The sequence below is a fragment of the Muscardinus avellanarius genome (genome assembly GCF_963383645.1).
Source record: "Muscardinus avellanarius genome assembly, chromosome: 10".
Lineage (NCBI taxonomy): Eukaryota > Metazoa > Chordata > Mammalia > Rodentia > Gliridae > Muscardinus > Muscardinus avellanarius.
The window spans coordinates 71,840,856-71,983,512 of NC_137796.1; the positions used below are offsets into that span (position 1 = coordinate 71,840,856).

The 142,657-nt window shown below is 47.9% G+C and overlaps 2 protein-coding genes and 1 pseudogene across 3 annotated transcripts; 2 read left to right on the forward strand and 1 right to left on the reverse strand.

The window, feature by feature from the left end:
- Positions 1-23,312: 23,312 nt before the first annotated feature.
- Positions 23,313-54,201, forward strand: EIF3B (eukaryotic translation initiation factor 3 subunit B; the record flags this gene model as incomplete). The annotated part of the gene is made up of 19 exons (XM_080703339.1): positions 23,313-23,790; positions 28,139-28,331; positions 31,678-31,797; positions 32,006-32,063; positions 32,816-32,944; positions 33,454-33,611; positions 38,659-38,790; positions 38,869-38,935; positions 39,345-39,391; positions 40,911-41,121; positions 43,694-43,766; positions 46,572-46,694; positions 50,698-50,776; positions 51,402-51,540; positions 52,170-52,295; positions 52,786-52,863; positions 53,236-53,344; positions 53,504-53,622; positions 54,077-54,201. The coding sequence occupies 18 exons, from the start codon at positions 23,313-23,315 to the stop codon at positions 53,605-53,607; spliced, it is 2,424 nt and encodes an 807-aa protein (XP_080559465.1). The 3' UTR covers positions 53,608-53,622; positions 54,077-54,201.
- Positions 54,202-57,703: 3,502 nt separating this feature from the next.
- Positions 57,704-111,006, forward strand: LOC308268712 (kinesin-like protein KIF19; the record flags this gene model as incomplete). Its single annotated transcript, XM_080703818.1, has 20 exons — positions 57,704-57,790; positions 58,789-58,869; positions 63,778-63,888; positions 68,973-69,060; positions 69,705-69,841; positions 70,054-70,179; positions 71,478-71,672; positions 74,923-75,075; positions 76,375-76,497; positions 79,425-79,575; positions 84,583-84,760; positions 88,999-89,179; positions 92,235-92,505; positions 94,074-94,195; positions 94,764-94,888; positions 99,341-99,446; positions 101,528-101,872; positions 105,146-105,284; positions 107,962-108,069; positions 110,906-111,006. The coding sequence occupies 20 exons, from the start codon at positions 57,704-57,706 to the stop codon at positions 111,004-111,006; spliced, it is 2,928 nt and encodes a 975-aa protein (XP_080559944.1).
- A 16,614-nt stretch (positions 111,007-127,620) lies between these two features.
- Positions 127,621-129,320, reverse strand: LOC308267568 (RNA-binding protein EWS-like; annotated as a pseudogene). The gene is made up of 2 exons: positions 128,023-129,320; positions 127,621-127,896 (listed from the first exon to the last, which is right to left on the reverse strand). The product of its transcript is annotated as an RNA-binding protein EWS-like (transcript).
- Positions 129,321-142,657: the final 13,337 nt, after the last annotated feature.

Below are 142,657 nucleotides of genomic sequence, written 5' to 3' on the forward strand. Positions count from 1 at the left end.
ACCTCAAAGCTAACTCCCAGTCTTATTTTGTGTTTTATTTTGAAACAAGGTCTCCTTAAATTGCAGAAAGCCTCATGAGGTTGTTGAGGCTGGCAAAAAATCTGCACTCCTCCTGTCTCAACCTCCCAAGTACTGGGAATACAAGCATGTACCACCATGCCTGGCTTTTTTTTTTTTTTTTTTTAAATTATGAAACAGGCCCTCACTAAGTTGCTTTGGGCCTCTCTAAATTGATGAGGCTGGCCCTGAACTGTGATTCTCCTGACTTTGCCTCCCAAGTACTGGGAATACATGCTACTCCACCACATCAGGCTCTTACCACTCCTCTTCATGAAAGACAACGCTGAGGTTACTGGTCTTTAAAGAGGAGAGGTAAACCGGGCGTGGTGGCACACACTTGTAATCCCTGAGCTTGGGAGCCGGAGACAGGAAGATAGCGCAGGTTCAAAGCCAAACGTGCTGGTTTAAGAGACCCTGTTTCCAAAAATAAAAAGGAAAAAGTATAAAATAGGTCTGGGAGTGTAGCCCGGAAGTAGAAGGGCTTCCAGGAACCCCAGTACCACCAAAAAAAAAAAAAAAAGGAGAGGCAAGCCAGGTGTGGTGGTGTAGTCTTGTAATCTCAGTACTTGTGAGGCTGAGACAGGAGGATCGTGCAGGTTTGTAGCCAGCCTCAGCTACTTAGTAAGGCTCTCAGCAACTTAGCGAGACCCTGTTTCTTTCTTTCTTTCTTTCTTTCTTTCTTTCTTTCTTTCTTTCTTTCTTTCTTTCTTTCTTTCTTGAGACCCTGTTTCCAAATAAAATATAAAATAGGTCTGGGAATGTAGCCCAGGAGTAGGAAAACCCCTAGGTTTCATCCCCAGTACCACAAAAATAATAAATAAATAAATAATAGGAGAGGTATAGCTGGGTGTAGTGGCACACTTGGGAAGCTGAGACAGGAGGATTGCAGGTTCTAGGTCAGTTTCAGCTACTTAGTGAGACTCTCAGCAACCCAGCGAGTGTTGAGAGTAACCTCAACCTGTTTCAAAATAAAAAATAAAATAGGGGGGCAGGCGCTGGCGGGGCACCCCTAGGCGACCCCCTCTCCACCCAGAAGGACCCTGTGGTCTGCCCCCCCCCCGCCCGACCCTGGGCGGGTGGGCAGGCATTGGCGGGGCACCCCTAGGCGAACCCCTTTCCACCCAGAAGGACCCTGTAAAAAAGGAAAAGAAAAAGAAAAAAGGAAAATATCGGAGAGGGGTCAAGGAGGTGGCAGATGCCAGGTTACTGGAGATGCAGACAAAACTTATCCAAATGAACTGGAATTATTGGAAAAATTCCCCGCTAAGGAGGACTGCTTCTTCTCTACATTGTTAAGAATCTTGGACATCACCTGTAAGGAGAGAGACTTTAGCGGAGACCAAGGAGAAAGGCGGTGTTGAAAGCGGTCTCCACGTTGGTGGTGGAGACTTGTATTCAGGAGAAGCAGAAATCGGAGCCTACCAACCTTATTTTTTTTAATTTTTTTTTTTTTTTTTGGAGAAATTACACCAAAGGTTAAATGCTACCATCGCGCATGCTTAAGAAGACTGGTCAACATTCAGAGTGGACAAAGAGCTTGGGAAAGATTTGAAATGGTGGAGGCAGTGGCAATGGCAGTGGCCAGTACTCAGGGGAGGCAGAGATCTGATGCATTACACCTGGAACCTTTGCAGGGGTCAGACTGGTGCCAGGGCCAGCGTGGCCGGGATCGGAGCCTGCCGTGAGGCAAGACCGGTGCTGGGGCCTCCGAGGCCAGGATGGAGCCTGCCGAGGGGTTAGGCCGGTGCTAGGGCCAATGGCCGGCATTGGAGCCTTCTGTGAGGCAAGGCTGCTATTGAGGCCTCTGAGGCCGGAATCAGAGCCTGCCGAGGGGTTAGGCCAGTGCCGGGGCCAGCGAGGCCGGGATCGGAGCCTGCTGCGAGGCAAGGCCGGTGCTGGGGCCTCCGTGGCTGGGATCAGAGCCTGCTGAAGGGTTAGACCAGTGCCGGGGCCACTGGCCGGCATTGGAGCCTTCCGTGAGGCAAGGCCGCTATTGAGGCCTCTGAGGCCGGGATCGGAGCCTGCTGAAGAGTTAGGCCGGTGCTGGGGCCGGCGAGGCCGGGATCGGAGCCTGCCGCGAGGCAAGGCCGGTGCTGGGGCTTCCGAGGCCAGGATCAGAGCCTGCTGAGGGGTTAGGCCGGTGCCAGGGCCACTGGCCAGCATCGGAGCCTTCCGTGAGGCTAGGCCGCTATTGAGGCCTCTGGGTTCCATCCCTACTACTACAAAAAAAAAAAAAAAAAAAAAAAAAAAAAAAAAAGAAAAGAAAAAAAAAGAAGAAAGAAAAGAAAAAGTAAAGAACTAAATAAGTAGGCATGTGGATGGGGGTGGGGCATAGCTCAAAGGAAGAATGCATGTAGGTTCAATCTTCAGTACGAAAAAGGAAAAGAAAAAATAAAATTCTGGGGGTTTATCTTGGAAGTAGAATACCCCTAGGTTCAAATTCCAGTACCAAAAAACAAAAAATGAAGAAGAAAAGAAATAATATGCTTTGCCCAGGTGTCCCTAATGATGCAAAACCATAGATGTCACAGCCAGGATTTGACATGGTTATAATCCACCAGTCTTACTCAGTTTCTCTTGTCCTCATTTGTAGTTTGTCTCACAACTTTAAATCTACACAGTGTGCTATCCATATCTGCCCGGGTCCAGCCCTAGCAAGTCGGGGATCCGCGAGCGGTGGAGTGAGGAGTCGGCGAAGTTCGGTGGAGAAAGAGCCACAGACGCAATGGAGAGTGACGCTGCTCTCTTTACTTCCCGTTTTTGCTCTCCCTACTTTCGGTTTTGGCAAGCATTTCTACTTTTATTTATTTATTTTTTTTGCTACATTCTACTCTTACAATTTTTTCTAGAATTAATCCATCAGTAAGTATACAAAGAACTGATACATCAAGGCAAGGTGAGAGACAGCCAGTTTCTTTTTTAAGGGAACATTTCCTCTTACAAGCAATCATGGAAAAGATCAGAAGTTTATTATTAACTACTAATATCATAATAATATCCTATGCTAAGCATTATACTCTGATTAATATGGAAAAGATCAGAAGTTTATTATTAACTACTAATATCATAATAATATCCTATGCTAAGCATTATACTCTGATTAATAAACATCATTGTTTTTCAATCAATAGGCACTACTGAGGAGAGGAACATTTCATACTTTCCCATGTCCCAAGGCTGTGCCTGGGTACCCATCTATTCTGCGGCTGTCCACGCACCCATTGTACAACCAAAAGGGGGTGGGGTTACTGGGGGGTCGGTAGCCACTCTACCATAGCCTACCTCTGAGTAAACATGCCGGCCTTTTAGAATTCATAACGGTAGGAACAACTTGTCTTGGCTCTGTTTTAGGTTTATTGTTAATATTTGTTTGGAAAAAACCTGGGGAGGATCGGTTGCCTTTAAGGCTTGTTTTGCTTGTAATTGTTTGAGTCTTTATAGAATTCTTGTTAGATCCATCATTTGGAAATTTAGGTGCAACTCATATATAAATGTTACAGTTTCAGGGAGTAAATCTTGAATTATTTTAAACAATTTGAAGCCATTAATAACATAAGTCTTAGGAATCTTTTTGGTAACAAAGCCAATTCCAAAAAATCCCAAAATCCCCATGCCTAATACTATTCACCAGAAGGAGATGCTGCGTGCCCGTTCCTGGGAATGTCTGCCGTGCAGCGTTCCTGCTAAAATGAGCCTTGCTCAGTTTTAGACTGGGAAGAAGGCGCGGCACATATCTATCCTTCTGCAGTTTACTTTTTCACTTGAAATGATGTTTTCAAAACCTATCCAGTAGGGCGTTGTGGCGCACGCTTATAATCCCAGCATTCGGGAGGCTGAGACCAGAGGATCGCAGTTTGCAGACAGCCTCAGCTACTTAGCGAGGCCATCTGTAATTTAGTGAGACCCTATCTCAAAATAAAGAATAAAAAATAGGGCAGGGTGTGTAGCTCGGAGATCGAATGCCCCTGGGTTCCATCCCTAGACCCACAAAACAAAACAAAACAAAACCTTTCCATCCGGAGCTGGGCAAGGTAGTGCACATCTACAGTCCCAGCTGCTGGGGAGGCTGAGGCAGGAGTATGGTAATTTCCAGGCCAGGATGTCTGGGCAACTTTGTGAGACCTCGTCTCAGTTTACAAAGGGTTGGGGATGTCATTCAGTGGTCAAACCTAGGATGCATGAAGCAATGGGTTTAATCCCCATTACTGCAAAAGATAAAAGAGGAGAAAAGAAAAGAGAAGAGGAGTCATCAGGGACCTGTAGTCGGGAGTACTTAGCCACTGGTAGATCATTTGCCCAGGATGCATGATTCTCTGGGTTCAACTCCCAGCACTGCAAGAAAAAGAAAAAGGAAGAAAAAAAAAAAGATCTCTCTTGATACATGCTGACCTAGTTTATACATTGTACAAATAAACCATTGTTTCTTTCTTTTTTCTTTCTTTCTTTCTTTCTTTCTTTCTTTCTTTCTTTCTTTCTTTCTTTCTTTCTTTCTTTCTTTATTTTTGCAGTACTGGGAATGGAACTTAGGGGAATTCTACCTTCGAGCTATACTCCCAGCCCTACTTTTTATTCTTTATTTTGAAACAGGGTCTCACTGAGTTGAAAAGGGCCTCACTAAGTAGTAGCTGAGGCTGTCCGCGAACTGCAATCCTCCTGTCTCAGCCTCCCAAATGCTGGGATTACAAGCATGCGCCACCACGCCCGGTTTATTTATTTATTTATTTATTTATTTATTTATTTATTTATTTATTTATTTTTGTACTGAGGATGGAACCCAGGGGTACTCCACCTCCAAGCGACACACCCCAGCCCTATTTTTATTCTTTATTTCGAAACAGGGTCTCACTGAGTTGCAAATGACCTCACTAAGTAGCTGAGGTCCTGAATGCTGGGATTACAAGTATGCACCACCACGCCCAGTTTGTTTGTTTGTTTATTTATTTATTTATTTATTTTAATTTATTTTTTGTGGTACTGGGGATTGAATTCAGAGGCATTCTACCTCTGAGCTACACCTCCAGCCTGAGTTTTTTGAAACAGGGTCTGCTAAGTTGCTGAGGCTGATCTGGAACCTATGATCCTCCTGTCTCAGCCTCCCAAGTACTGGGATTACAAGTGTTAGCCACCACACCCAGCAACTACAATTTATTATTAATTTCACATTGCCATTAAACATTTTTTGGTGTCATAAATAGTAGTACAGTGAAAAAAAGTTTTGTGTTTGTCTCTATGAGCTATAAGAGAGTAGGACTAGAATTAGAATCTCTGGGTCATAAAATATCTGCATTTCAATTTATTAGACATTAACAAATCATTCTCCAAAGCATCTGTAGCAATTCACATTCCCTCCAGCACTGTCAGTATATTCCGGTTTTCTCCTTATCTTGTGCGCAGGAGGAAAGGGCATCTACTTGTTTGAATTTGCATTTCGCTGCTGTAAGTAGATTTGTGATGTGAGCAGGAAATGAATCTCTCTGGAGAGCTGCACAGCCAGGCACCAAGGTGTGCGGTGGTGCCACAGAGCGGCGGTGCAAGGATGCTGTCCCCCTGCCAAGGGCTGCTGCCTCTGGAGCGGAGCCTGGGTGCTGGGAAGCCTCTGCCCCTTAGATGCCTGTGCGCGGCCGCAATGGAGGCCCCTCTGCCTCCGAGGGGAGCTGGGTGGGTGCAAGCAGGGGAATGAATGAATACCTGGCTTTGTTTTTGGCTTGGGTGCTGCAAATTGAACCAGGGTTGTTCTACCTTTTAGCTACATACCCTCTATGCCCTTATTTTATCTTATTTTATTTTTGTGTGCGTGTGCCACTAGGGATTGAACCTAGAAGCATTCTACCTCCCAGTTACACCCGTAGTCCTATTTTTTATTTTTATTTTAAAACAGGGTCTCCTCACCGGGCGTTGGGGTGCACGCTTATAATCCCTGCGCTTGGGAGGCGGAGACAGGAGGATCGCGTAGGTTCGAAGTCAGCTTCGCTGGCTTAAGAGACCCTGTTTCCAAATAAAAATATAAAATAGGTCTGGGAGTGTATCCTAGAAGTAGAAGTGCTTCCAGGAACCCCAGTACCATGAAAAACAAAAACAAACAAACAAACAAAAACCCTTAAAACAAAAAACAAGGTCTCCAGCTGGGCATGATGTTGCACACTCGTAATCCAAGCATTTGGGAGGCTGAGACAGGAAGATTGTGCAGGTTTGAAGCCAGCCTCAGCTACTTAGTGAGGCTCTCTGCAACTCAGTGAGACCCTGTTTCCAAATAAAATATAAAAAAATAGGGCTGGGGGTGTCTCTCAGAGGTATAATGCCCCTGGGTTCCATCCCCAGTACCACAAAAACAAAACAAAACAAAACAGGGTCTCCATAGGTTGATGAGTCTTTCCACTTGATGAAGCTGTCCTGTCTCAGCCTCCCAAGTACTGGGATTACAGATGTGCGCCACCATGCCTAGCTGACCCTGTTTCAAAATACAAAATTAAAAGGGTTTAGGGTATCTGGGTGTGGTGGCGTACACCTGTAATCCCAGTACTTGGGAGGCTAAGATAGGAGGAGCACTGGTTTGTGGCCAGCCTCAGCAAATTAATGAGGCTCTCTGCAATTTAAGTGAGACCCTGTTTCAGAATAAAGAATAAAAAATAGGGATGGGGGTGTAGCTAGGAGGTAGAATGCACCTAAAATCAACTCTCTAGTGTCTCCCTCCCCCCCAAAAAAGAGTGTGTGCCATCCCCAGAGTGCCAGTGTGAGAGAGGCAGCCTTTGGTGTGCCTTGCTTTGCTCCTCCTCCCCCTCCTCCCCCCCCTCCTCCCTCCTCCTCCCCCCTCCTCCTTTTTACGCAGTACTGGGGATTGGACCCAGGGGCATTCTACCTCCAAGCTACATCTCCAGCTCTATTTTTTATTCTTTATTTTGAAACAGGGTCTCACTGAGTTGCAAAGGGCCTAAGTAGCCGAGGCTGGCTGGGAACCTGCAATCCACCATCCTGGCCTCCCAAATGCTGGGATTACAAGCGTGCGCCATGGCCCCTTGCTTTTCTTTTACAGGAATCTTTGTAATGGTGAGCGAGCTGTGAGCATGTGGGGCGCTGTCAGCCTAATTACTTTGATTGTGGAGCATGGAGCAGGCGATGGTGGTCTGGTTCTCTTTGAAATCTTCAGGCTGACGTTATCTGGTTGATGGGTAGCACTTAAAACCTTCAGGCTGACACTATCAAGTTGATGGATTAGTCTAAAAATACATTCTGTGAGCTTGCAAAATATATATGCACCAATTAACTGGACTTACAGAGCCTTTTTTTTATGCTGGGATTTGCACCTAAGTACATTCTATCTCTGAGCCACACTCTCAGCTCTATTCTATGTATTTTATGGTGTGTGTGTGTTTGTGTGTGTGTGTGTGTGTGTGTGTGTTACTGGGGATAGAACCCAAGGCATTCTACCTCCAAGCTACACCCCTATTTTTAATTTTTATTTTTTTTCTGTACTGGAGATGGAACCCAGGGGCATTCTAACTCCGAGATACACCCCCAGCCTGCCCGCTTGCTTGCTTGCTTGCTTGCTTGCTTGCTTGCTTGCTTGCTTGCTTTCTCTCTTTCCTTATTTTATTTATTTATTTTGTGTGTGTGTGGTACTGGGGTTCCTGGAAATCCTTCAACCTCTGGGCTACACTCCCAGACACCTATTTTTTATATTTTTATTTGGAAACGGTCTCTTAAACCAGAGGGGCTGGCTTCGAACCTGTGCGATCCTCCTGTCTCCGCTTCCCAAGCGCGGGGATTACAAGCGTCTGCCACCACGCCCGGCTTATTCTTTATTTTAAAACAGGGCCTCTGAGCCAGGCGTGTTGGCGCACGCTTGTAATCCCAGCATTTGGGAGGCTGAGACCGGAGGAGCGCGGTTCGCGAGCAGCCTCAGCTACTAAGTGAGGCTCTTTGCAATTCAGTGAGACCCGGTTTCAAAATAAAGAATAAAAATTGGGCAGGGGGTATAACTCAGAGGTCAAATGTCTCTGGGTTCCATCCCTAGACCCCCCCAAAATAAATAAGTAAATAAATAAAAAATAAAACAGGGTCTCTGCCGGGCGTGGTGGCGCACGCTTGTAATCCCCGCGCTTGGGAGGCTGAGACAGGAGGATCACACAGGTTCAAAGCCAGCCTCAGCTACTTAGTGAGGCTCTCAGCAACTTAGTGAGACCCTGTTTCCAAATAAAATAAAAAATATGTCTGGGAGTATAGCCCAGAGGTAGAAAAGCCCCTGGGTTCCACACCCAGTACCACAAAAAATAAAAGAAAAGAACATAAAAAATAAAACAGGGTCTCACTGAGTTGCAAAGGGCCTTGATAAGTAGCTGAGGCTGTCCTTGAACCGCTATTCTCCTGTCTCAGCCTCCCAAATGCTGAAATTACAAGCGTGTGCCACCATACTCGGCTTTATTTTTTATTCTTTTCTCTCTTTTTTGTGGTACTGAGGGTGGAACCCAGGGGCTTTTCTACCTCAGGGCTCAGCCTCTATTTTTATTCTTTATTCTATTTTTTGTGGAACTGGGGATTGAGCCCAGGGGCATTCTACCTCTGAGCTACACTCCCAGCCCTATTTTATTTTTATTTTGAAATACGGTGCCACTAGGTTGTTGAGGGTCTTACTACATGCTGAGGCTGTCCTCAAACCTGCGGTCCTCCTGTTTCAGCCTCCCAAATTCTGGGATTACAAGCATGCACCACCACACTAGGCTTGATTTTATTTCATATTTGAAAACAGGGTCTAAGTTGCGGAGGCTGGCTTCGAGTCTACAATCCTGTCTCAGCCTCTTAAGTAATGGGATTACAAGCATGTGCCACCAAATCCAGCCTTAAATGTGTGTGTGTGTGTGTGTGTGTGTGTGTGTGTGTGTGTGTGTGTGTTACTAGCTCTGGGCTATACCCCCAGCCCTAATTTTTATTCTTTATTTTGAAATGGGGTCTCACTAAGTACCTGAGGCTGACCTCAAATCTGTGAGCCTCCTGTCATAGCCTCCCATATACTGGGATTATAAGCTTGATCCACCATGCCTAGCTGCCTTAACTCCTTTTTGCTTTTTGCTACTGGGGATTGAACCTAGAGGCATTCTACCCAGGGGCTGGGCTATACCCTTAGCCCTATTTTTTATTATTTATTTTGAAACAGGGTCTCACTAAGTTGTGGAGGCCTCATTAAGTAGCTGAGGCTGGCCACAAACCGGCAATCCCCATGTCTCCAGCATTGGGATTACAAACATATTCCACCAGGCCTAGCCAGTCCTTTATATTTTTAATTTATTAATTAATTTATTTATTTTGGTGGTACTGGGGGTGGAACCCAGGGGCTTTTCTACCTCTGGGCTATACTCCCAGACATATTTTATACTTTATTTGGAAACAGGGTCTCACTAAGTTGCTGAGAGCCTCACTCAGTAGCTGAGCTGTGTGATCCTCCTGTCTCAGCCTTCTAAGCACTGGGATTACAAGCATGCGCCCCCACGCCCGGCCTTATATTTTTAGTTTTAAAATAAGATCTCACTAAGTTGCTGAAGGTCTAGCTAAATTGATCCACAAGGGAAGGCCTGTTTCAAAATTTGTTTGGGTTCCTAGGGATTGATTTCAGGGCTATTCTACCTCTGAGCTACACCTGCAGTTCTATTATATTTTTATTTTGAAACAGGGTCTCTCTAGGTTGATGAGAGTCTCACTACTTGCTGAGGGCTGAGGCTGTCCTGGAACCTGCAATTCTCCTGTCTCAGCCTCCCAAATACTGGAATTACAGGTGTGTGCTACCACACCTGGCTAGTGAGGGCACTTTTGTGTTTGTGCGTATGAGTCCGTGATACTGGGAATGAAGCCCAGAGGCCTTCTATCTCCATGCTATATTCCCAGATCGCTTTTCTTATTTGGAAAGGGGGTCTCACAAGGTTGCTGAGAGCCTCACTAAATGTCTGTGATCCTCCAGTCTCACCCTCCCAAGTACTAGGATTACAAGCACACACCACAGTGCCCAGCTTTAACTTCTGAGGAAGGAAGTGTCAGTTTGTCAGCCTGGAGCCAAATTAGTTTTTCATATACGATGTTGCCACATCATGTATAAACACCTCTGTTTTGTGATAAGGATGAGTTCTGTAGCTAATAAGAGAGCACATAGACAGGAAGTAGAATAAAGCATAAACCAGGCACAGAGGTGCACACCTGTAACCCCAGTACTTGGGAGGCTGAGACAGGAGGGTCGTGGGTTCTAAGCAGCCTCTCCAATTTGTTTATTTTATTTTATTTGCGGGGATGGGGATGGAACCCAGGGGCATCCAAGCTACACCCCTGCCCTTTTTTTATTCTTTATTTTGAAACAGGGTCTCACGAAGTTGCAGAGGGCCTCACTAAGTACCTGAGACTGTCCACGAATCATGATCCTCCGGTCTCAGCCTCCCAAATTCTGGAATTACAAGTGTGTGCCGTCATGCCCGGCCAGCCTCCCCAATTTAGTGAGACTCTCAAAACACACACACACACACACACACACACACACACACACACACACACACACACACGAAGGGAAGAAGAAGAAAGCACAGATCATGGCAATTAACAAGTAAAGGGAGCCGGGTGTGGTGGCGCACACTTGTAATCTCAGCATTTGGGAGGCTGAGACAGGAGGATCGCGGTTCACAGACAGCCTCAGCTACTCAGTGAGACCCAGTTTCGAAATAAAGATTAAAAAACAGGGCAGGGGGTGTAGCTTGGAGGTCGAATGCCCCTGGGTTCCATGCCCAGACCCGCAAATAAATAAATAAAATAACAAGTAAAGGGCTTTGAGAATTTTGCTATTCCTACTCCTCAAAAATTTTATCTTGTTTGCTTTTTTATGGTACTGGAGATTGAACTCAAAATTGTTTTACCTCTAAGTTATAACCCCTAGCTTCACTATATTTTTAATATTTATTTATTTTGCAGTACTGGGGATTGAACCCAGGAGCATTTTACCTCCCAGGAGCATTCTACCTCCGAGCTACACTCCCAGTCCAATTTTTTTTTTTATTCTTTATTTTGGAACAGGGTCTCACTAGTTGCAAAAGGACTCACTAAGTAATTGAGACTGTCTGCAACGGTGATCCTCCTGTCTCAGCCTCCCAAATGCTGGGATTACAAGTGTGGGCCACCAAGCCCAGCTTATTTTATTCTTTATTTTGAAACTGAGTCTTTTTTTTTTTTTTTTTTTTTTTTGGTGGTACTGGGGTTCCTGGAAACCCTTCTACCTCCGGGCTGCACTCCCAGACACCTATTTCTTAAAAATACTTTTTATTTGGAAACAGGGTCTCTTAAGCCAGTGAGGCTGGCTTGGAACCTGCGCAATCCTCCTGTCTCCACCTCCCAAGTGCGGGGATTACAAGCGTGCGCCACCATGCCCCACGAAACTGAGTCTTAACTAAGTTGCAGAGAGCCTCACAAGGTCCTGAAGCTGGCTGTAAATCTGTGATCCTCAGGTCTCAGCCTCCCAAGTGCTGGAATTACAAGTATACGCCTGGTTTTATTTTTTGTTTTGAAACAGTGTCTCACTAGGTGGCTGTGAGTCTATTTGCTGAGGCTGTCCTTGAACCTGTGATCCTCCTGTCTCAGCTTCCCAAATTCTGGGATTACAAGTGTGTACCACCATGCCCTGCTTATTTTTTTTTTTTTATTTACCTGTTTGTTTATTTTGCGAGTCTAGGGATGGAACCCAGGGGCATTCGACCTCTGAGCTATAGCCCCTGCTCTATTTATTTTTTTATTATTTATTTTGAAACCGGGTCTCACTGAGTTGCAGAGGGCCTCACTAAGTAGCTGAGGCTGTCTGCAAACCGTGATCTTCTGGTCTCAGCCTCCCAAATCTGGGATTACAAGTGTGTGCCACCACGCCTGGCTTATTTTTTATTTTGAAACAGTGTCTTGCTAAGTTGCTGAGGGCCTTGCTAATGTGTGTGGGTATAAATAATATATATTTGTAAATATATACTTATTGTGTGTGTGTGTGTGTGTGTGTGTGTGTGTGTGTGTGTATGTGTGTGTGTGTGTGTGTGTGTGTTGCTGGTGGTGGACCCAAGAAGAATTCTACCTCCTGGCTATACCCTCAGCCCTATTTTTAGTTGTTTTTATTTAGAAACAGGGTCTCACTCAGTTGCTGAGTCTGACTCTGAACCTGGCATCCTTCTGTCTCAGCTTCCCAAGTACTGGGATTACAGGTCTGAGTTATCACACCTCGCTAAGACTTTGTTTCTTTAGCCTTAAGGGGTGCTGCTTTTTATGGGTTGTCTTCCCTCAGTGTCTCCAGTAGGGAGAAAACCAAGGAGCCTGGAGCTGGAGCCAATGATGGGAGAGAAAGTGAAGAGGAAGGCAGTTTGATTAGAGAGAAGTTTCCATGACACAGTTGATCCTTCGGCCCTCTACCTGCTCTGTGAGCTCAGAGTCAGCCTGTATAAGACAAATATCCCGAGCCAGGTATGGTGGCTGGTGCTTATAATCTCAGTATTTAGGAGGCTGAGACAGGAGGATTGCTGGTTCCAGGACAGCTTCAGCAATTTAGCAAGACCTTGTTTCAAAATAAAAAATAAAATCATGTTGGGCGTGGTGGCGCACGCTTGTAATCCCAGTACTTGGGAGGCATAGAAAGTAGAATCGCAGGTTCGAGGCCAGCCTCAGCTACTTAGTGAGACCCTCTGCAATTTAGTAAGAACTGTTTCAAAATAAAGAATAAAAAATAGGGCTGGGAATGTAGCTCAGAGATAGAATGCCCCTGGGTTCAATCCCCAGTACCACATACACACACACAAACACAGACAAATATCCTAGAGAGAAACAAAACCACTCCTTGGGTTCCTCGGAGGTTAGGAATTTTAGAAAAGGAGTTGATGTTGGGCATTGTGACACATGCCTGTAATTCCAGTTCTTAGGAGGCTAAGACAGGAAGATCACAGGTTCAAGGCCAGCTTTAGCAACATCAAGAAGCTCTCAGCAACTTCGGGAGACCCTATTTCCAAATCAGAAATAAAACTGGGAGCTAGGCGTGGTGGCGCACGCTTGTAATCCCAGCATTTGGGAGGCTGAGACAGGAGGATCATGGTTTATGGCCAGCCTCGGCTACTTAGTGAGGCCCTTTGGAACTCAGTGAGACCCTGTTTCAAAATAAAGACTAAAAAATAGAGCTGGTGGTGTAGCTCAGAGGTAGAATGCCCTGTGTTCTATTCCCAGTACTGTAAAGTAAAATAAAATAAAAATAAAAAATAGTACGGGGGGTGTAGCACGGAGGTAGAATGTTCTAGGTTCTATCCCCAGTACCACAAAATAAATAAATAAATAAACAAACAGACAAACAAACCTGGGGCCGGGTATGATGGCACACGCTTGTAATCCCAGCATTCGGGAGGCTGAGACTGGAGGATCGCTGTTCACAGACAGCCTCAGAAATACTTAGGCCCTCCACAACTCAGTGAGACTTGGTTTCAAAATAAAGAATAAAAAATAGGGCAGGGGGTGTAGCTCAGAGGTCAAATCCCCCTGGGTTCCATCCCCAGACCTGCAAAATAAATAAATAAATAAGTAATAAATAAAACTGGGCTAAGAGGTAGAAGGCCCCTGGGTTCTATTCCCAGTACCATAAATAAATAAGTAAAAGGCAGGCCAAGTGTGGTGACACACATACCTGCAATCCCAGTAGTTGAGAGGTTGAGACAGGAGGATCACAGGTTCAAAGTCAAATCGGGTTGGGGGTGTAGCTCAGAGGTAGAATGTCCCTGAGTTCAATTCCCCCTACCACACATACACACAAAAGCATTCCTCATTCACAAACTAGGAATGCAAGGCCAAGACTGCCATCTGTGGGTGAGTTATTAGTTCTGCAGCCTTGTTCCACAAATGTGACATACAAGGGCTCTGACCACACACATCTCCTTGCCCATGCAGCACAGCTCACCCAAGAGAAGACCAAGGCCTGGTCAAGAGCAATGCCCTTCTCATGGTTACCCAGTACGTTAGCAAGAGAATAACCAGAGAAATAATGCTTTCGATAATTTTTTCTTTTTTCCCCTGTACTGGGGACGGAACCTAGGGCATTCTATCTCCGAGTTACACCCCCAGCCCCTTTTTAAATTTTTTTAAAAATCTTTTTAACAGGGTCTCTGAGTTGCAAAGGGTCTCACTAAGCAGCTGACGCTGTCCACGAACTGCAATCCTCCTGTCTAAGCCTCCCAAATGCGTGCGCGCGCGCACACACACACACACACACACACACACACACACACACAGAGGGGATTTTTTGTACTGGGGACTGAACCCAGGGGCATTCTACCTCCAAACTATACTTTAGCCTATTTATTTATTTATTTATTTATTTATTTATTTACTTATTTATTGTTTGTTTGTGGTACTGAGGACTGAACTCAGGGGCAGTCTACTTTCAAGCTATACCCCCAGTCTAATTTTATTTTATTTTATTATTTATTTATTTAGTGGTACTGGGGCTCCTGGAAACCCTTCTACCTCCAGGATATACTCCCAGACCTATTTTATATTTTTTATTTGGAAACAGGGTCGCTTAAGCCAGCGAGGCTGGCTTCGAACCTGTGTGATCCTCCTGTCTCTGCCTCCCAAGCACAGGGATTACAAGCATGTGCCACCACGCCTGGCTTTTTTTTTTTTTTTTTTTAATTTTGAAATAGAGTCTTGCTAAGTTGCAGAGGGCCCCACAAGATTGCTGAGGCTGGCCACGAACCGGCAATCATCCTATATCGGGCTCCCAAGTACTGGGATTACAAGTGTGTATCACCACATCCTGCTTTTATTTATTTATTTATTTATTTATTTATTATTTTATTTTATTTGCGGATCTGGGGATGGAACCCAGGAACATTTGACCTCCAAGCTACACCCCCCTGCCCTATTTTTTATTCTTTATTTTGAAACCGGGTCTCACTGAGTTGCAGAGGGCCTCACTAGGTAGCTGAGGCTGTCCGCGAACCATGATCCTCCAGGTCTCAGCCTCCCGAATGCTGGGATTACAAGCATGCGCCACCATGCCCAGCTATCCTGCTTTTATTTTTTAATCCTGAAACAGGGTTTCAGTCGGGCATGGTGGTGCTTGCCTATAATCCCGTTACTTGGAGGCTGAGACGAGGAAGATCACAGGCTCAAGGATAGTCTCAACAAGTAGTGAGACTCTCATCAACCTAGTGAGACCTTTTTTCAAAATAGAAATAAAATAGGGCTGGGGGTGTAGCTCTGAGGTAAAATGCCCCCGGTTTCAATCCGTAACACCACACATACACACACACACACACCACACACACACACACACACACACACACACACACAGGCATATAGCTCAGTGGTAAAGTGTCCCTGTGTTCACTCCCCAGTATCTCCCTGCCACATACACAATAGAATGGGGATGTAGGTATAGCTTAGAGGTAGAAGGTAGAATATTCCTGGGTTCAATCCCCAGTACCAAATATGAGAGAGAGAGAGAGAGAGACAGAGAGAGAGAGAGAGAGAGAGAGAGAGAGAGAGAGAGAGAGAGAGAGAGGATATCACTGTTTCTGAGGCTGGCCTTGAATCGGTGGTTTTCCTTCCTTAGCCTTCCAAGTACTGGTATGGTATTACAGGGGTATGCCACCACTCCTGGCCTGGCTTTTCTTTTCTTTTCTTTTTGGTACTGGAGAATGAATCCAGGGGCATTCTACCTATGAGCTACATCTCATCTGCAGCCCTAATTGTGTGTGTGTGTGTGTGTGTGTGTGTGTGTGTTACTAAGAATTGAACCTAGGGGCTTTCTCCCTCTGAGCTACTCCCCCAGCCCTATCTCCTCCTCTTCCTCCTCCTCCTCCTCCTCCTCCTCCTCCTCCTCCTCTTCTTTTTCTTCCTATTATTATTTTATTTTTATTTTTGGTGTTACTGGGATTGGAACCCAGGGGCTTTCTACCTCCAGGCTACACTCCCAGACCAATTTTATATTTTATTTGGAAACGGTCTCTTAAGCCAGCGCAGCGATCCTCCTGTCTCAGCCTTCCAAGCGCGGGGATTACAAGCGTGTGCCACCGCGCCCGGTATTTTATTCTTTATTTTGAAGCAGAGTCTCAGCTTCACTAGGTAGCTGAGGCTGGCCACAAACCTGCAATCTTCCTGTCTCAGCCTTCCAAGTACTGAGATTACAAGAGTGTGCTGCCACGTCCAGTTTTGCAGCCCTATTTTATTTTATTTATTTTGCGGTACTGGGGATGGAACCCAGGGTCATTCTACCTCTGAACTACAGCCCCAGCCCTTTTTTTTATTATTTATTTTGAAGCAGGGTCTCATTGAGCTGTGGAGGGCCTCACTAAGTAGCTGAGGCTGTCTGTGAACTGCTATCCTCCTGTCTCAGCCTCCCGAATGCTGGGATTACAAGCGTGCACCACCACACCTGGCTCCTATTTTATTTATTTTATTTTATTTATTTATTTTTTTTGAAACAGAGTCTCGCTAGGTTGCTGAGAGTCTCATTAAATTTCTGAGACTAGCTGTAAACCTGTGATCCTTCTGTCTCAGCCTCAAGTACTGAAATTACAGGCCATTTGCCGCCACGCCCAGATATTTGGGCACTTCTTCTTTTGGTGGCACTGGGGTTTGAACCCAGGGGCATTCTACCTCCAAGCTACACCCCAGCCCTATTTTTTCTTTACTTTTATTTATTTGTTTTTTGTGAGTGGTACTGGGAATGGTACCCAGGGGCATTCTACTTCTGAGAGACACCCCCAGTATTTATTTATTTATTTATTATTTGCAGTACTGGGGTTGGAATCCAAAAGCATTCAAACCCAGTCCTATTATTATTATTATTATTATTATTATCATTATTATTATATATTATTATCACAGTCCTATTTTTTTTTTTCCGGTGGTACTGGGGATGGAACCCTTCTACCTCCTGGCTACACTCCCAGGCCTATTTTATATTTTATTTGGAAACAGGGTCTACTAAGCCAGCTGAGGCTGGCTTCGAACCTGCGCGATCCTCTGTCTCTGCCTCCCAAGCACGGGGATTACAAGCGTGCGCCACCATGCCCAGCTTATATTCTTTATTTTGAAACAGGGCCTCACTAAGTCAGCCGAGGCTGGCCGTGAACCCAGATCCTTCTTCTTAGCCTCCCGCAATGCTGGGATTCTAAGTGCGCGCCACCACGCCCGGCATCAGTGCTTATTCAATGTTCACTCCTTATCCCCTCCTCCTGCTGCCCACCATTCTACTTTCTGTCCCTAAATGGAACCTGTAGTATTTGTTCTTTTGTGACTTCCTTAGTTTTCTGAGTAGTGTCTTCAAGGATAACTCTCATGTATCAAAATTTCCTTTTTTTTTTTTTTTTTGCAATACTGGAGGTTAAAGCACTCTACCACTGAGTTACATCCACAGTCCTATAGCACTTTTTAAAATATATATATATATATATTGCAAATAGGTCTCATCAAGTTGCCCAGACTGGCCTAGAACTTGTGATCCTCCTGCTTCAGTCTCTTGAGTAGGTGAGTCTATAGGCATACCCCACTGGATGGCAGAATTTCTTTCCTTTTTAAGGCTGAATAATATTTCATCGTATTCAAATTTCATGTGTATATCCACTCATCTGTCTATAGACACCTGGATTGCTCCCCCTCTGGATACTGTGAACAGAGCTGTTATTAGTGTGGGTGCAGGCCAGTTAGGCATGGTGGCACATGCTTCTAATCCCAAAATAAAAAAAATATAGAAGAGCCAGGCATGGTGGCGCATGCTTGTAATCGCTACGCTTGGGAGGCTGAGACAGGAGGATCACATAGGTTCAAAGCCAGCCTTAGCTACTTAGTAAGGCTCACAGCAACTTAGTGAGACCCTGCTTCCAAATAAAGTATTAAAAAAATAGGTCTGGGAGTATAGCCCGGAGGTAGAAAAGCCCCTGGGTTCCACCCACAGTACCACAAAAACATAAAAAAAGATAAAATAAATAGTTGGGGGTATAGCTTGGAGGTTCAATCCCCAGTACTGCAAAGAAAAAAAAAGTGGGTGCACAAATATCAGTAGTTTTTGTTTGTTTTCTTGAAGTACTGGGACTTGAACCCACTGAACTATATGCTTTTGAGTGTGCGCGTGTGTGGTGCTAGGGACTGAACTGAAGGACATTCCACTTCTGAGCTACACTCCCAGCCCTATTTTATTATTTATTTGAAACAGATTCTCACTAAGTTGGGGAGAGCCTTGCTCAGTTGCTGAGACTGGCCACAACCTGTAATCTCCTATATCAGCCTCCCAAGTACTGGGATTGCAGGCATGCACCATCATTCCTGGTTCCTTTTTATTTATTTATTTGTTTGTTTCTTTGTTTGTTTGTTTATTTAATTTTTGGTGGTACTGGGGGTGGAACCCAGGGGCTTTTCTACCTAAAGGCTATACTCCCAGACCTATTTTTTATATTTTATTTGGAAACAGGGTCTCACTAAGTTGCTGAGAGCCTCACTAAGTAGCTGAGGCTGGCTTCGAATCTGTGTCATCCTCCTGTCTCAGTCTCCCAAGTGTTGGGATTACAAGTGTGCACCACCATGCTCGGATTATTATTATTATTATTATTTTGGTGTGTGTGTGTGTGTGTGTGTGTGTGTGTGTGTGTGTGTGTTACTGGGTAACCCAGATACTCCTGTCTCAGCCTTTCACACCTATACTTGGGAGGCTGAGACAGGAAGAGTTAGCAGACTTGAGGCTAGCCTATATAATTTAGCAAGATCCTGTTTCAAAATAAAACAAAAAGGGCTGGGGGTGTAGCCCAGTGGTGAAATACTCTTGGGTTCAGTTCTCAGCAACACACACAGTGGTCAGAAAATAGAAAAGTAGTTTGAGAGATATAAAAAGAATTGCCTTTTACTTAATTTTTTGTACAGGTAATTAAACCCAGGGGCTTTCTACCTCAGTGCTGTACACCCAGCCTTTTTTATTTTATTTTTTATTTATTTATTTATTTATTTATTTTGGTGGTACTGGGGTTCCTGGAAGCCCTTCTACCTCCGGGCTACACTCCCAGACCCATTTTTACATTTTTTTTTTATTTGGAAACAGGGTCTCCTAAGCCAGCGCGCGCGGCTGGCTTCGAACCTGTGCGATCCTCCTGTCTCTACCTCCCAAGCGTGGGGATTACAAGCGTGCGCCACCACGCCCGGCCACCCAGCCTTTTTTAAAAAATTTTTTTGAAACAGTCTTACTTAAGTTCTAAGGCTGGCCTCAAACCTGCAATCCTTGCCTCAGTCTTCTGAGTACTAGGATTATAGGCACATGCCACCATGCCTGGATGAAAACATTGCCCTTGACTTGTGATTACTTTCCATTTTTTACCTTGCGTTTGCTGATTTATGAAAGAAACTCATGCTATCTATTTATTTATTTATTTATTTATTTATTTATTTATTTATTTAGGAAACTGGGGATTGAACCCAAGGGCATTCTATCTCAAAGCTACACCCCCCAGCCTTAGTTTTTTTTTTAATTTTTTATTCTTTATTTTTGAAACAGGTATAAGTTGCAGAGGGCCTCACTACATAGCTGAGGCTGGCCACGAACTTGCAATCCTCCTGTTTCAGCTTCCCATGTACTGGGATTATAAGCATGTGCCACCACGCCCAACTCATGCTTGTTTTTTTTTTTTTTTTTTTTTTTTTTTTTTTTTTTGGTGGTACTGAGGTTCCTGGAAACCCTTCTACCTCTGGGCTACAGTCCCAGACCTATTTTTATATTTTTTAAAATTTGGAAGCAGGGTCTCTTAAGCCAGTGAGTCTGGCTTTGAACATACACGATTCTCCTGTCTTCACCTCCCAAGTGTGGAGATTACAAGAGTGTGCCACCACGCCCGGCATCATGCTTGGTTTAAAAAAAAAAAAAATCAAACACTTGGTAAAAACATGGCTCTTGCCAGGCGTGGTGGTGCATGCTTGTAATCCCCACACTTATGGGGCTGAGACAGGAGGATAGCACAGGTTTGAATCCAGCCTCAGCTACTTAGTGAGGCTCTCAGGAACTTAGTGAGACTCTGTTTCCAAATAAAATATAAAATAGATCTGGGAGTACAGCCCAGAGGTAGAAAACCCCTGGGTTCCACCCCCAGTACCACCAAAAAACAACCAACCAACCAAACAAACAAAAAACATGGCTCTTTCCTAATACTTCCACCGACAGCAAACCTGGTTGGTCTGCAAGGCCCAGGGCTTCTGGCTCCTGCTCCTCTCCAAGGTCAGTTTCTACTACTTCCGTTCCTCTCTGTCCTCCAACAGGGAGGCCTTTAATCTTTTCCACAACTGCCACATTCATATATATATATATATATATATATATATATATATATATATATATATATGCTGGGGATTGAACTCAGGGACATTTTACCTCTGAGCTACATCCCAGTCCATTTTTATTTTATTTTATTTTATTGTGGTACTGGGGATGGAACTCAGGGGTATTCTACCTCTGGGGTATACCCTCGGCCCTAATTTTTTATTCTTTATTTTATTTTTTTGCGGGCTTGGGGATGGAACCCAGGGGCATTTGACCTCTGAGCTACACCCTCTGCCCTATTTTTTATTCTTTATTTTGAAACAGGGTCTCACTAAGTTGTGAGGGGCCTCAGTAGCTGAGGCTGTCTGTGAACCATGATCCTCCTGTCTCAGCCTCCCAAATGCTGGGATTACAAGCATGTGCCACCACACCAACCTTGTTCTTTTATTTTTGAAACAGGGTCTCACTGAGTTGCAAAGGGCCTCACTAAATATCTGAGGTTGTCTTCCTTCCAACTGCGATCCTCCTGTCTCAGCCTCCCAAATGCTGGATTACAAGTATGCCCCATCACATCCAGCTTTTTATTTTTTTATTTTTATATTTTGCAGTACTGGGGATGTAAACCAGGGGCATTCTACCTTCGAGCTACACCCCAGCCCTATTTTTTATTCTTAATTTTGAAACAGAGTCTCACTGAGTTACAAAAGACCTCACTAAGTAGCTAAGTACTGTCCTTGAATCATGATCCTGTCTCAGCCTCCTTAATGCTGGGATTACAAGCGTGTGCCACCATGGTTTATTTTTTATTTTGAAACAGGATCTCAGTAAGTGCTGAGGGCCTCATTATGTTGCTGAGCCTGGGCTTGAACCTGTGATCCTCCTGTCTCAGCCTCACAAGTACTGGCAGTCTCACAAGTACTAGAGTATAGGGATGGGCTATCATGGTGGGCCATCACCCATTTCTTTCTTCTCTCTCTCTCTCTCTCTCTCTCTCTCTCTCTCTCTCTCTCTCTCTCTCTCTCTCTCTCGGTATTGGGGATTTGAACCCAGTAGTATTTTATTTATTTATTTATTTTTGTGGTACTGGGGATGGAACCCAGATGCTTTCTACCTCCAGGCTATACTCCCAAACCTATTTTATATTTTATTTGGAAACAGGGTCTCACTAAGTTGCTGAGAGCCTCACTCTATAGCTGAGGCTAGCTTCAAACCTGTATGATCCTCCTGTCTCAGCCTCCCAAGTGCAGGGATTACAAGTATGTGCCACCACTCCCGGCTGAACCCATTGGTATTTTATTTTAGCTACCTCCTCGGAGTCCTTTTTTATTTTTGATTTGAAACAAAGTTTCACTAAGAGGAAGAGCCTTTTGTGGAAGGTCTTGCTAAATTGCTGATGGTGGCTGGGAACCTGTGAGCCTCCTGTCTCAGCCTCCCAAGTACTGGATTACAGGCATGGGCCACCATTTCCTGCCATCACCCATTTTTCTAAGTCCCATCATCTTTCCCTCAAACTGTCTGCTCTCCTTTGAGTTGCCATTCTGTCCTGCCCCTCCCGAAGAGGAGCGCCCATAAGCTCCTGGTTATCACTGGCTTGCACATTTACTCTTGTTCCTGTGATGTACAGTATGCACCATAAACCTGTTTAGCCTTCCTCCTATGTACCTGCCCTTTGTCAGGTGGTTTTATAGATTCAGTCATGGGGGCCTCAGAGGAAAGTCGTCTTTCCATTATACCTAACACAGGCAGTCTTGACTCTCAAAGTAGAAGCGTAAAATTTTTGGTACGGATCGTCAGTGTTTATATTTTTGGTGTTGGGGATGAACCCAGGGCCTGGTGCATGCTAAAAACAAGCTCTACGACCTTCAGCCCCAAGTTAAACTCTTTTAAGCACGCAGAACCCCGAGGCACATTACTTATCCTGGGGATCTGTGCAAGGCTACCTCCAAAACTTGCAACTCCCAAGGCAGAAACTCTGCGCCCATAAGCATTAACTGTCTCTGCCATCACCGGGCAGCCACCTGATCTCTTTTTAGGACGACCAAACATCCCACGACCATCAGCTGCCCTCCAATCCAGTTCAACACAATACTAACAAGAAACACTGTTCCCACAATTTTAAGGGTTCCAGTCGCTCCCTAGTACTCTTGAAGCCCTCTCGGCCAATCACGTGACCGTGCTCCGCGCGTGCGCGCGAGGGCGGCGGCCTCCGGGGGACTGAACCAAAAACTGTCAGGACGGGGGGAAGGTCGCGCTAAGGCCACTGCAGTGAGGACCGGTGTAAGCGGCTTCAGTCACTCGCATGCGTTTTAAAACTGCGTCAGGCCGCGGTCTGGGCAGTCATGTTGGCCTTCTCTGGCTCGCTGCGGATTTCTTGTGTGTTTTGGGATCGTCCGTTCTTCTGCCCCGTCAGTAGGCGAGTCTAACACACAGACGCGCAAAGGGGGAATTGAGTCAAGGCAGCAGAGCAGCTTGGTAAAGGCCAAAGTAGCTCATGCGGGGTCGTTTGTTAAACCTCAAGTGTTTTTTATGGCACCGGCTTTCCCGTTACATCACATTTTCATGCTATTCCGCCTAGTAGAACGATTCCTGGGAGCCGCCTGGGGAGATCGTTCCGTCTTCCCCCGTAGCGCCCGATGGGAGAAGGAAGGGAGCGGCTGCCATTTTGGACGGAACCATTCGTCACCAGCCATGGGGGGTGTTGCTAAGTCCCCGGGGGTCCACTGACGGCCGGAAGCAGCTTTGCAGGCCAGGAGCGGGCACGTCCGCGTCCCGGGGCCGCTCTGTGCTCGTCGGCCGGCCGGCCCGCGCGCTCCGGGGGCCCTCCGCGCTGGCGGTGCGGGGCCAGGGCGCCGGCTCCCCCCGCCTGCCGCGTGGTACGGCCTCGGGCTCGCGCACGTGGCCCGCTCCGGCCGGCGCGCGGTGCGGCCTGGGAGTCGGAAGCACGGCGGCGGAGCCGGGCGAGGAGCAGCGCGGGCCCATGCAGGACGCGGAGAACGTGGCGGCGCCCGAGGCGGCCGAGGAGCGGGCCGAGCCCGCGCGGCAGCAGCCGGCCGCCGAGCCGCCGCCGGAGGAGGAGCCGGCGGGGCCTGGAGCGTCCGAAGCGGCGCGGGCCGAGGACGCCGAGGAGCCGGAGGCGGCGGCCGGGCCGGGGCCGGAGCCCGAGCTGAGGGCTGAGCCGGCGGCCGAGGCGGAGGAGCCTGCCCCCGGCCCCGCCGCGCCGCCCGCCGCGGAGCCCGCGCCGCAGGCCGAGCCCGCCGGCCCCGCGCAGCCAGAGGCCCCCGCGGAGCGGGCCCCAGAGCCGCCCGCCGAGGGCCCGGCCCGCGCGGCGGCCGACGAGGCGGGCGAGCCCGAGGGCAGCGCGGCCCAGGCCGAGCCGCGGGCGGTGGAGAACGGCGAGGAGGACGAGCCCTCCTTCAGCGACCCCGAGGACTTCGTGGATGACGTGAGCGAGGAAGGTGAGGGGCGTGAGCGTGGCCGGTCCCGCCCGGCTGGGTGCGCGGCTCGCGGCGGGGTCCGGGGTGGGAGGGCGCCGCCCCGCGCGCTCTTCCCTGAAAGGAGGCCGGAGGGGACGGCTGGGCGAGCCGGTTATTTGCAACACAGCCGGACATCTAGGGGTGCTGGAGCGCTTTGTGTGCTTGTGCCCGGGCCCGGGGTGCGTGAGTAGCAGCTGGGGGCAGAACCTAGCAGGACGTTCAGGGTTTCTCGGGCCTAGGACCCTAGAGTTGATGAGCCACACCTCTCAGGGGGTCGAATCGGAGGGACAGGTCATACCGAACCGGGTGTCTTTGCCCCCATCCCTCAGAAGTGTCCTCCCGAGAGACAGTCTTAGTAAGAGTGCCAGGCAGAGTCTTCCTAATTCCCATCTTTGGCAAAGTACTTTTTCAGATTTTGTTAAGTGCTTTGACTTCTTTCCACGGTGGTGGGCTCTACAGGCATTATTTCTGCTTCTTATCTGGGAGTCTGCCCCTTAAAGCGACTTAATGGTAGCTGGTGTGTTGTGAGCCTTCTTAACTCTCCAGATGGGAGCGCCTTAACTAATTTCTCCAGGTACTAAGCTAATGCAAAAGTGGGGAAAATCCGAACACTATCGAGGCAGCCAGTGAAAATCTAGAGAAGTAGGGTGTGGTGGCACATCCCAGCAATTTGGAGACGGAGGCAGGAGGATTACAAGTTCAGTCCAGATTCAACTCAGCAACTTAGCAAGACCCCCTCTCAAAGTAAAAAGATAAAAAAACGACTGGGGATGTGCCTCTGTAACAGAGCACTTCTCTGTTCAATCCCCAGTATAGGGGAGAGGAAGCATCATTTGACCTCCTTTAATTCATTCTAACTTGTGGATTATTTCCAGAATTGGAGTGTGTGATAGGCGATGAAGGCCAGACTGGGTGAAGTCACCGGTCTTCAGTGGAGCCTGTGTGGTCCTGATTTGTGGTTGGCCAGATGGTTCCAGGGAGCTAGAACTCAGGCTGCCAACTTTCTTCAGGCACCTGTGTGGTGTGGTGTGTCCTGCAGGGGTCAGAGAAGGGTTGAAAGGGAAGGCAGTGAGAGGTATAAGTGGAATTTTAGGAGGAGTGGTGGGGAGTCCACCTTGCCTTCTTTTGGCTCACATTCTCCTCTTTATCTGTATCTTCCATTCTGGTTAATGTTGCTGTGTTTAGTGTTTGGCCACACAAACATGTGAGCAAGAGTTTTAACTACAGATGTCTTCTTTGGCTCACTAAATATTATTTGCCCATCCCTCCCTCCCCTCCCTCCCCCCACCTCTCTATATATAATTTTTTTTCCCCCCTGAAGCCAGATTGTGAATCTAAGCTATGAGTAACCAATAGTGATCAAGATGTGTCTTCCTTCGTGTAGTTACCTCATTTTTTCCCTTCCTAGGCATGGGCAAATTCTTGCAGGCTGGACAAACGCTTTGAGCTTGTGAGAGTCTACAGTTTATATAGACTCTGGGCTTTTTTATTGTAAGCCTTTTAAGTTTAAATCTGGCTTAGCAGGCTATTTAATTGTATGTTGAGTGTGTTTTAAAAGTAACCCAGATATTTCACTACAGTTTCTGTTGTGAAGATTTCTAGCATTGTTGTTACTTTAAGCTGCTTTTTTCTTTTCTTTTCTTTTTTCTTTCTTTTCTTTTTTTTTTTTTTTTTCGTTTAGTCTCAGCTTAGCAACTTTGAAAATCAAGTGACAATGACTTTTTTTTTTAATGGTTCCAGAGATTAAACCTAGGGCCATTCCATACCCTTGGCAAGCACTCCATCACCTACCTACACTTCCAGCCCAGCAATTACTTTTTCTGGGAAGGGGGGAGACGCTTGGAATTGGATCCAAGGTCCTTCTACCTCTGCAGTACCCCCTTAGGCCTATTTAATTTATTTAGTACTGGGGGTGGAACCCAGGATCTTTTTTACCTCTGGGCTGTACTCCCAGACCTATTTTATACTTTATTTGGAAATAGGGTCTCACTAAGTAGCTGAGAACCTTACTAAGTAGCGAGGCTGGCTTCGCGATCCTCCTATTTCAGCTTCCCAAGTGTGGGGATTACAAGCGTGGGCCACCACGCCCGGCTGACCTATTTTATCTTTTATTTTGAAATAAGGGTCTCCCTAAGTTAATGAAGTTGTCTTCGAACCTGCAATCCTCCTGTCTCAGCCTCCCAAGTACAGACCATGTCTGGCTAGCAATTATTAAAGTAACATTTCCAGTGTCATTCATAAAAAATGTTGAAATAAAGCCAGGGGTGGTGGTACACGCTTGTAATCCCAGCATTTGGGAGGCTGAGACAGGAGGATCATGGTTCTCAGACAGCCTCAGCTACTGAGTGAGGCCTTTTGCAACTCAGTGAGACCCTGTTTCAAAATAAAGGATAAAAAAATAGGGCTAGGAGTGTAGCTGGGAGATAGAATGCCACTAGGTTCCATCCCCAGTACCGCAAAAAATATTGTTGGAATTAATTAGAAATGTTTATGAGAGAATTTGTCACTTGAAATTTTATTCTTGAAAGACCTTTTTAATTTTTTATTTTGGAAAATTTCAAAGATATAAAAGCAGAGAGAATTCACCTTTAACTTTTTTTGGTGGCAGTACTGGGGATTGAACCCAGGGGCATTCTATCTCTGAGCTACATCACCAGCCCTAATTTTTTATTTTTTAAATTTATTAATTTTTATAGTACTGGGGATGGAACCCAGAGGTATTCTACATTCAACTACACCCCCAGTCCTATTTTTTCATCCTTTGTTTTGAAACGGTCTCACTGAGTTGCAGAGGGCCTCACTGAGTAGCTGAGGCTGTCAGTGAACTGCGATTTTCCTGTCTCAGCCTCCCAAATGCTGGGATCACAAGCATGCGTCACCCCGCCCGGCATGGTCTAGTTCTTTGTATACTCATCTTTCTCTTCTTCTGGCCAACCATCCTATGGAAATGAATCAATTAAGAAGTTTGAGTATTTCAAGTTATGGGTTTGGTTTTTTTGTTGTTGGTGGTTTTTTTTTGGTGGTACTGGGGTTCCTGGAAACCCTTCTACCTCTGGGGTACACTCCCAGACCCGTTTTTATACTTTTTTTTATTCGGAAACAGGGTCTCTTAAGCCAGCCCAGCTGGCTTGGAACCTGCGTGATCCTCCTGTCTCCGCCTCCCAAGCACGGGGATTACAAGTGTGCATCACCATGCCCGGCAAGTTATGGGTTTTAAAGTAGGCGGCATCACCGGGCATGGTGGCGCATGCTTGTAATCCCTGCATTTGGGAGGCTGAGACAGGAGGATCGCGCAGGTTCCAAGCCAGCCTCAACTACTTAGTGAGCTCTCAGCAACTTAGTGAGACCCTGTTTCCAAATAAAATATAAAAAATAGGTCTGGGAGTATAGCCTTTAGGTAGAAAAGCCCCTGGGTTCCACCCCCAGTACCACCAAAAAATAAAAAAAAAATAAAGTAGGAGGCATGAACATATTCTTGTGTTTTGAGTGCAGTTGTAGAAATAACTAAGTTAGCTGGGCGTGGTGGCGCACGCTTGTAATCCCAGCATTCAGGAGGCTGAGACTAGAGGAACGCGGTTTGTGGACAGCCTCAGCTACTTAGTGAGGCTCTTTGCAACTCAGTGAGACCCTGTTTCAAAATAAAGAATAAAAAATAGGGCTGGGAGATCGAATACACCTGGCTTCCATCCCCAGACCCGCAAAAGAAGAAAGAAAGAAAGAAGTTAACACATTGAACACATGGAAAGTTAGCGTATACTGCTTATTTTCTTGCAAGTGCTATCTAAATATTTGCAGAGGTAATATCCATAGTGTCTGTGATGCCTCCCAGCGGCCCTGTCAGGCAGGTATTTCATCAAGTCAAAGTCTGATCACACCATCACTAGCAAGATGCATCATTATTTGTTAAACTCTTCTGTGAAAAGTCCACTTTAGGATCTTATGCAGTTGACACTGATGAAGTTTTGTACACATTTGCTAGAAGCCTTTTTCTTTTGTGGTATGGGAATTGAACTCAGGGGTGTTTTCTACCTCTGAGCTATACCCTCAGCCCTTCTTCTCTTTTTTCTTTTTTGCAGTACTGGGCATGAAACCCTGGGACATTCTATCTCCAATCTACATCCTCATTCCTATTTTTTTATTCTTTAATTTGAAACAGGGTCTCACTGAATAGCTGGGGCTGGCTGAGAACCTGCAATCCTCCTGTCTTCAGCCTCCTAAGCACTGGTATTACAAGCACGTACCACCACACCCAGTTGCTGGACCTTTTGAAATCTAATTGGAAGATGTACTACTGAGTGGCAAGTCATTTGACAGTTCTTTCATTTAACAGAATTACTTGGTGATGTGCTCAAAGATCGGCCCCAAGAAGCAGATGGAATCGATTCAGTGATTGTAGTAGACAACGTTCCTCAGGTGGGACCTGACAGGCTTGAGAAACTCAAAAATGTCATCCACAAGATCTTTTCCAAGTTTGGGAAAATCACGAACGATTATTATCCTGAAGAGGATGGAAAAACAAAAGGGTGAGTCTGCTCTCATCACTGAAGTGCTACGTGTGCTTTTGGTGCCCACCCTTCATGTGGGCATCAAAAACCACCTGTTGTGGCCATTGCTTTATTTAGTGGGGTTGGTTTACTCAGGTTGCTCCCAGATGGATATTCTCAGCCAGGTTTTGGTTCTGGGGTCATCATGGAGGAGGAAAGGGAGTGAGATGTGACTCTTGAGTCACGGTGTTGGGTTGGCTGCTGACTTGTGGGAGTCAGCCTGATCTCTAACCTACCCTCATAACAGTAATGGACCGGGATGTGTCTTGGGTCAAGGATCTGGACGCTTGCAAAGTTTCAAGAAAGATTTAGCACAGTGGATCCTTCCTTCCTTCCTTCCCCTTTCTTTTGTGGTACCGGAAACCCTTCTACCTCCGGGCTACACTCCTAGACCTATTTTTTATATTTTTATTTGGAAACAAGGTTTCTTAAGCCAGTGCAGCTGGCTTCAAACCTGCGTGATCCTCCTGTCTCCGCCTCCCAAGCGCGGGGATTACAAACGTGCGCCACCACGCCCGGCTTGGAATTTTATTTCTGATGTGAATTTTTTCCTCCACTTTTTTTTTTGCGGTACTGGGATGGAACCCAGGGGCATTCTACTGTCCAGCTATACCCCAACCCTACTTTTTATTCTTTATTTTGAAACAGTCTCATTGAGTTGCCAAGGGCCTCACTAAGTAGCTGTCTGCGACCCTCAATCCTCCTGTCTTCAGCCTCCCAAATGCTGGGATTACAAGCATGCGCCACCACGCCCGGCTCTCCCCCCACATTTTAACATGTCTGAAATGGGGTGTTTACTGTCTAGTGAAAAGCATTGTGTCACTGCTTAATTAGCAGCTCTTTTCTGGGTGTTACCTAAAATAGTGGTGTATCTTTAAAAAATAATGGTAGCATGAAAATATGTGTTCTGCAGTTTGCTTTTCTGTTCAGGTCTTTTATATTGATAAGTTATATTCAGATTTCTTCATTTATTTGTTTTTTTTTCTTTCTTTTCACTTTTGGGACTCAAACCTAGGGCCTGGAGCAAGAGAAACCAAGCACTCTACTACTCCTTATTGGCTGTGTGTGTGTGTGCGTGTGTTATTGAGGATTGAACCCAGAGGCATCTCACTAAGTTGCGGAGGGCCTCACTAAGTCACTAAGTGGCTGAGGCTGGCCTTGAGCCTGTGATCCTGTCTCAGCCTCCAAGTACTGGGATTATAAACATGTGCTGCCACGCCTGGCTTCATGTTGGCAAATTTTAAATGCTGTGATAGTGTTATCTTATGTGACCTTGTCCATTTTCCTTTTGACTAACACTTAATGTTTTATAGTTACAGTCAGTCTTGGGTCTATGTCTGTGTAAGTATGAATTTTTGTCTCACCCAGGAGTGAGATTCTTGAATGTGCAAAATGCCTGCCATTGGTGTACTGAGCAATGTGGGCCGTGGGCCGCAGTGGCTGTTGCCATCAGTTTGTAAAAGTTTTGTCTTGTCTGATCTTTGTTAACCTTTTATGTAAATGTCAGCCTTTGAGAGCACAAAGTAGTATCATAGAGATGTGAGAATGATAAAATTAAGGTTATGAGTGGCCAGCCTCAGCTACTTAGTGAGGACCTCAGCAACTTAGTGAGACCCTGTTTCAAAATAAAGAATCAAAAATAGGGCTGGGGGTATAGCTTAGAGGTAGAATGCCTCTGGGTTCCATCCCAGTACCGCAAAAAAAAAAAAAAAAAAAAGGTTATGAAGTTTTAAAAACTTCCTAGGATAGTTTCTGGAAAAGTATTCAAGTACAGCTAATGCTGTTTGACATTTTGTTTTGGGAAGTCTGATAAAGGATAACCTTTTTTTTTTTTTTGGTACTGGGTACTGAACCCAGCAGTATTCTGCTGAGCTACATTCCTCATCCAGTTCTATTTATTTTTTTATTTTGCTTTTTTGGTACTGGAGATTAAACCCAGGGGTATTCTACCCCCAAGTTATACCCCCAGCTCAATTTTATTTCTTATTTTGAGATAGGGTCTCTCTGAATTGCTGAGGCTGGCCTTAAACCTGTAATTCTCCTGTCTCAGCTTCCCAAATACCTGGATTACAGGTGTGTGCCATGATGCTGGCTTATTTTTTGTTTTGAAAGGAAGTCTTGCCATATATGGTGGTGCCTCCCTGTAATCCCAAGTACGTTAGGAGGCTGAGACAGGCTGATTGCAGGTTCAGGACCAGCCTCAGCAATTTTGTGAGGCCTTTTACAACTTAGCTAGGCCCTGTTTCCAAATAAAAAATAAAATTAAGAGCTAAAGTAAAATAGGGCTAGGGCATAGCTCAGCAGTAGAATGCCCCTGGGTTTAATCCCCAGTACCACCAACAAAGAGAAAAGAGGATCTCGCTCAATTGCTTAGGCCAACCTTCAATCCTTCTTTCTCACCCTCCCAAGTACTGTGTGCTCGTCAAGCATAACCTCTTTTGACCATCTGTTTCTATGCTATATGTTTACTTAAAATGAACATGACATCCTCTGAGATCCTGTGTAGTATTGTCTTTAATATATAATAGAAGTTGGACATGGTCTGTAATCCCAGTACTTGGGAATGTGAGATAGGAGGTTTGCAGATTCAAAGCCAGCCTCAACAACTTAGTGAGACCCTATTTCAAAATAAAAAATAAAGCCAGGCATGGTAGCATATGCTTTTGTAATCCTAGTACTTGAGAGGCTGAGACAAGAGGATTGCAAGGTTGAAACCAGCCACAGCGACTTAGTAAGGCCCTCAGCAACTTAGTTATGCCATATTTCAAAAGTAAACATAAAATTAGAGATAGGGGTATGGCTGAGAGGTTGAATGCTGCTGGGTTTGATCCCCAGTAGCATTAAAAAAAAAAAAATAGGGCCTGGAGTATGTAGCTCAAAGGTAGAATTCCCCTGGGTTTAATTCCCAGTACCACACAATAGAACACACACACACACACACACACACACACACACACACACACACACGCTTTGGCATATGTTTGTATATCATGAAACCATTGTTACAGTCAAGATAACAAGCATTTTCATTAATTATCTTTTCTGTAATTTGTGACCACATTGTTAAGAGACTCTGGATCTTCTGGTTAGGGTTTGATTTTTTTTTTTTTTGACAACTGTTTGGCCTGAAAATTGTGCTCAGTTTCTCAGGTTGACTGCCATGGAACATTGTAGCAAGAAGAGGCAATTTCCCATTAAGATGTGTGACTACAGTACATCAATTAAAAAAAAAAAAAGAGGAGGCACTTACTAATACTGAGAGGTCTTGGTGTGTAGAGCAGGACCTGCCTAATTTTAAAGCCTGCACATGGCATTCTCACTTCAGGTATATTTTCCTGGAATATGCATCTCCTGCCCATGCTGTGGATGCTGTGAAAAATGCTGATGGCTACAAGCTTGATAAGCAGCACACGTTTCGGGTCAACCTCTTCACTGATTTTGACAAGTAAGTTCAGACCGGCTGTGGGTATGAGTGGGTGGCTTGGCCTTCCTCAGGGGAGGCACCTTTGGGTTGTTCATGTCTCAGACGAGAACAGTTCTGTATTTCTGCCCCGGGTTCCTGGGAGGGCATAGTACTGCCTGGACTTGTGCTGTGCCCTTGGCCCGTCAGGCATTGGTGTATCATAGCTGCTCAACCATGTTCTCTCCTCCAGGTACATGACGATCAGTGACGAATGGGATATACCAGAGAAACAACCTTTCAAAGACCTGGTGAGTTATAGAAAACCTGTATCTGGTGGTAGCACATGCCTGTAATCCCTGTGTTTGAAAGGCTGAGGCAGGAGGATTGTAGGTTTGAGGCTAGCCTTGGCAACATATCAGGGCTCTCAGCAAGACCCTGTTCCCAAGTAAAATAGGGTTGGGGGTATAGCTTGGAGGTATAATACCCAGCACTACCAAAATAAAGAAAAGAAAAAATCTGTATCTAGCTGGGCACGGTGGCACATACCTGTACTCCCAGTACTTGGAAGGCTAAAATAGGATCCCAAGCTTAGATCAGCCTCAGCAACTCAGCAGCCTCGTGAAACCCTACTTCTTTCTTTGCTCTCTTCTCTCTTCCCCCCTCTCTGTCTGTCCCTCCCTTCCTTCTTTCTTTCCTTCCTTCCTTTCTTTTACTGGGGATTGAACCCTGAGGCATTTTACCTTCAAGCTACACCTCCAGCCTGATTTTATTTCTTATTTTGAAAAAGATTTGCTAAGTTAATGCAAGTAAAACCTTATTTCAAAAAAATTAGGGTTGGGGGTGTAGCCCTGTGTTCATTCCCCAGTAACACACACACATCCCAAAAAAATCTGTAAATAGTTTAAAAAAATGCTCAGTATCTTGATTTGAGACTGAATTTTTGAGGAGTTAAAGATGTTCACAGAATTTTATCATTTATAGGAATAATAGTCATGAATAATTTTTCTTTGGTTAAAATTAATGAACTGTTATTAAATCTCTTGCTTTTGGTTCTTCCTAGGGGAATTTACGTTATTGGCTAGAAGAGGCAGAATGCAGAGATCAGTACAGTGTGATTTTTGAGAGTGGAGATCGGACTTCCATATTCTGGAATGATGTGAAGGACCCTGTCTCAATTGAAGAAAGAGCGGTGTGTATTTGCAACCTTGGCCACTTACCTTTCTTGCATTTCATTAACAAAGTAGGATTTTGTTTCCAGTAGAAACTAAGGAAAAGCTGAGAGTGGTGGCACACACACTTGTAATCTCAGCATTTGGGAGGCTGAGACTGGAGGATTGCTATTCATGGACAGCCTCAGGTACTATGTAGCGAGGCCCTCTGCAACTCAGTGAGACCCTGTTTCAAAATAAAGAATAAAAAATAGGGCTGTGGGTGTATCTCAGAGATCAACTGCTTCTGGGTTCCATCCCCAATACAAACGGAAGGAAGGAAGGAAAAAAGGAAGGAAGGAAGGAAGGAAGGAGCAAGCAGGCGATGTTTCATTTTCTTTGCAGTAACTCTGAAAACAACTTCTTTTGTTCCTCCTCTAGCTTGGAAATGAGTTCTGATAAGTGAATAGTGGATTCACTCTAGAAGGAAGGAGGAAGGGTCTTTGTGTTTGCTTTGGTGTTGTGTTAATGCTGGCCCCTTTTCCCACAGAGATGGACAGAGACGTATGTGCGTTGGTCTCCAAAGGGCACCTACCTGGCGACCTTCCATCAGAGAGGCATTGCTCTTTGGGGGGGAGAGAAATTCAAGCAAATCCAGAGATTCAGCCACCAAGGGGTCCAGCTCATTGACTTCTCACCATGTGAAAGGTGAGCTGTGTGAAACTCAGAGACAGTCCTTTTTACCTCATGCCAGCCTCCTACAGATAATTCCCCAAACAACTGCAGCTTCGGAGAGGAATTGAGGACCGATACAAAGAACATATACTTCCTTTAAGAGCTGCTGGGTTGACATTTTGTTACATTTACTTGATAGTTAATATTTTATTGTTTCCTCTCTCCATGTACATGTTCTGGAGCTGCTTGAAAGTATAGTGTTTCCCCAGGTTTCAGTTAGCCCACAGCCACAGCATGGAACTGTTACTGTGTGACTTGGCTCTTTGGAGATACCAAATTTCTTTCTTTTTTTTTTTTTTTTTTTTGGTGGTACTGGGGTTCCTGGAAGCCCTTCTACCTCTGGGCTACACTCCCAGACCTATTTTCTGTATTTTTGAAACAGGGTCTCTTAAACCAGCATGGCTGGCCTCGATCCTCCTGCCTCTGCCTCCCAAGTGCAGGGATTACAAGCGTGCGCCACCACGCCCGGCGATACCAAATTTCTATAACTTTAGGGGAAGGTACCGGGGATTGAACTCCTGAGCATTCCACCTTCAACCTACACCTCCAATCCTTTTTTATTTTTTACTTTGAAATAGGGTCTCATTCAGTTGATGAGGTTGGTCTTGAACCTGCATTCCTCCTGTCTTGGCTTCCCAAGTACCAGGATTACAGTTGCGTGCTCCCAGGCTTGGCTTTATTATAATGTGTGTAGGTGTGTGTCTTCCCAAAAACTAGGATTAAAATAGAGCTCCCAGTCCTGGCTTTATTGTAATGTACGTGTGTGTGTGTGTGTGTGTGTGTGTGTGTGTGTGTGTGTGTGTGTGTGTGTTTTGCCAGGGATGGAACCCAGGGGCATTATACCTCCGAGCTATATCCCCAGCACTATTTTTCATTTTTTATTTTGAAACAGGGTCTTACTAAGTTGCAAAGGGCCTCACTAAGTAGCTGGGGCTGGTTTTGAACTTGGTCTTAGCCTCCCAAGTGCTGGGATTACAAGCATGTGCCACCACGCCCGGCTTCGTTTTTTTTTTTTTTTATCTTTTATTATTATCGTTATTATTTTTGTTGTTGTTGTGATGATGATGATGATGATGATGATGATGAGGAGGAGGAGGAGGAGGAGGAGGAGGAGGAGGAGTGTGTGTGATGGTGCTGGGGTTCCTGGAAACCCTTCTACCTCCGGGCTGCACTCTCAGACCTAGTTTATTTTTTTTATTTTGGAAACAGGGTCTCTTACTCTAGCGGGGCTGGCTTTGAACCTGTGTGATCCTCCTGGCATCTGCCACCACGCCGACGATTTTAATTTTTTAATTTTTATTTTTTTGTGGTGCTAGGGCTTGATCCCAGAGGCATTCTGCCTCTGAACTACACCCTCAACTCAATTTGTTTTTATTCTTTATTTTGAAGCAGGGTCTCACTAAGTTGCAGAATGCCTCGCTAAGTTGAGGCTGGCCTTGAACCTGCAATCCTCCTGTTTCAGCCTCCCAAGTACTGGGGGATTACAGGCTTGCTGTTTGAACTGCAACCTTCACATGAGGTCAGTTCTAGAATTTTCTACTGTTAGTGTCATGTTGATACTCAGAAGTTACAGAATTTTGAACATTTGATGTGCTCAAACTATATAATGGATTGTGGTAGAATTGTCTGTATATTAATTATTTACATATAATGGTGTCTTGTTTTGCCACATTTAACTTTAAAAGATTTTTAAAGTCAGGCTGTGGTGCACACTTGTAATCTCAGCATTTGGGAGGCTGAGACTGGAGGATCACGGTTCACGGATAGCCTTAGCTACTTAGTGAGGCCCTTTGCAACTTAGTGAGACCCTGTTTCAAAATAAAAGAATAAAAATAGGGCTGGGATGTAGTTTGGCGGTAGAATGCCTCTGGGTTCAATTTCCATATTGCAAAAAAAAAAATTTTTTTTTTTAAATAAGTCAGGCGTAGCTGGGCGTGGTGGCACACGCTTGTAATCCCAGCGCTTGGGAGGCTGAGACAGGAGGATCACACAGGTTCAAAGCCAGCCTCAGCAACTTAGTGAGACCCTGTTTCCAAATAAAGTATAAAATAGGTCTGAGAGTATAAAATAAGTCGTGTGAAGGTGCATGCCTGTAATCCAGTACTTGGGAGACTGACGCAGGAGGATTGCAGGTTTGAGGTCATTTGCAGCAGCTTAGGCTCTCCGTAACTTAGCAAGACCTTATTTTCAAATAAAAATAGAGAAACGGCTGAGGTTCTAGCTCCAAGGCAGAATGCCCTGTTTTTTGTTGTTGTTTTTGGTGGTACTGGAGGGTGGAACCTAGGGGCTTTTTCTACCTACAGGCTATACTCCCAGACTTATTTTTTATACTTTATTTGGAAACAGGGTCTCATTAAGTCCCTTTACTAAGTAGCTGAGGCTAGCTTTGAACCTGTGCAATCCTCCTGTCTCAGCCTCTCAAGTGCTGGGATTACAAGTGTGCACTACACACCACATCTGGCTTGTTTGTTTGTTTGTTTGTTTGTTTAGTAGTACTGAGGGTGGAACCCAGGGACTTTTCTACCTCCGGGCTATACTCCCAGACTTCTTTTTTATACTTTATTTAGAAACAGGGTCTCACTAAGTAGCTTAAGCTGGCTTTGAACCTGTGCGATCTCTCTGTCTCAGCCTCCCAAGAGCTGGGATTACAAGTGTGTGCCACTACGCCCGGCTGTCCCTGGGTTCACACACAAAAAACTTTTTAAATATTTGAAGTAGATGATAGCTCTAAAGTATGCATCATTAGAGAATAAAGGTGTCTCTTTCTACATAATACAATCTTGTAATTGTGTGTGTGTGGGGGGGGGGGTACCAGAGATGGAACCCGGGGACCTTCTACCTCTGGGCTGCATTCCAGACCTGTTTTATTTTGTATTTGAAAACAGGGTCTCAGTAAGTTAATAAGAGCCTCACTACAGTTGCTGAGGCTGGTTTTGAGCCTGTGATTCTCCTGTCTCAGACTCCTAAGTACTGGGATTTTACAGGTGTGTGTCATAAAACCCAGTTCCTGTTACTACTATAACTTAATTTTTTTTTTTTACTACATGGTGCTGGGGATTGAACCCAGAGGCATTCTACCTCCAAGCTACATCCTAAGTCCTATTTTTTTTTTTATTTGGAAACAGTCTTTCTAGGTTGGTAAAGTCTCTCTACTTGCTGAGGCTGTCTTTGAACCTGCAATCCTCCTGTCAACCTCCCAAGTATTGGGATTACAAGTGTGCACCACTGTGCCTGCCCATTAATACTTCTAACATTGTTACTTAAACATGTAATGCAGTGGTGCATCCTCAGTGTAGTAGCAGCAGCAGTCTGTGAACCTGGATCCAGTTAAAGTTTACATAATGCATTTAATAGTTGTGTTTCTGATGCTTCTTTTGTCTTGAATATCCTACCCTGTTTTCTTTCTTTTTCATATTGACTTGTGGAGATGGGACCACCTGGAGGGGTGGGGGGTCCACGCCTATAATCCCACTTCTTGGGAGGCTGAGACAGAAGGATCACAGGTCAAGACCAGCCTTAGCAACTTAATGAGGCCCTCAAAAACTTAGGAAGACTGTTTCCAAATAAAAAAATAGGGCTTGGGGTGTAGCTTGGATAGAGGTAGAATGCCCCTGGGTTCAATACCCAGAACCACATACCAAAAGGGCAGGGCCAGATGTCCTAAACACCATTTAACCTGATCAGTGTGATTAGTTGCAGAGTAACTTTTTTTTGTTTTTTGGTACTGGAGGTTGAACCCAGTGGTAATTTATTTATTTACTTATTTATTTATTTATTTGGTGGTACTAAGAGTGGAACCCAGGGGCTTTCTACCTCTTTGAAACAGGGTCTCACTAGCTGAGGCTGGCTTCAAACCTGTGCGATCTTCCTGTCTCAGCCTCCCAAGTGCTGGGATTACAAGCATGTGCCACCACGCCCGGCATGAGCAGGCCTATTTTGAGTTTAGTCTTGCTCCTAAGTTGCTGAGAGCTGCTTGCTTTGAACCCACAATGCTCCTGTTCAGCCTCCCACGTAGTACAACCATTTCTGGCTCATTTTTGCTGAGAGTAAGATCTCGCTAAGTTCTTGAGAATGGCCTCAAATCTTCAGTCCTCCTCTCTCAGCCTCCCAAGTCCTGGGATTACAGGCCGGCAGCTCAGCTGTTTTTAATCTGATGGATGAAGATGTGCTAGGAAAAGACATTGTCATTGAAAACCCAGAAGAAACTAGCAAGAGGGTTATTTTCTCTGGCTTTCTCATTGCCTTTGCTTCTTGCCTTTCCCATCACCCATTGCAGTAGGGACAGTCTGGTTAGGATATTGCACTTTATTGTAAACAGGGAACAGGTGCTGTAGATAAGCCAGCGTTCGCTAAGTAATTGCTGGGGGAAGCCCCTAGGCACATATGTTTCTCCTTTGGGGTGTACTTATTTTTGGAACTGATGTGACTATCTGTTCTGCTCACCTTAGTCAATTAAATGGTGTTTATTTTACACCACTTCTCCTTTTAGAGCAGCCCACTCAGGCAGACTTTGGAGGTGCAAACACCATTCTGGGGACTCTTGGAGTGCCTGGATGAGTTCTTCGGCCTGGACAGGCTTGCTCCGCTCTCTGCTTTGAGGGATCCAGAAGCACTCTTAGGGGAGTGTAGTGTTTGGTGGTACTGGGGGTGGAACCCAGAGGCTTTCTACCTCCGGGCTATACTCCCAGACCTTTTTTTTTTTTTTTTTTAATTTGGAAACAGGGTCTCACTAAATTGCTGAAAGCCTCACTAAGTAGCTGAGGCTGGCTTCGAACCCGTGCAATCCTCCTGTCTCAGCCTCCCAAGCACGGGGATTACAAGTAGGGGAGTAGTGTTTGGAAGAAGTACTGGTTCCATGAGCCTTGGCTGCCTGTTGGGGTGTTCTGTGCCCGTGGCCTCTTAGAGCTGTCTGCTGGAGCCACTGGCCTCCTGCGCTGTTAGAGGGTGAGGACGCTCACTTTGCACACTCAGTCATCACTCACATCTGAGAGGCTGTGCTAAGTGTCCCCTTCTCTTACAGGTACCTGGTGACTTTTAGCCCCCTAATGGACACTCAGGATGACCCTCAGGCCATAATCATCTGGGACATCCTTACCGGACACAAGAAAAGGGGTTTTCACTGTGAAAGCTCAGCCCACTGGCCAATTTTTAAGTGAGTACATCAGAGCAGGGACTTGTGTATGGTCTTTTTCTATTTTCATTGATGTAACCTCACACCTTTTTTTCTTAGGTGGAGCCACGATGGCAAATTCTTTGCTAGAATGACGCTTGATACTCTTAGCATCTATGAAACTCCTGTGAGTATTTTAATGATCTGAAAGATAAACTAGCCCGTGTCTTGCTTGAAATTGTCAGTGCTCTTGCTCGGTGGCATAGTGCTTTTCCTCAGTTTGTGGTCCAGGGAGGAGAAAGTGGGGCTTAGTACATATAATAGAGGTGTGTTTTCTTGTACTTTTAATGTTTTGCATTCTGGATTGAGTTCCTGAATCGTGCATGGTCTGCCCTGGCGTGTGTTGCTGAGGCAGTGGCTTTGGCCTTGTGTCTTTGCTGATAGAATTGTGGTGCTGCTCACCCATCCCCCTCACTGCTTACACTGCTCCCTGGCAAACGAGTGGGGTCGCATTGCTTTCTTCAAAGGGGGGTTGTATGTGCCACTGAAGCATTGGCATGGTCTGACTCAACTGTCACACTTTTTTTTTTGGGCAGTCTATGGGTCTTTTGGACAAGAAGAGTTTGAAGATCTCTGGAATAAAGTAAGTAAATGCTTCTTTCAGGTTTGAGTGGCCTCTGCTGCTGTCACAGAACACTGCAGACTGGTCAAACAGCTGAATGCATTTCTCTCCATCCGGGGGATGAGGAACCTACAGATTTGGTGTCGTTGAAGGCTTCCTCATAGGTGGATGGCTTTTCTCTAGCCTCATGGTGGAAGGAGCACCTTTCGAGGGCTTCTTCACCAGGGCCCCACGCCGCATGACCAAATTACCTTCCAGAGGTGATAGCTGATGCTACCACTTTGGGGGTTAGGATCACAGCATGTGAGTTTTGGGGGAACAAGTGTTGAGTTCATTTATTCTCTTTCCTTTATCATTCATTTTTTAGGTAGTTGAAGAACATCACTTACTGCTATAAACCTGGGCAGAGGGGTGCAGCTGGCCCCTGCTGACCTAATGAGACCAACAGCTCTGGGTCCTCTCCTGCTGCTCTCAAAGCATTTTTCCCATATTGTGCACATAAAGAAGGCCAGTCTTGGGCTGTATCAGTCTTCGAATTGAAGTTTCTTGGAGCACAGAGACTTCAACTCAAAAGAGCTTTGGATGAAAGGTCTAATCTATTAACAGTTCGGGTGCTGTGAGGCAGAGTTGTAGGCATCAGAGAATTACAGCTTGTTCTCAGAAGATTTTGGTTTAGACAGTCTTGAAGTAGTGAACAACTATCAGTCCAAGGGTGTTGACGTGCCTTTTTGTTTTTACATTCTTAGGTGCAATTGGGAATAATAATGAAAAATAAAACCAAGACGTTGGCTCAATAATTGCAAAACAAGAGTATGATGCACATATAAAGATATTAGTTGTAAGCCGGGTGTGGTGGCGCACGCTTGTAATCCCAGCATTTGGGAGGCTGAGACTGGAGGATCGCAGTTTGCGGGCAGCCTCAGCTACTTAGTGAGGCCCTCCGCAACTTAGTGAGACCCTGTTTTAAAATAAAGAATAAAAAATTAGGGCAAGGGGTGTGGCTCGGAGGTCAAATGCTCCTGGGTTCCATCCCCAAACCCGCAAATAAATAAATAATAAAGATACTGGCTTTTACAACACCCATCCTCGAGTGATTTGTGGAGTAGAGAGAATTGACTTAATTTGTCCTCAGTCCTTTTACCCTTTTTGACTTGGGGTCTTTCCCTTTTTGCACCTTAATCTAAATTTTCACAGCTTAATTAGCTACAATTTATTTTATTTGCCTTGCAACAGCATTGTGATAGCCAAGAGTGTGGGGTTAACCTACTTTGTAAGAATGGGTAGGGTTAGTAGCTTCTGTCTGATTCCCAAATAAGTATGACAGTGCTCAGAGTGTGGGAGTCAGCTAAGTTGCACACAAGTCAGCACTTGTGTGCAGTGAGCTTTCCATTCCGTTTTAGCTGCCACCACCAATGGTAATCATTGTGCTACTACTGAGTTTTTATATAGTGAATGAGTTCCTTTGTTCTTTTCTGGTTTTCAGTTTTATAATCATTTAGTCCTCACATAACATTTTATTTTATCTATTTTTTTCCTGCAGAGACTTTTCTTGGTCTCCTGGTGGTAACATAATAGCCTTTTGGGTTCCTGAAGACAAAGATATTCCAGCCAGAGTAACACTGATGCAGCTTCCTACCAGACAAGAGATCCGAGTTAGAAATCTGTTTAATGTTGTGGACTGCAAACTACATTGGCAAAAAAATGGAGATTACTTGTGTGTTAAAGTAGATAGGACTCCAAAAGGCACCCAGGTAAGTGAATGCCAGAGTGGACAGGTTATTCTTCATCCTCAGTTCCATTCTTTTATTTTTTGTCGAGGGTGGGGGGTGGGGGAGGCTTTCTACCTCCAGGCTATACTCCCAGGCTTATTTTATATTTAATTGGAAACAGGGTCTCACTAAGTTGCTGAGAGCTTCACTAAGTAGCTGAGGCTGGCTTGAAACCTGTGCGATCCTCCTGTCTCAGCTTCCCAAGCACGGGGATTACAAGCGTGCGCCACCACGCCCAGCAGCTAACTTCCTACCATTCTGGTTGGAGGATGCTAATGGATATTTTTAGTTGTTTGAATTTGTGGGTTATTTATTTTCAAATCTATCTGGTACTGAAGAAAGTAGTTAGCTGATATGTTATAGTGAGAGCCCTTGTTATAGTCAAAGTTGAGGACTGTGGTGTGTGTGTGTGTGTGTGAGTGTGAGTGATGCTGAGTATGGAACCCCCTTTAAATTTGGAAACAGGATCTTGCTATGTTGCTAAGAACCTTGCTAATTAAGTTTCTGAGGCTGGCTTCAAACCTGCAATCCTCCTGTCTCAGCTTTTCAAGTATGCGTATGTCATCATAGGTGACTTTATTTTTCTTTTAAATACAAAGAGTAGCATACTTTACACAGCCTTTACCCAAATTTTATTGTTTGCATCATTTAATGTTTTATCAAAAAACAATGCCTGTTTTGCACATGGCAGCCTACACCTATAATTTTAGTGCTTGGCCGAAGGAGGAAGAGCACAGGTTTGAGGCCAGTCTTGGCAACTTAGTGATCCCTTTTCCAAATAAAAAGTAAAGCTGAGTGTTGGTGGTGCACACCTGAAATCCTAGTATTTGGGAGGCTGGGAGAAAGATCACAGGTTCAAGGCTATCCTAAGCAATAGCAAGACTCTGTTTCAAAAAAGGCTGAGGTGTAGCTCAGAAATAAAATGCCCCAGCCGGGCGTGGTGGCGCGCGCTTGTAATCCCAGCATTCGGGAGGCTGAGACTGGAGGATTGTGGTTCATGGACTACTTAGTGAGACCCTGTTTCAAAATAAAGAATAAAAAATAAGGCAGGGGGTGTAGCTCGAAGGTCGAATGCCCCTGCCTGCCAAAAAAAAAAAAGGCCCCTGGATTCAATGCCCACTATCACAAAGCAATAAAAATTAGAATAAATAGGGCTGGATGTGTAGCTTAGTGAAAGAGCACCACTGGCTTCAGTCCCTAGTCCTATTTTATTTGTATTTGGAAACAGGGTCTTCCTAGGTTGATGAGTCTCGCTACTTGCTGAGGCTATCCTCGAACCTGTGATTCTCCTGTCTCAGCCTCTCAAGTACTGGGATTACAAGTGTGCGCCACCATACATGGCTTGTCTGGCTCCTTTGATTTCACATGTCCTCACAGTTCATCTGTGATATAACAGGGTCAGCATTTTATCTCTGTTTATGGCTGAGTAATATTCTACAGCATGGCTAGACCATTTTTTTGGTGAGGGGCAGAACTGGAGATTGAACCCAAGGGCATTCTGTCTCTTATCTACACCCCCAGCCCTATTTTTAATTTGGGTCTCAATTAAGTTGCAGAGGGGCCTCGCTTAGTATCTGAGGGTAGCCACAAACCTGCAGTCTTTCTGTCTCAACCTCCCAAGTACTGGGATTACAAGTGTGCACCACCATGCCCGGGTAGAGCATGCTTTATTTATCCATGTGTGCATTGGTGGGCATTGATTGGCTGTTGTGAGGAGTGTAGCACACTGCCTTTTGGCCAACTGCAGATCATTCCACTGCATTGAGATAGTTTGGTCCCCGTTGGTGGACCTTTAGTGCCATTGGGGTCTTGGGCAAGGAAAGCACAGTGGGTATCCTTGGAGCTGTTGGTTTACAAGTGTGATGGTCAGGGCAGCTTTCTTGGAGTGAAATCAGGTCAGGGTAAGCACATGTCTCCAGTGGTCTCTTGCCATTTGCACCTGTTTCCACCTCACCAGCATTGGGGGCTATTTCATCATGATGATAGCATTTTGTTGGTTTGTTTTATGTATTTACTTTTGTTATACTGGGTATAGAATCCATGGGCATTCTACCTCTGAGCTGCAACTCCGGCCATATTTTATTTTAATTTTTTTGTGGTACTGGGGGTGGAACCCAGGGGCATTCTACCTCCAAGCTACACCCCCAGTCCTATTTTTTATTCTTTATTTTGAAACAGGGTCTGAGTTGCAAAGGGCTTCAATAAGTAGCTGAGGTTGTCCTCGAACCATTATCCTCCTGTCTCAGCCTTCCAAATGCTGGGCTTTCAAGCCTGCGCCACCATACACAGCTCAGCCTTATTTTATTTTAATTTGAAACAGGGCCTCACTGAGTTGCTGAGGCTGGCTGAGAACCTGCAATCCTCCTGTCTCAGCCTGCCATGTACTAGGATTACAAATGTCTACCACCAATCCTGGCTAAGGGTAGCATTTTAATCACTTCAGGTATTCATGTGTTTATGGGATGTAAATATTTTATTTTTTAATATATTTAATTGTCCTTTACATCTTTTTCTCTTGCTTTTGATTTCCAAAATGTCACTTTTTTTTTTAAAGGGTGTTGTCACAAATTTTGAAATCTTCCGAATGAGAGAGAAACAAGTACCTGTTGATGTGGTTGAAATGAAAGGTAAGTTTGGTTTTAGTTGTTTTCCAGTGTGACGGGCCACCTGGCTGTTTTATACTTAGCTTCTTCAGCATTTGTGCCAGCTAATTGCCTGAGCAATATTGTTAACTCTCATTGAGGGTGGCCATCTGTAGATCACAGAGCACGGCTGAGTTCCAGCATTGCTTACACTGATGAAAGGTGCCCAATTACCCCCCACCCCCATGTTCACACACACCTCCGTAGCAGAGGAGCCAGGAGCTATAGTTGTTTTCATAGGTTAAGAGTGGGGTTTCCAGTCTACATACAGGATGTGCTGTAAAAGAGTATCTCATTGTACATACAAAAGAGCTGGGCGTGGTGGCACACGCTTGTAATCCCAGCACTTGGGAGGCTGAGACAGGAGGATCCTGCAGGTTTAAAGCCAGCCTCAGCTACTTAGTGAGGCTCTCAGCAACTTAGTGAGACCCCTATTCCAAATAAAGTATAAAATAGGTCTGGGAGTGTAGCCCGGAGGTAGAAGGTCCCTGAGTTCCATCCTCAGTATTTAAAAAAACAACGTGTTTTTGGTCTAACACCAGCTTTGTTTTGTGTGTATTTTGGTTTTGTAATTTCAAAGGGCAGTATTTTTTTTTTTTTTTTTTTTTTTTTTTTTTTTTTGGCAGTACTGGGGATGGAACCCAGGAACATTCTACCTTCTGCCTCCGAGCTACAACCCTAGCCCTAATTTTTATCCTTTTTTTGTGTGTGTGGTGGGTTTGGGGTGACATCCAGGAGCATTCAACCTCTGAGCTATACCCCCTGCCCTATTTTTTATTTTTTATTTTGAAACAGGGTCTCACTAAGTTGCAGAGGACCTCACTAAGAAGCTGAAGCTGTCTGTGGACCGTGGTCCTCCGGTCTCAGCCTCCCAAATGCTGGGATTATAAGCGTGTGCCAACATGCCTGGCTTTATCCTTTATTTTGAAACAGGGTCCCACAGAGTTGCAGAGGGCCTCACTAAGTATCTGAGGCTAAGAATCACGATCCTCCTGTCTCGGCCTCCCAAATGCTAAGATTACAAGGGTACATCACCACGCCTGGCTTCAAAAGGCATTTTTTTATTTAGCTCTTTGATTTGAGTTACTTGCTGTGTGCAGTATTGTTTTTTATTTATTTATTTATTTTTGTGGTACTGTAGTTGGAGCCCAGGGGCTTTTCTAACTCCGAGTTATCCTCCCAGACCTGTTTTTTATACTTTATTTGGGAATAGGGTCTTACTAAGTTGCTGACAGCCTAAGTAGCTGAACCTGGCTTTAATCCTGTGCAATCCTCCTAATTCAGCCTCCTAAGCATTGGGATTATAAGCATGCGCCACCACGCCTGGCTTGATTTTTCTTTTTTAATGGAAGAAACATTATGTGTATTTCACAAAGCTGGCTGTATTTCCCTTGCTCAAGGTTGGTCATTCTGACTCAAAAACTGTTCAATAAACTGGGCGTGGTGGCACATGCTTGTAATCCCATCATTTGGGAGGCTGGGACAGGAGGATTTCACAGGTTTGAAGCCAGCCTCAGCTACTTAGGCCCTTTGCAACTCAGTGAGACCCTGTTTCAGAATAAAGAAATAAAGAATAAAAAATAGGGCTGGAGGTGTCGCTTGAGGTAGAATGTACTGGGAAAAAAAAAAAAACACCCGTTCAATGCTGTATTTCTGCTTTTAGCCAGAAAATCAGCCTGTCTTCTGTTTGACTTTTTGTTTTTGTTTTGCTGCAGAGAAAAGGAGAAAGTACTGAGATTTTTTAAAATGTGAAATGTGACCACTGTGTCAGGACAGAAAGGTTACAGAATTCTGTGTAGGCACGGCCACTGAGTGTGATACAGTGGTGTCCCTGAGCCACACCAGATGTGGGCTCATTTGGGCCTGCTGTGGGGGCACAGCTCCCTGTAAGGGTTGTGTTGTCCAGGTGGCCTTGAGCTCTTGAGACCAGGTGATTCTCTTCCCTCTGCCTCCCGAATAGCTGGCAGTATTCTAAACCCTTCTACCTCTGGGTTACACTCCCAGACACCTATTTTTTTATATTTTTATTTGGAAACAGGGTCTCTTAAGCCAGGGAGGCTGGCTAGCTTTGAACCTGCGCGATCCTCCTGTTTCCGCCTCCCAAGCGCGGGGATTACAAGCGTGCGCCAGGCAAGTCAGCTGCTTTTGAACTTCAGAAATGTGTGCTTTTTCTTGCTGTCCTTTATTCTTTGGTCTTTCTGATGAATTTAAGAATATGAGGGGAAAATCTCTTTGAATAGTAAACTTTTTTTTTTTTTTTTTTTTTTTTTTTGCGGGTCTGGGGATGGAACCCAGGGGCATTCTACCTCTGAGCCACACCCCCTACCCCATTTTTTATCCTTTATTTTGAAACTGTGTCTCACTGAGTTGCAGAGGACCTCACTAAGTAGCTGAAACTGTCCGTGAACTGCGATTCTCTGGTTTTAGCCTCCCGAATGCTGGGATCACAAGCGTGCTCCACCACGCCCGTCTTGAATAGTAAACATCTTAATGATTAGAATGTTCTTGTAAATGATGACAAAGGATGCTAACTTTTTTTTTTTTTTTTTTTTTTTTTAGTGGTACTGGGGGTGGAACCCAGAGGCTTTCTACCTTCAGGCTATATTCTCAGACCTTTTTTTTATATTTTATTTGGAAACAGGGTCTCACTAAGTTGCTGAGAGCCTCACTAAGTAGCTGAGGCTGGCTTTGAACCTGCGCGATCTTCCCGTCTCAGCCTCCCAAGTGCGGGGATTATAAGCGTGCGCCACCACGCCCGGCTAAGGATGCTAACTTTTTTGTTGATTGCAGAAACCATCATAGCCTTTGCCTGGGAACCCAATGGCAGTAAGTTCGCTGTGCTCCATGGAGAGGCTCCACGGATATCTGTCTCCTTCTACCATGTAAAGAACAACGGGAAGATTGAGCTCATCAGTAAGTCATCTGGCCCATCTTGGGCCTCCTGTCATTCTAGGTGGTAGGTTTGGTCATTGCCCAACCGGGAATGAGTGGCCTGAGCAAGCTGGATTTGATGTAAATAAGTTGGGTGTGGTTCACATAATATATATATATTTTTTTAATTTATTATTTTTTTAATTGGTGCATTGTAATCATATATCACATTGGAGTACAAGACTTGAGAGGATATATAAGCACACATCATCCAATTAGCCCTCATCCAGCCCCCATCCCATTCCCTCCCCCTCCCTCTATCCCATACTTGTTTGGTGATTAACTTTGATACATTTGTTTATGTACCTCCTGGGTTTGAAAGAGGCTCCATCTTCTCCTCTTCCATACCTGCTGATTGGTCACCTTATTTGCTTCACTATAGGGCCCTTTCTATAGCTCGATCTCTTCCTGTTGCCCCTTTCCTCTTAGTTTTTGCTGATTAGGGAAAGCATCTGATTTTTATTTTCTGCGATATTTCTCTGTGCATGCCGCGTTGCAAGTACCGATCCCACTCTTGATGGCCCCAGTAGTAGCCTGGCTACCCGGTGGACTGATCCAGACCTCGCTGGCTCATGCAGCGGCCTTGCCTCATGGGAGGCCCTGATTTTGGTCTTGCTGGCCCCAACACCAGCCTAACCCCTCAGCTGGCTCCGATCCCGGCCTTGGAGGCCCGAGTAGCGGCCTTGCCTCACGGCAGGCTCCGATGCTGGCCATTGGCCCTGGCATTAGCCTAACCCCTCGGTAGGCTCCGATTCTGGCCTCGGAGGCCTCAGTAGTGGCCTTGCCTCAAGGAAGGTTCCGATGCCGGCCGCTGGCCCCAGCACCGGCCTAACCCCTTGGCAGGCTCCAATCCAGGCCTCGGAGGTCCCAGCACCGACCTTTTCCTCACGGTGAGCTCCGGACCATGGCCTTGCTGGCCCTGGCACCAGCTTAACCCCTCAGCAGGCTCCGATCCCAGCCTTGAAGGCCCCAGCACTGGCCTTGCCTCACAGCAGGCTCCAATCCCGGCCTCACTGGCCCCAGCATTGGCCTAACCCCTCAGCAGGCTCCAATCTCGGCCTCAGAGGCCCCAGTAGTGGCCTTGCCTCACGGCAGGCTCCAATCCCAGCCTTGCTGGCCCCGGCACCAGCCTAACCCCTCGGCAGGTTCCAATCCTGGCCTCAAAGGCCCCAGCACCGGCTTTGCCTCACGGCAGGCTCTGATCCTGGCCTCACTGGCCCCAGCACCAGCCTAATCCCTTGGCAGGCTCCGATCCCGGCCTCGGAGGCTCCAGCACCGGCCTTGCCTCACGGCAGGCTCCAATCCCAGCTTTGCTGTGTCTGTCGCCAGCCTCACCCCTTGGCAGACTCCAATCCGAGCACCCTCTTCGCCCAACCAATTGTCCTGCGTTCTCGAGGATGCGTGGTGGTAACATTCTGCCTCTGGGGTTATTATTTCAAAGGTTTCAGGTATAATGCATCAGATCTCTGCCTCCCGAGTACTGGCCACTGCCATTGCCACTGCCTCCACCATTTCAAATCCTTCCCAAGCTCTTTTTCCACTCTGAATGTTGTCCAGTGTTCCTAAGCATGCGTGACGGTAGCATTTGACATTTGGTGTAATTTCTCCAAAAAAATAAGGTTGGTAGGATCCGATTTCTGCTTCTCCTGATACAAGTCTCCACCGCCATCGCGGAGACCGCTTTCAACACCGCCTTTCTCCTTGGTCTCCGCTAAACTCTCTCCTTACAGGTGATGTCCAAGATTCTTAACAATATAGAGAAACAGCAGTCCTCCTTCACGGGGAATTTTTCCATAAGTTCCAGTGCATTTGGATAGGTTTTGTCTGCATCTCCAGTGTCCTGGCATCCACCACAGCTTTCTTAACCCCTCTCCGATATTTTTTCTTTTCCTTTCCTTTTTTTTTTTTTTTTTTAAATAAGAGAAGACAGTGTATGTGGTTTGAGGAGGTAGTAGGATCAGGCACTCAGTAGCACTGTGACCCGGTCGGTTTCCCCATGGGTCCAGCGTGCTCTGCACTACCCTTCCTGGGGCCCAGAGTCCTGCGACCCCGGCCCCGGCTGTTCCGGGGTCCAGTGTGCTCCGCCCGACCCCTGTCTGGGACCCAGGGTCTTACTGGGCCCGGTTTCTCCAGGCGTCTGGCATGCTACGCGCCGTCTGACCCGGGCCCCGGCTGGCGTGCCCTGCGGGACCGCTGCCCGAAACCCAGGGTACTGGGCCCTGTTTCTCCAGGGGTCTGGCGTGCTACGCACCGTCCGGCCCGGGGCCCAGAGTCCTGCGACCCGGGCCCCGGCTGGCATGCCCCGTGCAACCCCTGCCCGGGACCCAGCGTCTTACTGTGCCCGGCTTCTCCAGGGGTCTGGTTCACATAATATATATAATAAGTGGTGACAAGGCTGCGATGACTCTCTGGAGGAAACACTTTGCAAAAAATCTGCACAGCCTGGGGTTCTGAGCCCTTGGCATTTGTTGTAACTGGTGTTTTCTAAGATCCCATCCTCAGCTGTTCTGGGTGAAGTTAGATTTTTTCTTCTTGTCCTGTGGCTGCCATCTCTGGGCATAGGGCTCATCTCATTGAGGAAACACCTCTGCTGCTTAGCCTGGGTTGCGTCCTTCTGCCTCTGGGCCTGCTGCAGAGCTCTTGCTAGGGTCAGGCTCTGCCTGTGGGTGTGCTCTCCAGCCCCACATTTTGTTTCTGGAGGGGGTCTCATTCTCGTTCCTCATCTTGCGGTAGGCAGCTGCCTGCCCAAGCGAGGCTTCCTGAAGACATCTGCTTCTTAGGCTGTCATCCTTGTGTGTCCATAGTGCTTTCCACATGGGGGTTAGCCTACAGCAGAGGCTCATAGACACCATGGGATTGATGAGTGCTCCCACAGGACAGTCTGCCCCGCACACAGGGCCACAATCATGGCTGTATCCCAGGACCCAAAGGGGCTTCGTGTGCCTTGAATGTCTTTTCTCAGGGCAGTTCTGCAGAGTCTAGTTCTCACTTTGCCACAGCTTACCAGTGTTTGCAATAGGGTCACTTGGCTGTGTATCCCCAAACCAGTTGTATTATTAGTTCTCATTCCTTGTTATAAAACAGACTCAAGGAAGGGGGAGGGTTACTGGGGATTGAATCCAGGGGCATTCTACCTCTGAGTTTACACCCCAGCCTATTTTTTATTCTTTATTTTGAAACACGGTCTCGCCAAGTTGCAAAGGGCCTCACTAAGTATCTGAGGCTGTCTGCGAACTGTGATCCTCCTGTCTCAGTCTCCCAAATGCTGGGATTACAAGCATGAGCCACCAAGCCTGGCTGGGTGGCTTTTTTAAATGTATGATACCCTCCCCTTCCCCCATTTTTCTTCATGGTACTGTGCTTTGAACCTTGGAGGCATTCTACCTCTGAACTACACTCCCAGTCTTGTTTTATTTCTTGTTTTGAAACAGGGCCTTGTGAAAGCCGTGCATGGTAGCACATGCCTGTAATCCCAGTACTTGGGAGGATGAGACAGGAGGATTGCAGGTTCGGGGCCAAGTTTAGCAACTTAGACCTTGTTTCAAAAATAAAATATAAGGGCCGGATGTGGTGATGTATGATTGTAATTCTAGCATTTGGGAGGCTGAGACAGGAAGATTGCATTTTGTGGCCAGCCTCAGCTACTTAGTGAAGCCCTTTGAAAATCAATGAGACCCTGTTTCAAAATAAAGAATAAAAATAATAGGGCTGGGGGTGTAGCTCAGAGGTAGAATGCCCCTGAGTGCCATCCTCAGTACTGCAAAAAAAAAAAAAAAAAAATAGGGCCGGTGGATATAGCCTGAAGGTAGAATGCCCCTGGATTCAACCCCAGTACCAAAAAAGGATTTTAACTTAGAAATACCTAGATGATGGGTTTTCTACAGTAGTTTTTCAGAGATAACCGTTGGGTGTGGCGTGTTGAGTGGGGCTCTCCCCTCAGCAGTAGAACCATCACAGACTCCTCACAGGCACTTTCTCTTTTCAGAAATGTTTGACAAGCAGCAGGCAAACACGATCTTCTGGAGTCCCCAGGGGCAGTTCGTGGTGCTGGCTGGTCTGCGGAGGTTGGTCCTGGCTCTGGGTCACAGCAGGGCTCCATGTCCCTGAGTCTCTTGCCATAGTCTCTTGCTGCTGTCCCTTTGTGTGGCCATCACTCTCCTGAGGCTTGGGTGGGCCTGGGCAGGTACTTCCACTGATGGCTGGGGAGCCTGTGGTAATGGCCTCCCTGGTAAGCAGTTTTTCTTATGTGAAATCCTGTATCTTTGGGCAGGACAAATGTTTAATTAGGCAGCTATGACACGTCTTTTTAACAATTTGAGTTTTAAATTCCAACTGACCGTATAGAAAAACGCCTTAATTGCCCATTCCCCTGCTATTGTGCAGACTTGTTACTGTAGTTTTGCAGGTGTTGCTATCCTAGGATGTCACTTTAGAGACATTAGTAATAGTGGTACATAGAGCCCTTGTGCACACCGCGCATGTTGGATGCTGTGGCACGGTGCTCTAATAGGGTTGTTATCATTTCCTTGTTAATCCAGAGGTGCTGAGGTGATGGGTTGGGTGCCTGCAGCCCTATAGCCAGGAGTGACTGGCTGGCTTGCTGGTCCTCTCGTCACCCCGCTGGCCCCAGGGCTCTCAGCAGAGCTCTGAGGCAGATGCTTGCAGTCTGACTGCGTGTTGCCTCCACAGCATGAATGGCGCCTTGGCATTCGTTGACACTTCAGACTGCACGGTCATGAACATTGCAGAGCACTACATGGCCTCCGATGTCGAGTGGGATCCAACTGGGCGCTATGTGGTCACCTCTGTGTCCTGGTGGAGCCATAAGGTAGGGGCCTGAGTAGTCTCATCAGAACTAAATGATCTGCGGGCTTGCTGCTGGCTCCCATGCTGTTGGTAAAGTGCTGAGCCTGCTTCCAGCTCCTCAGTCTCGTTGATCTTGTTTTTAACTTCCTGAAATAGTTTAACTTTGGCAAGAGGGCTGAGGTTAGTGTAGGTGAAAGTCAGAGGGTGTGGGGACAGAAGAGGGGACCATGCCTGGAGCAGTGTCTGCCTGGGAGGGTGTGGTGTTCCCTAGATTTTGCAGGGAGAGGAGTCATTTCCTTTAGCGTCTTAGAATCCTTTCAGAAGTCTTAGAGCACTTCTCTGCCCACAGGGTCAGTGTGGAAGTGCACAGAGCAGCCTGGGTGGTGTCCTCCCACCTTACAAGCTCACTGTGCCCAGCCTGTGATCCTGTCTCACTAGGTTGATGAGTCTCCTTACTTGCTGAGGCTGTTCTCGAACCTGCAATCTTCCTATCTCGGCCGTCTGTGTGTGTGTGTGTGTGTGTGTGTGTGTGTGTGTGTGTGTGTGTGTGTTTGGCAGGCGCAGGGGTGGTTGTTACCTCTGCTGGCAGTAAAGGTCTTTCTCTGTGACCTGCTAGTGGCAATGGCTCAGATGCCCCCTGCTGTCTTGTAGGTGGACAATGCTTACTGGCTGTGGACATTCCAAGGACGCCTTCTGCAGAAGAATAACAAAGACCGCTTCTGCCAGCTGCTCTGGAGACCGAGGCCCCCGACACTCCTCAGCCAGGAGCAGATAAAGGTCTGGGGACTCCTCCAGTCTCGGGTTGTGAAAGTGATCATGACACTAAAGAACAGTGATGGTGTTTTTTATTAATGCTAGGGTGGTAGAGAAAGGGGGATAGAGATGGTATCTGGTGGGGCCTTTGCAGAGATTGGAGTGGGATATTTTCTGGGTAGTGAACTTCCAGGTGGTTTAAGGTGGCTTCTGCCTAAACTGGAGGGGTGGGGAGGTGCCAGGGGCTGTAACCGTCCTGATGAGATTAGAGGAGAAACATCTGGGATTCATCATTGTGGAAGAACGGGCCAATGGTATTAGGTCAAAGCTGAGAGGAGAGTGTAAATCCCAGGAAAGAGCTGAAGTGACACTCAGAAATGATGGTGTGCTGGAGTGTCCCTGCAGGCTGTATGCGACTAATCATTGAGGATGTCATTTCATGTTGGCATTTTGAAGACTGCCTTTGTGGTTCTGGCTTTGAATGTTAATCCTGAGTGACTTGTCTTTGTTTCAGCAAATTAAAAAGGATCTGAAGAAATACTCTAAGATCTTTGAGCAGAAGGATCGTTTGAGCCAGTCCAAAGCTTCAAAGGTTAGCCTGGCTCTGGGAGCTGAGGGCATGATAAAGATTGCCGCAGAGGCTGATGGCAGAGGAGGATGGCGTTGAGTGGGGAGGAGGGAGGAGGGTTGGGGGGGCAGAGAGCGCTGCTCCTCCCTTGGATACCCACCTGTTCTGTGGGGGAGGGTGTAGACCAGCAGTGCACCTGAGGCAGATGCACGACCTGGCCTGGTGGCTAACTTTTCACTTGCAAAGGGGAGGCGGCAGAGGTAGACATGGGAGCAAATGTACCCTCTGCCAGGTGGGTGGTCCGCCATCTGAGGAGGTGCAGGCAGAATGCTTCCCCTTGGGTTAAGCAAAAGCATGGTGATGGTGAGTTCTGCCCGTTTTGTTGCCTGGCTGTAGGAATTGGTGGAGAGAAGGCGAACCATGATGGAAGATTTCCGGAAATACCGAAAAATGGCCCAGGAACTCTACATGGAACAGAAAAACGAACGTCTAGAATTGAGAGGAGGTAATGGGGAGGTTCTGAGCTGTCCCACTGTGGCGAGGTGCGCTGCCCACTGGCCAGGCGTGCTCCCGAGCACCTGCCCCACTCCTCATCCCAGCGGGAGCCCCCTCACCCGCGGTGAGCTTCCATACCCTGAGGGTCAGCACAGCTTTGTCCTCTCAGGGGTGGACACTGATGAGCTGGACAGCAACGTGGACGACTGGGAGGAGGAGACCATCGAGTTCTTTGTCACTGAGGAGGTTATTCCTCTCGGGAGCCAGGAGTGACCTGAGCACTGTGTGGTGAGACTCCCTCGTGTGTGGAACACCTGTGGACTAGTTTTTCTTCCTTACCCCATGTGCTAGAAAATACCTTAAGGTGGAGTCAGAACCAGTTTCACCTCCGGGTCGGTCAGGTGTTGGGTGTTGAGTCGGTCTTGGGACATGACTTCCACCCGCTGGCTGGTTTGGAGATGGTGTGGTCGGGTCTTGGGCTATGAGCGAATGGTGGCCAAGGCGGTGCTTGGCTGTAGTGGGAGGTGCAGGGGAAGAGGTGAAAGCTGCCTGTCTCGAGGCCTCTGCTAGTGGACAGCTTTGAGTGCCCACAGGGGCTGCCTAGGACAGGAGTGCTAAGCTACCAAGTCAGGTGCTGCCTGGCGTCGTCCCTGGGACAGCAGCCACCTGGGAGCAGGCTGTGTGTGCCAGGGCTTGTGTGGGGCTGAGGCCCCTGCTGCGGTTCACTGTTGTCTCCTTGCAGCGTCGCCACGTCACACCCTGGAGCGGAGGCTGCCTTCTGCAGAAAGCCTACACAACTCCCGAATCCTCGCCTGTGCTTCCTCCCACTCTGGACTGTGAATGCATCTGGGACTCTTCCATCTTGACACTTTCTGTGCCTTCAAGCCCCTGGTGTGCACAGCGGGGAGGTTTCGAGGCGCTGCTTTCACTTTCTCCTGGATTTCATGACCGCCAGTGTTTTCTGTGGACTCGCCACAGTGCTCCCGGCAGGCCCCTCCAGTCCTGCTCCTGTGGTGTGTCCAGGGGCTCTACCACAGCTGAGCAGAGTTTCTGTTCAAGGACTTGGCTGTTCCTGCACAGGCCAGTGTCGGTTGTCACGGGGACAGCATACCGCCTGTGTCCCGGTGAGCTCAGGAGGCACCACAGCGCCTCATACCCCGCCGTTCAAGTTGTGACAGGTTCTCTCAGCAGGTTGAACGTGGAAATAAAAGCAAACCTGTATGACAAAGCTGTCTTTCTCCTGTCTTTGCACATGGATAACGACCTTGACTCTGGTGCCTCTGCCTGCCCCTCTCCCACAGTGGTTAGGGTCTGCGTCCACCCCACCATGGGTGCTGCTCAGACACACACACTCGGCTTGTAGAAGGCTTGTTTTGATGGCCAGCAGGGAGAGCCCAGCTTCTCTGCTGTCCCTCCAGCCTGCCTGAAAAACCACATACCACTTCTCCCTATGAGAACTGTAGACTTTCTGGAGTTAGGTTGGAAAATTTGCATCAGAGCATTACTGTAGCCTCTGCGATGTCCTCTGAATATTTAGCTTTTCCTCTCAGAAGGGGAGGAACAGGTCCCTGTGGTTTCATTTGTTTTATCTGTAGTGTCTGGCTACCCATTCATCTGAAATTGTAGTCTCTCATCTCTTCCTGCATTTCATGAATTGAAGCTGCCTTAAGAGCAGGAGGGGCACTCCTGGGCTCCACAGCCACACAGTGTCTGCAAACCTAAGGCATGGGTAAAACTGGACAGGCTGTCATGTACAGGGCAGCGGGTGGAGGCCAGCTGGGAGGTGGTGCCTGGTCTCAAGTTCCTTACTAGCCATCTTGAGGAATGAGGCTGAACCCTAGACTACCTGGCAGGCCCATCGAGGCTTCTGGCCATGTGACTGGGTGTTCCCAGGAAGAGAAGGAAAGCACTTCTGCCTTTCTCGTGAGCCTCTGATTCCTCTTTCCTCTGGTTTTCCCCAAGATTCCTGCATTATTTCTGTCTAGCCATTTTTTCTCATTCCGTATGCCTCGACCCCCCTTTTTTTAGTATTCCTGTTCACTCTTGTATTCTTTAGTGTGCTGTTGCCTTAATTTTGTGGCAATGGGAAGGCACATAGTTCTATCATATTAACAGATTTTTAATAGCTTTCCATTTTTTTTCACTATTTTAAACTCAGTTGTAATTATTTTACATGGTTTGTAAATAAAAGAATTTCTGAAACACTCATGCTTGCTGTCTTCTGCTGTGGAGGTTGTGTTCCCAGTCTTTGATAAGGGGAAATTCCTGACCCATCCCAACGCCAGAGGAGGCCAGGGCTTAGGTTGAGGCTGGGATCTCGCTGCAGGCTTTGTGTTCACCAAGTGTCGGGGAGAACGCTGGGACCACACATCTCCACCAAGCTCCTGTGTGAATTGGGCGGGGGCCTTTACTTTCAGGGAAGGGAGATGGGGACGTGGGTTCTAGAGGGCTGACATTTTCTCCTCATTGATGTGGCAAGGATTTCCTGATGCCCAGCATCAACCTAGATGTCAAGAAAAAGAGACATGCCGGGCGTGGTGGCGCACGCTTGTAACCCCCGCGCTTGGGAGGCAGAGACAGGAGGATCTCGCTGGTTCGGAGTCAGCCTCGCTGGCTTAAGAGACCCTGTTTCCAAATAAAAAAATATAAAATAGGTCTGTCTGGGAGTGTAGCCCGGAGGTAAAGGGGCTTCCAGGAACCCAGTACCACCAAAAAAAAAAAAAAAAAAGGAAAAAAGACATGACCAAATGCAAACTGTTCCCACCCAGTTGAACTGCATTGCTTGGCTTCTGAAAAGGCCTCGTGGTGCCTCCAGGAGTCTGAGAGCCCTTGGTGTTCTTGAGGGGTCATTAAGTGAGGCACAGCCTCTGCTTGGTGCAAGTGCACCTCTGCTGTCCCCTCAGCTCTCTTACTTGGGCTCAGGTTTGGGCTTCATGGATCCAGTCATTGTGCTCCTCAGAAGGCTGAGTCCAGAGGGTAAGTTGAGGCCAGACTCAACGCCTTAATGAGACGTTGTCTCAGAATAAAAGGGTTAGAGCAGGTTCAAAGCCAGTCTCAGCAACTAATTGAGGCCCTGTCTCAAAATAGCCAGGCATGGTGGCATCTGCCTGTAACCTCAGTTCTTAAAAGGCTGAGACAAGGGTAGCAGGTTTAAGGACAGCCTCGGCAATGTAGAGTCTTAGCAACTTGGTAACTAGCAAGACCCTGTTTCAAAACAAAAGGGCTGGAAGTAAAATGCCCCTGGGTTCAATCTCTAGTACCATTTAAAAGTTTTGTTTTTAAAGGGCTGGGGGTATAGCTGCATAGTAGAGCATCCATGGGTTCAATTTCCAGTACTGGAATTGATCCTTCCTACCTACCTACCTACCTACCTACCTACCTACCTACCTACCTACCTACCTACCTTCAGTACTGGGGATGGAACCCAGGGGCATTCTACCTTCGAGTGAAACCTCCAGCCCTATTTTTTTTTTTTCTTAATTCTGAAAAAAATTCTTACTGAGTTGCAAAGGCAGGAGCACCATGCAGCTGCAGCACCCTCCCTGGTCCTGGCTCTGCCTGTGTTGAGCAAGGCCACCCTGCACTTTGATGACCTGCAGGACCTGGCAGATACACCTGCTGTGGCTGTGCAAGTTCACAGGGCAGCGACTTCCCTGGGGATAACAGTGGAAAAGTTGAGCACAGCATGGATTTGCCCGATCAACCCTTAACAAGCTCTGGGTGTACAGTCTGAGCCTGGGAGAAGGCCTGGAAATCACATCCTACTCCCTCGGGGACTTGCAGGTCATCTGGAAAGCACAGCCCTAATCCTTTTCTTTCCCTTCAGCTGTTGCTGTTGGTCCCTTTGGGTGAGAAAGCCCCAAGGCCACCTTGAGCTGCAGTGCTGAGGCAGCCCCTGGGGTTGGTGGCATATCAGGCGTCATCATGGGCATCCCTTGTAGCTGCCTCTCCTGGGGTGGGAGAGCTGCATTCTGCCCTGGGAAGAGAGGGCCAGTCCCTCTGTCTCCGGGGCAGGTGTCGGGCAGGCTCACCTAGGACCCCGGAGGCCCGTGGAAACCAGGGTTGCTGTGGCATCAGCTGAGTGTGCAGACAGAAGGGCTGATGCCTGTAGCTGTCGTGTGCAGATGTGATCGGGAGTTCTTTCTGCCCTGCTGCTTGGGGCCCACTGGAACCACCTGGGCTGTCTTGGCCGTGGAGAGGGTTAGAGGCAACACTAGGGTTGTAAACTAGCGCAAGCCCTGGTGCCATTCCCCCCTGGGACCCAGATGATGTCATGTGCCAGGGCGGGGCTGAGCTAAGACAGCTCTTGCCTCTGCCTCTGCCAGGCTAGCAGGAAGCTCCAGGGTAAGCAGGGAGGTTAACCCGCAGTATGCCTTCCCACCAGGTGGCTGGCCTCTCCCCAGGCCGGGGTAGCCCGGCCTTAAGGGAAGTGGAGCCCAAGGACCAGCAGCTCATGGTGAGTGCCCCTTCCTCAGTGCCCTGCCAGCCCAGCTGCCTGGGCCCCTTTTGGTCCTACCTCCCCATACTCAGAACCCAGTTCTCTAGCATCAGTCTCTTAATGGCTGGTCTCATGTCCAGGACCTCACCTCTGCTCCTCCACTTTTCCTTCCTGAGGCCTAGTGACCCCATGCCCTCCTCATCCCAAGTCTCCAGACCCCTCACTCCCCAGGGAAGGCAGGCTAGACCCGAACCCAGGAAGAGGGAGAGGTGGGCATTGTGCTTCTCAGCCCGCCCCCAGGCCCCAGCCAGACCCACCAGCCTGTGACAGTTTGACCTTGGGTGAGCGGAAGCCTGGGACCAGCCCCAAGCCTGTGTGGGCTGGTTAAAGAGAGGCCGGCGTGCCTAGCCACAGCACATCCGTGGTCCCATCCCAGAGGTCGCCCGTGGGTCCCTCTTAGGAAAACAGAGGAAACCAGCTGGGCAAAGAGCACAGACATTCGAGGATCCCATATGGGTTTCCTGTTGGGAAACAGGTCCTTCTGAAAGCACTCACTGCCGGCCTGAAGGGCGGGCTTGCTGCGGGTCCCTCCCGGTGGTGGTTAAGTTCCCCTTTCGCTGTGTGACCTTGGGCAAGTGCTTCGCCTCCCTGTGCCTCAGCCTCCTCTTCTGCTCCACGAGGGGGACCATAACCAGGTGTTCCTCGGGGTAGCTGGGAAGCATGAACAACTCTGTGCAAGTGTTAAGCAGCTAGGGCAGGGGCTAGGGGTGTGGTCAGTGGTACAGCCTCTGTACCACTTGCTCATAGGAGGTAGTGTCTCCTATGAGCAAGCCCCTGGCTTCCATCCCCACATCAGGAACAAGAAGAAAAGGAAAAAGGACAAAGCCTGGAGGGGCGCTCGGGGGCCAGGCCTTTGCAGCTTCATGGGTGGGGTGCAGGGGTCTTGGGGTTTGAGGAAGAAGAGGGAGCAGTCTCAGAGGGACGCCGTGGACACGTTGCTCCCGTCCGGCCCACAGGTTGCGCTTCGAATCCGTCCACTCAACACCGCAGAGCTGGAGGAAGGAGCCACGGTCATCGCCCACAAAGTGGGGGACCAGGTGAGGCTGGAAGGCACAGAAGACATGCCCACAGTGGTCATCAAGCTGGCCCGTGCATGTGTTACCCGTGTCACCCATACCCTCACTCAACGAACTCACGTACAGAGACCAGACTCCAATCCAGAGCCAGAGGGGAGGCTGCCAGTGCACCCCACCCATCTCTTTTTTGTTTGTTTGCTTGTTTTTTCAGTAGTAGAGATCAAACCCAGGAGCATTCTACCTCCAAGCTACACCACCAGCCCTATTTATTTTTTATTTTGGAACAGGGTCGGCTGGGCATGGTGACACAGATTTGTAATCCCAGTACTTGGGAGGCTGAGACAGGACGATCACAGGTTCAAGGACAGCTTCAGCAGTGTAGTGAGACTCTCAGCCACCTAGAAATACCCTGTTTCAAAATAAAGAATGAAATAGGGCTGTAGCTCAGAGGTAGGATGTTTCTGGGTTCAATCCTGAGTATCACAAAAAGAGAGGATCTTGCTAAATAAATTGCCAAGGGCCTTGCAAAATTGCTGAGATTGGCCTCGAACCTGAAATCATTCTGTCTCAGCCTCCCAAGTACTGGAATTACAGGTGTGTGCCTCACTGGGAGCAGACCCAGGCTCCAGGGCAGGTGGGCGAGGTCTGACGAGGAGAAGCAAGAGCCCCTTGACCAGAGAGGGCAGGGGAGGCGAGGCTGGGCGGGCTGTTTTGGCAGACCTGGGTCTAGATGCGCTGTCAGAGCTCCAGGTGCCTGCTGTGCAGCGGGTGGAACGTGACGCAGCCTTCCTGCCACTGCCATGGAGTTCTCAGAGATGGCTCAGAGCTGAGCTGCCCACACAGTTAGAGGGGCTTTTACCTTTGGTTGCCACTTGCAAGAACAAATGTCAGATTTGGGGGTAAAACACTGTCAAATGAATGGGAGATGCCCGTTTGTCATGAGGACGGCATCTTCTTGTGAGGAATAAAACGTGGCTTGGAACGGATGTTTGAACTCAATGGTAAAGGGCCCAGGATGGTACTGGTGGGAGGTCCCTGCCAATAGCTGCCCGCCGGGATCTGATTGGTCAGGAGGAAGATGGATAGAGCATTGGGCGACAGGGGAGGCTGATAGAAGTCAGGGTGAACTAGCACTGAGCCTGTAGAAAACAAAGCAAACCACGGCTGTTATGCTGAAGGAGCAAAGCGTTTTGCAGGCAAGGCTGTGGCTTTGCTATAAGGAGGCGGAAACACGGAGTGTGGCTACCAAAATTCACCACATAATGGTATGATGCTGGTGGTGGAGCCAGCATCATCTGACTGCGGCGTGTCAGGGAAGAGTGGGGGAGTGACAAAGACCTGCCCCCAGTGAGCCCGCGTTCAGACACTGGTACAAACCCAGACTGGCTGCCAGGGGAGTCTTCATTGTGCTGGGGATTGAAGCCAGTGGCTCTCTCCTCTGAGCTATACCCCAGCACTTTTTTTTTTTTTTTTTTTTTTTTAGTACTAGGGATGGAACCCAGGGGCATTCTACCTCCGGGCTACACCCCCAGCCCAATTTTTATTCTTTATTTTGAAACAGGGTCTCACTGAGTTGCAAAGGGCCTAAGTAGCTGAGGTTGTCCTCAAACCGCAATCCTCCCAAATGCTGGGATTACAAGCATGCGGCACCACACCCAGCTTCACTCAGCACTTTTTATTTTTTATTTTGTTTATTTATTGGTGGTACTGGGGTTCCTGGAAATCCTTCTACCTCTGGGCTACACTCCCAGACACACACACACACACACACACACACACATATTTATTTATTTATTTATTTATTTATTTATTTTAATTTTTTAATTTTTTAATTTGGAAACAAGGTTTCTTAAGCCAGCGAGGTTGGCTTTGAACCTTCACGATCCTCCTGTCTCTGCCTCCCAAGCGCGGGGATTACAAGTGTGCGCCACCACGCCCAGCTATTCTTTATTTTGAAACAGGGTCTCACTAAGTTGCAAAAGGCCTTACAAAGTAGCTGAGGCTGTCCGTGAACTGCGATCCTCCAGTCTCAGCCTCCCGAATGCTGGGATTACAAGGGTGCACCACCACACCCGGCCCCTGTTTTATTTTTGTTTTGAAACAGGGTCTAAGTTGCTGAGGCTGGTCTCAACCTGCAATAAAATAAAATATATAAATAAAAAAACATATAAAATATATATAAATAAAAATAAATTTAAATAAAATATATAATAATAAAATATAAATAAAATATATATAAATAAAAAATATATAAAATAGGTCTGGGAGTGTAGCCCAGAGGTAGAAGTGTATCCAGAAACCCCAGTACCACCAAAAAAAAAAAAGTTTATGTGGATCTGATATTATCTAATCTATAGACATATTCAATTTTTGCTGGATTTCTAAAAATTGTTCCGTGTGTGTGTGTGTGTGTGTGTGTGTGTGTGTGTGTGTGTGTGATACTGGGGATAGAACTTAAGGGCCTTCTACCTCTGAACTACTCCCGCCCCCAGCCCTATTTTATTTTTATTTTGAAACAGAATCTCACTAGATTGATGAGCGTCTCATTACTTGCTGAGGCTGTCCTCGAACCTGCAATCCTCCTGTCTCAGACTCCCAAGCACTGGTAGTACAAGTATGCACTGCCATGCCTGGCTTATTTTTCTATTTATTTTTTTGAAACAGACTGGCTAAGTGACCTCAAGTAGCAATCCTCCTATGAGTACAGGCATGTGCTACTGTGCCTAGATCTTAATAATATTTTTTTTTCTTTTTTCTTTTTTGTAGTACTGGGGAAGGAACCCAGGGGCATTCTACCTTCAAGCTGTATCCCCAGCCCTATTTTTTATTCTTTATTTTGAAACAGGGTCTCATTGAGTTACAAAGGGCCTCAGTAAGTAGCTGAAGCTGTCCTTGAACCATGATCCTCCTGTCTCAGCCTCCCAAATGCTGAGCGTGCATCACCACACCTGGCAATAATATTCTTTATAATACAAGGAAAAATATTTTTCTGGCCCAAGATCCAGTGCTGCTGGTATTTCTGAGCAGCTGAGCTCAGTGCTGTGACAAGGACTTGCTCGGCTCTCACGGTCCTTAGTGGGTAGGTTCTGTGATTGCACCCTTTGTACAGAGGATGAATTAAAGCCAGGAGAACAGCCAGGGCAAGTCTGCAGCCTCCCTATTTTTTTTTTTTTTTTTTTTTTGGTACTGGGGGTGGAACCCAGAGGCTTCCTACCTCCGGGCTATACTCCCAGCCCTATTTTATATTTTAGTTTGAAACAGGATCTCACTAAGTTGCTGAAAGCCTCACTCAGTAGCTGAGGCTGGCTTCGAACCTGTGCGCTCCTCCTGTCTCAGCCTCCCAAGCGCAGGGATTACAAGCGTGCGCCACCACGCCCTGCTTAGCAGCCTCCCTATTTTAAAGTGGTGGAGCTGGAAGGGAGACCCAGCTGCAGGGCTCCAGAGCACATTCCCTGACCACTAGCACTGTTGTTCCCCCAGCTCCTCGGCCCTGCAGGGTTGGGGCCCGGGCAGGAGACCCGTGTGCTTCCCCCTCAGCATGGTCCTGGCCCACAATGGATGTACGTGGGCCTGCTCCTGCATCATCCCGTCCAGCAACCCTCTCTGTCCTCAAAAGGAGAAGAAAGCAAATGAAGGAGTTAGCTTATGTCATGGAACAAGTGTTGGCCAGGAGTCAGGAACAGCCGTGGGGACCTGAGCCCTGCCGCCAACTCCCCAAGAACCTCTGAAAGGCCCTTGCCGTCCGGGACCTCGGTCTCCAAAGCCAAGACCCAAGGGAGTGGCCAAATGGTGGGGTTCTTGTTTTAGAGGAGTACTGGGGATTGAACCCAGGGTCATTCTACCTCTGAGCTATACCCTTCAGACCTTATCTTCTCTCTCTCTCTCTCTCTCTCTCTCTCTCTCTCTCTCTCTCTCTCTCCCTTCCTTCCTTCCTTCCTTCCTTCCTTCCTTCCTTCCTTCCTTCCTTCTTTTTTGGTACTAGGGATTGAACACAGATACATTTTACCTTCAAACTATCCCTCCACTGGTCCTCTTTATTTATTTTGTTTTATTTTGAAACAGGGGCTTGCTAAGTTGTTGCGGTCTCGCTACATTGCTGAGGCTGTCTGCCTCTAGCCTGTGATCCTTCTGTCTTAACCTCCCAAGTACTGGGATTATGGGCATGTGCCATTCTTTTATTTTTTTATTTTGAAACAAGTCCTTGCTAAATTGCTGCGGCTGTCCTCAAACCTGGGATCCTCCTGTCTCAGTCTCCCAAGTGCTTACAGGTGTGCACCACCGTGCCTGGCCAGGGTGGGGTTTTTGGTGTCACCCAGCCCTGCTCCCCACTAGCCAGGTGTGTTTGGTTTCTAATTGCCCTGGCTCCCTCTACCCCCCAATTCCCTGAGAAAGTCTCCTTTGAACCTCTCTGTCCCCAGAGAGACTAATACACTTTGCTTCATAATTACATATTTATATGAGATCAGAGACACCCCAGGGGCCACCAGGCTCTCAAAGAAGCAAAGGCCACGGATAGAGGCTGTGACTACCCTTTTGTCCTCCCCTTTCCTGGGTGGCTCGGTGTGAGGAGCAGGGATGGAGAGGCTCCGGGAGGCAGTCAGCTCAGCTCAGCACTCCGCAGTTTGTAGAACACCTTCTCTTCCCTCCAGGAGGGACTGTCGCAGTGGCCCAGGGTGGGGGCTGGGCCTGCTCTGTTGCACAGGTGGGGTTGTCTCGAGCGTGCTGGGCTGCAGTTTGTCGGAGGGACGCTTACAGATATGTCAATGCAGCCCGAGAGCCCAGCAGGCCTGGGGGAATGGACAGTCTATAATAGCAGGAGATACTGTCCCCTTGGAAGTGAGTGGTGCCCCAACCCCGCTGCCGGCTCAAGTGCAGAGGCCTGGGGTTCTGACCACCTCTCAGCTGACCCCTCTCTCTTACTGCTTCCAGATGGTAGTGCTCATGGACCCCAGCGAGGACCCTGAGGACACTCTGCGTGCCCACCGGCCCCGGGAGCGCACCTTCATTTTTGACACTGTTTTTGACCAGCGTGCATCCCAGGTAGCCACTCATCCTCCTGCCCCTGGTTACATTAAAGTGCAGTGCCTCTCGGAAGGGACTCCTCCCCGGTTGTCTCATCCTTGGGTGTCCCCCTTCCATGGACACAGGACTTCTCTTTAGTTCATTCAATCTTTCCTTCGTCCTACAAATTGGGACCCCGTCGTGCAGCAGAGAGAGAACATATTTTCTGCCAAAAACAAAATAAGAAGCCGGGCGTGGTGGTACATGATTGTAATCCCAGCCTTTGGGAGGCTGAAACAGGATAGCCATTTGTGGACAGCCTCAGCTGCTTAGTGAGGCCCTTCACAACTCAGTGAGACCCTGCTTCAAAATAAAGAATAAAAAATAGGGCTGAGGGTGTCGCTCGAGGTAGAGTGCCCCTGGGTTCCATCCCCAGTATTGCAAAAAAAAAAAATGTAGGTAAATAGTTAAATAAATAAGGATAGGGTGTAGCTCAGAGGTAGAATCCCCAGTATGAGCAAAAGGCAGGCAGGCAGGAGGGAATCGAGTCTCACCAAGATTGCGCCCATCTCACAGACGGGGGTACCTGAGGCTCCGGGAGGTCACACAGTGACTCCTTCCTCATCCTTCCCATCATCACCACTCTCTACTAAGGTCAAAACGCTATCCAGCAGGTACCTGACCCTCACCTGTGAGTGGGGCCAGGGCTCAGGAGGTGTGACAGAACAGGGCTGGGATCTGAACCCAGCCCTCCTGAAATGGGATGTCCCAGTGCCAGGGCGATGGGAACTGGGGATGCTTGGCTCCAAGTCAAAGCCCAACGAAGGATGCAGGGCCCAGGTTTGAACCAGCCCTGCTCTGAGTGGTGTTCCTTCCCACGGTGAGGGGATGCAGGAACTGCCCTGCACACCCATCAAACCTCCGACTCTGAGACACCTAAGCCCAGGCGTGTACAGCTTTCTTCTGGGCATTGCTTGCTGTAGGACACGGCACTGCGGAGCTGAGTGGCTGAAAGCTACCATTTATTGTCATCTTCCATGGCTCTGTGGGCCAGCCAGGATCTGTGGGTGGACCCTCATGCACTGAAGTGGGCAGTCCAGGGGGCTCTGCTGAGTCAGATGTTCCCAATGGTCCGCTATATTGGCTGTCAGTGAATTCTCATGTTGGCTTCAGCTCCACCAGGGCTGTCAGCTGGAGCAGCTGCTGGCGCCTTCTGTGTGTGGTGTGGGCTTCCTCGCAGCATGGTGGCCTTGGACCTGCAAGAGAGCAAGGTGCAAGCCATCCAGCTCACAGAGGCCCGCCCACAGCTGGCGCGGCATCACTTGTGCCCACTCTGCTGGTCAAGCCGGTGCCCAGGGCTTGGAATGAGACTCCACATCTTACTGAAGAGGTGATGTTCCTACCATCCTATGCCCAGCGCTCAGCGCTCCTTCTCTGCCATCCTACGCCTACTGCTCCTTCTTCTTCTTTTTTTTTTTTTTTTTTGGTGGTACTGGGGTTCCTGGAAGCCCTTCTACCTCCGGGCTACACTCCCAGACCTATTTTCTGTATTTTTGAAACAGGGTCTCTTAAGCCAATGCGGCTGGCTTCGAACCTGCGTGATCCTCCTGTCTCCGCCCCCCAAGTGCGGGGATTACAAGTGTGCGCCACCATGCCCGGCCTCATCTTTTTTTTTTTTTTTTTTTTTGGTGGTACTGGAGTTCCTGGAAGCCCTTCTACCTCCGGGCTACACTCCCAGACCTAATATATATATATGTATATACATACATACATACACATATATATATATATATTATTTTATTTGGAAACAGGGTCTCTTAAGCCAGTGAGACTGGCTCCGAACCAGCGCAGTCCTCCTGTCTCCGCCTCCCCAAGTGCGGGATTACAAGCATGCGCCACCACGCATGGCGTTATTATTTTTTATTTTGAAACTGGGTCTCACTGAGTTGCAAAGGGCTTCACTAAGTAGCTGAGGCTGTCAGCGAACCGCGATCCTCCAGTCTCAGCCTCCCAAATGCTGGGATTAAAAGCGTGTGCTACCATGCCTGACCAAGCCATGCACTTGTGTGTGTGTGTGTGTGTGTGTGTGTGTGTGTTACTAGGAATGGAACCCAGGGGCCTTCTACCTCCGGGCTACACTCCCAGACCTATTTTATATTTTATTTGGAAACAGGGTCTCTTAAGCCAGTGCGGCTGGCTTCGAACCTGCGCGATCCTCCTGTCTCAACCTCCCAAGCGCGGGGATTACAAGCATGCGCCACCACGCCCGGCTCCACCGTTCCTTCTCTTCCACCCCTACCCAGTCTAGACTCTCCAGTCCCCCCTGGGCCCCAGCAGCCAAGTTACTGCGAACAGCATCTCAGCAAACACACTAGAGAGGACAATGTGAACACACTGGCACTGTCTTGGTGGTCATTATTTCTTATATTTTTTGGTACTGTTATTGAACTCAGGGGCATTCTACCTCAGAGCTACACACTAAGCCTCAGCAATTTAGTGACCCTGTTTCAAAATAAAATATAAAATAGGACTGGGAGTGTAGCCCGGAGGTAGAAGGCCCCTGGGTTTCATCCCCAGTATCACACACACACAAAAAAAGTGTGCGCCACCATGCCTGGCTATTCTTTCTTTCTTTCTTTCTTTCTTTCTTTCTTTCTTTCTTTCTTTCTTTCTTTGTTGCTGAAGATTTAAAGAAGTTTATTAGAAAGATAGAAGTACAGAAAATAGAAATACAGCCCCATACCAGACTGGCATGGAGGGTGACTCGAAATGAATACACTCCTATTCTTTATTTTGAAACAAGGTCTCACCAAGTTGCAGAGGACCTATAGCTGAGGCTGGCTCTGAACCTGTGAGCCTACTGTCTCAGTCCCCAAAGTACTGGAATTGCAAACACACGTGCCACTACACCTGGCTCCTAGCTCTATTTATTACTATTATTATTATTATTATTATTATTATTATTATATTTTTTATGGTACTGGGGATGGAACCCACAGACCTCCTACCTCCAGGCTACATTCCCAGACCTATTTTTTATATTTTATTTGGAAACAGGGTCTCTTAAGCCAGCTGAGGCTGGCTTCGAACCTGTGTGATCCTCCTGTCTCCGCCTCCCAAGCGCGGGGATTACAAGTGTGCGCCACCATGCCCGGCTATTTTTTATTCTTCCCTTTGCAGCAAGGTCTCACTAAGTTGCAGAGGGCCTCAGTAAATAGCTGAAGCTGGCTGCAAACCTGCGATCCTCTTGTCTCAGCCTCCCAAGTACTGAGATTATAAGCATGCGCCATCCCACCCAGCAGCCCTTTGTGTTTTGAAACAGGATCTCTCTAAGTTGCTGCAAGTCTTGCTAAATTATTGAGGCTGGTTGGGCATGGTGGCACACGCTTGTAATCCCCGTGCTTGGGAGGCTGAGACAGGAGGATCACACAGGTTCGAGGCCAGCCTCAGCTACTTAGTGAAGCTCTCAGCAACTTAGTGAGACCCTGTTTCCAAATAAAATATAAATAGGTCTGGGAGTATAGCTCGGAGGTAGAAAGCCTTTGGGTTCCACCCCCAGTACCACCAAAATAAATAAATAAATAAATAAATAAATAAATAAATAAATAATTGAGGCTGGCCTCACTCAGACCTGTGGTCCTTCTGTCTTAGCTTCTCAAGTACTTAGGTTGCAGGCATGTGTCACCACATCCAGCTTTGGTGGTCCTTATAAAGCAGAGTGGAGTCGAGCTGCCCTCTGAGCAAGCGCCTTTTCTCATGCTCAAGATCTCCATGGCCTTGTAGGTAGAAAGGACTGCACGTTGCCACGTGTTGAGCAGCTACTCTGCTACGTCCGCGCTCAAGGCCCTGGCAGGCCTGGCAAGCCTCGCAGTGGCCCTGTAAAACACAGGAACATGTCCTCATTCTTCAGATGAGGAAACTATGGCTTCTGGGAGCCAGCTACCTGCCTGAGGTCACTCAGAACATTGCAAACCCCAGACACAGCCCAGGATATGTGTGCGCCAAGCTAGGGGAGGCAGTGCCGGCTCTAGAGTCACCCAGCTCAAGCTCAGAGGAGCTGTGGCCAGCCAGGCGGTGAGCACTTTCATGCACGGACAGGAGGCAGGGCTCAGAGCAGGCACTCAGGTGGTGCAGTGGACACCTGCACACCTTCTACATCAGCCCGGTTGTGTAAGGCGAGACCAGATGTCTCTCCTTAAACTCCCCTATGGTCAGGGAGCTCACCAACTGCACACTCCTATTGCTAGCTATTGCTGCCTTTCATAAAAAGATGGCATAGCCGGGCGTGGTGGCGCACGCTTGTAATCCCAGCATTTGGGAAGCTGAGACCCGAGGATCGCGGTTCACCACCAGCCTCAGGTACTGAGTGAGGTCCTTTGCAACTCGGTGAGACTCTCTTTCAAAATCAAGAATAAAAAATAGGGCTGGAGGTATAGCTTAGAGGTAGAATGCCCCTGGGTTCCATCCCCAGGACCGAAAAAAAAAAAAATGTCATGATACTATTCACAAACTTCTTTTTTTTTTTTTTTTTTTTTTTTTTGGTGGTACTGGGGTTCCTGGAAGCCCTTCTACCTCTGGGCTACACTCCCAGACCTATTTTTACATTTTTATTTGGAAACAGGGTCTTCTAAGCCAGCGCACGCGGCTGGCTTCGAACCTGTGTGATCCTCCTGTCTCCGCCTCCCAAGCGCGGGGATTACAAGTGTGCGCCACCACGCCCGGCCCCTATTTACAAACTTCTAAGCTCTGTTGTTCCTTCCAGGCCTTGGGGTTCTTTCAGTATCCCTCAGTTACTGCCCTGGGAAAGACGCACAGGTGTATAGTACCTTACACGTGTCATGACGGCAGTGCCTGCAACCTTCTCATTTAATCTTTTCTCAAAACCTGCCTGTGAGGTCGGCTCTGTCTCCCACCCTGAGGGTTGGCACAGTTTACAGTCATGGCCCAGAACAGCCCACCTACAGAGAACCCAGGAATGTCCAACACTGAGCCTCTTTCTAGACTCCCTCCTGTGTGCGTCCTTGTGCATCCAGATGAAACAGCACCTTTGCAGATGCAATGCTCCTGTCTTCGCTGATCAGTCAGGTCCCCTGACTGGACCCGACCTGTCCCTCTGCCTGCAGGAAGAAGTGTACTGTGCTACCATCCAGCATCTAGTAGAGGGCGTCATATCTGGATACAATGCAACGGTGTTTGCCTACGGCCCCTCAGGTACATTCTGGGTGGTGTCCCAGGAGGGAATGAGGTTGGTGAGGATGGGCCCTTCTTAACAATGCCAGGTACCTGTGTGCTGGGCCTCCCTAGCTTTACAGCAGCCCTGAAAGGCAGGTAGGAAGATCCCCTTTCACAAATAAGAACACCGAGACCTGGGATTTGGTGACTTCCCCAAGGTCAGACAGCATGGGGTGGGGGTGTTCTAGAAACTCCCGCAAGGTCCCGTGGTCATCTACGCAATGACTACACAATGTTGCCCATGAGAACCTAGGGATTCTTCCTCTGCAGTTAGAAGTTGGATTCCAGTAACATTTGTAAAGCTAAGCCACCTCTCCTATCCCTGAAGCCTAGGATGCAGCCCTAGATGGGCCCGGCTGTGTAGACGGGGAGGCAGCCCCTGGGAAGGAAGCACCTTGTCCAAAGTTGATGTGTGTATTTCATTCAATCATTCACCACACGAGTGAGCCCTACCACGTGCCAGGCTCTGGAAGGAAAGGAGCGATCTGGTCCTCACTGTTAAGGGCAGAGGGGGTAGTGAAGCCTCCCCACAGAGAGGTGCCTGCTCAAACAGTGCCATCTGTTAATTCTGTCCTTACAAAACAACACATCTGAGTCACCTCGGCAGCCCCCCACCTCCACAGGTGCAGGGAAGACCCACACCATGCTGGGCATGGACGCGGAGCCTGGCATCTACCTGCAGACCCTCACTGACCTCTTCCAGGCCATCGAGGAGACCCGGGACAACATGGACTACAGCGTGTCCATGTCTTACCTTGAGGTGGGCCTGCCTACCTGCCTGCATTGCCTCGTCTATAAAATAGGCGTGATCACACCAGACTAAACACAACTGGAGTGTGCAGTCCGGACTCTGCCTGTCACTCCCATGTGCTGGCTGGGTGGTGAGAGCCTTAGCCGGGGGGATGGAGATTCTGGGTTACAGTTCTTTGCACCAAAGCTACTACTTTGTTCCAACCTTTCTGTTCTTCTCAGATTTATAATGAAATGATCCGGGACCTCCTGAACCCATCCTCAGGGTTTCTGGATCTGAGGGAAGATTCTAGGGGCAGCATTCAGATTGCAGGCATCACGGAGATCTCTACCTCAAACGCCCAAGAGGTGAGGCCACGCAGACACATGCCCGAGCTCAGAGACCCTCTCACTCAAGAGGGCCACACATAGATCTAGAGCTGTTATGAGTATCTGGATTTGATCTAAGGGTGTGCAAAGCATCTGCACCATGCCTCCCTGCCAGTGCTCAGGGCAGACATCACTGGTGGATCCCACATGCTCCCCTCGCCCTCTAGGTGTGTGCTTGGTTTTCTTCTTTCTTTCTTTCTTTCTTTCTTTCTTTCTTTCTTTCTTTCTTTCTTCCTTCCTTCCTTCCTTCCTTCCTTCCTTCCTTCCTTCCTCTCTCTCTCTCTCTTTCTCTCTTTTGTGGTGCTGGGGGTGGAACCCAAGGGCTTTCTACCTCCGGGCTATACTCCCAGACCTATTTATATTTTATTTGGAAACAGAGTCTTACTAAGTTGCTGAGAGCCTCACTAAGTAGCTGAGGCTGGCTTCAAACCTGTGTGAGCCTCCTGTCTCAGCCTCTCAGGCGCGGGGATTACAGGTGTGTGCAACCATGCCCTGCATGCTTGGTTTTCAACACAGGGCTCTGGGCTGTTAGATCTGGCTCAGGTCCAAATCCTCTTGCCACTCAATGCTAACAATGGCTCCCTTAACAAGGGCAGCCTGTGCCGGGTGTGGTAGCACATGCTTGTAATCCCTGTGCTTGGAAGGTGGAGACAAGAGGATCGCACAGGTTCGAAGCCAGCCTCGCTGGCTTAAGAAACCCCATTTCAAATTTTAAAAAAGTATAAAAATAGGTTTGGGAGTGTAGCCAGGAGGTAGAAGGGTTCCATCTCCAGTACCACCAAAAAACAAAAAAACAAACAAACAAAAAAAGAGGGCAGTCTGCATCTTCTCTCCCTCCCTCTGGCCTCTGTGCCAGCTAACACTCAGCACCACTGCAGGGTACTCAGCAGAGACTCAGTGGCTTCAGTTCTGCAGTTACTTGCAAGCCAGATGGTTTCGGCACACATTCAAGTTCCTGTGAATCTATATAACTATTTGGAGTTCTGTACTGAGAAGGGTTCTGGGGCTGCCCTGGGCTGTGTAGAGAAGAGATGGGTAATCCATTAGTGATGTCTGCCATGGGTAGAGAACTAGGAAGCATTGCCAATGTCAGAGACCCACATTCCCCGGCTAGTTGACCACCAGAAATTGCTTCTGCCTAGTGAGCTGCAGCCATAAGCATCCCAGCCCTGGGGCCACCCCTTCTTCTCCCTAGATGTTTCTAGAATGTATGTGTGGCCACTCAGGTGGTCCTTGATTGCCGCCTGCCTGCATTTTTTTTTTTTTTTTGTCTACAGATCATGCAGCTCCTCACCAAAGGCAACCGGCAGCGCACGCAGGAGCCCACGGCCACCAACAAGACGTCATCCCGCTCTCACGCGGTGCTGCAGGTCACCGTGCACCAGCGGAGCCGCGGCGCAGACCTGGCGGAGGAAGTGCGCCTCGGGAGGCTCTTCATGGTGGACTTGGCGGGCTCGGAGCGGGCAGCCCAGGTCTGGGCCTCTGAGAGCCTCCTGTCCCTTCAAATGCCACTATGACCACTCACTTGGTATTGGTCACCTCAAGTCTGAGTGGGACCTTGACCAGTCATGTCTTCTGCAACCATACATCTTTATGGCCCACTGCTAAAGTGTTTGTCCAGGGAATTTTTTTTATTATTAGGGATTGAATCTAGGGGCCTTCTACCTCTGAGCCACACTCCCAGCCCTATTTTATTTTATATTTTTGGAAACAGAGTCCCTAAGTTACCGAAGCTCTTGCTAAGTTGTTGAGGCTGGCTTCAAACCTGAGACATTTCTTTCTCAGCCCCCCAGTCACTGGGATTACAGGTGCGGGCCACCGTGCCTGTCTGAGGGAATGAACTCTAATGCACATTGAAGGAGGAAGCCCTTGAGCTGGGATTTCTGGGGTCTTCCTGCGGTGCAGGCTCCCCCTGGAGATGCAAGGACAAGCCCCACACATCCTCACCCTCTCAGAGCTCCTAGCGCCCAGGAGGCACGTGTGGGCAGATAGTTACATCCAGAGAGGCATGTGCTCTGAGAGTTGGGGTTCACGCAGAGGCCCTGGGAGCCATGGAGGTGGGGCTCAGGGCTAAGCCTGAAAGAGGCTTGAGGAACTGGGTGTAGTGTGAGGAAGAGCATTTCCAGCAGAAGGGACGGTGTGTGTGAAGCGTGCTGTGGGCTGGCTGGCGCACTGACCAGGGCGTGCGAGGCCGCAGATCCTGCCCAGACAGCGCTGCTGGGCCCCCGCCCAACCCTACCCTCGGGCCCCCGGCTCATCTGTTCTCGCTTCTTGTATGATTGCATGTGGGCACTGGCCTCCCCGGCTGCTGCCCCAGTGGCCCGAGCTTTCCTGCGGGGCTGGGACCAGCCCAGGGCCAGGCCAGAGAGGGAGACAATGGAAGCATTATCAGTGAGTATTACGCTTCACACCTCTCTAAGGTGCCAGGAACTTAACCTCCTAGTTCATGTAGCCCTCCCTGGAGTGGTCTATGAGGGCAGCCTCCTGCCTGTCACAATGTAAAGCTGTGGCTCAGGATGGCGTGACCTGGCTACACAAAGAGGAATTCATTGGTGGACCTTTGAACTGGGAGGCCTGGCCCCAGTCGCGCCTTTCCAGCTTCTGTGTTCATCCTCTGCTGAACACCACATGTTCTGTTCTTTGGGTCAGGATAAGTGTTTCCTCACTTGCCGCTCTGTGCCTGGCCCTGCCCTTGGTGCCTGGGCTACCGAAGCCAGTAGAGCCTGGACTGGTCGGCTTGTTTTAAAAATGTAGCATATTAGGAGACTGAGATAGGAGGATTGCAGGTTCGAGGCCAGACTCAACAATTTTTTTTTTTTTTTTTTGGTGGTGGTACTGGGGTTTCTGGAAGCCCTTCTACCTCCAGGCTACACTCCCAGACCTATTTTTATATTTTTATTTGGAAACAGGGTCTCCTAAGCCAGCGCGCGTGGCTGGCTTCGAACCTGCGTGATCCTCCTGTCTCTGCCTCCTAAGCGTGGGGATTACAAGCGTGCGCCACCATGCCTGGCTTAGACTCAACAATTTAATGAGGCCTTCAGTAATTTAGTAAGACCCTATTTCAAAATAAAAAATAAAATAAGGCCGGGGATGGGAATGTAGCTCAGAACCACAGTACCACACACAATAAATAAATGCAATTTAAAAAATTACAAAAAGGCCGGGCGTGGTGGCGCACGCTTGTAATTCCCGCGCTTGGGAGGCAGAGACAGGAGAATCATGCAAGTTCGAAGCCAGCCGCGCTGGCTTAAGAGACCCTGTTTCCAAATAAAAATATATTTAAAAAAATAGGTTGCTGGGCGTGGTGGCGCACGCTTGTAATCCCCACGCTTGGGAGGCAGAGACAGGAGGATCGCGCAAGTTCGAAGCCAGCCATGCGCGCTGGCTTAGGAGAGCCTGTTTCCAAATAAAAATGTAAAAATAGGTCTGGGAGTGTAGCCTGGAAGTAGAAGGGCTTCCAGGAACCCCAGTACCACCAAAAAAATAAAATAAAATAAATAAGTCTGGGAGTGTAGCCCGGAGGTAGAAGAGTTTCCAGGAACCCCAGTACCATCCCAAAAAAACACAAAAATTACAAAAGGCCTGGAAAGCTTGGCATGGTAGCATATGCCTGTAATCCCAGTACTTGGGAGGCTGAGATAGGATCGCAGGTTCAAGGCCAGCCACAGCAATATAGCAAGACTTAAAAAAACAAAAAAGGCTGGGTGTGTAGCTTGGAGTTAGATTTCCTCTGAGTTTAATCCTAGTACCAAAAGGAAGAAGAAGAAAAAAAAAAAAGGACAGGGGGTCGGGGGCTGGAGCTCAGAAGTAGAATGCCCCTAGGTTCAATCACCTGCAACTCACATCCAAACCAACCAACAACCGCACTCACCCTGACTGAGCACCCGCTGTGGCCAGGCGCCCGCAAGAACCTGGGCTCTGGGGACAATGACCACATGTGACCAGGCCCACAAGGAGCTCATGTCCCGTGGAACAGCAGGTGAGGTGACAAGCCAGGTACCTGCTGAGAGAGTGCTTTGAAAGAAAAGAACCGAGTGACGTGGGAAAGCCCAGAGGGCTGGGCTGCGGCTCCTCCCAGAGAGCCAGGCAGGTGCTCTTGGGGAAGAGGACCTGCAGGACCAGAGAGCCTCAGGCGAGGGGATCCCTCCTACGCAAACACACACGCTCATAGTTTTATGATAAAATGAGTTTTTCTGGCCAGGCATGATGTTGCGCACATGTAATCTCAGTACTTGGGAGGCTGAGACAAGAGGATCACAGGTTCACAACCAGCCTCAGCTACTTAGTGAGGCCCTCCATAATTTAGTAAGATCCTGTTTCAACATAAAGAATAAAAGATAGGCCTGGGGGTGTAGCTAAGAGGTAGAATGCCCCTGGGTTTAGTCCCCAGCTCTATAACAAAACAAAACAAACAGACAGAAACACCTGAGTTGTTCTGGTGAACTTCCCTTCAATTTGTGCTTATCCCAGTTCATAATGAACATCTTTTTACATCAGAGCTCAGCACCCCTGGGGACGGCTGCAGAGTACTCCATCTTAGAAGGCTGTGTTGGGTGTATCTGGGCCCCAGGGACTCATGAGTATAAGCCTTTTCAGGACCAGGGCTGCAGGGGACCATTCCACCCCCCTGGACCACAGTCCTCTCCCTGGGAACAGGAGGAGAGGCAGCAGGCAGAAACAGACCCAGAGCCCCCCTCTCAGCCCTGCTTCTCCCCCGTGCAGACGCAGAACCGAGGCAAAAGAATGAAGGAGGGCGCGCACATCAACCGCTCGCTGCTGGCCCTGGGCAACTGCATCAACGCGCTCAGTGAGAAGGGTGGCAGCCGCGCGCAGTACGTCAACTTCCGGGACAGCAAACTCACACGTCTGCTGAAGGTCCGTGCTGCAGGCCAGGGGGGCAGGGTGGGCACAGCGGGTAACGGGATCTTTCAGAAGTTACCTGCTGGGTGTAAGCCCAATACTTGGGAGGCCGAGACAGGAGGTTGGAGGATAGCTTCAGCAATGTAGTGAGACCCTGTTTCAAAATGATGATGATGATGATGATGATAATAATAATAATAATAATAATAATAATAATAATAATAGGCTGGGGCTGTAGCGTGGAGGTGGAATGGCCCTAGGTTCAATCCCCAATACCAAATAATAATAATAATAATAATTATTGTTATTATTATTATTATTATCTGCCAGAGCCAGTGAAGTGGCACATGCCTGTAATCCCAGTGCTTGGGAGACTGAGACAGGAAGATCATAGGTTTCAGGCAAGCTTCCGCAACTTAACCAGACCCTGTTTCAAAATAAAAAATAGAAAGAGGGCTGGATTGAGCTGGGCGTGGTGACGCAGGCTTGTAATCCCCGCGCTTGGGAGGCTGAGACAGGAGGATCGCACAGGTTCCAAGCCAGCCTCAGCAACTTAGTGAGACCCTATTTCTAAATAAAATATAAAAATGGGCCTGGGAGTATAGCCCAGAAGTAGAAACCCTCTGGGTTCTACCCCCAGTACCACCAAAACAAAAACAAAAAGAAAAACAAAAACAAAAAAAGAAAGAAAGAGGGCTGGATATGCTCAGAGGTAAAATGCCCCTGGGTTCAACCAATCCTCAATACAAAAAAAAAAAAAAAAAAAGTTACCTGACAGAAGAGAACCTCAGACCTGGACCTCAGGCCCTTCCAGGAACCTCAGGAGGCCTGGGAAGCCGTCTCTGGGCACTGCCTGTCCCCCGCCCCTCTGAGTATGCTTCAGCTTTGTGCATCCGCAGTGACAGGAAGCTCACTACCTCCCGGAAGCTTCTGACTCCATCACAGATGGCTTTGACATGAGAAAATTCTCCTTTATACTCAGCCGAATGATTGAACCCAGGGGCATTCTACCTCTGAACTCTACCGCCAGTCCTATTTTATTTTTTATTTTAAAACAGAGTCTCGCTAAGATGCTGAGTAAATAAATTCCCTCTGAATTTGATCTCTCCTTTGAATCTGCTCTCGTCAGAGTGAAGTCAGACGAGGGGGGCCTGGAACAGGACCCCCTCCATCCTGGGGTCGCTGCTGACCTCGGTCCCAGTATCAGCTGCCCTTTTTGGGGTTGGTCCAGACAAGCCTGGTGGTGGCTGTGGGGGGGTAGGTGGGGGCCGAGTGGCTCCCATCACTCCAATTCGACATCTTCAACCCGAGCAGGATGCCCTGGGCGGGAACAGCCGCACGGTGATGATCGCCCACATCAGCCCCGCCAGCACTAGCTTCGAGGAGTCTCGGACCACGCTTCTCTATGCCTACAGGGCGAAGAACATTAAGACCCGGGTAAGCGTGGCTTGCTGGCCCGCCTGCTCACTACTTCATTCCATAGCTGAATCATTCGTTTATTATCTATTCACTCGTTCACTCACTTGTAGGGGTGGCTGCCAAGCCCTTTGGGTCTGCCTCCCCCATGGCCACTCCTGGCTCCGGCCTCTGTACTGACGCATCGTCCTGGAAGTGGGGAGATGAGATAAGGGCGGCCCTCACAGAGACCATCTCTGTGAGGTCTCCCGCGTAGGTGGCAATGAATTACTGCAAACTGGGCGACTTGAAACAACGGAAGTCGGGTGCAGTGGGCACGCCTGTGATCCCAGGATTTGGGAGGCTGAAACAGGAGGATTGCAAGCTCAAGACCAGCCTTAGCAACTTAGTGAGACCCTGTTTCAAATAAAAAATAAAATTAGGCTGGGGTGTGGCTCAGAGGTGGAACATCCCTGGGTTCAATCAGCCCCTAGCATCTCTCTCTCTCTCTCTCTCTCTCTCTCTCTCTCTCTCTCTCTCTCACACACATACGCGCGCACGCACACACACACACGCACAATATATATATATATATATATATTTTTTTTTTTTAATTGGTAGACTGAGACAGGAGGTTTGCGGTTCAAGGCTAGCATACAGTAATTTATGGAGACTCTGCTTCAAAAACAAAAAATAGAGCCAGGTATGGTGGTACATGTTTGTAATCCCAGCATTTGGGAGGCTGAGACAGGAAGATCGTGGTTCACGGACAGCCTCAGCTACTACCTAGTGAGGCCCTTTACAACTCAGTGAGACCCTGTTTCAAAATAAAGAAAAAGGGGGCTGAGGGTGTAGAGCTTGGAGGTAGAATGCACTAAGTTTCATCTCCAGTACCGAAAAAAATATATAGAGTCAGGCATGGGGTGCACACCTATAATCCCAGTACCTGGAAGGCTCAGGCAGGAGGATTCCAGGTTTGAGACTAGACTCAATCATTAAAATAATGAAAAGGGCTGGAGGTGTAGTTCAGAGGTAGACTACTCATGAATTAAACCCCAGGTTCACATACACACACAAAAGTATACTTGTCATTGGATGTAGGCCCACCCTAATTCAAGTGTTCTCATTTCAGCTGTGTGTGTGTGTGTGTGTGTGTGTGTGTGTGTGTGTGTGTGTGTGTGACTGGGGATTGAACCAAGGGACATTCTACCTCTGAGTTACACCCCCACCCCTATCTATTTTATATTTAATTTTATTTATTTATTTATGTATTTATTTTGCGGGTCTGGAGATGGAACCCAGGGGCATTTGACCTCCGAGCTACACCCCCTGCCCTATTTTTTATTCTTTGTTTTGAAACAGGGTCTCACTGAGTTGCAGAGGGCCTCACTAAGTAGTAGCTGAGGCTGTCCGCAAACCGCAATCCTCCGGTCTTAGCCTCTTGAATGCTGGGATTACAAGAGTGCGCCACCACACCGGGCTTTATTATCACTTGTTTAGGAATGTGACGAGCCCTTCCTAATGCTCACGTCTGAGCGGGGCACCAGGAATTAAATAAAAGGGAGTGTCTGCTCTCACATAGCTCTGCACTTAGCAGTGGGGGAAGGAGGGAGCAGGTGTTCACCCCGAACTCACACTGTGGTCCCCAGACTGCTTTAGGGAAAAATGACAGAGAAAATCCAACTTAGAAAGTCTTCAGCCAAGATGATGGAGCAGGCCAAGTCTTCTGGGGAGGCAACATGGAAGCTGAGTCCAGTGACAAGCATGTGCCACGCAGCTGCCAAGCTTACAGTGTGTATGTCCGGTGACTCAGAATGTCACTCCTCCTGGTCTAGCAGAGAGAAACGGCAGCCATCAAAAACAACTCAAAACAGCAGCTACGGCTCCACCATGTATATGAACATCCACACCCATGCCTGCACTAATACACAAGCCATGGACCTCGAGGGATGAGCACAAAACTGCAAGGAAAGATGTGTGCCAAGGTGGCCAAAATGGTTACTGTTGGGGGTGTGGTTTTGAAAACCCGTCGGTGGATTATTTGGAATTTTTATCTTTGGTTAGTGGAAGATGCTCAGGGATTGAACCCAGGGACAGTCTACCTCTGAGCTAAACCTCAAGCCCTTTTTATTTATTTATTTTATTTGTAAGCAGGGTCTTTCTAAGTTGCTGAGGGTCTCACTAAGTTGTTGAGGCTGGCTTGTGATCCTCCTGTCTCAGCCTTCCAAGAACTAGGATCACAGATGTGTGCTATTATGCCTACTGTATTTTTTTTTCCCAGAAGAGGAGATTGAATGAACCTTTATTTTGAAACAAGGTCTCACTGAGTTGCAAAGGGCCTCACTAAATAGCGGAGGCTGTCAGTGAACCTCCATCCTCCTGTCTCAGCCTCTCAAATGCTGGGATTACAAGCATGCACCACTACGCTTGGCTTATTCTATTTATTTATTTAGTGGTACTGGGGTTCCTGGAAACCCTTCTACCTCCAGGCTACACTCCCAGATCTATTTTTTATACTTTTTTATTTGGGAACAGGGTCTCTTAAGCCAGCGCGGCTGGCTTCGAACCTGCACGATCCTCCTGTCTCCGCCTCCCAAGCAGGGGGATTACAAACGTGCGCCACCACGCCTGGCTTATTCTTTATTTTGAAACAGGGACTCACTAAGTTGTAGAGGGCCTCACTAAGTAGCTGAAGCTGGCCAAGAACCCGGATCCTACTGTCTCAGCCTCCCAAGTACTGAGATTACAAACGTGCACCATCACATATACCTGGTTGTATGTTTTCTTTTGTGTGTGAGCGTAATGTTCTCAAGCCTCATTTATGTGGTCAGAATTTCCTCCCTTTTAGGACCGAGTAGTATGGATCTGAAGTATATAACATAAGCATGTTTACATGTCATCTCTCCCCTGTGTCTTTCCAGCGGGGGCGGCTCCTGCTGGTCTGACCTCGGCTGTGTGTCCTCTGCTAGGTCAAGCGCAACCTGCTGAACGTCTCCTACCGCATTGCACAGTACACGGATGTCATCTCAGACCTGCGTGGGGAGATCGAACACCTCAAATCAAAAATCGAGAAGCAAGAAAAGGAGAAGAAAAGCGAACCCGGGATCCCCGATGTACAAGGTAGTGCCGATCGCAGGCCCCGGCAGCTCGGCCCCTCCCTCCACTCTGGCTGGAGTCCTTATCACTTGTGCTTCTCCAGCCCGAGCGCAAGGTGCCAGGTCCTCTCAGCGTCTGCGTCCAGCGCGCTCTGGTGACCCTGCTGTGGGCTTTTGTCCTGACTCGGCCACCGCCTGACCAGGAGCCCCTAACCCAGCTTTAACTTCCTCACCTGGAAAATATGGGGATTGGATTTCCCACATTTTTTTCTGTTTTCTTTTTTCTTTCTATTTTCTTTTTCTTTCTTTCTTTATTTTTTATTTTTTTTGGTGGTACTGGGGGTGGAACCCAGAAGGCTTTCTACCTCCGGGCTATACTCCCAGACCTTTTTTATATTTTATTTGGAAACAGGGTCTCACTAAATTGCTGAGAGCCTCACTAAGTAGCTGAGGCTGGCTTTGAACCCGTGTGATCCTCCTGTCTCAGCCTCCCAAGCGCAGGGATTACAAGCGTGTGACACCATGCCCGGCTTATTTTCTTTTTCTTTTGTGGCACTGGGGATTGAAATCAGGGGCATTCTACCTCTGAACTATACCCTAGCCCTATTTATTTATTTATTTATTTATTTATTTATTTATTATTTATTTATTTATTTTGGTACTGGGGATGGAACCCAGAGGCATTCTACCTTAGTGTTGTACCACCAGCCTAATTTTATTTCTTATTTTGAAACAAGGTCTCACTAAATTGATAAAGGTCTCACTAAATTGATAAAGGTCTCACTATTTGCTGACACTGTCCTCGAACCTGTGATTCTCCTGTCTCAGCCTCCTAAGTAAATCCTGGGATTACAGGCATGCACCACCATGCCTGACTTTTTTTTTTTTTTTTAATCTTTGAAACGGGGTCTCACTAGGTTGAGGAGAGTCTCACTTACTGAGATTGTCCTTGAACCTATAATCCTCCTGTGTCAGCCTCCTAAGTACTGGGATTACAGGTGTATGCCTCCATGCCCAATTTCTCTCTTTCTCTTTCTTTCTTTCTCTCTTTTTCTCCCTCTCCCTCTCCCTCCCTCCTTCCCCTCTCTCTTCCCCTCCCTCCATCCCTCATTCCCTTCCTTCATTTCTTCTTTCTTTTTTGATACCAGTGATTGAATCCGACTTTCTACCTCTGAGCTACAACCCCAGCCCTTTTAATTTTTTTGTTTTGAAATAGGGTCTCATTAGGTTGCTGAGGTTGGTCTTAAACCTGCAATCTTCTTTTCTCAGCCTCCCAAGTACTGGAATTACAAGCATGTGCCACCATGCCTGATTATTGCAAAAAAATTTTTTTGTGTGTGTGGTACTGGGGATGGAACCCAGGTGCATTCTACCTCCAAGCTACACCCCCAGCCACATTTTTTATTCTTTAATTTTTGAAACAGGGTTTCACTGAGTTGCAAAGGGCCTCACTAAGTAGGAGCTGAGGCTGTCTTTAAACTGCGATCCTCCTGTCTCAGCCTCTCAAATGCTGGGATTACAAGCGTGCGCCACCACCCCTGGCTTACTTTTTGGTTTAGAAAAAAGTTGTGAAGCCAGATGTGGTGGCGCATGCTTGTAATCCTCGCGCTTAGGAGGCTGAGACAGGAGGATCGCACAGGTTTGAAGCCAGCCTCAGCTACTTAGTGAGGCTCTCAGCAACTTAATGAGACCCTGTTTCCAAATAAAATATAAAATAGGTCCGGGAGTATAGCCCAGAGGCAGAAAGCCTCTGGGTTCCACCCCCAGTACCACTTAAGAAAAAACTCGGGAAGGGGATATAACTTGGAGGTAGAATGCCTCTGGGTTCAACAACTAGTACCAAAAAAAAAAAAAAGTAAATGATGTAGTATTGCATATAACCTATACATCCTCCTGTATACTTTATTTATTTATTTATTTATTTATTTATTTATTTATTTATTTATTGTGGCACTGTGGATTGAACCCAGACGCATTCTACCTCTGAGCTAAGACCCCAGCCGATTTTATTTCTTAGTTGTGAAGAGCCTCACTAAGTAGCTGAGGCTGGCTTTGAACCTGCAATCCTCCTGTCTCAGCCTCCCAAGTACTGGGATTAATTACAAACTTGCACCACCATGCCCAGATTATATATTTTAACTTTAATTTTAAGTTTAATTTAAGATGGTGTCTGGCTGTCTTGCCTAGGCTGACCACAAACTCTTGGGCCCAAATGATCCTCCTGCCTCAGCTTCCTGAGTCGCTGGGGCTATAGCCCCAATTCCTACATTTACTTCCTCCCCCAGCTATGAGTCCGGGGACCACCTGTCTGCACACAGTCCACCTCATCCTCTGTAGCAGGATCCACACCACAGCTTGTCCCTCCCGGCTGTGAGACGGTCACAGCCTCTCTGAGCACAGGGGCGCCTGTTCTCACTGGGAGACCTGGAGGGTGAGGATTCTGTTGGTGCAGGTTAATGAAGGGAACTCAAACCAGAGGTGTCATGGTGGATGACACCTAAGACCCCCTGGCCAGTGGGATTTGGGGGTGGGGTGGGAGAGAAAGTAGGGTGTTGTAGAGAATTCACTAAACCAGGTGATAACCAAGAAACTTGGACTTCTGAGGTGAGAGGTCAACCGGAGCATACCATGACGACTTCTCTCTGTTTAGTTTCTGGGGCTGGTCTTAGGTGGTCTGTTGTGGGAAGGAGGGCAGGGTGGCCTCCTGGTACCTGAGATTGTGACAGGTTCCCCTTTAGGTCCTGCTGTGCTGTGAGACACTGGTGTGTACTGTCTGGTTCATCACCACCCCCCCTTGAACTTTTTCCACGGTTCCAAGTCTACCCCAAACCTTGTTTGAATGACCACAGTGACTTTCTTGGTCTAGACACTTTGATTGATCTCACCTGTCCAGACCACCTGCATCCAGGGAGAGGGTTGCTTGTGACCACTGCCCTTGACGTCAGGGAAGCAGAGGACAAACTGTCTATATCTAGAGAGGCTCTGCCACTGGGGCAGGTGGGAAAGCTATGATGAGGGTCTCAGGATGTAGCTTGGTGGGAGCACCCTTGCTTGCCTCAGATGCACTAGGCCTTGGGTTAGATCCCCAGCAGCACAAAACCCCAAAACAAGCAGCTGGGCTTGGTGACATGCACCTGTAATCTAAATACTTGGGAGGCTAAACCAAGAGGATCACATGTTCAAGGTCAGCCTCAGCAACCTAGCAAGACCCTGTTTCAAAATAAAATTTAAAAAATGGGCTGGGGGGCTGGGCATGGTGGCACATGCCTGTAAACCCAGTACTTGGGAGGTTAAGACAGGAGGACTGCAAGTTCATGTAGTTGCATGTAACCTACACAATCCTCTGTATACTTATTTATTTATTTGTTTGTTTGTTTGTTGATTGATTGATTGTGGCACTGGGGATTGAACACAGATGCGTTCTACCTCTGAGCTAAACCAAATTAAAACCCAGCAATTTAGTGAGGCCCTCAGCATCTAAGTGAGACCATGTTTCAAATTTTAAAAAAGTAAAATAAAGGTGGGGGCATAGCTTAGAGGCAGAATGCACCTTGGTTCAATGCCCAGTACAAGAAAGAAGAGAGAAGGAAAGAAAGAAAGAAAGAAAGAAAGAAAGAAAGAAAGAAAGAAAGAAAGAAAGAGAGTAAGGAAGGAAGGAAGGAAGGAAGGAAGGAAGGAAGGAAGGAAGGAAGATCAGGTATGGTGGCGCACACTTGTAATCCCAGCATTTGGGAGGCTGAGACAGGAGGACTGCAGTTTGCAGACAGCCTCAGCTACTTAGTGAGGCCTTTTGCAACTCAGTGAGATTCTGTTTCAAAATAAAGAATAAAAAATAGGGCTGGGGGTGTAGCTCGGAGGTAGAATGCCCATCCCCAGTACTGCACCAAAAAAAAAAAAAAAAAAAGGAAGAAAGAAGGAAGAAAAAACAAAGAAAGGGCTGGGGATATAGTTCAGAGGAAGAATGTTCCCGGGTTCAATCACCAGTACAAAAGCAAAGAAAACATTGATTAATTACTGTTCAACCATTAGGTAGGAATTTACAACAGGAAACAAAAAGACAAGCACAGGTTTGCTCCTGCTCTGGGGACCTCCGGTTTAGCTGGCAGGACAGACGTGTACAAAGCATCCATCACAAAACATCACTCAGTTGCAGACATGTAGACAACTGTGACGTGCAGAAAAGCCAGGGTGTCATCAGAGCAGTGAAAGATAGATCCAGAGTGAGGGTCTGGCCAGGTTTTGCTGAGACAGTAAGCTATGAGCTGAAGTGGGCAGCCCAGCTGCTCCCTTCTTTGAATTTCTTTTGAAATGAAAGTAGCCTGACCTAAAACCAGGTGGGGAATTAAATCCCTTTAAGTTATCCATCCATCTACTTCTCTGTCCACCCACCTACCCCCTGCCCTCCCACCAACCCACACCTGCGTTCATCCGTACACCCATCCTCCCATCCGCCCATCCTCACCCACCCATCCATCCTTCCCTGACCGTCCATCTGCACAACCATTCACCCGTCTGTCATCAGGCCTCTCATAGTCCCACTCATCCACCCTCTTATCACCCCACACATCATTCCCTGACCATCCTTCTATACATCCATTGATAGAAACATCATCAACCCTGCCACTCATCCACCCCTTATCCACCCATTCATCTTTCCCCACCACCTGCCTACACATCCATCCATTCATCTGTCCATCCATCCACCTCCTCTATCCTCCCACCCACTCATCCTCCCTCTCACCCATCACCCTTCCTGACCATCCACCTACATATGTATCCTCTCACCCATTCATCTTTCCCTGACTATCCATCTATACATCCATTCACCCATCTGTCCATCCAGCCACCTTCTCACCCTCCCACCCATCCATCCTCCCACTCACCCATCCATCCTTCCATGGCCATCCATCCACCGGTCCACCTTCCACCCATCCACACATGTGTATCAAGCCCCCCATGGACCAGACCTCATTGGGTATGCGAGCATGGGGTTCGATGCTCCTGGCACAGCCGGCCTCCTTCCTGCCTGCAGTTACCATCGCCCCCCACGACCCAGAGGAGGACAGCCGCCTGCAGATGAACAAGATCCGGGCGCAGCTCATCGGGGCCTTCAAGGAGCAGATGGAGATGCGGCGCAGCCTGGTGGAGCTGGAGAACACCAACATTGAGCTGCACATAGACATGTCTCGCCACCTGCTGACCATTGCAGAGTGAGTGTCCCTGCCTGCCGACACCACCGGGCCTGGCGATGTCCTTCCCAGCATGGGAGAGGTCCAGGGGGAGCAGCGGGGAACACTGGTGGGAACCGCTCTTTTGGCTACTCTGCAGCCACCCTCTACTGCCCAGGTGCTTCTGTGCCCATCCCTCCCCAGCCCCCCTGTAGCTGAGCCAGGACAGGTGGAAGAAGCTTCCAGATCCCTTGGCTTGCTCACAGGCTGGGGCTCGGCGTCCACCCTGATGTTGGCGAGGATCAACACGGGTTTTGGGAACGCCGAGACTCCAGGGAATGAGCCTGCACAAGGGATGCATCTCTCAGGCCACATCTTCTCCTCCTGCACAGTTGCCCCCTGCCTGCCCCTACTGAGGGCAGAGTCACCATGCATGGAGAGACTGGCTGTGGCATCCAGTGTCCCCTCCAGGACACATTTAGGGATGAAAGGGGGACTCTTTACTGTTATACTGGCCAATAGGCATCACTGGAAAAGCTAGAACACAGGGCCACCTGCTTACCAGTAATTTCTTTCTTTCTTTTTCTTTCTTTCTTTTTTTTTTTTTGTTACCGGGGATTGAACTCAAGGGTACTCTATTACTGAGCTACATCCCCAGCCTTTTATTTTAGGTCAATAAAAATAAAATATTTTTTATTAAAATAAAATAAAATAAAATAAATTTTATAAAATTTTATAAATAAATAAATTTTATAAAATTTTATAAAATAAAATTAATAAAATAAAATAAAAAATTATTTAGGTCAATAAAAATAAAATAGCCGGGCGTGGTGGCGCACGCTTGTAACCCCTGTGCTTTGGGAGGCGGAGACAGGAGGATCCTGCAGGTTTGAAGACAGCTGCGCTGGCCTAAGAGACCCTGTTTCCAAATAAATATATTAAAAAAATAGGTCTGGGAGTGTAGCCCGGAGGTAGAAGGGTTTCCAGGAACCCCAGTACCACCATAAATAAATAAATAAATAAATAAATAAATAAATAAATATATATATAAATAAATAATAAAAATTTAATTTAAAAAACATTTTGTGGTGCTGGGTTTCCTGGAAATCCTTCTACTTCTGGGCTACACTCCCAGACCTATTTTATATTTTTATTTGGAAACAAGGTCTCTTAAGCCAGCAAGGCTGGCTTTGAACCTGCGCAATCCTCCTGTCTCTGCCTCCCAAGCGCGGAGATTACAAGTATGCACTACCATGCCCAGCTTAATTTAAATTTTATTATTATTTTTTTTATACTGGAGATTGAACCCAGGGGCATTCTTTTTTTTTTTTTTTTTTTTTTCGGGTCTGGGGATGGAACCCAGGAACATGGAGCATCAACCTCCGAGCTACACCCCCAGGCCCCTTTTTATTCTTTATTTTGAAACAGGATCTCACTAAGTTGTGGAGGGCCTCAGTAAGTAGCTGAAGCTGTCGGTGAGCCACCATCCTCCGGTCTCAGCCTCCCGAATGCTGGGATTACAAGTGTAATCACGCCTGGCTCCCAGGGGCATTCTACCTTCAAACTATACCCCAACCCTTTGTGTTTTTTTTTTTTGTGTGTGTGTGTGTGGTACTGGGGATGGAACCCACGGGCCTTCTACCTCTGGGCTACACTCCCAGACCTATTTTATATTTTATTTGGAAACAAGGTCTCTTAAGCCAGCAAGGCTGGCAACCCAAGATCCTCCTGTCTCCGCCTCCCAAGCAAGGGGATTACAAGCAGGGGCCACCAAGCCCGGCCTACCCCAACCCTTTTTATTTTATTTTTTATTTTGAAACAGGGTCTCACTAAATTGCTGAGGCTGACCTCAAACCTGCTATTCTCCTGTCCCAGCCTCCCAGGTACTAGGTTTACAGGCATGTGCCACCATGCCTGGCTTCCTATTTATGATATTTGTAAATTTTATTTATTTTTGTGGTACTGGGGATTGAGCACAGGAACATTCTATAGACTCTGAGCTACAACCCAGCCTTTTTTTATTTTTATTTTTTGAAACAGAATCTCACTAAGTTGTGGAGGGCTTCACTAAATTCCTGAGACTGGCCAGGAACCTACAATCCTCCTATCTTAGCTTCTCAAGTACTGGGATTACAGGTGTGCGCTACCATGCCTGGCTTCTTTGTATTTTTTTTCTTGTGTGTGTGTGTGTATGTGTGTGTGTGTGTGTGTGTGTTACTAGGGATAGAACCCAGGGGCTTTCTACTTCCGGGCTACACCCTTAAGACCTATTTTATACATTATTTGGAAACGGTCTCACTACGTTGCCAAGAGCCTCACTAAGTAGCTGAGGCTGGCTTCAAACCTGTGCGATCCTCCTGTCTCAGCCTCCCAAGAGCGGGGATTACAAGCGTGCGCCACCAAGCCTGGCGTAACCTAAGTAAATTTTAAAAACGTTCTCGGCCAGGCATAGTGACTATACTCTGGGCAGAGGGCAGGAGTAGACTCTGTTTCAAAATACAAAACAAAACAAAAACAAAAACAAAATAGTTCTGTGACTATAGCTTGGAGGTAGAACACACACACACACACACACACACACACACACACACACACAAACACACACCCATTCAAGCCCCAGAACCGTTAAAACATGAAAGTGCTTCCCGTCTCCTTCCCTTCTGGCTTCTCTCCCTCTGCCCTCCTCTCCTGCGCGGTTCCTCAGCTTAGGTCAATGTGTTACCCACCTTTAAGGAGCCACAGTTATCCTGATAGAGCCCCAGGGCCTAGAGTCTGTTAGCAGCGCTCACAGTGGAGAAAGTGCGGCTCAGCAGGAGCTCCTTTATTAAGGAGGTAGCTCTGGGTGGTCTTGGTGAGCAGAGGCTGGGGGGAATCTTGTACAGAGAAAAGATCACTGCCGGGCATGGTGGCACACCCCTCGAGTCCCAGTATTTGGGAGGCTGAGACAGGATGATTGCCAGTTTACAGCCAGCCTTACCAACTTAGGGAGACCCTGTTTTCAAAATAAAGAATGAAACCGGGCATGGTGGCTCATGCTTGTAATCCCAGCATTTGGGAGGCTGGGACAGGAGGATGGACAGCCTCGGTTACATAGGCCCTCTGCAACTCAGTGAGACCCTGTTTCAAAATAAAGAATAAAAAATAGGACTGGGGTTATAGCTCAGAGATGGAATGCTCCTGGGTTCCATCCCCAGTACTGCAAAAATAAATAAGTAAATAAATAAAGAAAGAAAGAATAAAGAATTAAGCTGGGCGTGGTGACACATGCTTGTAATCCCAGTACCTGGGAGGCTGAGACAGGATTGTGGGTTTGCAGCCAGCCTCAGCAACTTTTGAGCCTCTCCACAACTTAGTGAGACCCTGTTAAAAAATAAAGAATAAGCCGGGTGTGGTGGCGCATGCTTGTAATCCCAGCATTCGGGAGGCTGAGACCAGAGGATCCCGGTTTGTGGACAGCCTCAGCTACTTAGTGAGGCCCTCGGCAACTCAGTGAGACCAGGTTTCAAAATAAAGAATAAAAAATAGGGCAGGGGATATAGCTCAGAGGTCGAATGCCTCTGGGTTCTATCCCCAGACCCGCAAAAAAAAAAAAAAATTAATTAAAAATAAATAAATAAAATAAATAAAAAGACTAAAAAATAGGGCTGGGGGTGTAGCTTGGAGGTAAAAATGCCCCTGGGTTCCATCCCCAGTATAGAAAGAAAGAAAGAAAGAAAGAAAGAAAGAAAGAAAGAAAGAATAATAAGGGGTAGAAAATAAAAGAAAATAGGGGTAGGGTCTAGCTCAGAGGTAGAATGTCCCTTAGTCAGTCACCAGTTCCATATACCAAAAAAGAAAAAGAAAGAAAGGAAGGAAGGAAAGAAAGAAAGAAAAGAAGAGATCACAGCCGGGTGTGGTGGCGCACGCTTGTAATCCCAGCATTTGGGAGGCTGAGACAGGAGGATCCGGGTTTGTGAACAGCCTCAGCTACTTAGCGAGGCCCTTTTAACTCAGTGACATCCTGTTTCAAAATAAAGAATAAAAAATAGGGTTGCGGGTGTAGCTCGGAGATAGAATGTCCCTGGGTTCTATCCGCAGTACTGCAAAAAAAGAAAAAAAAAAAAAGAAGAAGAAGAAGAAAAAGAAAAGGTCATAAGGCAGATCTGATTCTGCTTCATTTTATCTTTATGCTTTATGCCCACACCTGTTGAAGTGGCCAGCTAGGGTCAGCTGGGACCAGAGGTGCCAAGACTCTCAGCCCAGGCACAGCCTGCACTCTGACCTCTCTGTTGTGGCTACAGCTGGGAGCGGGAGAAGACCCACCACCGTGCTCACAGGGACAGGGGTGAGCCAGAGAAGGACGAGGAGCCTGCAGACACCTGCGAGGATGAGGGAGCATCCACAGAGCCGCACGAGGTGGCTCTGGCGCGAGAGGAGGTCAACCTGCTTTTAGCTGAGCAGCGGAAGACGGCGGCCCTCAAGGTGAGGAAGGGGACCTGGTGGGGTGGGCCCTTTGTTTTTTTTTGGGGGGGGTGGTACTGGGGTTCCTGGAAGCCCTTCTACCTCTGGGCTACACTCGCAGACCTATTTTATATTTTTATTTGGAAACAGGGTCTCTTAAGCTGGAGCATCTGGCTTTGAACCTGCAGGATCCTCCTGTCTCTGCCTCCCAAGCGCGGGGATTACAAGCGTGTGCCACCACGCCCGGCTCTCCCAGACCTATTTTACACTTTATTTATTTATTTATATATTTTTTGGAAACAGGGTCCCTTAAGCCAGCACAGCTGGCTTTGAACCTGCGCGGATTACTAACATGCGCCACCACGCCCGGCTATAATAATTTTTTTGTTTTGTTTTTTGTGGGTCTGGAACCCAGGGGCATTCAACCTCCAAGCTATACTATACCCCCTGCCCTATTTCTTATTCTTTATTTGAAACCGGGTCTCACTGAGTTGCAGAGGGCCTCACTAAGTAGCTGAGGCTGTCTGTGATCCTCCGGTCTCAGCCTTCCGAATGCTGGGATTACAAGCGTGAGCCATCATGCCCGGCTTAGGGGTGGGCCCTTTGTGTACATCAGCTCAGCACATGGTATGAGGCCAACTGCGCCCATTTTAGAGACAAGAAAACTGGGGCTCAGGCATATTAGCCCTGGAGGGCAGGAGGAGCAGAGCTGGAATCTGATCTGCGTTGGACTTAAGGCCTGTGCCCTCAGTGCGGAGCTATGGCTGCATCAGGGGCTGCGGAGTCCGTGTACAGGGCAGAAGGCCAGTGGCCGTGGGAATGGTGAGCATGGGGCACGGGCCCTCCCTCTCCTGCTGTGGATGGAGCCCAGCCCGGCAAGGTCTCCAGTTCCCTCCCTTTGCCCCCCACCCTGGTGCTCAGTCCTCCCCCGGGTCTGGCCTTGGGCATGTGATGTGCTCGCGGCCAGAGGAAGCCACACTCCCGTTCCTCTCTAGAGAAGGAAGTCTTCCCCACATGTCTGTTTCCTGAGAGGAGCCCGTTATTTATATGTGCTATTTCTGTAATAGCTGGTTACCTAATCGTCTCACTTTGGTAAAACTGCAGAACTGGAGCATCTCAGGGGCTCCAGGGTGGCCGGGGAAGCCGGGCGCTGTGACAGCCCATCAGCCCAGCGCTGGCCGGGGTGTTTCCAGGCAGGCGCAAAAGGTACTGATGTCATGTTGTTAAGAGCAGGCAGGATATGTTTTACTATAAAACTCTGTAACCAAACCAAGAACCTCTTAATATTATTACATCTGCCCGAGCCAATTTGGATATTGTGCAGTTTCACTTCAAAATTAAAGGTTAGATTTCCTCCGACTTTTTTTTTTTTGTACTAGGTATTGAACCCAGGGGCATTCTACCTACAAGCTGTCTCCTTCACCATTTTTATTTATTTATTTTTTGTGGTAGTGAGGGTGGAACCCAGGGGCTTTTCTACTTCCAGACTATACTCCCAGAGCTATTTTTAGGGGATGGAATTCAGGGACATTCTATCTCCAAGCTACACCCTCAGCCCTATTTTTTATTATTTATTTATTTATTTATTTATTTATAGTGGTACTGGGGGTGGAACCCAGGGGCTTTTATACCTCTGGGCTATACTCCCAGACCTATTTTTTTATACTTTATTTGGAAACAGAGTCTCACTAAGTACTGGGGGGAAAAAAAGAGGGCTGCAGGTATAGCTCAGAGGTAAAATGCTTCTAGGTTCATTCCCTAGTACCACACACACACACACACACACACACACACACACACACACACACACACTACACACACACCCCAAAAAAGAGCTAACTATGAATATTGATGTATAACAAAGTTTGCAAAGGATGAGTCTGTCACTTGACTAATTAACAGTTAATTAAACACAAATCAGTGTTAAATGTACAGATAATGCCAGGCCCTGGGGACCTAATGATGAAGGAGACACATTCTATGCCTTCAGCTCACACCCTAACAGGAAGAGACGAGAACGCAACTGTGTGCAGTTGAGTGTGGCAGCCCAGCGACCCATCCACTCCCACAGGACCCTATGGAGCCAGAGGAGGGCTGTTGGTCCAGCCCAGAGTTGAGGAGGACTTCTGGGGGAGGCACTCCTAGGAGTGGCACCTAAGAGGAGGACAGTAGGATCTTGCCAGGGGCGCTGGGTCAGCTCCTCCAAGCAGTCAGTCCCCTGTTGATCTCAGATCAAGAAGGTTGCCAGAGAGCCGGGGGTGGTGGCGCACGCTTGTAATCCCAGCGTCTGGGAGGCTGAGACAGGAGGAACACGGTTCGCGGACAGCCTCAGCTACTTAAAGAGGCCCTCCATAACTTAGTGAGACCCTGTTTCAAAATAAAGGATAAAAATTAGGGCAGGGGGTATAGCTTGGAGGTCGAATGCCCCTGGGTTCAATCCCCAGACCCACAAAAAAAAAAAAAAAAGAAAGAAAGAAAGGTAACCAGAGCCAATCATGAGAGTGCACACTTGTAATCTCAACACTTGGGAGGCTGAGACAGGAGGATCACAGGTTCAAGCCAGGTCAGTGAGGGGTAATTTAGCGAGACCCTGTTTCAAAATAAAAACTAAAAAAGGCTGGGCATGGTGGCGCACCCTTGTAATCCCCGAGCTTGGGAGGCAGAGAGAGGAGGATCGCGCAGGTTCGAAGCCAGCCTCGCTGGCTTAAGAGACCCTGTTTCCAAATTGAAAAAGTATAAAAATAGGTCTGGGAGTGTAGCCTGGAGGTAGAAGGGTTTTCAGGAACCCCAGTACCACAAAAAGAAAAAAAAAAAAAAAAAGGCTGGGCGTGTAGCTTGGAGGTAGAATGCCCCTGGTTTCAGTCCCAGTAACACACACACACACACACACACACACACACACACACTCACAATTCTAAAACTTGGACACATGGTTAAGACAGGGAATGCTTGCGCAGCCTCAGAGCCAATCACAGTGTGTTTCCCAGGCACACCTGGTAAACCTTGGCTGGAAGGCAGCAGCAGAGGCTGACGGGGCCCTCCCCTGCGCCCTGCTGAGTTCTCAGTTTTTCTTCAGGCTGGGCTGGAACAACGTCTGGCCCACGCCAAGAAGAAAGCCTCGCAGATGGAAAAGCTGCTGCCCAAGCAAGTGACCAATGAGGACCAGCGGGAGGTGCTGCGGCTGCTGTGCAGGGCCCACGAGCTGGAGGTGGAGAACACAGAGCTGCAGGCGGACAACCTGTGCCGGAAGAATCTGCTGTGCCAGAAGGACTTTGTGATCCAGCGTTACCACCAGCACCAGCTGCTCTGTGACCAGGTCATCCAGGAGCAGCAGCAGCTGATACAGGGTGAGGCTGGCCCCAGGACACTGGCTGTCATCCTTATTTTCTGGAAGAGGGAGGCTGTGGCTGTGATTTTAGAACCCCGGGCAGAATAAAGTGCTGTTGGCACATACCTATAATCCCAGTACTTGGGAAGATGAAATGGAGGATTACAGGTTCTAAGCCAGCCTCAGCAATTTAGCAAGACTCTCAGCAACTTAGTGAGACCTCGTTTCCAATAAAAAGAGCTGGGGTGGGAGGTAGCTCAAAGGTAGAATGTCCCTGGATCCAATACCTAGTACCAAAAATAAATAAAAATAAAATATTGGGGGTTTTGTGGCTCTGGGGAGTGAACCCAAGGGCATCTATCTTTGAGCTATACCCTCAGCCCAATTTTATTTTTATTTGGAAACAGGGTCTTGCTAGGTTAATGAGAGTCTCACTATTTACCAAGGTTGGCCTTGCTTCTGCAATCCTCCTGTGTCAGCCTCCAAAGTACTGGGATTACAAGCATGTGCCACCATGCCCAGCAAAAATAAAAATAAAATTCAGATACAGAGAGATAATAATATACCAGAAAAAATCTCTTCTTTGTGTGTGTAGTACTAGGGATTGAATCTGGGGATATTCTGCCTCTTAACTACACCCAAGCCTATTTTATTTTTATTTATTTGTTTATTTTTATTTTATTTTATTTTTGTGGTACTAGGGATTGAACCCAGGGGCATTCTACTTCTGAGCTACACTCCCAGACCAATATTTTATTCTTTATTTTGAAACAGGGCCTCATTAAGTTGCAAAGAGCCTCACTAAGTAGCTGAGGCTGGCCGTGAACTTGTGATCCTCCTGTCTCAGCCTCCCAAGAACTGGGATTACAAGCATGTGCCCGGTTTTATTTTTATTTTCAAACAGGGTCTCACTAGGTTGATGAGAGTCTTACTACTTGCTGAGGCTGTCTTTCTAACTATGATCCTCCTGTCTCAGCCTTCCAAGTATTGGGATTATAGGTGTGTGCCACCACGCCTGACTTCAGAAAACTCTCTTCTATTAGGTTGAAATATTTGCCTTCAAAGATACTTTTCCTTCCCCCTTGTGGTATTAGGGTTAAACTCAATGGTGTTCTACCTTCAGGATACATATCCATTTCTTTTTAATTTTAATTTTTTTTTTTTTTGGTGGTACTGAGGGTGAAATCCAGGGGCTTTCTACCTCTGGGCTATACTCCCAGGCCTATTTTACACTCTATTTGGAAACAGGGTCTCACTGAGTTGCTGAGAACCTCACTAAGTAACTGAGGCTGGCTTCGAACCTGTGCGATCCTCCCGTCTCAGCCTCCCAAGCGCTGGGATTACAAGTGTGTGCCATTACGGCCGGCTTAATTTTTATTTTGAAATAGGGTCTCTCTAAATTGCTGAGGCTGTCCTTGAACCTGCAATCCTCCTGTCTCTGCTTCCCAAGTACTGGGCTTAAAGATGTGTGCGACTGTACCCAGCTAGTGATCCTATATTTTAACAGGTGGTAGATGTTTTGCCTAGTTTAGGGGGTGTGGTGGGGGTGTCCTGACCCCTGTAACACCTGCTCTCCTGCTCCCTCAGACAGTGGCATCCTGCTGCCGGAGCCCCTGGACACGCGGTACCGGCTGTACTCCCGTGAGCTGGGCGAGGGCACGCTGGACCGCCTGCTGCTGCTGCACTCCGTGGTGTCTACCTCTCTCCGGGTGAGTCTAGCCTGCCAGCCCAGCTCCCACCCGGGTCATCCCATCCCATCCTGCCGGCCTCTGGGTCCTGCCTGTGCTGGTGCCCATGAAATGCTAGAGGAAACTTAAAAACACCCATAAACCAGCTGCCTAGAGCCAGAGCCCCTGGGTAGAGTAGAATGCACCTGGGTTCCATCCCCAGACCGCAAAAAAACAAAAAAAGATTTAAAAAATAGGCCTGGGGAAGCCGGGCGTGGTGGCGCACGCTTGTAATCCCAGCATGCAAGAGGCTGAGACCTGAGGATCGCAATTCGCGGACAGCCACAGCTACTTAGTGAGGCTCTTTGCAACTCACTGAGAACCTGTTTCAAAATAAAGAATAAAAAAATAGGACTGGGAATGTAGCTCCAAGGTAGATGCCCATGGGTTCCATCCCCAGTACCAAAAAATAAAATAACTAAAAGGTCTTCGATGGGGATTCAGCCCTGCCCACCCAGGTCCCTTGTCTAATGAGCATCTGAATGCTCTAGAGGTTGGGCTGTCTGTGTCCCTTCCAGGGGCCTCACTTAGCAACTATGTCTGATCCCAGGACGGTTCCATCCTGAATATATCCCCCCCGCCGGAGGAGTCCAGCCAAGACCAGGTGGAAGACAGAAAGGACCTCCCGTGGGGCGCCCAGTTTGAGCTGCCCCTGACGCTCTTGGAGAGAGACAGGTAGGAGAGGTGATGCCTGGGGTGGGGACTGAAGCCACAAATCCTGGGAGGGGAGAGTCCTTCCTTCAAGCTACACCCCCAGCCCTTTTTATTTTTATTTTGAAATAGGATTTCACTAAGTTACCACAAGTTTATTTCTGCGGGCTTCATGCATGGAGGTCATTTTCTGAGCCCTGACGTGTGTGTGTGTGTGTGTGTGTGTGTGTGTGTGTGTGTGTGTGTGCATGCACCTGTGTGTCTCGTGAGCATATGGGATCATGTGTGCATGTGTGTGCAAACATAGTGCCCCAGTGCTGCTGGGCCAGCCAGACACCCCTCCACCTGCTCCTGTGGGGGCTGCTTCCTGCCCTTGGTCCAAGCCACAAGTGGGCTTGCTGCTTGGGGCACTTAAAGACAGGTGTCTGCTCCCTGAGGACAAGATGCCCAGATGCAGGGCTGCCTGTGGGCCTGTGTGTGCAAGGGAGCTGGGGTTTCTGCCTCCTCTAGAGGGGAGCAGGCTTAGCTGGGTGCGGTGGCACACACTTGTAATCCCAGTACTAGAAAGGCTGAGACAGGAGGATCGCAGGTTCAAAGCCAGCTGCAGCAACCTAGTGAGGCCCTCTGCAACTTAGTGAGATCCTGTTTCCAAATCAGAAATAAAATTGCATGCTGGTTATGGTGGCGCAGGCTTGGAATTCCAGCATTTGGGAGGCTGAGACAGGAGGAGTACAGTTCACAGACAGCCTCAGCTACTGCTTTAGTGAGGCCCTTTGCAACTCAGTGAGACCCTGTTTCAAAATAAAGAATAAAAAAAAAAAATAGGGCTGGGGTTGTAGCTTGGAGGTAGAATGCCCCTGGATTCCATCCCCAACCACTAAATAAATAAATAAATAAATAAATAAATAAATAAATAAATAAAATTGGAGCTGGGCATGGTAGCGCACACTTGTAATCCCAGCGCTTAGGAGGCTGAGACAGGAGGATCGCACAGGTTCAAAGCCAGCCTCAGCTACTTAGTGAGGCTCTCAGCAACTTAGTGAGACCCTGTTTCCAAATAAATTATAAAATAGTGCTAGGGTGTACCCTGGAGGTAGAAAAGCCTCTGGGTTCCACTCCCCAGTACCACAAAAATTATTAAAAAATAAAAAATTAAATTGGGCTGGGGGTATAACTTAGAATACCTCTGGGTTCAACTCCCAGTACCAGAGAGAAAGAGAGAGAGAGAGAGAGAGAGAGAGAGAGAGAGAGAGAGAGAGAGAGAGAGAAGCCAGCTGGCTTCCACCCCACACTCTTTCAGACCCAAACTCAAGAACAGCCTGGACCAGGGGAGACCAGGCTGAGCTCCCGCCGAGCTGAGCCACAGCACAGATCTGTGTCCCAGGTGGCACAGAGTGGTGTGTGACGCTGAGATTCGACAGTGCCATCGCTCCATAGAGTCAGGTCGCTGCACTGTCCACCCCAGGAGGCTGCGCAGGACCTCAGAGCCCACGTGTTTTGTTTTGTGGGTAGGACTAATACTCCCTGGCCGGGTGACTGAACTCCAGGCCCCTCTCCCCGCTGGAGCTGGGTTGGTCCTCAGTCCCAACCCACTGGTCACAAGCTGGGTCTCTCTGGTGATCAGCCCCCACCAGGGGCTGCCTCAGCACCCTAACAAAGACCGTCCGTCATTTAGAACATCCCAGAAGCTGTGAAGGTCTGTGCTGGGTCAGGAGCAGACAGAGCCGCTCTATATCCATTCTACTACAGCTGCTGATCTCCTTTGGGAGAAGAGAGGCGTTCCCATGGGGAAGAGGGTAGCGCAGCTCAGGATGGGTGGGGTCCTTGGCTCACACGATAGAAAAGAATTTCAGCAGGAGCCAGTCAGAGACTTAGATTTTTTTAGGGGGAAGGGGTACTAGAGATGAAACCCAGGGCATTCTATCTCCGGGCTACACCCTCAGCCCTTTTTATTTTTGTATTTTGAAGCAGTATCTCACTAGGTTGCTATCCCTAACCACAAAATAAATAAATAAATAAATAAATAAATAAATAAATAAATAAATAAATACAGCCGAGGCTGCCCTTTGAACCTGCAATCCTCCTGTCTCAGCCTCCCAAGTACTGAGTTTACGAGAGTGTGCCATCATGCCCAGCTCAGAGATTTATTCAGGAAAGCAAGAATATATATATATATATATATATATATATATATATATATATATATATATATATAATGTTTTTGCTTCTCGGGAGAGACACATTTGGGGTGCAGGCCATGTCCAGAGTGAGAGACACATTTGGGGGCATCGCTCCTCTTGAACAGGAGACAGGGCAGGCTAGAAGGGAGGGGGTATGTGAGGATGACCGCAGCCTGGTAGTCACAAGACCTCCACTTAGGGAGTTTTGGTTGTCTCCTGGGTTCTTTTTTTGTATGTATGTACTAGGGATTGAACCCAGGGACATTCTACCTCTGAGCTATAACCCCAGCCCTTTGTATGTTTTTTTTTTTTAACTGTCTTAGGATGCACCACTACGTCCAGCATCTCCAGAGTTCTGATAGGGCTTCATTGTCCTATCAATAATTGTCTCTTTGGTTTAGACTACTCACAGGTGACATGGCTAACAGTGCCCAAGCAGATTATCCTAAATGGAATGGGCTTCCTGTTTTGTTTTGTTTTCTCTACTGGGGATGGAACCTAGGGGCATTGTACCTCCGAGCTACACCCCCCCCCCAGTCCTATTTTTGAGTCTTTTTTATTTTTTGAAACAGGGTCTCACTGAGTTGCAAAGGGCCTCACTAAGTAGCTGAGGCTGTCTGTGAACCACAATCCTCCTGTCTCAGCCTCCCAAATGCTGGGATTACAAACATGTGCTACCAAGCCTGGCTAGCAATCAAGACTTGCTTAAAAATAAAATAGAATGGGTGTGATGGCACACGCTTGTAATCCCAGTATTTGGGAGGCTGAGACAGGAAGATCACAGGTTCCAAGATAGCCTCTGCAAGTAGTGAGACTCTCAGAAATCTAATAAGATGCTCTTTCAAAATAAAAATAAAATAGGGATAGGGGTGTAGCTTGGAGGCAGAATGCCCCTGGGTTCAAACTCTAGTACCACAAAAAAAAAAAAAAAAAAAGAAGGAGGAGGAGGAGGAGGAGGAGAAGGAAGAGGAGACAAAGAAGAGAAAAGAAAGAAAAAAAAAACCTGTTTCAAAATAATAAAAATAAAAGTCTGGGGTGTAGCTCAGAAGCAAAATGCCCCTGCATTCAATCCCAGTACAAACAATAATAAAAAAAAAATAGTACTTTGCAAGTGAGTGGATTTCAGTATAGTGTCTGAACACTTTTCTGGGGCTTGTGTGTTATCTCTGTTGTCTGCTAAGTAGATTCCCCCTTGAGAATAGTCAGCAGTGCTCATGGTAATTAGTAAAGACTTATAAACTTTTTTTTGTGTGTGTGGTGCTGGGGATTGAGCCCAGGGGCATTCTACCTCTAAGCTACACCCCCAGCAGGATTTTTTTTTTACTCTTTATTTTGAAACAGGATTTCACTATGTTGCAGAGGACCTCACTAAGTATCTGAGGCTGGCTGCAAACCTGGATCTTCCTGTCTCAGCCTCCCATGTACTGGGATTACAAGCATGTACCACCACACCCGGCTCTAAACTCTTAAATAATTTGTGACTAACAGTCCTGGTTGGGCTGTGGAAGAGGGAGTTAGGCCTGGGTTGAGGAGTAAGGTTATTGGGGGATTTTGCCATGGTCTTTTGTATTAAAGGTAAATTTTAGCAGAGCATGGTGGCATACGCTTGCAATCCCAGTGCTTGGGAGACTGAGACAGGAGGATTGCAGTTCGAAGCCAGCTACTTAGTGAGTCTCTAAGCAACTTAGTAAGACCCTGTTTCCAAATAAAGTATAAAATATGTCTGGGAGTATAGCCTAGAGGTAGAAAGCCCCTGGGTTCCAAGTTACATTTTGCTGGGTATGATGGCACACACCTGTAAGCCCAGTATTTGGAAGGCTGAGACAGGAGGATTTTAGGTTCAAGGATAGCCTCAGTTACTTAGTGAGACTGTGTTTCAAAATAAGAAATAAAGCCGGGCGTGGTGGTGCACGCTTGTAATCCCTGCGCTTGGGAGGCAGAGACAGGAGGATCGCGCTGGTTCGAAGCCAGCCTTGCTGGCTTAAGAGACCCTGTTTCCAAATAAAAAATATATAAAAATAGGTCTGGGAGTGTAACCCGGAGGTAGAAGGGTTTCCAGGAACCCCAGTACCACCAAAAAAAAAAAAAAAAAAAAAGAAAGAAAGAAAAACAAAAAGGGCTGGAGTGGGAATGCCCCTGGGTTTGATCCCAGGAACACATACATAAAAAAGTTACCATTTCCTTGTCCTTCTTTTGTGTCCTCCCTTTTTTTTTTTAAACCAATTTCCCTCCCTCCCTTCCTTCCTTCCTTTCTTCCGTCCTTCTTTCTTTCTTTCCTTTCGTCATTACTGAAAAGTGGTGACATGTCATCGAAAGTCACGCCACTGAAAAAGTCAGGAAAGCAAGATTGTCTTCTTCCTCCGCCATCTCTCCGCATCCTGCTGACCCCTCCCATCCACGAGGTTGGTGTGTGCGTGTGGTGGGCCTGGGCTCCACAGAGGGTCCTCCTTCTCCAACAGAGCCCCTGTGCCCCCATCCAAGCTGCGCTGGACCAAGGCAAGCAGGACAAACTTCAGAAGAAGGCCCGCCAAGCAGGGCGTGGTGGCGCACGCTTGTAATTCCAGCATTCGGGAGGCTGAGACTAGAGGATCGCGGTTTGCAGACAGCCTCAGCTACTTAGTAAGGCCCTCTGCACTCAGTGAGGCCTGGTTTCAAAATAAAGAATAAAAAATAGGGCTGGTGTGTAGCTCGGAGGTCAATGTCCCTGGGTTTCATCATCCCCAAACCCGCAAAAAAAAAGGCCATCCTTCAACAACCAGCGTGTGGTGGCTACAGTTCCCTGTGGTGGCACCCAAGGCTGTGTAGGGAAGTCCACTGACCAGCCATGCCAGGCAGCACCCTCGCTCACCTGGTGGAAACCAGGGGCATTCTACCACTGAGATACAACCCCAGCAATATTTGTTTTTTTATTTAGAAACAGGATCTCACTAATTTGCTGAAAGCCTTTCTAAATTACTGAGACTGGCTTCCAATCTATGATCTGATCAACCTCTTATCTCAGTCTCCCAAATACTGAGATTACAGGCAGGTGCCATCACACCTGGTTACCCTTTTGTGATAAGTTGCTGATGATGGCCTTGAACCTGCTATCCTCCTGTCTCAGTCTCCCAAGTAGTGGGATTACAGGTGTGCGCCTTGCCCAGCTAAGTAGTCCTCCTTTTCTATCGGGGTGGGGAGGGACCGGTTTTCAGGAGAGAGGATTGCAAATGCAAGACCCTCTAGTGGATGGCTGGGCATGGGCAGAGCTGTGTATCCACTAACTAATAATGTGGTTTTGCTGGGTATGGTGGTACACACCGGTAATTTCAGTACTTGGGAGGCTGAGACAGAAGGATCACGAGTTCAAGGCCAGTCTCAGCTATTTAGTGAGGCTCTCAGCAACTTAGTGAGACCCTGTTCAAAAATAAAAAGGGTGCCGGGCGTGGTGGCGCACGCTTGTAATCCCCGCGCTTGGGAGGCGGAGACAGGAGGATTGCGCAGGTCCAAAGCCAGCCGTGCTGGCTTAAGAGACCCTGTTTCCAAATAAAAAAGTATAAAAATAAGTCTGGGAGCATAGCCCAGAGGTAGAAGGGCTTCCAGGAACCCCAGTACCACAAAAAATTAATTAATTAATTAATTAATTAAAATAAAAAATAAAAAGGGCTGGGAGTGTAGCTCAGAAGTAGAATTCCCCTGGGATCAATCCCCAGTACCACAAAAGAAAGAAGAAGAAGGAGAAGGAGAAGGAGAAGGAAAAGAAGAAGAAGAAGAAGAAGAAGAAGAAGAAGAAGAAGAAGAAGAAGAAGAAGAAGAAGAAGAAAAAAGACAAGAAAAAAGTTTCTGGCTGGGTGTGGTGGCGCACGCTTGTAATCCCAGCATTCGAGAGGCTGAAACCAGAGGATCGCCGTTCGTGGACAGCCTCAGCTACTTAGTGAGGCCCTCTGCAACTCAGTGAGACCCAGTTTCAAAATAAAGAATAAAAAATAGAGCAGGGAGTGCAGCTCAGAGGTTGAATGCCCCTGGGTTCCATTTACAGACCCGCAAAAAAAAAAAGTTTCTGGATAATTTTGCACAAGTGAGTATTATGAAGCCATTGGTACTCATTAACCACTAACAGTCTAAACGAACAGGCTCTGGATGCATCCAGCTGCTGCCATGCCCAAGGTGTTGCTGTGTTGAGGATGTGTCCCACCATGGGCGGCTACTGTGGCACCCAGGGGAAAGCCCTGTTCAATGGCCCAGGAGCCCCTTCCCTGGGTGGGCAGGACCCCGGCCAGGGCACATTGCTCTACTCCAGGGTGTCCCATGACGCTCAGCACCGCCCCAGGGCAGCACCAGCTTGTCACACACCCTTCCTTGGCCCCTTTCCTCCCCAACAGTTTTCTCCCTTGGTAAACTCCCTGCCTCAAGTCACCATTTCTGATCTGGGGCCAATAGTGACACTCTGGGGCAGGAGTGACAGCTGGTGGCCTCTGACCAACCCTCTGGTGCTGCTCTCCTGCAGAAGCGGAGCCCTCTGAGCATGAAAAGCCTGGTCTCCAAGTTGCACCCTCCGGCCGGCCTAGAGCTGGGCACCCTCAAGGAGATGACCCTGGGCACCAAGAGCATCGCCCTCATCGCGGCCAGCCGGCGCTCCAAGGCGCAGGATCCAGAGGGCGGCGGCAGCCGCTCCTCCCGCCACCCCCTGGAAGAGGCAGCCCCGGACTCCAAGGACCCAAGGCCCAGAGCCACCCCAGACCCCAGCCTGGCAGACAGGAGGCGGCCCAGTGCCAGCCCGTGCAGGGACCACTCCGTGGAGAGGAAGGCCAGGAGGAAGCGATCACCCTCCCTCACCTGGAGCGTGCAGCCGGTGAGTGCCTGGTCATACGGGTGCAGCCAGGACAGCTGGAGGAGGACAGGGAGGACAGATCAGGTATCCACACAAGTCATGGTGGACGCGGGAGTCCCTGGACTTAAAGCAGGTGGAAAAACACTGCCCCACCCTGTACTTGCTCCAAACTTCCCAAGCTCCTGTGTGATACTAATCGTATGCATACGTGTTTCATGTGGTTCTAGTCTCAGTGGAACAAAGTTTTGTGATCTGCTTGGTTTTCCTGATATGATTTCATAAACTTTCACAGACCTACATAATATTCATGTTCCTTTCTACAGTGCGGGGAACTAAACCCAGGGCCTCCTGCATGCTAGCGCAAGCGCTCTACCACCAAGCTGCACCCCTGATCCCAATATTTGTATTTCAACGTAAGAAAAAGGTGCATTAGTCTGGGCTCAGTGGCATACGCCTGTAATCCCAGTACTTGGGAGGCTGAGACAGGAGGATAGCAGGTTTGAAAACAGCCTCAGCAACTTAATGGGGCCCTGTCTCCAAAAAAGGAGGTCTGGAGGTCTAGCTCAATGATAGAGCATTTGCCTGATATGTCAGAGTTCCCGGGTTCCATCCCCAGCATCTTAAAAAAAAAAAAAAAAAAAAAAGATGCTTTGCTTGGTTCCAGAGCACGCTGGCTAGGTAGCACACACGAGAGCTGGCTGGTATGCTGAGCACACTGTCTCCTCCCTCCAGGGCTCCACCACTCAGTCCCCATCCATGTGTGCAGAGCGGCAGCTTCCCAGGCTCGTTACTCTCTGTGGCACTCTTTGGACTTCTATCCCCCTTTGTTTATATATTGTGATGCTGGGCATTGAACCTAGGGGCATTCGACCACTGATCTACTCCCCTAGTGACCCCCTCCACTTTTTTTTTTTGGTGGTACTGGGGGTGGAACCCAGAGGCTTTTCTACCTCTGGGCTACACTCCCAGACCTATTTTCTATTTTATTTGGAAACAGGGTCTCACTAAGTTGCTGAGAGCCTCACTAAGTAGCTGAGGCTGGCTTCGAACCTGTGGATCCTCCCGTCTCAGCCTCCCAAGCACGGGGATTACAAGTGTGCACCACCACGCCCGGCTCACTTTTTATTTTATTTTGTTTTGTATTGAGGATGGAGACCGGAGACATTTTACCTCTGTGCTATACCCCCAGCCCTTTTTTATTCTTTTATCTTGAAGCAGGGTCTCACTGAGTTGCTAGCTGCTCACTAAGGGGCTAGCTGCGAACCTGCAATCCTCCTAACTGCCTCTCAAGTATTGGGATTACAATCCTGTGTTAGCATGCCCAGATCACATGGGTTTTTTTTTTTTTTTTTTTTTTTTTGGTGGTACTAGGGATGGAACCCTTCTTCCTCTGGGTTACACTTCCAGACCTATTTTTATATTTTTATTTTTGGAAACAGGGTCTCTTAAACCAGCGCGGCTGGCTTCAAACCTGCGCAATCCTCCTGTCTCCGCCTCCCAAGCGCGGGGATTACAAGCGTGCGCCACCACGCCCAGCCACATATCTTTGTTTTTGAAACAGGGTCTTAAGTTGCTGCAGGCCGGCCTTGAGCCTGCTCTCCTACCGTTCTTTATCAGCCTCCCAAGAACCGGGATTACGGATGAGTCCCTTAGTTTATTATCGTTATTATTTATTTATTCATCTTTGTGTATGCGATGCTGGAGTGAACCCAGGGATTCAATCCTACTTCCAAGCTACACTCCCAGTCCTATTTTATTTTTTTATGCTAGAACAGAGTCTCACTAAATTGCTGAGAGTCTTGCTAAGTTGCTGAGGCGGGCCTTGAACCTGTGATCCTCCTGTTTTAACCTCCTATGTGCTGGGTTTACAGATGTGTGCCACCACATTCAGTTATTTATTATTTTTATTATTTATTTATTTATTTATTTAGTGTGGTACTTAGGTTTGAACCCAGGGGTATTCTACCTCTGAGGTATACCCCCAGCCCTATTTTTTTTTATTCTTTATTTTAAAACAGGATCTTACTAAGTTGTGGAGGGCCTCACTAAGTAGCTGAGGCTGGCCACGAACCTACGTTCCTCCTGTTTTAGCCTCCCAAGTACTGGGATTACATGAGGTCACCTTCTCCCTGTGCACCTGGTAAACAACAGGCCCAAGGGCGAGTGTGTGATTGAGCCCCGCCTGGGTGCGTGGGCTAGTGGCCAGGGGTCTGGCTGACCCTCATCCTGCCTTGCTGACAGAACCCAGAAGCTGCTGGACACACTGGGGGTGTTGACAGGCTCTAGGTTAAAGTAGATCTGGTCGTGTTTGGCAGAACTGAAGGGAGAATGGGAGCAGGAGTTGCAGATGGGCATATCTGTCAGGCTCCTCAGAGAAACAGAACAAAAGGGGTGTGTATGGCCAGGCATGGCAGTGCACGCCTGCAATCCCAGAACTCAGGAGGCAAGAGGATCACAGGTTTGCAGCCAGCCTCAGTCACTTAACCGAAACCCTCAGCAATTTAGTGAGGCCGTTTCAAAATAAGAAATAAAATAGGGCTAGGTGCGTAACTCAGGGGTAAAGTGCCCCTGGGTGCAATCCCCAGCACCAAAAAAAAAAAAAAAAAGAAGAAAGAAAGAAAGAAAGAAAGAAGGAAAGAAAGAAAAAGGAGAGGTGTTCATGGATACTCATATGAGAGAATGGAGAGAGAGTGAGATTTGTTACCCAGAATACGTTCATGGGATCAAGTCCCAGGATCTGCAGCTGAGTTAAAACAGTTAGAGACTCTGGACAGCCAATGTTTAGGTTCAAGTCTGAAGGCAGGAAAAAGAGACACTCTACCTAGAAAACAAGGGGCAAGAGGAATTCTCTCCGTTTTGGGGGAAGGGCAATCCTTCTATTCTGTTCAGGTGTTCAACTGATTGAATGAGGCCCATCACCTGACTCAGCCCACTGCTCACCCACAAGCACCCTCCCAAACACACCCAGAGTAACGTTTAGCCAAGTATCTGCCTAAGCATGGCCCGGGCAGGCAGGTACACAGAACAGACCACACCGGGTTTAGATGAGCGCTCTCTCTGTTAGGGGGACTTGATAGGGACACCGGGACGCACAGCCGGAAGAGTGTCACATGATCTCACGTGCCTGGTCGCTGGTGGCTGAGGGACAGGTGGGCAGGGATTCTGCTCATTCCTGCACCTGGGGACCACAGCAGTCAGGCACACAGTAGGCACTCAATCAGTGCTTGAGTTTAGCATGTCATCTTTCTGCACCCTGTTCCTCACACCCACCTTGCTGTGTGACCTTGCCTGCAGGTGACAGAGAAGCTTCAGCCCCCCTCTGCGAAGCTTCTGGCCGAGAACCAGCTGTCCCCAGCAAGGCTATCAGGAAAGAGCTTCTTCCCTGCAGTTCCTGTGGCCTCTAAGATGAAGCCCAGCCTCAGTTTCCACGCAGGTACAGGGTCAACGAAAGAAAACAGAATGTTCTTTTCTTCTCTCTCTTTCTCTCTCTCTCTCTCTCTCTCTCTCTCTCTCTCTCTCTCGCTCACTCTCTCTGTACTGGGGATGGAACCCAGGGCTATTCTACCTCCGAGCTATACTCCTTAATTTTTGAAACAGGGTCTCACTAAGTTTCAGAGGACCTCACTAAGAGGCTGAGGCTGGCCGCAAACCTTCAATCATCTTGTCTCAGCCTCCCAGGTACTGAAGTTTCAGGTGTGTGCTGCCATGCCCATCTTCTTTATTCTGTATTTTAAGGTCCTGCCTCTCCTTCTGCAGGTGAATCTTGAAAGCGCCCAGTGGTGATAGTGAGTTTCAGGTCTTTGGGGCAGCAAGGAGCCGTGGCCACCAGTTTCGTGAGGAGAGGCATTTGACTTTGCTTCTGGCCTGCCTAGCACTTGAGAGAGAGATGAACACCGTGCACACAGTTGACGTGGGCTGCGTCCTGCCAGAGGCCAGTCCACTCAGGGCAGAGCGGTGGCTCCTCCGGTGTTGTTAATACAAAAAGAGTAGCTGCCTAGCCAGGTGCACTGGCGCACACCTGCAGTCCTGGTACTTGGAAGACTGAGACAAAAGAATCACAGATTCGAGGCCAGCCTCAGCAACTTAACAAGACTTTCAGCAATTTATTTATTTATTTATTTATTTTTATTTTTTATTTTTGGTGGTACTGGGGTTCCTGGAAGCCCTTCTACTTCTGGGCTACACTCCCAGACCTGTTTTATATTTTTATTTGGAAACAGGGTCTCTTAAGCCAGCGAGGCTGGCTCTGAACCAGCGCAATCCTCCTGTCTCCGCCTCCCAAGTGCGGGGATTACAAGCGTGCGCCACCACGCCCGGCTCAGCAGTTTATTTTATTTATTTATTTATTTATTGCGGGTTTGGGGATGGAACCCAGAGGCATTTGACCTCCGAGCTACTCCCCCTGCCCAATTTTTTATTCTTTATTTTGAAACTGGGTCTCACTGAGTTGCAGAGGGCCTCACTAAGTGGCTGAGGCTGTCCGCGAACCGCGATCCTCCTGTCTCAGCCTCCCAAATGCTGGGATTACAAGCGTGCACCACCACACCCAGCTCCAATTTTATTAATTTTATTTATTTATTTTTTGTGGTACTGAGGATGGAACCCAGGGGTATTCTACATATGTGCTACACCTCCAGCCCTATTTTTTATTCTTTATTTTGAAACAGGGTGTCACTGAGTTGCAAAGGTTCCTCACTAAGTAGCTGAGGCTGTCCTCAAACCGCGATCCTCCTGTCTCAGCCTCCCAATGCTGGGATTACAAGTGTGCACCACCATGCCCAGCTCAACCTTTGGCAATTTATCAAGATCCTATTTCAAACTAAAAAATAAAAAGGGCTGAGGATGCAGCTCAGAGGTAGAATGCTATGGGTTCATTCCCCAATAACACACAGACACAGACACACACACACACACACACACACACACACACACACAAACTACACACACATAGATACATAGATGTTCACTGTGGACATTTCATTACACAGATCAAAATGATAAGTCACCATTAGCAGTGCAGCTGTTGCAGAAGGCTTGGTGTCCACAGAGTGGCCCCAGAGACAAAGAAACACTGCGACCAGAGTTTGAAAAGCAGGCTACTTTATTCACTAGTAAAGGCTCAGTAAGCAAAGCTTTTGGGTCTGAGCAACAAACAAAGAAATTCCAAGTTTTTGATACATTTGGTCACCTAATTGCAGAGGGGAGAGAGGGGTAAGTGTGAGATTTACTTCACCTAGGATAAGTGAGAGACACAGTTAGCCCATATATTATCTCTCTCCTTCCTGTCTGTGTCTTGTCTCGCAGATGGCCTACGGAGACACTGCCTTGTTTAGATTAGGGGGAGCTGGTACTAGGTTCTACTTCTCCAGCAGTCTAGGGAGGCCTGGTCTGTTCTGTGTCTTATCTCTGGAGCTATCTGCCTATTATCATCTGGGGCACGGGGTGAAGAAACTTTATTCTTTTATTTATTTACTTATTTATTTTTGTTGTACTATGGATTGAACCCAAGAGCATTCTACCTCTGAGCCACACCCCAGCCCTATTTTTTTATTCTTTATCTTAAAACAAGGTCTCACTAAGTTGCGGAGGACCTCACTAAATAGCTGAGGCTGGCCGTGAACCTGCGATCCTCCTGTCTCAGCCTCCCAAGTACTGGGATTGCAGACATTCGCCACCACGCCTGACTTATTCTTTTAATTTTTAAACTTCTAGCCAAAAGTGGCTCCAAGGACCCAGACAGGCTCCTACATCAGAGTAAGGTCCTCAGCAAATTGCAAGACCTTGTTTCAAAATAAACAATAAAATAGGGCTGGGGGAGTAACTCAGAGGTAGAAAGCCCCTGCATTCCATTTCCAATACCACATACAGAAAGAAAGAGAGAGAGAAAGACATACAGAGACAGACAGACAGACAGGAAGGGAGAAAAAACTCCCTGGGGAGCATGAATGGGCTGATTAGGATAAAGGCCAGGCATCTTCAAGGGACTTGAGATATTGTATATACTATTTCTTCTTTATTTCCAGAAATCGCTGGGTAGTTCCAAATAATAATAATAATAATAATAATAATAATAATAATAATAATTTCCTGTTTCTGGTCTCACTGTTCAGATGAGAACACACTCCACGTGCCCGAAGTCAGCTTCACCTTCCCCAGCACCCTGTGGCAGGGAAGCGCGGGCCCAAGCAGGCCGTCCCTCCTGTCCCGGGACACCCGAGGTCAGTCTCCCTCCTCCCCTTCATGTGCAGCCCTGTAGCTACCACCTGCTGGCTCCCAAGGTTCCCACAACCCCTCCAAGGGGAGAAGTAAAAGCAGGGATAGGCCAGATGTGATGGCACACACCTGTAGTCTTAGTATTTGGGAGGCTGAGACAGGAGGATCGCAGGTTCGAGACCAGTCTCAGCAATTTAGGGAGACCCTGTTTCAAAATAAAAAAGAAAATAGGGCTGGGGATATAGCATATAGCTCAGAGGTAGGATGCCTCTGGAGTTCATCCCTAGTACCAAAAAGGGAGACCCTGTCTCTTCTTCCCTCCCTCCCTCCCTTCCTTCCTCCCTTCTTTCCTTTTTTTTTTTTTTTTTGGTGTGTGTGTGTGTGTGTGTGTGTGTGTGTGTTACTAGGGATTAAACAATCCGGGGGTATTCTACCTCTGAGCTACATTCTCAGCCCTCTTTATTTTTATTTTGAAACAGAGTCTTGCTAGGTTGCTGAGAGTCTCACTAAATTGCTGAAGCTGTCTTTGAACCTGTGATCCTCAAACCTATCATCCTCCTGTTTCAGTTTCCCAAGTACTGGGATTCCAGGCATGGACCACCAAGTCTGGCAAGTCCCTGTTTCAGAATAAAAATTAAGAGCCGGGCGTGGTGGCGCACGCTTGTAATCCCAGCATTTGGGAGGCTGAGACAGGAGGATCTTGGTTCATGGACAGCCTCAGCTACTTAGTGAGCCCTCTGCAACTCAGTGAGACCCTGTTTCAAAATAAAAAAAAAATAAAAAAAGGGCTGGGCGTGGTGGTGCACACTTGTAATCCCAGTATTTGGGAGCCGGAGACCAGAGGATCACGGTTCATGGACATCCTCAGCCACTTAGTGAGGCCCTTTGCAACTCAGTGAGACCCTGTTTCAAACATAAAAAGGACTAAAAAATAGGGCTGGGGGTGTAGCTCGGAGGTATAATATCCATGGGTTCCATCCCCAGTACTGAAAAAAAAAAGAATAAAATAATATAGGGCTGGGAGGTAGAATGCCCCTGGGTTCCATCTCCAGTGCCGAAAAAATAAAATAAAATAAAATAAAATAAAATAGGGATGAGGTATGGGTCAGAGGTAGAATGGCCCTGGGCTTAATCCCCAGTACCACACACACACAGAGCTCTGACCAAGCCACCATGGACGGTGGTGCGATCTCATGCATTTGTAGCCCGTGTGAAAGCTGCTGCCGAGCCCAGCGCCACCATGTGGGGCCCTGATCATTGGCAATGAAGTGCAGCGAGGTCAGTATGGCGGCCTGAACCTCCTCTTCTTTGTCTTTTTTGTCTATTTCAATTTTTTCTTTTTTTGTTTCTGGGTATTGAACATGAGGGCATTCTGCCACCAAGCTACACCCCCAGCCCTTTTTGTTTATTTTTTTAATTTTGAGACAGGGTCTTATAGGTTGCCAGGGCCTCCCTCAGTTGCTGAGGCTGGCCTCAAACTGGCAATCCTCCTGTCTTAGCCTTCCAAGTGCTGGGATTCAGGTGTACACCACCATGCCCTTTATTTGTATATCTTGAAGCAAAAAGAGTGCTGGTGCTTCCTGGCACCTGCTTCATTCCAGGTACAGATTTGGGCACATTAGCACCATGTGCCTGTCATCCTCAGTCACAGAGAGGCCAGTGTGGCCTGCACCCTCCCGGGGACAGGAAACCCCGCTGGGAACGCCAGTACCCCCCAGAATCACCACACAATGAAGCAGGAGAGAAGGGCGGGCCATCAACGGTGGACTTCCAGGATCCAGGGGGGGCTGGGCCAGGCAGGAGCTCCTTTCCTACGTCCAACCTCAGAGCCTGTCGCCGTGCCTGTGACCCCTTCCTTCATCTTACGCATTATTTGCCATTCTGTGTGTGTGTGTGTGTGTGTGTGTGTGTGTGTGTGTGTGTGTTACTGGGGATGGAACCCAGGGGCATTTGACCTCCAAGTTGAACCCCCTGCCTTTTCTTTCTTTCTTTCTTTCTTTCTTTCTTTCTTTCTTTCTTTCTTTCTTTCTTCTATTTATTTATTTTTGGTTGTACTCGGGTTCCTGGAAACCCTTCTACCTCCGGGCTACACTCCCAGACCTATTTTTATACTTTTTTTTTTTTTGAAACAGGGTCTCTTAAGCCAGCACGGCTGGCTTCAAACCTGCGCCATCCTCCTGTCTCCGCCTCCCAAGCACGGGGATTACAAGCGTGCGCCACCACGCCTGGCTTTATTCTTTGTTTTGAAACAGGGTCTCACTGAGTTGCAGAGGGCCTCACTAAGTAGCTGAGGCTGTCCGCGATCCTCCTGTCTCAGCCTCCCAAATGCCGGGATTACAAGCTTGAGCCACCACGCCCGGCTTATGCCATTCTTTGAGGGGTTCTTAGGGAAAGGATCCCAGTGGTGTTCCAGTGGGACCAGAAGCTCCTGAGCCAGAGTGTGCAGAGTGACAGAAAGGACTAGTTCTGACAGTCTCCAAATGCTGGGAGTGGGGAAGGGCCTACAAGGATCCCTCTCCTGGTTGCCTCTGGCCACATGGAGAAAGTGGCTTCACCTGGGGATGGCAGAGCATCAAGGCCACTTTAGACCTGGATGAGGGGACTCAAGAGGGCCCAGACGGTGGCCCTAGGGACTCAAGAGGGCCCAGACTGTGGCCCTGGACACGGCAGAGCAGGAAGAAGGGCCCTGTGGGTGTCAGCGCTGTTAGGCCACCACAGTGGTAGATCCGGGAGCTCTGAGGTCCACTTGGGGAGCTGGTCCCAAGTCAGTCCCCGAGTGGGGGCCCTGGCTTTGCTTGGGTTTGCCTGGACCCCACACTGAGGTCTCCCCGTCTACTCCAGGGTCTACAGACAGCGGAGGCCGACGCCACAGCCCACTGCTTCCTAGTAACCCCCGCAAGCTCCAGGGGGGCAGCGCCAAGAGGCCGAGAAGACCGAAATAGACGCAGCAGCCAGGCAGGTGCACGGGAGGCAGCGATCCCCTCCCCCGAGGTGGATTGAAGAGCCAGGGCTCTGGCTGGTTTTTTGGGCTGCTCTTCTGCAGGACCCAGGCCTGTCCCACCTTCTGAAGGAAAACCACCCACCGGGAGGCTCCAACCTTTCTTAGGTCCCCACAGTCGTGGGTGCTCTTCCTGGGATGGCTTCCTGCTCTGGTGTCTGCTCTGAGGAAGACACTGTCTGTGGAGGACTCGAGCCAACACCCATGACTCAGGCCCAGAATGTAGAGGCACCTGGGGATACCCAAGCAGCAGGAGGCAGGGTATGGGGAAGAATGTGAACCCATCCCCACAGACCCAGGCAGCCTGCACGGTGGCCCTGTCCCTGGGGTGAGCCGGCATCAGGGAAGGATGAGACTGGCCTCTTCCCATGACCGAGCCCTCCTCAGCCATGTTCCAGGGGCCCTTTTGAGACCCAGGCGATGCAGAGAGGGGAAGTTGCCAACTGTTGGAAGCAAGTCACAATGGTTGAGGTGTGGGAACTGTACACAAAGGCCTGGAAGGTGAGGGCCTGTGGGGTTATGAGCTTCAGTGACTTTCTCATCAGAACACACATTCACACATGCACACACACACACGCACACATACAAACTCATGCACACCCCCAAATCTCCTGAGCACTGTCCTGTGCAGAGACAAACCGTCACCTGGTCTGGTTGAGTTTGTCATTAGTTCCTTCTCAAATCCAGGCCTTCACCCCTCACTCTATGGGGCTCTGTGTGTGGAGGCCACAGGGGTTAGGGCTACCTTCCTGGTGTTAGTGTCCCCAGACAGAAGAAGGGGACTCAGCCAGGTGTGATGGTGCATGCTTGTAATCCCAGTACTTGGGAGGCTGAGACAGGAGTGTCACAGGTTCTTGGCCAGCCTCAGCTGCTTAGTGAGGCCCTCCACAACTTAGTAAGACCCTGTTTTGAAATAAAGAATAAAAATTGGGCTGGGAGTGTAGTTTGGAGACAAATGCCCCTGGGTTCAATCCCTGGTGCCGCAAAAAAAAAAAAAAAAAAAATTAATTAATTTTTAAAAAGGGAGAGCCGGGCATGGTGGAACACTTATAATCCCAGCATTTGGGAGGCCAAGACAGGAGGATTGTGCAGGTTCGAAGCCAGCCACAGCTACTTAGTGAGGCCCTTTGTAACTCAGTGAGAACCTGTTTCCATTTCCAAATAAAGAATTAAAAAAATAAGGTTGGGGGTGTCGCTTGGAGGTAGAATGTCTCTGAATTCCATTCCCAGTATTGCAAAAAAAAAAAAAAACAAAACAAAAACAAACAAACAAAAAAACCCACGTCCAGCTGCAACCCTGGTTCTGAAGCCAGAAATGGTGGCAGCAAGTAGGGGCCACTGAAATACTGAAAACTAAAACAGGGCTGGGTGCACTAGCGCTTGCCCACAATCCGAGTACTTGGGAAGCTGAGACCAGAGAATTGTAGGTTCAAGGTCAGCCTCTGCAACTTACTGAGACTCTCAGAAACCTAGGGAAGGCCTGGGTGTGGTGGCCTACGCTTATAATCCCAGCATTTGGGAGGCTGAGACTGGAGGATCATGGTTTGCGAACAGCCTCAACAATTTAGTGAGACCCTGTTTCAAAACAAAGGATAGCTGGGCGTAGTGGCAGATGCTTGTAATCCCTGTGCTTGGGAGGCTGAGACAGGAGGATCGTGTTGGTTCGAAGCCAGCCTTGCTGGCTTAAGAGACCCTGTTTCCCATAAAAAATAGAAAATAGGTCTGGGAGTGTAGCCTGGAGGTAGAAGGGTTTCCAGGAACCCCAGTACCACCAAATAAATAAATAAATAAATAAATAAATAAATAAATAATAAATGCTGGGCGTGGTGGCACACACTTGTAATCCCAGCATTTGGGAGGCTGAAACAGGAGGATAAGGGTTCCCTGACAGACTCAGCTATTTAGTGAGGCCCTTTGCAACTCAGTAAGACCCTGCTGCAAAACAAAGAATAAAAATAGGGCTGAGAGTGTAGCTTAGAGGTAGAATACCCCTGGGTTCTATCCCCAATACTACAAAACAAAACAAAACAAAAAACAGAATAAAGAATAAAAAAATAGGGCTGGGGTGTAGCTCAAAGGGTTCCATTCCCAGTAAAACACACACACACACACACACACACACACACACACACACACACACACGAAACCTAGAGAGACCCTGTTTCAAAATTTAAAATAAATAGACAAAATAAAATAAAGCTGGGCGTGGTGGGGCACAGTTGTAATCCCAGTACTTGGGAGGCTGAGACAGGAGGATCACAGGTTTGAGAACAGCCTCGGCAATTTAGCAAGAGTCTTACCAACCTAGTAAGACCATGTTTCAAAACAAACATAAAAAGGACTGAGAGTGTAACTCAGAGCTAAAATGTCCCTGGGTTCAATCCCCAGAACCCCCAAAAAGAAACAGGTGAAGCTGGGCGTGGTGGTGCATGCCTATAATCCCAGTACTTGGGAGGCTGAGACAGGAGAATCACAGGTTCAAAAACCAGCACAGCAATTTAGCAAAACTTTGGCTTAAAATAAAAAGGCCTCGGGTGTAGCTCAAAAGTAGAATGCTCCTGGGTAAAATCTCCAGTACCAATAGTAATAACAATAATGATGATAATAAATTAACTAAAAGTAGAGGTGAAATTGACATAACATAAAATTCAACATTTTTTTTCTTTTAGGTGGTGGTAATGGGAACTGGTGGTAGTGCTTTTTGAAATAGGGTCTCTTTAAGCTACCATGCAGTGGCCTCAAACCTGCAATTCTCCTTTCCCAGACTCCCAAGTACTGGGTTTACCTTGCTTGGCTTAAAATTCATTATTTTAGAGGCTGGGGTGTGGTAGCGCATGTCTGTAATCTCAGTACTATGGATTCTACTATAATCCTGGTACTATTTATGGTATAAACAAATAAATAAATAAAAAGTGATTTTTTTTTTTGTATATGTGCGTGTGTGTATATGGTACTGGGGATTGAACCCAGGGCACTCTACCTCCAAGCTATACCCCCCAGCCCTATTTTTTATACTTTATTTTGAAACAGGGTTTCACTAAATTGTGGAGGCCCTAAGTATGGGAGGGCCTAAGTAGCTGAGGCTGGCCGTGAACTGTGATCCTCCTGTCTCAGCCTCCCAAATACTGGGATTACGGCCGGGCATGATGGTGCACGTTTGTAATCCCAGCATTAGGGAGGCTGAGACCAGAGGATTGCGGTTCACGGCCAGCCTCAGCTACTTGGTGAGGCCCTCTGCCACCACACCCAGCTGTTTGTTTGTTTGTTTTTAATAATGGAGATTGAACCCAGGGGCATTCTGCATCCAAGCTGCACCTGTGTTCCTATATTGTTATTTATTATTATTTATTTTTTGTGGTACTGGGGATAGAACCTAGGGGCATTCTACCTCTGAGCTATGCCCCCAGCCCTATTTTTTATTCTTTATTTTGAAACAGGTCTCACTGAGTTGCAAAGGGCCTCACTAAGTAGCTGAGGCTGTCCATGAACCGCGATCCCTCCTGTCTCAGCTTCTCAAATGCTGGGATTACAAGCGTGCGCCACCACGCCCAGCAATTTTTTTTTTTTTTTAATTTTGAAAGAGGGTCTTACTGAATTGCAGAGGCTAGCCTCGAACCCTCCTGTCTCAGCCTCCCAAATACTGGATTATAGACCTGCACCAACATGCCTGGCACAATATGTAACTTTTTTTATTGCGGTACTGGGGATGGATACAGGGGCATTCTACCCCAAGCTACACCCCCAGCCCTATTTTTTATTCTTTATTTTGAACAGGGTCTCACTGAGTTGCAAAAGACATCACTAAGTAGCTGAGGCTGTCCTTGAACCACGATCCTCCTATCTCAGTCTCCTAAATATTAGAATTACAAGTGTGCCCCACTGTGCCCAGCTTCAGTATGTAACATTTTGAGATTGGCTTTTTTTAAAATCACTTTAATGCACGTGAAATTAATCTATATTGTTACATGTATTGACAATTTTTTGTTTATCTCTGAGCAGCATTCTGTATCATTAATATACCACAGTTATTAATTTGGAGGGTGCAGCTGGGCTTAGTGATGCACACCTGTAATCCCAGTCCTTGGGAGGCTGAGATAGAAGGACCACAGGTTCGAGGCCAGCTTTACAATTTAGTGAGACTCTCAGCAACCTAGCGAGACCCTGTTTCAACAACAAAAAAGGGCTGGGGTTGTAGTTCAGAGGTATAAATGCCCTTGGTCCCAATCTCTAGTGCCACATAAAAATAATTTAGAGGCTGCAGGATATTGGGGATGTCTTCAGTTTAGAACAGCTATGAAGAAAGCCATGAAAGTATTCGCATATGGGTTTTTGTGGAAATACCTATTTCATTTTCTTAGGTAAATCCCTGGGAGTAGATTTGCTGGGGTCAGGGAGGCAGATGTTTATAAGAAACGGCCAGACTGTTTTCCAGAGGTGCTGCACCATTTTGCGTTTCTAGCAGCAATGCAGGAGAGATCCAGCTGCTTTGCAGCCTCTGCAGTATTTGGTGTTATCAGGGTTTAAATTTATTTTAACCATCTCAGTGAATGCGTAATCAGAATTAACTACTTTTACTTCTCCTTCTCTTCCTCCTCCTCCTTTTTTGGGGGGGTGTACAGGCAACTGAATTACACTCCAGCCCTTTTATTTTTTAATTTTTTTTAATTTTTTGGTGGTACTGGGGTTCCTGGAAGCCCTTCTACCGCCGGGATACACTCCCACGGGCTACACTCCCAGACCTATTTTATACTTTTTTATGTGGAAACAGGGTCTCTTAAGCCAACATGGCTGGCTTCGAACCTGTGCGATCCTCCTGTCTCCGCCTCCCAAGTGCGGGGATTACAAGTGTAAGCCACCACGCCTGGCCAGCCCTTTTTATTTTTTATTTTTATTTTTTATGGTACTGGGGTTGGAACCCAGGGGCATTCTACCTCTGAGCAACACCTCCAGTCCTATTTTTTATTCTTTATTTTTGAAACAGGGTCTCACTGAGTTGCAGAGGGCTTCACTAAGGAGTAGCTGAGGCTGTCCTCGAACCCAGATCCTCTTGTCTCAGCCTCCCAAATGCTGGGATTACAAGTGTGTCCCACCACGCCTGACTTTTATTTTTTTATTTTGAAATATGATCTCACTAAGTTGATAAGCATCTTGCTAAGTTTCTGAGGCTGTCCTACAACCTGTGATCCTTCTGTCATCTCAGCCTCCCAAGGACCGGAATTACAGGTGTGTTCCACCATTCCTGCATGGAAATAACATCTTAAAGTGAATTATTATGCCACTTTTGAGTAATACTGTTATGGGTTGAGTTGTGTTCCACCCACCCCCCCAAAAAAAATCCATTGGAGTCCTAACCTTCAATGCCTCAAAAATTTGGAGACAGACCTTTTACATTTAAATTATTATTAATATATTTTGGGTACTGAGGATTGAACCCAGGGGCATTCTACCTCTGAGCTACACCCCTAGCCCCCCCCTTTTTTTGGCGGGTCTAGGGATGGAACCCAGGGGCATTCCACCTCCGAGCTACACCCCCTGCCCTATTTTTTATTCTTTATTTTGAAACAGGGTCTCACTAAGTTGCAGAGGGCCTCACTAAGTAGCTGAGGCTGTCCATGAACTGTGATCCTCTGGTCTCAGCCTCCCAAACACTGGGATGACAAGTGTGTGCCACCATGCTGGGCTTGCCCTTTTTATTTTGAAACAGAGTGTCACTAAGTTGCTGAGGGTCTGGTTACATTGCTGAGGCTCGCCTCCAACCTGCATCTTCCTCTCTCAGCCCCCCAAGTACTGGGCATGCACTACCACACCCAGCTTACATTTAAATTAAAATGAGTTACTGATGTGACTCAGATCCTATCTGACTGATGTTCTTATAAAAAAAAATCTGGACATACAGACCATTATCGATAAAGGTGCTGTTGTGAAAAGACTTCTATCCTCAAATCAAGGAGAGCCTGGACAGATTCTGCTTCTCAGCCTGCAGCAGAAGCCTACCCAAACTTGATTTCTGACTTCTGGCCCCCCAGAATCCTGGAGAATGAATTCCTGCTGTTGAAGCCTCCCAATCTGGGTTCCTCTCCATGGCAGCCCAAGCTGAATGATATACATACAGGGCAATTTAGGTCATCTATCTTAAGTTTTGAATCCTACTAATAAAATAATGTGACTGGCACCCACTTTCCAGCTTTAGAACTAAAATTCAATCAAATCTGCATTTGTCTGAGTGCACCTGCCCTGTGTCTCCCAGAATCCTGCTGGAGGATTCTCTTGGGGTGGAGGGCTGGGAGAGCAAGGCAGGTATCATGCTGTGAGTAGGTTAGCTGGGCAGGGATAGCTGGAGAGGACAAAGAATATCTGTTTTACATCTTTACATAAAGTGGGAGGGTGCGGACCCTGTCTAAAGCTAAAGAGAAGATCCAAGGGACAGGAGAGGTCATGAGAGAAAGAGAAGCCCGGCGTGGTGCATGGTGATAGGGTGACACACTTGTAACCCCAGTACTTAAGGGGCTGAGACAGGAGGACTGAAGTTTCACGGACAGTCTCGGCAACTTGTGAGGCCGTCTGCAGTTTAGTGAGACCCTGTTACAAAACAAAGAATAAGCCACACGCCTCGAATCCCAGTACTTGGGAGGTTGAGACAGGAGGATGCAGATTCGCAGCCAGCCGCAGCAACTTAGGCCATCTGCAATTTAGTGAGACCTGTTTCAAAATAAAATCGTACCAAAAAAAAAAAAAAAAAAAAAGAAGAAGAAGAAGGAAAGAAAGAGAGAAAGAAAGAAGCGAGCCAGGCAGCGAGAGGTTTCCAGGGCGAGCTGGGACGCTCTGGGGACTTGCTGTCGTCTCCCCAGGTACAGCATGAGCTCCCTGGAGCAGAGGCCCTGCCTGTCTCCTCCAACTGCTTATCTGCTGCAGGTGGGAAACTACTCCCTAATTGGCTGCTGAGAGAAAAAAGATCCCATAACAGCCCAAGGCATCCATCAGAAGGGGCCACCAGTAAACACCTTTGACTGGGAAATTCTGAGGATGAGAGTCGTGCGGGCTGTACAACAAAGTGAGCGTGCTTCCTGTCACCGGAGTGTGCACCTGGACACGGTTACGGGATGTTTTCCCACAATTTACAATTTTCAGTGTTAGTAACAATGACTGCGCGTTCTCTATGCATTAGGCGCCTGGCAGAACACTTTCCACGCCTAAACCCATTTGAGTCGTGCAAACTCCCTGCAAGGTACTGTTGTCGGCTTTTTACAGCGCTGTAGACAACCTCAGAGAGATAGTCTTTTGCCCAAGGTCACAGAGAGTCCAAAGCCCCAGGTTCTGAGCACCACGATCCTCTGGCAATGAGTCGGGGTTCTCGAACGAAGCTGGTAGACAGAAAAAAAAAATCTTAAAAGCGGGTTGACAAAACAGTCTTTGCTGCAACGCCGGGCTCGGGGCTCAGACTGTGGGACAGGCCCCGCCCCACTCCCCCAAACCCCGCCCCCATCAGTGGGCGGAGAAAGCAGAGGATTGGCTGCGGCGGAAGGGGTGGGGCTCCCGGTGGTCGGTGGGCGTGGCCTATCTCTGGCCGTAAATACAGCGCCACATGGCACTGGCTCGAGGGGACGAGGCCGGGGCGCCGTGCAGAGGGCGCAGGCGCACTGCGGGCCTGCGCCCACGGCCTCCTTGGCCTCGCCAGCCACTTATCGCGAGAGGATTCGGGGGCGGGGCTTCGCGGCGGGGGCGGGGCCGTGCCTGCAGAGGGTCCGCTAGTCGCGCGGCGGCGGCGACCGAGGTGAGGCGGGGTGCAGGGCGCGGGGTGCGGGTGCGGGGTGCCGGGCGGGGTAAGGCAAGGTGAGGCGCGCGGCGGGGTGAGGGGCGCTGGTCTCCCCCGCGGCCGGCCGGGGCCCGGCGTGCGCGGCGGGGTCCAGTGGGCTGAGGGCGCGGGTGCATCCTCCGCTCCCGGCCTGGCCAGGTCCAGCGTGGCCTCGGGTTCGAGTCCCCGCGCCGGCCCGCTCTGTGACCTTGGCCCAGCGCTCACCCTCTCTGAGCCCTCCGCGGTCGGGGTGCCGGCCCGGCAGGATGCGCGGGAGGAAGTATGTGGCTGCCACTCGTATTCCCACCTGCAGGGCCGACCGGCTCTGCGACAGACCGGGCCCCTGGCCCTGCCTGGCGTTATCACTTTTGTTCTTTGGCTGCACGGGCATCTGGGAACGGGATGAGTAAGTGCTGGGAGACAGCAGAGCTGCTGCGCCGCAGTATCCGCGGAGCCCTTCCAGAAGGTGGCCCTGGCTGCAGGCAGTGTCGGCTGCCGGGAAGGCCGGGACCATCTCCAGGCAGGGTCTGTGGTTCCCACTCACCCCGGCTGGTGCAAACCCCACCCGAGTCCGCGGGGCGTCTTCCTGTCCCGAACTCGCTTCCCGTCCGGCTGACCACAGATCCAGAGCCCTGCAGACCTTAGCTCGGGGCCGGCGGTGGAGAGCATCACTTAAATGACCCGTTGCTCCAGAAGCAGAGCCTGCCTCTTCAGGGAGAGGAAGCCATGCGTTAGCCACGAACAGTAGAACCTATCTTCTCTTCGGGCTTATGGCCCAAAAACATCGCTGGCAAACCCTTGGCTTGGGCAGAGGTTCCGTCTGGCAGCAAGCACAACAAGATGTAGTGTTTTCACAATCATTAAATTGTTTATTTTATTTATTTATTTATTTGTTTATTTTTGCGGTACTAGGGATGGAACCCAGGGGCATTCTACCTCTGAGTTACACCCCTGGCCCTATTTTTTAGTCTTTTTAATGTTTTGAAACAGGGTCTCACTGAGTTGCAAAGGGCTTCGTTAAGTAGCTGAGGCTGTCCGTGAACCGCGGCAATCCTCCCTGTCTCAGCCTCCTAAATGCTGGGATTACAAGCCTTCACCACCACGCCCGGCAAATTATTTATTTTATAATCCAACACCCTAGGTAGAGTCTCAGAAGACCCCAGATGAACAAGGAGGTGAATTGCAGGCAGGGTGGAGGCAAACATCCTTGATGCTGGTGTGGTGCAGTGGGTGTCTGGGGAGCAGCTCCCAGTCCCTTCCCTGCCCCCACAGCAAGACACCGGGATCCTGGTCTAGCCCTTCTCAGTGAAAGTCAGGGCTGAAGTCTAGGTGAAAAGGGAGAAGGCAGGGATGGTTGGGAAGTTGCCATGAGGACTTGCCCTGCTGTCAGCCTGAAGGTGCTGTGTGAAACAGCAAGGTGTTTGATTTCCTTGCAAGTGAGACAGGACTCTTGGCCGGTGTTTGCAGGCCAGCAGCAACTGCTGTTACCCATCTGCTTCTTCAGCTCAGCAAGCATTGCCAAACCCCTAGTCCTGTGCGAAATACCAGGTTGGGCCGGGTGCTGGAAATCCATGGGCCCGGGCAGCTCATTTGCAAAGTGTGATGGAAGAAGGCGCGGCGTGGCTTAGGCGTCAGAGTTGAAGTTTTCCACGGTGGATAGGATTGAAGATGGGTGCTGTTCGGGAGGGCATTCCAGGTAGGGGCAGCAGTGCGGGCAGAGACGGGGATGCGGAGGAGAAGTTTGGGAGCTGTTGAGTGGCTGGATTCATCGTGGGGTGGGGCTTGGGGATTGGGTGGTGAAGGACCTGAAATGCTGTGCTGGGAGTTTTGGTTTTGAGTTTTTAATGTCTTTGGAGATGAGTACTGGAGCTTTGGGGTGGGATATGGCTGTATACGTGTTTCAGACAGACTGGTAATACTAGTGGGAATAGGGAACATGGCTGTAGGGCCACTTCTGAGAGTGGCTGAGAGCCAGAAGGACTTGGAACTGGAAGAAGCTGGGGACTCCCATGGGGGGATGGTGCTTTGGGGGATATGGGGAGCGGCAAGGGTAACATTTCTCAGGTGGGTGCTGAGGTCTTTGCTGGTGCCTTTGATGGGGAATGCCGGAGCAGGTGGGAGGGGGAAGCCCATGTGATTTTTAGACTTGTAGAATTTGTGGTATTTGTGGGAAGGTGAGCCAGTGTTCAAGGATCCTAGGGGATCTACACCGGCATGAAATGAAGTGTGGAAGTGAAGCCTGTGTGTGTGGCTAGTCACGGCCATGCAGCTCATGACCGAGGCTGGTGGGCCATTCTCTTCTAGAGGGTCCAGGGTTGGAGGGACCATGGGTAGAAAAGAGGCTGGTTATCAGTCATGCAGAAATAAATGCAGCCAGCCTATCATCTTAAAACAGCCTCCACCCTCCATTTTGAGTGTTTAATTCTTCTCCCCTCAGAAAGTAGCCGTGTTTCACACCCAGTTAGTGGCAGCAGTTAGGGCTGTTGGCTGTCCAGTCACTGGCCCACAGATGTGTCTGGAGATAACTGGCCTTCTAACCTAAGACTTCCTGCTGCTAACCAAGGAGCTGGTTTCTGTAACTACTTAGAAACTTTAAACATGTTTCAGACAGGATTGGGAAACACCAGGCATCATTGAGACACAGGGGTGAGGTGGGGGCCGCTCGTGCTGTGAAGACACAAGAGGATGCATCGCACAAAGCCCGCTTGGCTCTAGAACCGGACCAGCTGAGCCTTTCCCTCCGGGCAGAAGGGTGGGGTAGTTTTTGGGGAATCCAAGTAGCCCGAGAGAAAAGACCAAAAAACAAGGATGTTGTGGAGTTCCAGTAAGAAGGCCCCGTCAGGTCACTCACTAACAGTCCAGGAAGCAGACTGTCGTCATTCTGCGCAAGGGGGTAAGAGAAGATATAGTATATAGGGGGAAGAACTAGAAGCTCCAGCTGCGTGTGGTGACATACTCTTGTAATCCCAAAATTTGGGAGGTTGAAACAGGAGGATGTCAGGTTTGAGGCCAACCTCAGCAACTTCATGAGACTCTCTGCAACTTCATGAGACCCTGTTTCAAAATAAAATAATAAAACAGGGCTGGGAGAGCGTAGATAGGAGGTAGAATGCTCCTAGATGCCATCCCCAGTACTAAAAAAGAAAAGAAAAAGAACAAAAATAAGAAACCCAACTTACAAGTGACCGATGAAATTGAGGGACTCTCTTAGAAACTAGAAGAAGCTAAGCGTGATGGTACATGCCTGTAAGCCCAGTATTTGGGAAGCCGAGACAGTAAGATCACAGGTTCATGGCCAGCCCTAGCAACTTAGTGAGACCCTGTTTTGAAACAAAATAGAAGAGGGCTGGGGGTAGAGCTTGGAGGTAAAATGCCCCCGGTTCAGTCCCCAGTACCTCCCCCCACTCCAGAAGTTGTAATGAAGATGCTGAGTCTTGGGCAGAGATTAGCGGGCGTTTGGCAAGCAGGGAATTTATTGGAAAGTGCGTGTGACACCGTGGGTTTCATAATTTGGATGATTAGCGTTATCTAGAGAGATTCCTACGTGTCCACTCCAGGGCACACTGCTGGAAAATGTCAGATCTCTGAGACAAAGAAAACTAATAGCTTCCAGCAAAAAATAAAATAAAAACAGATTCTCAGACAAGTCATCCATCACACTCTAAGAAGCAGAAGTGCTCCGAACTCCCCCACAGCAACGCCAGATGCCGGAAAACGAAAGAGTCTTGCTTTCAAAATCCTGTAGGAAAAAAATTGTCAGCCTTGAGTTTTGTACTCAGGCGGTCCTAGGAAGGTTGAAGTTACACACTCCAAATCTGCCTCTCCCAAACTTTGGGGAAGGTGACTCCCCACATGTGTACGCAGCCCCACACTTCACACCCTGAAATTGAAAAGCGCCCCCCGCAGGCAGAGGGGCCAGGGGCCAGCCAGGCACCAAGAAAGCCAAGGTTCCCGACCCAAGCTGCTCACAGGGCCCCTTGAGGGGACCTTTACTTTGGAGAAGATGAAACAAACAGGACACCTGACGCGCTAGAACATCTGTAGGGGAGATTTAGTCACTTGGCAGAGTTGGGGCTGGATTAGCGATAAGTACATAGAAAACAAAGGAAAACACAAGGCTGTTATTAGTTCCCCGGAAAATAAACTGTTGTGCAAGAAAAGAAAGATAATGAGGGTGTACCCCTGGGCTCCGCCGTGAATTGTCTCTCCACAGCAGCAATAACGTGTGTCAACACTGACTGCTGCGCTGATGGGAACCATGGCTTGCCTGTGCAGGGTCGAGGGGGCACAGGGGGCCAGTCTCCAGACTGAACCAGCCCAGCGGCAACTCCTGAATATGCCCTTGAGGGAGAAAGCCACACCGAGGCTGAGATGGGCGGATGAGTGGAGCAGAAGGAGGGAGACGGTGGGAGGGTGGGGGAGAGGGCGGGGCTCCACAGTTCCTAGTGAGCCCCCGACAGCCTAATCTGTACTGTACTGGGTGTGCGAGTGTAACATGGCCACAAGTAGAACCAGTCTCAGATGAGTGTCCCACAGCTGTGGAGCCGAGGCCCTGGTGTTGCCTGGTTCTGTGCACTGCGGCCCTTCTCAGCAGGAGAGTTTGCTTGTTCTGTTTCCTCTTCATTGTTAACATTGTTCTCTGCATCCTGTCTCCCGTGGATACTGGTTAGAGCTGTGGAACGTTCTCTAATCATATCTTTATTTTACTTTATTTTGTTCATTTTTAAAATTTTGGTACTGGGGACTGAACCCAGGGGCATTCTACTTCTGAGATATACCTGCTACCGTATTTCTCTCTTTCTCTCTCTCTCTCTTTCTCTCTCTCTCTCTCTTCTTTTCTTTTCTTTTCTTTTTTCTTCTTTTTTCTTTTTCTTCTTCTTTTTTTTTTTTTGTGTGTGTGGTACTAGGGATAGAACCCAGGAGCTTTCTACCTCCGGGCTATATTCCCAGACCCATTTTATATTTTATTTGGAAACAAGGTCTCACTAAGTTGCTGAGAGCCTCACTAAGTAGCTGAGGCTGGCTTTGAACCTGTGTGATCCTCCGATCCCTGCCTCCCAAGTACTGGGGTTACAAGTGTGTGCCACCACGCCCAGCTTACTCTATTTTATTTTCTATTTTGAAACAGGGTCTTGTTAAGTTGCTGAGGGTCTCACTAAGTTGCCAAGGTTGGCCTTGAACCTGAGATCCTCCTGTCTCATCCTTGCAAGTACTGGGATCACAGGTATAGTTTACCACACCTGACTTCTGTGTGTGTGTGTGTGTGTGTGTGTGTGTGTGTGTGTGTGTGTGATTGGAGATTGAACCCAAGGACATTCTACCTCTGAATTATACCTCTAGCCTTTTTTAAATTTAATTTTAAAACAGGGTCTCACTAAGTTCCGAGGCCTCACTAAATAGCTGAGGCTGGCTTTGAACCTGTGATCTTCCTGTCTCAGCCTCCCAAGTACTGGGATTATAAGCATGTGCCATCATGCCCAGCTTTGCAAAGGGATTTTTTTTTTTTTTTTTTTTTTTTTTTGGTGGTGGTACTGAGGATGGAACCCAGGAGCCTTCTACCTCTGGGCTACACTCCCAGACCTATTTTATATTTTTATTTGGAAACAGGGTCTCTTAAGCCAGAGAGGCTGGCTTCAAACCTGCGCAATCCTCCTGTCTCCACCTCCTAAGCATGGGGATTACAAGTGTGCGCCACCACACCTCGCAGCAAAGGGATTTTTTTTGGGGGGGTCTGGAGATGGAACCCAGAGGCATTCGACCTCCTAGCTACACTGCCTACCCTACTTTTTATTCTTTATTTTTTTTTGAAACCGGGTCTCACAGAGTTGCAGAGGGCCTAAGTAGCTGAGGCTGTCCAAGAACCACAATCCTCCAGTCTCAGCCTCCTGAATGCTAGGATTACAAGCGTGTGCCACTACACCCGGCAGCAAAGGGATTTTTGAACATAATCACAGGCGGAATCATAATGAGCCCTCTTCACCTGCCACCTGGCATCAGGAGTTAAGAGACCAGGGTGAGTGGTATCTGTGTTTGTTAGCACACCTCCTTGAGCACCTGCTGTATACCAGGCACTGACTGAGCCTAAAGGACACAGCTGTGACAACCGGATGGCCTCCCTCCTAAAGGTCCTGTTTGCGTCAGGTGACAGTATGAGCAGATCATCAGTGACCAGGGCCTGCGGGAGGACGATGGATGCTGTGGAGAAGCAGCAGGACATGCAGCTGGGGCCACGGGTGAGGCCAGGAGCTACTGTCCATGGGGTGGTCAGGGAAGGCCTGGCCGTGAGGTGGGCTTTGGGATTCCCTGGGTCAGGAGCCATCCAGTGGAGGATGGTGAGTGCAGGAGCCAGCTATAGAAGCCTGCCCTGCTCTACTCAGCAACAGATGAAAGACTAGGAGACCTTGGCTGGGGTCAGCAAGGAGGACCGGGGTAAAAAATGAGATTACTGGGGTCTCTGGGAGGGCTGGAAGTAGGAAACCAGGGGCTCCCAGTGATTGGAGCGTGTCGAGCAGAGGTTTTGAGATGCTTTGATCTGGCGTTTACCAGAGTCGCTCTGGCTCCCAGGTTGGCCACAGGGTGAGGGTTCAGAGGCCGTGCAGCAGTGCACGGGGGAGCTCGAATGGTGGGGGAGCCTGTGGATCGGTGATGGGACCAACGGAGAGGAGGGTCTAGATGAGGTTGCAAGTAAAACCCGAGCAAGCTTTTAAACTTAGGATGGTAAAAGATATTTTTATTATTTTCCTTTGAAATAATTTCTTTGAATTGATTTAACTCTTAGAAGTGTTATTAGATCGTGCAACAAGTATTTGAGTCTTGTTTAGAATAGAAGATACATTATACATAATCTTTATCTTCCCAGAACTTGAAATCTGGTTAGCGATGTTGGGCTGGTAGAAATACTCTGATAGAGAGCTGGGCGTGGTGCCGCAGGCTTATAATCCCCACACTTGGGAGGCTGAGATAGGACGATGGCAGGTTCACAGCCAGCCTCAGTGATTTTTTTTTTTTTTGGTGGTACTGGGGTTCCTGAAAGCCTTCTACCTCCGGCTATACTCCCACGGGCTACACTCTCAGACCTATTTTTATACTTTTTTTTATGTGGAAACAGGGTCTCTTAAGCCAGCGCGGCTGGCTTCAAACCTGCGCGATCCTCCTGTCTCTGCCTCCGAAGCGCGGGGATTACAAGCATGCGCCACCACGCCTGGCCAGCCTCAGTGATTTAGCGAGGCCCTCTGCAACTTAGTGAGACCCTGTTTCAAAATAAAAAATTAAATAATGGGGCCAAGCTAAAATGCCCCTGGGTTCAATCCCTCATACCACACACACACACACAAACACACACATACAAAGAAATGCTCAGATATTCCATTTACTTGTACAACGGCAACCAAGGGCTAGTGACCAGGGAAGAGAGAGGTCAGTGTGGGCCCGGCACCGTGGGGAAGTCACTACTTCAAAGGCCCCGTTTGCATTCTGTTTGTGTTCGGGGCCTCTGGAAATAAATTGATGTTCTGTTCTCATCAATGTGGCCATTTATTACTTATTTTTACTTGGATGTGCCATGAGATTTCGTTTGCAGGGTTAACTGGACACAAATGAAATGATTTTATAAGCAAATAAACCCTAGTCCTGGTGGAACCAAGTGGCAGCCTGTTACAGTGGGCTTCTAATGACGCCCACAGTGTAGGATTGCAGGGCCAGGCGGCTCAGGGTACGCGAGAGTAAATGTTGATGCCAGTAATAGAAACTTCCCAAATTCCCGTTGGCTGCAGTAATGGGAACTGCAGTGAATTATTTGTCTTATATAATGTTTGTTAAGCTGGAATAGCAGTAAGTACTTTCTGGCCTTTCTGCCAGTAGCATAAATAAATAGAACTTAAAACATTCTTGGACTTCTTAATGAAGGTCGTGTCATCTGAATTAATGCTCAAGAGCTTGGTTGTTTGGACACGAAGGAGCTAATTCTCTCCACAGTAAAGGTAATAGAAATCTGAATGTATAGTAAAAGCCACCAGTTGACCAGTTGTGCAGTAAGACCCACTAACCATGCAGACTTGGCCAAGTCGTCTAACTTTATTATTATTTTTTGCTCCAGTTTTATCATAATTAGTGTGAGGATTAAACAAACTAATATATGCAAGCAGTTTAGAACAGAACTTTTTTTTTTTTTTTTTTAGTAGTGCTGGAGATTGAACTCAGAGGCACTCTACCTCTGAATTACACTCCCAGCACTATTTTTTTTTTTTTTTTTTTCGTGCTGGGGAGGAAACAGGGTCTCTTAAGCCAGCTCAGCTGTCTTCGAACCTGCACGATCCTCCTGTCTCCACCTCCCAAGCCAGGGATTACAAGCGTGTGCCACCACGCCCGGCTATTTTTTTATTTTGAAACATGGTCTCACTAAATTGCAGAGGGTCAAGCTGGGTGTGGTGGCGCATGCTTGTAATCCTAGCATTCCGGAGCCAACACCTCAGGAACAGGAAAAGGGAGATATCCGGGCATGGTGGCGCACACTTGTAATCCCAGCTCTTGGGAGGCTGAGACAGGAGGATCCACAGGTTCGAAGCCAGACTCAGCTACTTAGTGAGGCTCTCAGCAACTTAGTGAGACCCTGTTTCCAAATAAAGTATAAAATAGGTCTGGGAGTATAGCCTGGAGGTAGAAAGCCCCTGGGTTCCATCTCCAGTACCAAAAAAAAATTTTTTTTTAACATTTTCTGGTTTAAAAAATGAATCAGGTAGTCAGTGCAGCTCTGCGGGCTCTCAGCGTCTAGTAGGGCTGGTCTCCGTTTTCCTGATGGTGCACTTCTTTATCCATCTTTCTGGGTCCTCCACATCCGCCTCTTCTTCCTCCCATCTGTTTCATCAGAGGCCCAGGGGGCCCTCCTGGACCACCTCATCTTCCTCCACCAAAGCCGCCTCCGTCCATGCCATGGCCACCACGGAAGCCACCTCTGTCTCCACCACAGTCACCTCTGAACATTCTACCAGGACCACCACGGTCCATGAGGCCGCCTCTTCCTCCCGCATGCCACCAGGGCCACCTCTGTGGCGGTCACCACCTGGGGGCGGGAAGGGCGCTGGGAGGAAGCCCTCGGGCTTCGGGGCCTTGCACTGATTGCGTTCCGTTGTCCAGGAGAAGTTCTGGTTTCCACTTCCTGGAGTGGGACACTGCCAGTCTCCAGCTCGGGACTGGAGTTTGCTCCCTCGAAAAATCTTTTCCGTGAAACCACTCCACAGCAACCCTGGCAGCTGGCGGGTCTTCATAGGACACTGTGGTATCGCCTTGGGCTTTCCTCTTTCCTTGTCCAGGCAGATGTGGCTCATGGGTTGCCCGGTTCTCTTGTTCATCTTAACAGCCCCACACTGCTTAAAGAAGTCTGCCAGATCATCAAGAGTCACATTGTCGTTTAATCCTTGTACACACACCGCACTGTTGTCAGACCTTCATCGGGATCTACAGGAGGGCCTAAGGTCAAGATCTGGTCCTTCATTCATGGGTCCACCAGGCTTATCGAAGCCACCTCGCTCTTCGAGCCCATTCGTCCTCCTCCCCGCCCACCTCTGCTCATGCCTCCACGATCAAATCCTCCTGTTTCCCTGCCCCGGTTATCAGGGCCACTCATACTCTGGCTCTCTCCTGGTCTAGAAAATCCTCTATAACACCCATAAACACTGATGCTCCTGGGGTGGTCCTGTCGGAATGAGCTCTGCTGCCCGTAACCGCTGCTCCGTTGGCTCTGTTGACTCGGAACCTGGCTGTAGGATCCAGTCCGGGGTGTGGGTGAAGGTGTAACTAGTGGGAGGCTGCTGCCCATAGCTGCTTTGTTGACCATAACTACTCTGCCGTCCATAGCTGTTCAGCTCCCCATCGGTGTTCTGCTGAGAGTAACTGCTCTGACCATAACTAGTCAGCTGTGTAGAGGGATAGCTGGTAGGAGGGTAGGATGGAGGTGCAGTGACTGGATGCATGGGGCAGCTCCCAGTAACTATACTCTGTCCGTATCCTAGGCTGGGCTGGTTATAGCCCCCTGTGCTAGACTGAGGTTGACTAGTCTCAGTGGGCTTGTTTCCACCTCTGGTCTCATAGGTGTAGTGCCTGCTGCCATAGGCTGGGCAAGCAGGCTGAGTGCCCTGTACAGACTGAGCTGCAGAGGAGGCTGGTGGTGGTGGTCACAGCAGTAGTGGGGTCCTGAGCACCCCGCACAGGCAGCTGTGTGCCTGGGGGCCGCTGGAGCAGAATAGCCAGTGGTAGGCCGTCCATAGGAGGTTGGGTACTCTGTCTGCCTGTAGGTGGCAGAGCTGTAGCCTGGGGATAGCTAACATCAGTAAGCTGCCCATAAGCTTCAGAGCTTTGCTGCCCATATGCCTGGGTAGTCTGTGACATCCTTGAGTTGGCTGGGCAGCGTAAGCACTGTAGCCCTGTTGGGCTGCAGGTTGGCTGTAGGTATTGTAATGCATGGATGCCATTTTCTCTCCTTCCTTCTTATTATGTAAAATATATATTTAGTCTCTCTTTCTCTGTGTGTGTGTGTGTGTGTGTGTGTGTGTGTGTGTGTGTGTGTACGTACATACGTACGTACTGGGAATTGAACTCAGAGACATTCTTCTACCTCTGAGCTACACTCTTAGCCTTATTTTTTATTTTTTATTTTTTATTTATTTATTTATTTTTTTGGTGGTACTGGGGTTCCTGGAAGCCCTTCTACCTCGGGGCTACACTCCCAGACCTATTTTTACATTTTCATTTTGGAAACAGGGTCTCCTAAGCCAGCGCACGGCTGGCTTCGAACCTGCGCGATCCTCCTGTCTCCGCCTCCCAAGCGCGGGGATTACAAGCGTGCGCCACCACGCCCGGCTAGCCTTATTTTTTAATTCTTATTTTGAAACAAGAGTCTCTGTGGGTTGATTGATGAGATTTTCACTACTTGCTGAGGCTGTCCTCGAACCTTCAAACCTGCAATCATCCTGTCTCAGCCTCCCAAGTATTGAATTATAAGCATGTGCCACCACGCCCAGGCTCAGCTATATTTAGTGGGGTTTTGTTTTGTTTGTACTGAGGATTGAACCTGGGAGCATTCTATCTTGGACCTACATCCCCAGCTCTTTTTTTTTTTTTTAATATTATGGAAAGATGAGCAAGGCTGGCAATACAGTCTTAAGAAAGTACTGTACTACTTCATAAGATACTTAGCTCACATCTGCTGGTTTCTGTACTCCTCCTTGGCAGGACAGTTTCTTTGTAGATAAAGAATTGAAATGGAGTTCAGATATAGCTGACAGGCCCAGGCTGCTTGCAGAGCAGGATTTGGTCTTCAGGTCTCCCTTCCGCCCATCTCCAGGTGTTTGCATGGAACTTTTGTGCCAGGGTTTTCACCCTTCTAATGGAAATTGATGAGAGTTGGGCCATCCCATTCACCATGAACAGTTTCAGACTCTGGAGATAACTCCATATACCACTCCCTCTTTTTTTTTTTTTTTTTTTTTCAGTACTGGGGATGGAACCCAGGGGCATTCTACCTCTGAGATACACCCCCAGCCCTATTTTTCATTCTTTATTTTGAAACAGGGTCTCACTTAGTTGCAAAGGGCCTCACTAAGTAGCTGAGGCTGTCGCGAGCCCATATCCTCCTGTCTCAGCCTCCCAGATGCTGAGATTACAAGGGTGCGCCACCACGCCCAGCTTCAACCACTCCCTTTTAAAAACATTTTATTTAATGATTTCTTTATTTATTTGGTACCTAGGCTTGAACCCAGAGGTATTCTACCTCTGAGCTACACCCCTAGCCCTATTTTATTTATTTGTTTATTTACTTATTTATTTTGTTACAGTGGGTAGAACCCAGAGGCATCCTACCTCTAAGTTACACCCCCAGCCCTGTTTTATTTTGAAACAGGTTCTGAACCTTTAAGCTGCCATGGATCTTTTTTTTTTTTTTTTTTTTTTTTTTTTTTGTGGTACTGGGGATGGAACCCAGAGGCTTTCTACCTTCGGGCTATACTCCCAGACCTATTTTATATTTTTGGAAACAGGGTCTCACTAAGTTGCTGTGAGCCTCACCAAGTAGCTGAGGCTGGCTTCGAACCTGTGTGATCCTCCTGTCTCAGCCTCCCAAGCGCAGGGATTACAAGCGTGCGCCACCACGCCCGGCATAAGCTGCCATGGATCTTGCTGAGTTGCTAAGTCTGGCCATGAGCCGGTGATACTCCTGTATCATGCTTCCAACTACTGGGATTACAGGTGTGTGCCATCATGCTCCACTCAAAACTCTTAACTTTAGCCAGGCGTGGTGGCGCACGCTTGTAATCCCAGTACTCAGGAGGCTGAGACAAGAGATCACAGGTTCAAAGCCAGCCTCAGCAACATAGCAAGGCTCTCAGCAACCTGGTGAGACTGTTTTCAAATAAAGAAGTAAAATTGGGCTGGGGGTGTAGCTTGGATGTAGAATGGCCCTGGGTTCCATCTCCAATACCACCAAAACAAAAATAAAATAAAAGAGGGAAAAGCAGCAACAGGAATCACAAACTGAAAAAGAGCAAAAAGAAGCTGGTGACGGAGTGCCTGACTGCTGATGGCTACACAGGTAATCAATTTATTCTTTATTTTGAGACAGGTTCTCACTATGTTGCTGAGGCTGGCCGCGAACCTGTGATCCTCCTGTCTCAGTCTCCTAAGTCCTGGGGTTATGAGCTTGCACCACCACACCTGGCCTTTACTTTCTTTTAAATTCTTTTAAGCTGAGCATGATGGTGCACACTCATAATTCCAATACTTGGGAGGCCGAGACGGGAGGATCATAGGTTCATGGCCAGCTTCAGCAACTTAGACCTTGTTTCAGAATAAAGGATAAAATAGGGCTGGGTGGGTGTAACTCAGAGGTAGAATGCCCTTGGGTTCAATTGCCTACTGCCACCAAAGAAAGAAAAAAAGTAAAGAAAGAAATAAAGGGAGAAAGGTGGACTTTCACTTAGGTGGAGTCATACAGCACGCACCCTATCGTGTCTGGCGTCTCTCGCTCAGCAGGACATTCATGAGATTTGCCCATGTTTTTGTGTGAATCAGCAGTCCGTTTCTGTGTGTGTGTGAGACTGAGGATTGAACGCAGGGTCATCCTACCTCTAAACTACACACCCTATTTTATTTTTATTTTGAAAGAGGGGCTTGCGAAGTTAATGAGCGAGTCTCACTATTTGCTGAAGCTGTCCTCGAACCTGTGGTCCTCCTGTCTCAGCCTCTCAAGTACTGGGATTACAAGCGTGGTCCACCACACCTTGTAGTTAGCTCCTTTTTCCTTAGAGGGTTCATGGAATCAGGACACCACAGTTTATTTATTCACTCAGCTAACGGTGGCCATTGGGATTGTTTTCAGTTTTTAGTTATTTTGAATAAACAGTCTCGTACAGACCTTTGGGTGGGCGTGTGTTTTCATTTCTTTTAAACATTGAGGAATACATACATTCACATTTATTGGAACCTGCCGAAACCACCAGGCTGTCTTCCATGGTAGTTGTACTCTCCCGTGCGGGTCCACCCCTCTGGCAGCCTCACCTCTCGGTCGGTTAATCTCCGTTACTGCGGTGGTGGGAGGTTTGTGTGCCACCCTAATTTGTGTTCCCTCTTAGCCAGCGATGAGGGGAACTTTCCTAAAAGCATTTTGAGTATTTGCATGTTTTCTTTTGTAGTTTCTGTTCTAGTTTCTTGCGTTTTATTTACTTTTTGGGAGAACTACTGGGGATTGAACTCACGCGTTCTACTTCTGAGCTATACCCCTAGCCTGATTTTATTTGTATTTGGAAATAGGATCTTGCTAGGTTCATGAGAGCCTCATTAGCTGTCCTCAAGCCTACAATCCTCCAGTCTTAGCCTCCCAAGAACTGGGTTTATGGACATGTGCCACCACACCTGGTTGGGTTGTTTGTGTTCTTATTTTTAGTTGTAAGAATTCCTTTTGTAGTCTGGATATAAGTCCGTTATTGTGTATGTATTGAGAATATTTTCTCCCGGCCTATGGTATTGCCTTTCAGTTTTCTTAATAGTGAAATTTGAAAAACCAGGCGTGGTGGTGCACGCTTGTAATCTCAGCATTTGGGAGGCTGAGACCGGAGGATCCTGGTTCGTGGACAGCCTCAGCTACTTAGTGAGGCCCTCTGCAACTTAGTGACACCCTGTTTAAAAATAAAGAATAAAAAATAGGGCTGGGGGTGTAGCTCAGAAGTCTAATGCTCCTGGGTTCCACCCCCAGACCCGTAAAAAAAGAAAAAGGAAGGAAGGAAGGAGGGAGGGAAGGAAGGAAGGAATAAATTTGAAGACCCTTTGAGTTTTAGGTTTTGGTAAAATCTGCTTTATCACATTTTTCTCTTATGGTTTGTGCTTCTAGCACCTGTCGGTCACATACTTATGTGTGTGAGTGTGTGACACTGGGGATTAAACCCAGAGGCATTTTACCTCTAAGATAAATCTCCAGTCTGGTTTTATTTCTTATTTGATAACAGGGTCTCACTAAACTGCAGAGGGCCTCGTTAAATTGTCGAGGCTGGCTTCAAACCTGCGATCCTCCCATCTCAGCCTCCCAAATACTGGGATTACAAGCGTGCGCCACCACGCCCGGCTATCAGTCACTTTTTCATTACTGTGACAGAGACCTGAGGGAAACATCTTAGAGGAGGAGCAATGGATTGTGGCTAGTGGTTTCAGAGGTTCAGTCCCTGGTCGGCTGCTCCATGGCTTGGGCCTGCGGTGAGGCGGAACATCGTGGTTAGTAATTTGATGGCATTATGGGAGGTGATGAAAATGTAAGGAGGTGGGGCTAGCTGGAGGAAGCGGTCACTGGGGGCGTGTCTTGTGCCTGGCACCTTTCTTTTCATGGCTGTTCTTCTACCATGATAATCCCAGCTACTCAAGAGGCTGAGGCACGCGGGGCGTGGTGGCGCACGCTTGTAATCCCTGCGCTTGGGAGGCAGAGACAGGAGGATCGCGCAGGTTCGAAGCCAGCCGCGCGTACTGGTTTAGGAGGCCCTGTTTCCAAATAAAAATGTAAAAATAGGTCTGGGAGTGTAGCCTGGAGATAGAAGGGTTTCTAGGAACCCCAGTACCACCCAAAAAAAAAAAAAAAAAAGAGTCTGAGGCAGGAGAATCACAAGTTCAAGGTCAGTCTGGGAAACTTATGGAGACCCTGACTCCAAAAAATGAGGAGACAGAGGGGCTGTAGCTCACTTGCCTAGCATATAAGAAGCCCTGGTTAATTCACTGATGGGTCGGAGCCCTCACGATCCTCACATTGCTGCACTGGGGACCAAACTTACAGCATGAGACTGGGGGACATCCCAGATCCAAACCCTAACAGCATCCTGATAAATCTTTGCCTCCACTAAGGTGGTGGTCAGCATCTCCCATTATCCTCTGAGGGCTTTTTGGTTTGGTGGTCATGTCTAGGGCAACGGTCCATCTCGAGTGAGTTTTGTATATGGTGTGAGGCTTGGGGTTGAGGTCCGTTCATTCCCACGCAGACAGCCAGGTACCGCAACAGCATTTGTTGAAAAGCCTGTTCTTTCATTATTGAAGTATTTTGATATCTCTGTTGCAGATAAATTAGTCACGTATGTGGGTCTTTGTCCAGAGTCTCTTTTCTCTTCCATTTATCTATGTGTCTTCAATATATCTTTATCTTAAGATATCCTTACATAGTTTCTTACTGTTATTAACTGTGGTACTGGGAATGTAACCAGGGGTCTTCTACCTCTGGGCTATACCCCTGCCCTATTTTTTTTTTTTTTTATTCTTTATTCTGAAACATGGTCTGATTAAGTTGCGGAGGGCCTCACTAAGTAGCTGAGGCTGTCCGTGAACCGTGATCTTCCGGTCTCAGCCTCCCAAACACTAGAGTTACAGTCGTGGGTGCTGGGTCCTTTGTGTTGCCTAATAAATTTAAAAATTAGTTTGTCGATCCCCACAAAAAGCCTCCTGGGATTTATTTTTTTTTTTATTTTTTTTTTTTTTTGCGGGTCTGGGGATGGAACCCGGGGGCATTCGACCTCCGAGCTACACCCTCTGCCCTATTTTTTATTTTGAAACAGGGTCTCACTGAGTTGCAGAGGGCCTCACTAAGTAGCTGAGGCTGTCCGCGAACCGCGATCCTCCTGTCTCAGCCTCCCGAATGCTGGGATTATAAGCGTGCGCCACCATTCCCGGCTTAAACCTCCTGGGATTCTGACGGAGCATCACATGCTTCTAGATCTCAACATGAGAAAAGGGCTTCTTTATTTCGCGGCTGCCAGTGCTTTGACACAGCTCTTCATTTGAACTGCAATTTCTTCTGCAGTGTTACAGCTTTCAAGATAGAGCCCCTGCCATGTCATAACTGAGCAATCGCTGGCAATCTAAGATTTGTATAGCATACTTGGTGGTCAGTTGACTGACTCTAAGTGGATTCCTAGTATTGCTTTTTATAGATCTTATAACACATCCCAAAGGGCTGAAAATCTGTTTGGCATTTTTTAGACTTTCTTTTTGTGTGTGTGTGGGGGGGGGGGGGTCTGGGGATGGAACCCAGGGGCATTTGACTTCCGAGCTACACCCCCTGCCCTATTTCTTTTATTCTCTGAGTTGCAGAGGGCCTCACTAAGTAGCTGAGGCTGTCCGTGAACCACGATCCTCCAGTCTCAGCCTTCCAAATGCTGGGATTACAAGCATGCGCCACCACGCCCGGCTTATTTTTTAGACTTTCTGAAAGTCTGAGCATTAAAAAAAAAAATCTTTGAGCTGGGTATGGTGGAACAAACCTGTAATCTCAGTACTTGGGAGGCAGAGACAGGAGGATCACAGGTTCAAGGCCAGCAGCAACAACTTAGTGAGACCCTCAGCAATTTAATGAGATCCTGTTTCAAAATAAAAAGTAAAAAAGGGCTGGGGTAGGGGTAGCTTGAAGGTAGAATAATGCCCCTGGTTTCAATCCTCAGGACCAAAAAAAAGTCTGACCTCTGCAAAAAAAAAAAATTCATACCCGTTTTATTTATCATAGCCAAAAAAAGAGGAAATTACCCTGAAGTTCATCAGTTGGGAAATAGATAAACAGTGGTGTATTCATGCTGTGAAATACTACTCAGCAATAAGAAAAGGAACTTTCTACACACACAAGCAACAGCCTGGCGGAATCTCAAAAGCATTATGCCAAGAGTCAAAGCCGTACACAGAAGCTGCGTCCTGTATAATTCCATTCATGTTCTAGAAAACAGAGTGAGCATTGCCTGGAGCTGGGCGTTGGGGCAGAGGGTGAGGGAGCTTTTGGGAGTGTCGGAAATATTCTGTATCTTAATTGTAGGGCACATTGGCCAACACTCACCCAACTGCACATTTAACTAGAAGAGGGAGTTTTATTGTGTATAAATCATACGTCAATAAACCTGATTAAAAAGGAAAGAAAAAATCAGAGGTGCCAGAGTGACTCAGTCAGGAAGGAATGGTCTTCCCGCAACGGTGCTGGGACAGCTGAGTGTCTGTGTGGGGAAAAAGTGACTCTCAGACCCACCCCGGCACACCTGTGTCAGGCTGTGGGCCTCGTGTCTAGCCTTCCCTCCCACACCCACTGGCCGGTTCTCACTGGCTTGGTTGCTTCTGTCTATGCTATGCAGTAAACACACCCATCCCAAACCCCCAGTCCAGACCACAAAGCACATTTTAGTATTCCGGTTCTCCAGAGAAACAGAACGTGTGTGTGTGTGTGTGTGTGTGTGTGTGTGTGTGTGTGTGTGTAGAGATTGATTATAAGTAATTGGCTCATGCATTCTGGAGGCTGAGAAGTCCTAACCCAGGAGAGCAGTGGTGTAATCCAGTTTAAAGGTGTTACCAAGCTTTAGTTCTTGGATACAGAGTTGTGGGAACAAATGATGAACTCAGCAAGAAATTAGAAACAGACACGACTTTATTAAGTACTTCTGCTCAAGCCAGGCTCGGTGGCACCTGGTTACACCTGTAATCGCAGTACTTGGGAGGCTGAGGCAGGAGGATCACAAGTGTGAGGTCGGCCTCAGCAATTTAAACCACCCGCCGTTTAGCAAGACCCTCTTTCAAAATAAAAAAGGGCTGGGGATGTAGCTTGGAGGTAGAGAGCCCCTGAATTCAAACCCCAGCACCAGAAGAAAAAAAAAATGACTTCTGCTTTTTTCTGCTTGTCCTCCAGCACATGGGAGACAGAGACCCCAGGCTATCCCAGCAAAGAGAAGGTTGGGGGACTCTTCTGCCAGAATCTAAAGGAGCCGCCGGGCGTGGTGGCGCACGCTTGTAATCCCAGCATTCGGGAGGCTGAGACCGGAGGTTTGCAGTTCGCAGATAGCCTCAGCTATTTAGTGAGGCCCTCTGCAACTCAGTGAGACCCGGTTTCAAAATAAAGAATAAAAAATAGGGCAGGGGGTGTAGCTCAGAGGTCAAATGCCCCTGGGTTCCATCCCCAGACCTGCAAAAAAAATAAAAAATAAAAAAATCACAGAATGTAAAGGAGACAGCTGAGGACCGTGAGTGGACTAATGTACATGAAGGGGCTGAGCCACTGCTGCCGGCCGCTGCCGGTCCCTTCTGCCGCCGGTGCTTTGCCCATCGTTAGACTGTTTGGGCCCCAGGCTCTGGGTGTGCCTTGCCTCATGCCCTACATGTTGTGTGTCTTGCCCGCCACCCCAAGCCGAGGCTGAACTCCTTCACCACTGTGCTGGGGTTTACACCTGGCCCAGGTAGGCCAGTGGAGAAGTGGCCATGCTTTCCCTCTCTCAGGAGGCAGGGCCCAGGGGGCATGCAGCCTGCTGACTGTGAGTCCCTTCCTCCCGGGAACATCAGCACCTCCTGGCCTCAGAACATGCAAGGCCTTGTGTCCACTGTCATTTTGAAATAGTGAGAGATTTGCCTTTGGAAATAATGTCCTTATTTTTTAATGGAAAATTAAATTCTCATATTCATTCTTTCTCTCTCTCTCTCTTTCTCTCTCCCTCTTTCCCTCTCTCCCTCTCTCCCTTCCTCCCTCCCTCCCTCTCTCCCTCCCCCCTCTCTTCTCTCTCTCTCTCCCTCTCTCCCTCCCTCCCTCTCTCCTTCCCCCTCTTCTCTTCTCTTCTCTTCTCTTCTCTTCTCTTCTCTTCTCTTCTCTTCTCTTCTCTTCTCCCTCTCTCTCTCTCTCTCTCCCCTGTTGGTACTGAGGATTTAACCCAGGGGCATTCTCCCTCCAAGCTCTACCCCCAGCACTTTGTTATTTTGAAACAGAGTCTCTGTAAGGGTCTCACAAAGTTGTTGAGGCTTGCCTTGAACCTGCAATACTCCTATCTCATCCTCCTGTGTACTAGGATTACAGGCATATTCCATACCCCGCTGGAAGATTACTTTCTGAGGGCAGTGCGGTCCCCGCCTGTTTTTGAGGTGTTCAGGATGGGCCGTCTGCTTTCATCTGACACTCCCTCCCTCACACACTTCTCTGCTCCCCAGAAAGCAGATCATTGTCTTCCAGACTTTTAGCAGGGGCTGCCCGAAGACTACAGGGACAGAAATTGCTAGGTGCCCAAAATTCTTAGGGCTGGGGTATAACTCAGCAAATGAGCACCGGCCTGGTGTGTGTGTGTGTGTGTGTGTGTGTGTGTGTGTGTGTGTGTATGTGTGTGTGAAGCTCTGGCATCCATCCCCAGCACCACACAAAAATAAAAAGTAAAACATGTTGGTGAGGCCCTCCAGTAGCCGTTTTCTCTCCTTTTCTCTCACTCCTACAGTTCTGAGAACTGTGACTTCGTGGAAGTTTTAAAGCCGCCAAGTCCTCCTACCATAAAAGGGCTGCCGTCCCGGAGCTATTCGATATACTCAGCTGGCTTGTTTCTACAACTGCTGTTTATGTGGCTTGTCTGAGGTTAGAAATGACAACACGAGGCCTGCCCTTGATGTTAAAAACACCCTGTGGCCTCTCACACGCATAGGTGAGTGCTCCCTGGGCAGCGGGGTCCAGGGCGTCATGATGGGGAGAGGCCTGGGAGGGGCCAGCTGAGCACGACCATCGCACCTGAGTGACCAGACACACAGGACTTTGGCTGTCTAAGGGAAATCTCTCAGACATGCTTTCATTTCTCATTCCCTGTAGGGGACAGGATAGGACTTGTTTCCTGTCTTGTTTTCATGCTCAGTGTTAGACGTTTGAAACTTTTTAATGTTTGTTAAGTAAATTGCAGGTAAATCCACTCGGTGATCCTTAGGAAAGGTTGTGAGTATAAGGGTCAGTTGTATTTAATCAGCCGACCCACAGGGTCACCCTCTGCTACAATTCTGCGCTGTACTTACTACCTGAGTTCTTTGTTTTTTGTTTTTTATACTGGGGATTGAACCCAGGAATACTCTATCTCTGAGCTACACCCCCTACCCTTTTTATTTTTTATTTTGAAATAGGATCTCAGTAAGTATAATTGGCTGGTTTCAAATTTGCAATCCTGCCGGGCATGGTAGCACACGCTTGTAATCCCTGCCACGCTTGGGAGGTAGAGACAGGAGGATTGCGCAGGTTTGAAGCCAGCCGTGTTGGCTTAAGAGACCCTGTTTCCAAAAATAAAAATATAAAATAGGTCTGGGAGTGAAGGAGGTAGAAGGGTTTCCAGGAACCCCAGTACCACCAAAAAAAAAAAAAATTGCGACTTCCGGGAAGATGGCGACCGAGAAAAGCGGGGCTTAAGAGTCCCGCTAACAACCAATCTCCATTACCACAAAAAGAGCGCCTTTCATAGCCAGAAAACACCATCACCAGAAAAACAAAAAAACCCACCAGGCTCCAGAGAGAAAGCGGACTGAGAACAGAGCTCAGGGCCACAGAGGAGACACACGCGCCCGAGGACGCGGCAGCAGCGCCATACTGCCGGCGGCAGCGGCGAACTCAACGGACGGCTACAGTAAGCCAGGTGAGCCGCTGCGGAACAGCCAGGCGGGATCTTTCGGCGCAGAAAGCATTTAAAGCTCCCAGTGGCTGAGCTCAGCACACGCTGCAGGGATTCAGAGTGGAAATCAAAACCAGAGAAGAAAAAATACGCCAGCCTCATGGCCGAGGGCGTGGCAGAGGCGCCATATTGCCACCGGCGGCGGCAGCAGCAGTGAATTCACCGAGTCCAGTACAGCTACATCTGCGTACTCAAGAACAGTGAGTCAAATTGCGGGCCACAGAGGAGAAATCGCAGTATTGGGCCTCCTGGGACTTGACCCAGTGAGGGAGTGGTGGTGGCAGAGATATCACACCATAGGAGAACGTGCAACCTGGCACCCCCCATAGTTTAAAGCAGCCTCTATCGACTCCCTGGGTCGGAGATTCTGTGATACAACCCAGTAAAGGAGTAGTGGGGTCTGAGATAATACAGACTCGAGATCCAGAGCACCTTAAGTGAAGCCATAGTGACCCAAGGGAAGAACCCAGAGAAGGCACAAACCTCCGAAATCATGGGAAAGAGGAATAACACTGGAGTAATGAATGTGCACAACCCCACAACATCAGAACCTGATAAAACAGAAAATCAGAGATTTCTAGAAGATCAAATCAGGAAAATAACTGTAGAAATAATAGAGGTGCTTCGAAAAGAACTCAGAGAGAGCCAAAAAGAGATAAAGGATGCAATTAATGAAGTAAAGGCCTCAATTCAAAGCACAAACAACCGATTAGACCACATGGGGAACAGAATCTCGCTCTTAGAAGATGAGCAATCCAAAAATGAATGCATAGTTTCTAATCTAGAAAAAAATATCCAACAGCAGGAATCTGACATTGAAGAAATATGGGCCCATCTTAAGAGAGCTAACCTAAGAATAATTGGAATAGAGGAGGGAAAAGAAAGTGATACCAAAGGGATCAACAATCTCTTCAAGGAAGTAATAGCAGAAAATTTTCCAAATATAGAGCAAGAGGTTGATACACAGATCCAGGAAACTTATAGAACTCCCTTTAGACAGGATCGGAGAAGAGGATCCCCACGCCATATAATTGTCAAAATGACCAATGTGGAAGCCAAGCAGAGAATCTTAAAGGCAACAAAAACAAAGGGCCAACTGACATTCAGAGGCAAACCAATTAGAATCACTCCAGACTTCCCAAACCAAGTCATGAGAGCCAGAAGGGCTTGGAGTAACATATTCCAAACTCTGAAAGAAAACAACTTCCAGCCAAAAATTTCCTACCCAGCAAAACTTTCTATCAAATTAGATGGAGAAATAAGAAGCTTCCATGACAAACAGAAACTGAAGGAATTTATGTCTTCAAAACCAGCGCTAGAGAAAATACTCAAAGAGATTAACTACAAAGAAGAAATAGGTAACACTCACCAGAACCAGAGAAACAAGAGTTTCCATCCAACAGACAACTAAGATTGGTTATCTGTGGAGATTCATTATTTATGTTAGTCTTTTACCTATCTCTAAGTTGTATTGTTTGCCTTTATTGTTGTTAATTTTTAGGATTTCTAGTTGGAATATTAATATACCTTCAGATATAGCATTTGGAAATATTTTATCCAATTCTATTAGTAACTTTTAACTCTGTTTACATTGTCTTTGGATATACAATATTTTCTTTTATTTTTTAGGGAGTTTGTATATTCTTCTGTTGCCTGTGCCATTGAAATCATATCCAAGAAATCACTGCCAATTTCAATGTTGTGAGGTTTTATGACCCAGATTTTCTCCTAAAAGTTTATAGTCTTAAGATTTATATTTAGGTCTTTTATCTATTTTGAGTTAATACTTGTATATGGGATTAGGTAAAGGTCCAATTTTATTCTTTTCCATGTAATTATTATTTTTCAACAATATTTAGTTAAAAGATTATTATTTCCACCACCAAATGTTCGTGGAAACCTTATCAAAAATAACTTGACAATATAGGGAAGAATTTAGCTCTAGGCTTGTATTTAACTCCAATGGTCTATATATCTGCCTTTAGAACAGTACTACACTGTTTCAATTATTGTAGCTTTATATGGTTTGAAATCAGAAAATATATATCTGCTAGCTTTGTTCTTTTTCAAGATCGTTTTGGGTATCTAGAATTCATATTCCATATTAGGATAGATTTTTTCTGAAAAATAAATATATAAATATATGATAGTTTCACCTAAAAAAACAGAAAAAAATATGCTCTAGTAAGAAAGAAAGCAAAAAGAAATATTGAAATGCTATCTTTAAATCATCAAACGCTTGGTATCAGACAAATGAAACTGTTATGTGAGATTATCATTTTTAATTTTGGATAAATTGCTATAATACTAGATGTCAACCACTAAGCCAAGCATGGGAAGGAGGGATGGGGAGAGAATGGGGTGGGGATCGGGTGGGGGCTGACTGGGCGATGTGTGCATGTATGTCTACAAAAGTTTGTATCCCATTATGATGTATGAATACAGTGCACCAATAAAATAAAATTTAAAAAAAAAAGTCAAAATAAAAAAAAAAAAGAAAGAAAATGCAATGTCCAATAAGCTCATAAAAGATTCACCACTAATCATTGATGAATCGCAAAATAATCATGAGATACTATTTCATACTTACTAGGACAATGATTGTAAAGAGTTAAATAATAAAAATTTATCTTGGGAAAAAAAAAAATTGCAATCCTCTGTCTCAGCCTCACGAGTCCTGGAATTACGCCACCATGCCTGGCTACTACTTGAATTTTTAAACACACTGTCTTACATCATGCTTTATTTATTTATCAACAATACCTCCAAGCCCCCTGTTAGAGCGCCAATTCCTTTTTTTTTTTTTTTTTTTTTTTTTTTTTTGCAGGTCTGGGTATGGAACTCAGGGGCATTCAACTTCCAAGATA